This window comes from Bubalus kerabau, chromosome 2 (genome assembly GCF_029407905.1).
Source record: "Bubalus kerabau isolate K-KA32 ecotype Philippines breed swamp buffalo chromosome 2, PCC_UOA_SB_1v2, whole genome shotgun sequence".
In the NCBI taxonomy this organism is placed as follows: domain Eukaryota; kingdom Metazoa; phylum Chordata; class Mammalia; order Artiodactyla; family Bovidae; genus Bubalus; species Bubalus kerabau.
Genome location: NC_073625.1, coordinates 145,765,469 through 145,899,266, shown reverse-complemented (window position 1 = coordinate 145,899,266; position 133,798 = coordinate 145,765,469). Strand labels below are relative to the sequence as shown.

At 37.8% G+C, this 133,798-nt stretch overlaps 1 protein-coding gene across 3 annotated transcripts; it reads left to right on the top strand.

The window, feature by feature from the left end:
• The first annotated feature begins 75,368 nt into the window (after positions 1-75,368).
• LOC129644931 (uncharacterized) lies at positions 75,369-112,335 on the top strand. 3 transcript variants are annotated; one of them, XM_055570336.1, is made up of 7 exons: positions 75,406-75,460; positions 88,660-88,796; positions 93,816-93,909; positions 100,019-100,137; positions 102,735-102,877; positions 108,694-108,891; positions 112,170-112,335. In XM_055570336.1, exons 1-7 carry the CDS (start codon positions 75,454-75,456, stop codon positions 112,279-112,281), a joined length of 810 nt encoding a protein of 269 aa, XP_055426311.1. In that variant the 5' UTR covers positions 75,406-75,453; the 3' UTR covers positions 112,282-112,335. The 3 variants fall into 3 exon arrangements, 1 of the variants encoding a protein (XP_055426311.1); XR_008711063.1 differs by lacking the exons at positions 93,816-93,909; positions 112,170-112,335 and having other exon boundaries at positions 75,369-75,460; positions 88,652-88,796; positions 102,756-102,877; positions 108,694-108,710; XR_008711064.1 differs by lacking the exons at positions 93,816-93,909; positions 100,019-100,137; positions 102,735-102,877; positions 112,170-112,335 and having other exon boundaries at positions 75,369-75,460; positions 88,652-88,796; positions 108,694-108,809.
• Positions 112,336-133,798: the final 21,463 nt, after the last annotated feature.

The window sequence follows — 133,798 nt, the reverse complement described above, 5'->3', positions numbered from 1 at the left end:
AGACCAAAATCAGGATTTTTTCTCCTGTGTTTTGTCCTAAGAGAACAAACATAGACAATATGAAACTTAACTCCGCTGCTTTGTTTCCTGTCTGCCAACTAAGTTATTCCTGAGAGAATTCTGAAGTCTCTACATGAACATAAAAATACCTCATGTAAAGAACTCCATCTTATGAAATCTGGGAGAGATATTTCCACAAAATAATCAGTCTACAGATAGAATATAGTTTAACATTAATAAGCTAAAAACTAAAGGTGCATCCTAAATATATTGGCTTCTGATTTTGATGAGACAAAGATGCACAGAGTTGTGAGAAAGGTGTTTAATTAATGAAAATAAAACCAATTTCAAATAAGATACATACTGTCCTTTGTCCAAATCTGGGCCTTATTATAAGTGAAATATAGATAAACTTTTCCTCTTGTTGAAAATTGCAGAGATCTTTCTCTATTGGGGGGAAAATTGCATAATTATTTGTGACATATGGCATGTTCCAGAAAATGTTTCTTTAGCAGTCATCATAGTTACTGGATGATACAGCAGTTTTTTCTTTTCCTCAAATAGAAGACAATGTTTCATCTCTCCGCTCTTCTGAAAGTTTCGTGATAATTCACAAACATACAAATCTGATATTTGTTCACACAATTGCTTTTTGTCTGTTATTTAGGGAAAATTGCCAGTGGAGAGCATATTCTCTTCCATATGATTGAGTCACCCCTGCTTCAAATATTTTCTGCTTAAGTATTTATAACCAGTTTCCTATGGAAAAACACAGACCATGTGGCAAGAGAGAAAACCAAATTTAAACACCAGATCTGCCACTTACTAGATGTCTGTCCTTGGAACCAGTTGTTTGATTTTCATCTGTGTATTGAAATAGTAACATCTACTTCGTAGGGTTATCTGAGGATTAAATGATATAATGTGTATGAGGAATACAATAAGTATTTGACACATAGCAGTCAGCCACAAAAGGCTAGCTGTTAGCATTAACATGACCATATTTCAGCTCTTCTAAGGCACATCATTTTTCAGATTTTAACATTAAGAGAATGGAGTGATCAATGGTGTCTTACAATTGCTGGTGAAGGCAACAGCCATGACTTAGATGGTATTGCTTGTATACGCAGCAATCTTGTTACATGATGGCAGTCTAACTCTTGACTTCTCAGTCCACAAACCACTGAGAAAGAATCATAATGACTGTCTGAGGAAGCACTGTGAATTGTCTAAAAACTTTTCATTGATTTTTCTGTCAGATAAAGTGCCAGTTTCAAAACTTGTGAAACAGGTGTCAATAGCTTAAGGGAAAGTCCTAGAGACAAAAGTGGCACTCTGGGAATGTCTGTGTCATGCCGCGGCTCTTAATAGCATGGAGGACAATGGTGTGGGCAAACGCAGACCTCAGTCACCGCATAGGAAGGGACTTGGAGATGGACTCTGTTGAAAAACATTGCATTTTGTTCATATTTTCACTTTAAAATATACATAAGTATGATCCATAATAAAATGTATTTAAATAAGTCTAAAAGATATACTTAATGTCTCAAATGAATTTGAAATACACCTTCTGTTTAATGTGTCATAGTTTAACTGAAAGCAGGTTTTTCCTTCCAAGCTTACATAAAACAAAGGGGTGTCCTAAAACTGATGTCTTGAATTGGAAGAAATATATTATTCACAGCAAGATTTGTGAAGGAATCATATTTGTTAAAGTACATAGTGAGTGGAAATATTGTTATATGTAATTTTCAAAGGAGATTGCTTTCCAGACTTTTAAAAGAGGGGAGGGAGGCAGTGTGTGGGCAAGAAAAGGAAAATGGGAGTAGAACAGCAAATATTCACAAGCTGCCTGCAAATGGTAATTATTTTCAGCAAAATGACTACAATATCTAAAGTAGACTGAACTTGGTCATTAAAAAACATCTGAAAGAATTTTTCTGGCATTCATCACACAGAAGTGAATGTTAATGACTGGAATATGTGTGAGGAGGGCAGAATGGGAGGGTGGGACTATTGAATCTAGTTTTTCTTTTTTTTTTTAATTTACACCTCTTAATGTAGTTTAATGACATTCTAACCTTACATACTCTACATACTAATTAGAGGCAGTCCATGAGGAAGCTGATAAGTATCAGATTAAATGGCAGAGGTTTAATTTTGTCCTGAAAATTTTTTTCCTTCCAATAAAAACCTTTCTTCCAATAAGACTGTTTTTAATTAGCTGGTCTTGACAATTCACAGAAGCTATAATCACACAATACTTCGTTAGCAATGGAATTTTAATTTTTAATTTCATTGTCTGCATGGATCAATTTCTAGGGCCTTTCCTGTGTCATAATGATGCCAATGGAATAAAATTTTAAAGGAATGCTAGATCTTGGTATTTTCAAAAGAAAATATTTTTCTAATTGAAATTATCCAGAAGCATTTACTTGAACCAAATAAACTGGATTGCATTTTATTTATCTGACTTGTATTTCAAATAGTAGTTACTGAGTTTTTTCATTAATATCTATTCCATTAATAAAACTAAAGCTCTTTAGCAAGAACTAAAATCTTAGATTTTGACCTGGGCAAGTTTTAAAAGGGAAAATGACATGCCACAAGATGTCACTGTAATCCTAATAAACCAATAAGGGTAGTAACTGCTTCTATTTCAACATTAAAAGAAGTTAGGTGAGAAAACACTCAAAATAGGCACAAAGCAGCTGGTAATGTTACAATCTATCTTTTCAAATCTATACACAACTCTTAAAAAATACACCTTGGAATGAGCCTCTGGTATTCAATGACAACTTTCATAGAATAGAAAGATTCATATTATCTTTCATTCTTTTGAAATAAAATCCTCTTCATTTTTATGACAAAATTCTATCTAGCCTATTTCTGATTCAGATTTCAAGTAGAATAATACTTTGGACTGATTGGAAATAAAAACTCCAGGTTTAAGATCCACTGAAAGCTCTCTATACCAGTTCTGTGATGCTTTTGATGGAGATAAAATTGTGAGAAAAACACAGTGTAGGCCATTAAAGAAAAAAAAAGGAAAAAAATCTCTCTTGGTAATATACTTGAGACAAAAACCATAAATGAACTACTCATTCTTGTTAACTTCCCTGTAGAAAATCTGATTCACATCCTACAGTCAAAGCACACAGATTAAAAGGGCATCTATGAACCTCTGTTTCAACTATAGTGACAAACTCATGGGGAAAAGTGAGTGTAGTTGGTTATTTTACTGATAGAACAACCTGTCACTTATTAAAGAAAGTTCTTTTAATGCTCTGAACACGTAAAATGATACTACATTCAGAAGTTTTATGCTGTAGTTACAAGGAACTGATTGTTTTGTATATATTGATTTGGGGCCATTTTTTAAAAAGTTGTCCCTTTTTTAAAAGGAGTGTCTCATCAGATAAATGTTTTGAAAAACAAATTCTTCTGTACACCTGAAACTAGTAAAATACTGTAAATAATTATAGTTTAATTTTAAAAGTTACAAAAGCAACTCATAACCAGTTATACGAAAGCCTTTCCAGCAGTAACTTTGGTCATCACTTTTCTTTTACTGAAGTTCTTTCCATATGTATTCACTTAATTACTAATTTATCATGCTACAGAGAGCTACAAAGATGAATGAGACACAGAGCTGCCAGACTCTTAAGGTTCTTGATATCCAGCTGAAGAAAGCAACTCTATTAGCAGATGATGTTGGGGTAGGAGCTCATACCGGGTACAGCTGGGGCAGAGATGAAAAGGTGAGTTCCCCAAGAGGCAGAGTAAAGAGGTCCAGTCTATAAATTTCAAGCAGGAGGCAACATAGACCTTTAGATGACTGCTATTTGTTCACTAGATATGCTGATTTATTTTCCTCTACGATGGAAAAAAACCTGCCAAAATGCATCATTTCAGCTTTCTTTCTGCTTTGATAAATTTACTTAACTCATCAAACCATTGTTAATGTGAAAGAAATGTAAGATATTGTTTACTTGGAGATAGAAAATATTCCTAAAGAGAAGTTCTCTGAAGCAATGCTCATGTGGCTGCATAACCATATTGAATTCCACACTTGCTTGCTTCTGCACATAACTTACTGCAAAAAAAAGTGCTTGTCTATTGATCTCCTGGTCTGTAAAAAAGGAAAAGGTGAAAAAAATTAATGGGGAATAGAGATACAGCAAAGCTTAGGAGTTTATCTTGTCAGCTAGAAGTTCTCTCCTTATTAGTAAAGCACGTTTTGATCCCTAAACCTAGTCTCTAGAGTTAGAAAAACGAGTTCTCCTCTGTAATAGTCACAGCTAGACCTTCCCTTTGGAAAGCCCCAGCTCAGGCATAAACATCTCCGTTGGCCTTGATACTCAGGGCCATGTAACAAAGATTATTCCAGTGCTGGCACAGAAAGATCTCTGTGGTCAGAGCTTGTATGTCATTACAAGGTGACAAAAGTTCCTAAGTGGTAGATTTAGAGCCATGGACAGCATATTAAAAAGCAAAGACATTATTTTGTCAACAAAGGTCCATATAGTCAAATCCATGGTTTTTCCAGTAGTTATCCAGTGCGGATGTTAGACCTGGTCTATAAAGAAGGCTGAGACCAAAGAATTGATGCTTTCAAACTGTGATGCTGGAGAAGACTCCTGAGAGTCCCTACTACAAAAAGATCAAACTAGTCAATCCTAAAGGAAATCAATTCTGAATATTCATTGGCAGGACTGATGCTGAAGCTGAAACTCCAATACTTTGGCCACCTGATGTGAAGCAGTGACTCATTGGCAAAGACCCTGATGCTCAGAAAGATTGAAGGCAAAAGAAGAAGAGGGTGGGAGAGGATGAAATGGTTAGACAGCATCACTGACTTAATGGGCATGAATTTGAGCAAACTCTGGGTTGAGAGTGAGTGAAGGACAGAGAAGCTTGATGTCCTCTCGCCCACGGGGTTGCAAAGAGTCAGAAACAACTTAACAGTTGAATAACAACAACAGATACATGAGCTGTTTCTGGACAATGACCTGGTTGGAAGTAAACAAGAACATGTTCATTCTTATGGTCTTCCAACATTGGGGCAATCCCTTTCCAAAAATGTCACCAAAACCACCAATTCCTGGGCAACCCCTATAAGGGAGCCATGGAGTACAGTACCCACCTAGTCACATCTGGCATTTGCATCTTTTGAACCGCTTCTTTGCTATATGGGAGACAAACCTAAGTATAGGCAACCTAAACTAGGTCTGAGTTATTTCCATATCCATCCTGCAACCCCAAATATCTTCCTTGATCTGACCTAGCACCTGCTGTCTATTACTTCTTTTTTTGACTTAAAAAAAAATCTTTTTAATATTTGTATTTACAAAATTGAATATAAATGTTTTATCAGTCTTTAAGTGTGTGTTTTGTTTGTTTTTAACTTTTTATTTTGTATTGGGGTATAGACAGTAAAGAATCCACCTGCAAAGTAGGGTATTGAAGTTCAATATTTGGGAAGATCCCCTGGAGAAGGGCATAGCAACCCACATCAGTATTCTTGCCTGAAGAATCCCATGGACAGAGGAGCCTGGTGGGCTACAGTCCATGAGGTCGAAAAAGTCAGACATGCTGAGTGATTAAGCACAGCACACACAGCCCATTAACAATTTTGTCAGTTTCACGTGAAGAACAAAGAGACTCAGTCATACATATATTAATACATGGATCCACTCTCCCCCCAACTCCCCTCCCATCCAGGTTGTCTATGGCTTTTCTTAGAATAAAAGTGTCAGCTACTGTCAAGAAGAAGATATTTTCTTCAGAGAACTAGATTTTTAAAAATTAAAAACAATTGGCAAAACAAAAAGCCTCAATAGCAAAAAATAAAATAAAATAAAATCCCAAACCATCTGATGATAAAATAAGCAGAGGACCAGAGTAGATATTTTTCCAGAGAAGATATTCAGATGGCCAACAGGTGCGTGAAAAAATGTTTAACATTACTAATCCTCAGGGAAATGCAAAGCAAACCCTTTTAGAATGGCTGTCATCAAAAAGACAAGAAGTAACAAGTATTGGCAAGGATATAGAGAAAAGGGAATGCTGTGCCTCCATAGGAATGTAAACTTGTGCAGCCACAATGGAAAACAATATGGAGGTTCCTCAAAAAATTAAAATTAGAACTACTACATGATTCAGCAAGTCCACTTCTGGGCATATATCCAAAGGAAATGAAATCACTATCTCAAAGAGATATCTGCACCCCCATAATCACTGTACCATTATTTACCATAGCCAAAAACATGTAGACAACCTTAAGTACCCATGGATGGATGACTGGATAAAGAAAAGGGGATATATTATTCAGCCATAAAAATCCAGGAAATCCTGTCATTTGCTACAACATGGATGGACCTTGATGGCATTATGCTAAGTGAGATACTATATGATATCACTTATATGTGGAATCTAAAAAAACTCAACTCAGAAACAGAGAATAGATTGGTTGCTGCCAGAGGCCAGGGTTTGGGGGAGTGGAGGTTGAGGGTGGTCAAAAGATATCCCCAAAGCCAACAGTTCATAGGAAAAGATATGACTAGCTCTGTGACAAAAAATAACTACTTTTCTATTTTTTTGAATTTACCAAGGCTAGCTTTATGGCCCAGGATGTGATCTATCCTGGAGAAGGTTCCATGTGCGCTTGAGAAGAAGGTGAAATTCATTGTTTTGGGATGAAATGTCCTATAGATATCAATTAGGTCTAACTGGTCTATTGTATCATTTAAAGTTTGTGTTTCCTTGTTAATTTTCTGTTTAGTTGATCTATCCATAGGTGTGAGTGGGGTATTAAAGTCTCCCACTATTATTGTGTTATTGTTAATTTCTTCTTTCATACTTATTAGCATTTGTCTTACATACTGCGGTGCTCCCGTGTTGGGTGCATATATATTTATAATTGTTATATCTTCTTCTTGGATTGATCCTTTGATCATTATGTAGTGACCATCTTTGTCTCTTTTCACAGTCTTTGTTTTAAAGTCTATTTTATCTGATATGAGTATTGCTACTCCTGCTTTCTTTTGGTCCCTATTTGCATGGAAAATCTTTTTCCAGCCCTTCACTTTCAGTCTGTATGTGTCCCCTGTTTTGAGGTGGGTCTCTTGTAGACAACATATGTAGGGGTCTTGTTTTTGTATCCATTCAGCCAGTCTTTGTCTTTTGGTTGGGGCATTCAACCCATTTACGTTTAAGGTAATTACTGATAAGTATGACCCCGTTGCCATTTACTTTATTGTTTTGGGTTCGAATTTATACACAATTTTTGTGTTTCCTGTCTAGAGAATATCCTTTAGTATTTGTTGGAGAGCTGGTTTGGTGGTGCAGAATTCTCTCAGCTTTTGCTTGTCTGAAAAGCTTTTGATTTCTCCTTCATACTTGAATGAGATCCTTGCTGGGTACAATAATCTGGGCTGTAGGTTCTTTTCTTTCATCATTTTAAGTATGTCTTGCCATTCCCTCCTGGCTTGAAGAGTTTCTATTGAAAGATCAGCTGTTATCCTTATGGGTATTCCCTTGTGTGTTATTTGTTGTTTTTCCCTTGCTGCTTTTAATATTTGTTCTTTGTGTTTGATCTTTGTTAATTTGATTACTATGTGTCTTGGGGTGTTTCGCCTTGGGTTTATCCTGTTTGGGACTCTCTGGGTTTCTTGGACTTGGGTGATTATTTCCTTCCCCATTTTAGGGAAGTTTTCAACTATTATCTCCTCAAGTATTTTCTCATGGTCTTTCTTTTTGTCTTCTTCTTCTGGGACCCCTATGATTCGAATGTTGTAGTGTTTAATATTGTCCTGGAGGTCTCTGAGATTGTCCTCATTTCTTTTAATTCGTTTTTCTTTTGTCCTCTCTGATTCATTTATTTCTACCATTCTATCTTCTAATTCACTAATCCTATCTTCTGCCTCTGTTATTCTACTATTTGTTGCCTCCAGAGTGTTTTTAATTTCACTTATTGCATTATTCATTATATATTGACTCTTTTTTATTTCTTCTAAGTCCTTGTTAAACCTTTCTTGCATCTTCTCAATCCTTGCCTCCAGGCTATTTATCTGTGATTCCATTTTAATTTCAAGATTTTGGATCAATTTCACTATCATTATTCGGAATTCTTTATCAGGTAGATTCCCTATCTCTTCCTCTTTGGTTTGGTTTGGTGGGCATTTATCCTGTTCCTTTATCTGCTGGGTATTCCTCTGTCTCTTCATCTTGTTTAAATTGCTGAGTTTGGGGTGTCCTTTCTGTATTCTGGCAGTTTGTGGAGTTCTCTTTATTGTGGCGTTTCCTCGCTGTGTGTGGGTTTGTACAGGTGGCTTGTCAAGGTTTCCTGGTTAGGGAAGCTTGTGTCGATGTTCTGGTGGATGGAGCTGTATTTCTTCTCTCTCCTTTCGAAGAGTTGGGCTGCTTTTCTGGGTGCCTGATGTCCTCTGCCGGCATTCAGAAGTTGTTTTGTGGAATTTACTCGACGTTTAAATGCTCTTTTGATGAATTTGTTGGGGAGAAAGTGTTCTCCCCGTCCTACTCCTCCGCCATCTTGGCTCCTCCTCAATACGAGATCTTGAATTGTATCCTGATCCCTGGTCAGTCAGTCCTCTGGATTCACAAAGATATTCCCTGCTGTCATGGTCACATGAATGTATTCACTGGAGGAACTCCAAGGCATCCAGCATTCTGTAGGTGAAGAGTCCGGGTCAGCTTGACTGGTCTCTGCTGCAGGTTTTAAGCCAGATCCAAGACGTCAACCAGCCTGGGTTCTAGTCAGAAGGCCCTGGAAGAATCTGCTCGCAAGTTCCCTCGAGCTGTTGGCTGAATAAAGTTTCCTGGAGTGGAACGCCTGAAGTCAGGTTTCCTGCTGGCTGGCAGTTGAGTATCACCCTGAGCTCCTGGAGGCCTTACTCAGGCCCCCTTGTTTCCCTGCCAGCCACAGCTCAGCGCACTTTAGTCAAGCTTGCAGCTCTCCGACTCGGCTCCTACCGCCCTTCTCCTCAGCTTCTTCCAAATAATAACTTCCAAAAAATAACTACTTTTCACCACTGTTTCATTTTCTCCTGGTGATAGTAGAGGAGAGTCTGGAGACTACTCCTCCCATGGGCCTCCTTTCTTGTTAAGGAGGCAAATAAGAATCTGAGGTCTTACCTACTGTAAGAGAATTTATTGAAGATAAGGAAAGAGAGAACAGAGACAACACCTCAAGAGAGAGATGGGCCTGGCCAAGGGAGGCAATGGCCCTGGAGAGCTGGAGTGCAGTTTTTAAGGCAAGGTTATTTGCATAATCCAGGAGGTCATTGACTGACAGTCTTGATTGACAGCTGCAGGTTATGTAACAAGAGGCTCTACTCTGCATGTCCTTCCCATAATTCAGTCTGTTATACTTAGATGCATGCATTCATGGAATATTTATGAACATTTAATGAGTACAATGGCCACCAAAGATTACCTAAGTACGTGATAGTGTGAGGTGTATGCATATACCAGAGAAAGGCAAGTCCTGCCAGTCAGTCAGTGGGGGATTTTTTCCAGTCCCCTATTTTGGAGTACTGATGGGGGCATATCTGGGGTGGGGTTGGTAAATAGCTTCTTGGATTAGGTGGCCATTGAATGTTTAGCCAGTGGGGTCACCTCTCTTTGCTCGTAGCTAACATCCTGCCTAACACTCTGAACCCAGCAAATCCCAGCTTGCCCCAGTTATGTGCAGTCAAGTAACTAAATTTTGACCAGCTCTTTCTCTCCCCTTATCTGTTGACTGGGTGCAGAATATCTCTAGTGTGGCTCAGGCCTTCAGAGCTGGAAGAACCCCAAGAGGGATGAAGCTTGGTTTCCTGAGCTGCCACTTGTAGAAGAGATGTCCAGAAGAGCCATGAGACCAGGAAGATGCATTTGACCTGTGCAGGAGCAAAAACTAAAATATGTAGAGTTGAGTCACTAAATTTGAGTTTGTTTATTATAGCAGTTTGCCTACTGTGACTTTTCTAGGCATACATATGACTGATTTATTCTTATAAGCATGCTGTATACCTTTACACTTTTTTCCATTTTCCTTTTCCTTGACATTTTGTCAAAATAATACACTACATAGTATACTTACTCCAGATACCAATGTGGTCTCCAATCAACATATTTATTTTACATTAATGTTTGATCATTATGAGGTTGCTTTCATTAGAAACTGAATAGAGTTCCCCTGGTGGCTCAGATGGTAAAAGAAACTGTTGAACAATGCAGGACACTATTTTCAGGAAGGATTTTCAAATGCTGGCAGCCTGTACAGCCCCCTTGCACAAGCCTACTGTGTCAACTAATAACTATTGATAGGATTTTTACCACTTCTCTGCCTTTGATTCTAAGAGCCAAGTATTTGAAATAGCTCGTTTCCTGAACTAGTCAGCCCCAGGACACTACATCTTTTGTCCAATTATCTTTCTCAGAAACTTCAAACTGCACTGAAGAAGAGCCCTGACTGGTAGATCACCCTCCAGCACCCTCGAGTCTAGGCTGCCACAGGTATTGACAGCCCTTATTCCCCTCCCATCTCTTATCAGGCCCGAGCCACCAAGAAAAGCAGCCAGGCAGGATAATAAGATATCCTATTCATGAATATTTATTCACTTATCAATTTATTCATCTTTCACTGAGCACCTTCCAGCTCTGTGAGGTCACAGAGAAGCCAGAGAGCTTGGCTCAGACCTTACCTTCAGAGAGCTTACACTCTTACAGAAGGAGGTAGAGACAAATGTCCACTAAGGCAGTTAAAAGCCTTAAGAGATATGTGATAGAGGGAAGCTCTGTTAAAATTAGGTCATGCAAACTTTAGATTTGTGCCTTTTATTGCATGCGATGTAAGACATTTAAAAAACATTGTCTAAAAAGGAGCCTATTAAAGCATTTTTTAAAATAGCATTCCTTATTAGCCTTCTGCTGTAAGAAACACTTCCTTTAGATTCATTTTCATGCTGCATTTATTTAAATATATTTTCCTGTTATTTTGATTTTTAGTTTGGGTCTTTATTTTCTCTTAAAAATCAAGATGTTTACTGATATTTTATAAACTAACCTACTTTGGGAGTATTTATGGCATTCTCATTTCACAGGCATAACACAAATTAAAACAGTGCTAAGATATTTTGAAAATACAACATGCAGTGGAAGCTCCAAGTGATAACAGAGCAGATGAGGGAAGCGTTGCAGGCAATTAGTAGTTTTGTGTGCCTTTCTCTACCAAGAGACAGAGTTCAAGCTATCAATATAAGAACTCAGCTCTGAATTCTTAAGTTTCAAAATCAAAACAGAATTGATGAAATCCCAAAACCCCAAAGGTCAAGCAAAAACAAATAAAAGCAATAGCCTAAAACAAACAATCTGCCCCAAATATAATAAGTGGCAATGATAAAAATAGAGCGATTTTTAATAAAAGTATAGGAAAATAATAGATCACTGAATATGACCTTTGAAACATTTTTTAAATTTGATTTTTAAAAATAAATAGTTCTATTCTTTAAGTTCTAAAATCATGACATATTTAGTAAATATAATTATCAAGTAATAATTTACCTGGTATTAAGACTGTGCATATTTACAAGGTAGACCTTAAAAGTTTTGCAAGTATGAAAAGAATATAATCAGAGTTCCTCTAATGGTGACTATTCAGCTTTGATCCTGACCAAGAACACTTTATTTCACTGTTTTAAAGAAAGTATGACCACAGCTAGGTCTTGGCATGAGACACAGATGTGGCAATGTAAGCATTATGCACACTTAGCCTGTGCACACCTCAGGAACAGAATTTTTATCTTCGTGTGTTTTGCACTTCCAACTAGCCCTTAAAGGCCTCCCGGGATGCCTAATTTATTCTAAGGGAATGGAAGTACAATCATTTTCTGCTAGTAGTTCTTCCCCGCCCATGGCCCCCATATAATCAATTATTTGCACTTAAAGAGAACCTGGTTCAACTCTGCATTTTATAGTTGAAGAAACAGAGACCCAAACAAGTGCAGTTCTTGCCGGACTTAACCATTATTATCAACTTCACCATTGTGTTGACACTTGCGCTCTCTGTGCTGGCCACTGTGCTTTATATATTGCACCATATCATCCTCTTACTCTTGGGTGCTATTTTCATTTCCATTTATGAATAAGGAAACTGATGCCCAAACCATTGTATACTGTGCTCAGGATCACACAGCTAAAATGTCAGTCATGGGGCTTCTTTCTTCAGAGCCAGCATTCTGAATCATTGCACCAACTGCTTGTTGGTTGTGGAACCTCAGAATCCAAGCCTGGGGACTACCGTTATTAAACAACTTGCCACATTTTAGGCATTCAAAGATGCTCTTGAGCAAATGAATGAATGAAAATTAAATGCATAAAACATAGTGCTTTGTCATCACAAATTTATCTGTGGCAAATTTTCACCAACATGTTTGAAGGAGTGGTTCCATCCATATAATTAGTTAGACATCAGTTTCAAGATTATCTTTCAAAAATTACTTGTACATTACAATCACTATGTTGACAGAAAATAAAATATAAGGTAGTTCAGAGAGGGGAAATGTGTGTTATCTGTTGAGAAAATAGCTGAGATATCTGAGTGTGTCTTGAAGAAAATAAGAATAAATGTAAAGAAATTATCAATGATAAAACTGAAACTCTAACATTTTAAAAGAATTAATATAACATCAATTTTTTGAAATTTCTAATAAAAATCTATAGAATATAATAATAATATTTATGTAAAACATATCCATATTTCCCTAAATGGGAGCTGATTTCTATTCTAAAATAGTGCCATCTGATACTTTTTTATTGAAGCTTTAATGTCATCTACCAGATATTGAATGAAAGGGATAGCAAAGCATACAAGAATCTGTTGTAATCTATCAAAATCATGTCTCAGACTTTCTAGGAAAATATCAATTTAAAAGAGATATTCTGCCCACACTACTTTTTATAAAACACCCAAGTGTTTCTGAAATTTCCAAGTTTTGATGACAACATGCCCTCTCCCAGACATTTTCTCAAAGCCAAAAATCAATAGATTCAATATCAACTTATTTAACGAATATTTACTGGCCATCTATTATACTCCAGGCCTCAAGAAGAGAGGAATGAGAATTAGTCCTACCCTTAGGTTCAGAAAAATAGGTAGCTTTATGTCAACTTGATGGTAAATTGTACATTAAAATTCAGTTGACCTTTAAAAAAGGCTAAAACTGTCTCTTTCTGTTGAATGTGTGACTGCCTAGGAAGCTTCCATTACAAAGAAGCTAAAATAGCTTTTTTCTTCTACATTCTTTTTAGTATTTCAGAGAGTAAATGGTTTTTTAAATTTTTAAATGAAAAAATTATGTCATTATAAGTTTAAATAGAATTTACCTTTATATAAGGGGAATTTATACAAGAATATTTGCATTTTAGTGGCAAAATCAGATAAACCTTGTAAGATATCACAGCCAATGTATTATCTGAATTTCATCATGGAATATTTTTTAGTAGTAGTGCTCAATAATCTTAATACTTTTGTGATTTTTAAAAGATAATATCTATTTATTTTTATAAAATATGAACTGGGTCCATCAAAACTGGAATGGATGAATAGATTATTTCAGATTCATACAATTTAACACTATATATCATGAAGGAATACGAAAAAAATCTCAAAAACATAGCATTGAACAAAATTTCTATAAAATTTTAAGCCACACAAAATAGTGCCATATAGTACTAAATGGATGTACATAGTGAAAATATAAAACCCTGTTTTGATCAAAAAGACAAGAAATGAGATCAAACAAGGGTATCCAAGGGAGGAAGATATCAAATGTATGTGTCCTACAGTCCAACAGTTACCAGCAAGTAGAGTGATTTTAGGCTCATCTGCCTTTCCTCAAGGGTCCCAGTGCTATCTGTAGTCCAATGTCAAGAAGTGGTTGTTTCCTATAATTTAAATCTTTAAGTTGTTTAATCCTCTTATTTCCTCATGGTTTGAAGTGCAAGTATTAATTAATTCTGAAAAATAACCTGAAAGAAGGAGGGAAGGGAAGGGAAGGAATAAAGTTGACATAGTAAAACAATTGTTAAGACTTGGCACTTTGAGTTTCCAGTTCTGGGATGGTCGTTATGTTATACTCCACACTTTTCTGTAGGTTTGAACTATGTCATAATTTTATAAATTATTGAAGATAGAAATAAGAGAACATTTAAAAACTTTCTGACAAGCCAAAGGAAAAACGAAGTTTCATTATGCTACCACCATAAGTCTACCGTCTAGAAATAACAACTGCTACTGTATTCTGTAGTCATATGTATGGGAAATAACACCATGCTTTTTGTTACAATTTAAAAAGTTATATTATACATATATTTTCAGAATATTAAATACTTATTCTTACATCTTTCCTGAATGGCATTTCATTATGTCTATAACATGCTTTATTTAATCAATCCTCGCTTCCTGAAAAAGTAGACTGTTTTAATTTTCATAATTTTAAATAATGTTTTAATGAATATTCTTGGATGTATATTTTTTATTCATAACTGTGATAATATGTTATGTGATAATATAAGACCTGAATATGGTCTTATAAGTAAAATTTATGGGATTAATCATGTTTTAAATTGCTTTCCGAAAAGATTATATTAAGTTATATCAAGAGACTATGTGACAGCCCATGCTCTCAGAGTAGCATCTATTATTATTTTTTAAAATATCCAATAGTTACATAAAGTGGAATTTTACTCTTTTAGAAAGTATTTCATGCCTTTTGTCTATATCTCAACTAGACATTTATGTTTTTTAATAGTTCTGTAAGATTTTGGTATTAAATGTATTAATATTTTCTCATATGTTGTAAATATTTCCTCCATGTTATGTTTTGCCTTTTATTTAAGTTTAGAGTGTTTTTAATGTCCCATTAAAGTTATATCTATCAATACGTCTCTTTATGTTTTTTGCATATATATATACATATATATATATATATATATATAAGATCACTTATGTAATTGTTACCATTTCTGTTTCATTTTGATATTCAACCCATATGGAGTTTATTCTAGCATATTTGGACATATGGTGCTAGGATCTATTTTATTATAGATTATTACAAATAATTGATCAACTGTTCCAAAAGCATTCATTGAATAATTCAGACTTAACCTGAAAACTTAAACTTTTTTCAATACTTAATTTTTATATTTCCTATTTGTGAATTTTGTATTTTCTTCCCATATTCAGACAAAATATCAGTCCACAAAAAGATATATTTTTAATACAGTTTTGAAAGAACTTTAAGAATAAGTTTGTGTTAAAATTTTTAACACAAACTCACTGTGGTAAAATTTTTAATGCAATCTATATAACTTAAATTATTGATTTTTCTTACTTTCATTGATCTTAGAATTCTAGTCCTACTCATGCCTAGAGAAGAAAAAAGTATTGAAATACGATCTATTGGTTACTGACACCTAGAACCATTATATGGAGAAGGCAATGGCAAGCCACTCCAGTACTCTTGCCTGGAAACTCCCATGGATGGAGGAGCCTGGTAGGCCGCAGTCCATGGGGACGCGACTGAGAGACTTCACTTTCACTTTTCACTTTCACGCAATGGAGAAGGAAATGGCAACCCACTCCAGTGTTCTTGTCTGGAGAATCCCAGGGACGGGGGAGCCTGGTGGGCTGCCGTCTATGGGGTCACACAGAGTCGGACACGACTGATGCGACTTAGCAGCAGCAGCAGCAGAACCATTATACTCAAAATCCCAGGAATTTGAACTCATAACGAAAATAATTAAAATATACCAAACACAAAGATACACAATACTGGCTTAAATGTTAGTAACAGGAAATCACAAAGCTGGAATATATTAGCCTTGACTTAAGCTACTGTATATTATCATTTAAGAGATTATCTAAGTTTTACATCTCTGTGATTTGTTTCTCCTTTGGGTCAGTGGACAGAATGAAAATTCATAGGACACGATCTGAACGTTCTTATTCTTATCCTCTTTCTCGCCCAGCCCACATACAAGGAGTACCTGCACTCATACATTACCTCCTCTCAAATTACATGGAATACACTGCTATGACCATGGAAGAGAGAGTGTTCATAAGGTATTTCTTCATTGGACAAGCGTCCCTGAGCCTTAAAATCTATAACTGTTTGGTTTTTCATTAATTGTACTGTGTGTATGTGTTAGTCGCTCAGTCACGTCAGACTCTTTGTGGCGCCACGGACTGTAGCCCGCCAGGCTCCTCTGTCCATGGAGTTCTCCAAGCAAGAATACTGGCGTGGGTAGCCATTCCCTTCTCCAGGACATCTTCCCGATGCAGGAATTGAACCCGGGTCTCTAGCATTGCAATGAGGGAGACCTGGGTTTAATCCCTGGGTCGGGAAGATGCCCTGGAGAAGGAAATGGCAATCTACTCCAGTACTATTGCCTGGAAAATCCCATGGACAGAGAAGCCTGGTAGACTACAGCCCATGGGGTCGCAAAGAGTCCGACACGACTGAGCGACTTCACTTTCCTTTCATTTCACTTTCCTCTCGCATTGCAGGCAGATTCTTCTTTACCATCTGAACCACCAGGGAAGCAATGTGTACAATTTAACTGATAAAAATTTATGGATGATTAGGCTGAATCTGCTCCAAAGAATACATTTCAGACCTTATCTTTCTAGGTTTCTAGAAAAGTTAATTTTACTGTATTAGAAATTTTTTAAATTGTAGTATAATTCCTTATAATGTTGTGTGGGTGTCTGCTGTGCTATATGTATACATGTATCTCCTCCCTCCTGAACTTCCCTCCCACCTGCCCGACCCCACCCCACTAGGACATCACAGAGCACAGAGCTTAGCTCCTTGTGCTACAAAGGAGCTTCTCACTAGCTATCTGTTTTACACATGGTAGTGTATGCATGTTAATACTACTTTCTCAATTTGTCCCACCCTCTCCTTCCCATTCCTCAAGTTCATCCCCTACATCTGTGTCTCTGCCCTGCAAATAGGTTCATCAGTACCATTTATTTTATACCAAACTTGAGAATAATAAGCTACCATGTGTCCATCACTGAATTTCAGAAACTATCAACATTTTGTGATTTCTGTCTCAACACCTTTCTCCTTTTCTTCAGATAACACATTCTCCTAGTTTGCTTTTTATTCCTCTGGGAGCTGCTTCTCAGTCTTTTCTTTAAATTGTTAGTTTCCTCTTACATGCAACCACTCCCATAGCTTTATTTACCAACTCCTAAATTCCTATGTCTGGCTCAGATATCTGTGAGGAAGAATACTAAAACTCAGTGTGACTGAATGTAACACACCCTCTTTCATATTCTCCGCAGTTCAGTTCCTCATTTCATGCCTCAAGAAATGATGTATCCATCTAATTATTTATTCCATAAACAGAGATATGATTCTTAATAATCATCTCTTTCACAATCGATTATCAAATTACTCAATCCAGTCTCCTAAACACTTTTCAAATATGTCTACTTCTTTCCATCTCCATCGTCAACACAATGAACACTGTCTGATGAAATATAACGTAATCCATACATGCAAGTCACCCATATAATTTTATATTTTCTAGTAGTTAAAAAGGTAAAAAAAATTGATGAAATTAAATTTAATAAGATATATTAACTCAATATATCTGAAGTATTACCATTTTAACATGTAATGAATATAAAATATTGTTAACACAGTATTTACATTCTTTTTTTTCCTTACTAGTTCTTTGGAATCTGAAGTGTACTTTATACTTACAGCACACTGTCATTTGGACAAATCACACTTCACAAGCGCTCAGTAGTCACCTGTGTCTAATGCCTCCCATATCAGACTGAGCAACTCTAGTCCACCCTCTGACCGTCTCTTTTTGTAGGGTCTGTTAATGAGCTTCAACCATGCCCACTTGGTAGCCTTTCAGTTCATTCTTCATGGGAAGCCAGAGTAATTTTTTCTCAATGCAAAACTGCTTTTACGAGTAAGCTTAAATCCTTTAGTGACTTCCCATTTTTCCCTTTGGCTAAAGTTTGAAATTCCCAACATAACCCACCACACTTTCTACAATCTGATCCCATTTGATATCTCCAATCTGTGTATTTCAAAGTTTTTTTTTCATATCATAGCCTCCATGCAAGTTTGAAATATTTTTGCTCTTATCATCCTTAATTCTTAAAGCATAACTTACAGAAATTTTCTTTGATACCCCTTTCCTCTTGCTTCCCCCAGAACAGTTTAGAATTCCAATAACATAGCCTTACTACATACAGTACATTTATTTTATGGCAGAAATGATTTATGTTATTAATTGTTCAGAGTAGGCCTCCCATTGTTTTTTTGTGTTTATTTGTTTTGGCAGGCACTGCACAGCATGTGGGATCTTACTTCCCCAACCAGGGATGGAACCCATTCATGGAACCGAACCCCTGCACTGGGAGTGCAGAGTTTCAACCACTGGACGACCAGTGAAGTCCCAGGCCTTTCATTCTTGTTCATCTTTATTTTCTGGCATCAATAACAGTGTTTAGCAGTGAATAAATAAATATTGAATGTGTGAATTTGACCCTCTTAGCATTATTCAAGAGAATAACGAGAAATCATGAGAAAAAGTCAAGATTGCCATGATCAGACTAGATCAATTGACATCCCTGGGCTAGAGAACGGATTCTTCTTCCTCGAGCACAAACCTATTCCATTCTCGAAGAAAATTAATGTTCTGCTAAGATGAAAAAGAGAAAAGAGGTGGCTATTGGGTAGGCCACCAATATTGTCTAATAGAATTTCCAATTTACCATTGTGATAGACTGCTCATCTACACTGAGAAAAACAAAGGAGAGCCATCTGGAGATAAATTTGTGGATGGAGGAGTTTTTGTTTTGAGCTGTAAAAATAAAGAGGAAGAAATACTATTTTTGTCAGGGTACACCAAAGACACAAAACCAATAGGATATATAAAGATACATAAAGAGATCTATTATAAGAATTGACTCGTGGTCATGGAGCCCAAGAAGTCCCACAGTCTGCTATCTGCAAACTGGAGAACCAGGAAAGCTGATGATATAATACAATTTGTGTTTGAAGGCCTCAGAACCAGGAGCTGTGATGTCCAAGAATAAGAGAAGATGAACAACCTAGCTCAGAAGAAGGAGAGAGAATTTGCCCTTCTTCTGCCTTTTGTCCAGTCAAAAAGGGACTGAGCACATCCCTTAATCCAGTCAAGTGGACACATAAAGTTAACCGACACACAAGAATTATTAACCAGTATTCACAAACATTTTCTTGCATCACTGCATTTGGTCCTCCCAATGATTCTGGACAACTTCATTAACTTGGTATTATTACTATTATGCCTAATTTATAAAAAGTGAAAGTGAAAATCACTCAGTCATGTCCAACTCTTTGTGAACTCTTTGTGAACTCTGTATGAACTACAGCCCAGCAGGCTCCTCTGTCCATGGAATTCTCCAGGTAAGAATACTGGAGTGGGTTGTCATTTCCTTCTCCACGGAATTTATAAAAGAGAAGTCCCAAATCAGGAGCATTCAGTGATTTGTCCAAGGGAATTTGGCAGTTAGATGCTACAACTTAAAGAGGGACACAGGTGATCTTATTCCCAAATCCAGACTCTTTTCCCCTACACCAGTGGTTCTAAGTATCAGCCTTACCAAGCAACTTACTTTGTAAATCAATTTCTTCGGTCCCACACCCAACTAAAGAATCAGTTGGACTCTGGGAGTCCAGCACAGCAACCTGTATTTAACAAGCCTTCCAGAGGATTCTGATGCACACTTAAGTTTGAGAATCACTTACAACACCCTGCGGCCCACATTTCCTGCTCCCAAGTTGATCAAAGTTTTTTCTAGTTATTTTAAGATTTGAAGAAGAAAAACACTGCTATTCTTGGAGATGAACCCAAGAGATCTTGATATGGACACTCAGGTACATCATAGGAAGCCAAAGTTGTATTTACCCTACTTTCAGATTCAAAGGGCTCTTGAAATTAAGAATCTATCCAATAGACTCCTTTCCCAAGGTTACATTCCTGAATTAAATGACTAGTAGCCAGTTATTCCCCATATATAGCTCAAGTTAAATTTTTATGTGAGCAGACAAGGAAAGCTAGGGAAAATGTCTCAGAGAACTGATTTTCTTAACAATGAGCAACATTAAACTCTCTCCTCTGCCAGAGAAGAAGAAATATTGTATGACATCTCTTCTATGTGGAATCTAAAAAGAAATGATACAAATGAACTTACAAAACAAAGGGACTTCACAGACTTAGAAAATGTACTTATGATTGCCAGCTGCGGAAGTGATAGTTAAGGACTTTGGGGAGGTTAGGTACACATTGCTTTATCTAAAATGGATAACCAACAAAAACCTATTGTATAGCTCATAACTGTCCAATGTTATGTACCAGCCTGGATGGCAGGGGAGTTGGGGGAGAATGGATACATGTAGATGTATGGCTGAGACCCTTCACCATTCACCTGAAAGTATCATGACATTGTTAATTGGCTATACCCCAGTAAAAAATTAAAATTTTTAAATAAAAAAATCCGTAAGATCCTCCTTTAAAAGAACTTGTACTATTAACTTATTATCTGATTAAAGTTACTGTAATTATCTGAGGTGGGGGGGGGGGACCTCTCTCCTCTGCTGAAATGAAAGCCCTTTACTGTCTAGTTTTCATATTCTTCTGTGACCCAAACTTTTTACCACAACTTGCAATGTTTTCTGCTTCTTAAAAAAACAAAAGCATTTCAGGGACTAATAATCATCTCTGACAAAGACGCTCTAATTTGAGCACAAGATAAATTTGTTTTCTTCCAAATTTTCCATTCTTTTGCCATATTTTCAAGACCACAAGAATCCTAACACAAAAATCATGGGCTTACGCTTTGTGTACTAGCTATTCTCCACCTTTTCAGCATATTTTGTGAGAATAAAAGGAATCATAGATACAGGGTCAATTTCAGGCCCAGTGGATATATTGGGAAAGTCTGTCTCCCTCTCCTAGTTTTGGAACCCTGTTTACTCTGCTGGTAATCACCTGGCCATAATGATTATCCATAGGCTTCTGCTATTGCTGGATTTTCTGAGTCCTACTCTGTCTTACTTTATCATATTTTCTCCCCAACAGCACATCTCATACCTTGAATCCTATTAACATTTATCTCCACCCAAGGAGGAAGCACTGTGCTGACTTTGAAGTCATAGCTGATAACCTTGAACAAACTACTTGGTCCTTTAGTTCCTCCCCTATGAAATGGGCATATGCAGTGGTTCTCAAAATGTAGGGGACCTTAGCATTAGCTGGAGGGCTTGAAAAAGAGAAAACAGAGTGCTGGGCCCTCCACAGAGATTCTGATACAGTAGGTCCAGGGCAAGGCCTGAGAATATGCATTTCCACAAAGGTCCCAAGTGATGCTGATGCTGCTTTTCTAGATCTCACACTTTGAAAACCACTGAAACAATGTCATTAGGATGAGAAATACTGTTTATAAAGTGCTTGATTCAAACCACCTCATGAATGTTACCCTCCTGTCCTCCACCTCTACATGTCCTCAAAGCAAAGGAAATAGATGATAAAAATGAATTAATGACATTGGATTTGAATGAAATTGAGCTAAATGCAATTATCTTTGGGCTAGGCTTTTCTGGAAGCAAACCAAAAGAGATCATTCTGTGGAAAGAAACCAAAGAAGATATTTTAAGTAAATGAATCTTTAGAAGCTATTAATAAATATTGGCAAGGGCATCAGACAAAGGACATTCTTATACATCATTAGTAGAAAGAAAATGCATGTAATTTTAGAAGTTGATTTGGTAGTATCTACCAAAATGTGAAAGATGCATATCTTTTGATCCAGCATTTCACTTCTAGAAATATATCCTTCAGAAAGACACATGAATGCACAGGAATATTGTGCAACATATTTGCAAAATAGCTTCTAAACTCAAGAAATGTAATTTTTTTTTCCCTCTAAGTCAACTTGATTTATACTTCAAGCCCATTGCACCATGTGGTAAAAATAAATCTAATTCATTTCAGGATTCATTTCCTGACATTTTTCTGGAATTGCATCTGAGAACCAGGAGGCATGCAGAGAAAAGAGGGGTTGGGGTATGTGTGGATACTTGGCTTTTTGTCATAATCCAGCCATGCTGTCATCTTCTGACTTGGCCATCTTTGTATTGGTACTTGGTAGATTTTATACACAGATGTCTACTTCCTTATCACAAGATTTCCTCCTTGTGGTCCCATCCTGCCTGCTGCTTCTACAACCACCATACAAGATGCCAGACACTTTTGGGAGGCTGGGACCCTCATTCCTTTGATGCTACTTTCAGATGCTTGGGACATTCTGATGTTTTTGTGTATCATAAATTCTGAGGTTATCTGGGGATCTAATCAACTACATAACTACTTATTTGAGTCCTGCTAATAAAGTAGATTAATAAAGTTCAACTGCTAATATTCAGTGTCACAGATTGCTATTTGAAATCTTGAATTACTTTTAGTTTTTATCAAATACTAAAGAAAAGAAAATAACCATTTTAATGGTGAAAAATCTTGTTTTCAAGACAAATCCCAGATGTAAGCCACCCTTAATCAGTGACTCAGTGATTATAACTTAGCAACATGCAAGTCTGTGTTAACTATATTTAGCTTTATTTTTGTATGCATTGAAATGAGCCTCTGATGGTCAAAATAGTTTTATGTTTTAAAAATGATAGCAGCTGCTTATCCTTAATTTTGAGAATATTCAGGGAGCTATTACTCTACCTTTTGCCCAAAAGACAGGAATGACTTCACTGTTTAGATGCAGAAAGAAATATTCAACCAATGCTACTTGGAATAGACTTCTTTAAAGCATATTTTGATTGTGTAACTGTTCCGAACTAAACTTGGCTTGCTAAGTCTCTGACTGTTATGTAACCTCTGAGAAAATATTCAATACAAAAGTAAGAAATAAGAAGAGAATTAAATGAAAGACAATAATGTTGAAGCATTTCAGCATATGCATTTTTAAAGCACACATAATGTGCCAGATGTTGCAGATTCAAAGATAGATTGAACACAGTTCCTGTTAATGAGATCTCAGACTAGGTGGGGAGATAATCGAGTAACAGAAGATTCCATCAAATAATAAATACAAACTACAGAGCCAAACAGCCTTTGTCCTATCTGAAGAAAAGCTTCACAGTGGAGGTAATATTTAAGCTGCAATGGAAGAGACACATATTCAAGAAGCAGGGACAGAATTTTACCAAGACAAAAGTATCTTATTTATTAGAGACTGTTAGCTCTGTGTTGAAAGGAAATATATCTAATTTATCTACTACATCCTTAATGCCTAGAAGAGTGCTTGGATGCATAAGAGATGATATACATTTGTTGAATGAATGAAAACATGATTTTAAACAAAAATGAGCAGTTCCTGGTGGTTCTATCTGGTTAAAGCAGAAAGATTGGTGTTAATAGATGAGAGGCTAAAAAGTTGGGTATGGACCAAATTCTATAACTATGGTCTTCTAAGGAATTACAATTTTGTCTTCCAGACAGTGAGAAACCATTAATAGCCTTTGAGTAGGACAATGACACAAGTGAGTCTGTAGTAGAATGTTGGGATTAGCGCTGTGTGCTTGGGACTAGAGTTCATAACTGAGAACCAATGTTAAGTATTTCACATTATAAAAAGAACAGTCAATGATTCAGGCAACAGGTTTTACCTTGACCTCCCTTAATCATCACCTCCCTTCCCACACATGCATACAAGCAGCACTGGGAAAATGAAGAGAGGGAGTATAGCATTCTTGGTGAGATGGAATGTCCCCTCCCTTGGCCAGGATGCCTGGGTAAACCTATAGCCTCTGCTCCCTCCTGTAGCTTCCATGCCCCTTTATAGGAATCCACGAGAATAAACGTGATCCTCTTATATTCTTTCTGAGGGCCATGGGACTTGGGAATGGCTTCTTCCCTTTGATTTTTCTTTACAGGAAAATTACAGAACAGTCTCTTTTTCTAGGCAAACTATTATAGCAAGCATCCTGCTTTCATGCATTTCTAGACTAAAAGGAGAGACCAGTTTCCATGTTTCAATCCAAAAGCCACCTTCAAGTTTTCCCAATGATTCTTTCGCCACACTCTCCACTGCATTCTGATGCCCCACCAGTGTGGTGCCAAGATCCTGCAACTGATCAAACATTCAGCCAGAAATAGAAGCAAAATACGTAGCTCCGTCTCTTGCAGTGACCTTCAAGCTTTAATTTCCACCTCCTACTTTCAAACCTTATCACTTGGCTTCAAAGTGGATGAGATATGCATGCAGGAAGGAGAGGCTGAAAGCCCTTTTCTACAAACAGTGCCCTTGGGAGTGTACTGTTTGGTTGAAGTTGGGACTGTAGAAGAAAGAGTTCCCCCACATTCTAATTCAGAGGGTTGTTTAGCCCAGTTTCTGGCTGCTGTTTTTGGAATGTGGGGCTAGATAGCACTTGTCCTTATCTATAGATCCTAGAAGCCAATTTCAGGGCAATAGGAAAAGTTTCACTCAACATTCAACATTGTTTTCCAAAAGAAGTATAAAGTAAGCCACTTAGGCAATTCTAAATTTTTCTAGCAGCCATATTAAAAAGGTGAAGAGAAAGAGTTTGGAATTAATTTTATAACGTACTTCACCCCAGCTTATCCAAAATATATTTCAACATGTGATCAATATAAAATATTAATTTAGATAGTTTTCATTTTTGATACTGTCTTCAAAATCTAGTGTGTATTTTATAGTTACAGGACCATTTAAATTTGGGTTAGACTCATTTCAGTGCCCAGGAGCCATTTTAGACAACTCTGTTATAGATTATCTTGTGAGGAAACCTAACAATGGTTTTTTATCACTCATAGAATAAATCCAGCTTTCTGTTACAAACATGTTTGTGCTTTAGACAATTTTTCTGAAGGGTGAAGGGGCAGGCACCTTCCCTCACCATAGGCTTGGAGATTTTACCCTCTTAATATGTCCTTACCTATTAATCAATTATATAGAAACTCAGCTGTTTTAAAATATCCTTTAAAAAATATTTTTTTTTGTAACTCAGGTTATTGCTCAATTAAACAGAGAAAAATATCTAGAATAAGTTTTCTTTGAACTTTGTATCACAACTTTTAGAAAGAAACTGATGAAATTTATTATCTCTTAAAACACAAATCAAGCTTTTCTTCCATGAAGGCAGCTCAATATAGCTCTTTGCAGATGGATGGGTCTACTTCAATGCCCAGGTAATCGAACACAGGCTGGATATGCCCCATCTGTTCTGTTTCAGATTTATTTCTTCATACAGAGCAAGAAAGAATCAAAAATCAGAGGTAAAATTGAAGTCATTACTTTTCAGATTTTTTTTTCCTGTTTTCTTGGTTTGGCAGCTTGCCTCATTCCACAGAGACTTTATGAGGTATACTTATGTCTTAGATTTCTGAAGGTGAGAACTGTGGTCTAATCTGTATTCTATAGGTTGCCTAGCACACAGAGGGTCCCCAATAAATATTAAACAGGAAGACTTTATTGAACTACTCTACACCATACACTTCCTAGTTCATCCATCATGTCAGCTTCCAGGGCAGAATCATTATGAATAGATGGGCGGTTGGATAGATTAATGAGAGAATTTATTTGGTAGTTTGCTGCCAAAATTTTGCTACCTATAATTAAATCATATTTCTTGGTCTTTTCCCATGAATCACAAGGAGAATACCTTCACTTATATTAATAAAAAGCCTAAGTCTGTATAAATACAGAGTAAGATCCTTGTCTCTGAAAATTTTAAAGGAAGTTAAAGCCCAATAACCTCCATTTCCATCAACCCATAAAACTAGAACCCCCTAAATGACCTTCTGGCACCTCAAAATCAAAATACTTTAATGATGTTAGGATATGTGGAAGTCAATATAATATTGACTTCCAGTTATTCAATACTGAATTATACTCAGTGTAGTTTTAATGCTAAAAGGATTTTATTTCTTCAAAGCTTTTAATTTATTAAATTCATTGATTTTAAAAGATTATATAGAATAACTATTATCTTCCAGGCATTATTTCCAGGTCTGGACAATAGATAAAAATTCCTACTTTAAGCAAGTTTACAATCTATTGGAAGGTACTCAGTTAAGATATTTAAAACATTTAACCAACTATTTTCATTTAATTCCAGTATGTAATGATTTAATTTATTCTTACAAAACAGAAAATCCAAAAAGTAGATAGTAGAACCAGGACAACAATCAAGATTTTTTTATTTAAAAATGTATGTTCTTTCACAGTACTGTGACAAGTACTTGTCTTTCTATTCAGTTTGTTCAGGATTAGGTTAATATAGCTACAAGATCTCTTCTAACTCTAAGACTTTTTTTTTCTAGCTCTGTAATAAAATATTGTAATGCAAATTAAATCTAAAAAATGTGGATATCAATTTGAAAGTGAATATAATAAGTCTAAAGATAACACTGAAAAAATGACCCACACCTAAAGAGTTTCTACAAGGGAAATTTATGAAAAACTTGAGCATAAAAGGGCAGTACAGGCATATTTTTATAAATTTGATTCATATGACATAAATCATATGGTAAACTGAAACCATTCTATTTGATATTCAAATATATTACCACCCACACTTCCAGAATTGTTCCAAAATGTGTTTCTCAGACTAAGATTCAATTGTTTTCTTATAAATCATATGTATGCATTTCATGAATGCCCTCCTCAAATATCACCTTCTCCCTTCACCTGAAAGCCTCCAACAGTTGGACTGCTTTATATTATTCTTGAAGGCCCGTAACAAATATGTTTATGTTTTAAAAGGTGGATCAGATAGTAAAGAATCTGTATGTAATGAGAGAGACCTGGGTTCAATTCCTGAGTCAGGAAGATCTCCTGGAGAAGGGAATAGCTACCCACTCTAGTATTTTTGCCTGGAGAATTCCATGGACAGAGGAGCCTGGCAGGCTATGGTCCATGGGGTTGCAAAGAGTTGGATACAACTGAGCAACTAACATTTTCACTTTAATATATCAGACCGCAGAAGGACTTCCCTGGTGGTCCAGTGGCTAAGAATTCACATTGCAATGCAGGGGACAGAGGTTTAGTCCTTAGTCAGGAACTAAGATCCCCACGTGCCTGGAGTAGCTAAGCCCGTGCACAGCTACTACTGAATCCTTGAGCCACAACTAGAGAGTCTGTGCCACAGTGAAAGATCCCACATGATGCATGAAAATCCCACATGCTGCAACTAAGATCCAACGCAGCCAAATAAATAAATAAATGAAACAAACAAAAAAATTAACTTAAAAAAAGGTGGTAGAGGGGAAAAGTAATGTTGAGAAGGAGTTGGGAAAGACAATCTCTTAAATATTAGAGACCATTCAATTATTTTAAAAAATCACTTGTCATTTTTTTAAAAACCATTTGTTTTAAAAATTCTGAAAGATGTGCTATTGTTCTGGCCCCACTGACTTGTTTAAAGGCAGGCTAGTTTCTAAAATTAACTTGTCTTTGAAATTTGAACCACAACTTTAAGAAAATTAAATAACTGTTTTCTCTCACACCACCCATCAAGTTTCACTGTGTACTGAGGCAAGCCAGGGCACCCCACTTGTGAATGAGATAATGGATACCCTCAGTGCCATGGCATTCTGAGCTCCTCAATTTCACTCTATATTATAACTGCTTTCTCAAATTTTGGTTTCTTAAAGAATTTGCTGGTACCTCAACATCAAAATGATACCTTCAAGTTCCCTTCCTGAACTTCTCTTGATTTCATACATCCCAGTAGCAGTTATTCAATGATTTTACATGCCAGATGCTATTTCCCAGAGATGCAAAAATAACTGTTTTGCTACTTGCTTTCAATTTATTCATAACCTGCAAAAGAAAAGAGATATAAGGAAAAAAAGTGGAGTTGGCATAGAGATAGAGACAGGCATATCCTAACAGAAGTATCATGAAAGGGTCTCTAGTCTAACTAGGACTCAGAGAGATGGTGTCCTCGGGGAACTGGGGAATGACGCCCAAGAGAATCCAAAAGAGCAACTGGGATTCCTCAGATAGGCACGAAGGCAAATCGCCCCTGCATTTTTCTGGAATGTATACTCATCGTGTGCTCATGATTAGTACATTCCATATGGCATACCTCCCATTCTAGACAGTGAGTTCTATGAGTCAAGGCCCATATCTGGCACAAATTTTTCTTTCACTGGGCCTAGAATGATGTCTTTAACATCAATTCTCAAACAGTCCCATTCTGCAGTACACAGGTGATTTGGGATTAAGAGATCTACAAGCTTAGCAAAAAGGTTTATGTTAATTACATCACAACCAAATCTTGCAAGACTTGACATTTTTCTCATATTAAAGCAGATATAGACATCTGAAACCTTTTAAGAAATAACTGAGTAACTCAGTTTTCAAAGGCCATGAAAAAAACTCTGAAGTATCATTTCTATTTTGCGTAGTGTGTGCATTTGTCAAATCTCACCTAGAACAGTGTAGACAGCATAAGTGAATACTGAATTAACCATCACTTCAGCACTGATGGTGCTAAAGAAGGTAGCCTGTCACAGCATACGTCAAAATGATAGCATTGAAAAGCAATGCAAGACAAAGCAATATCAACTGAAAGAGACTGAATTGTAGCCTCCTTATCCGTCTTCTCTCTCCTCTGCTGTCAGTCCCAGGAATTCACAGCAGGATACCACATAATGGTGGTATATATAATGTGTATATATTTTAGTATAAATGCATACAAAATCCTGGTAAATACAGTCCTAAATGCTTACAGCAATTATCTCCGATTGGTATGTTAGAATCAAATAGCTTCTTTTATTATTTTTCTTTTTTTCTATTTTCTTTTGTCAGTGGATACATATTACATTGATAATCAGAGGATCTACTATACCATTGAAATTTGAATCCTAGCTTGTCTCACTGTGTATGTGATGAGTGTCCTGATTCAGCCTGCGATTTTCTCTCTCTCCGAAGTCCCATGACGTGGACCCTGGTCTCTAACCAGTCTATTTGTCATGAGTAGGACATCCTGTGGTGTTGGAGAAGACTCTTGAGAGTCCCTTGGACTGCAAGGAGATCCAACCAGTCCATCCTAAAGGAAATCAGTCCTGAATATTTATTGAAAGGACTGATACTGGAATTGAAACTCCAATACTTTGGCCACATGATGCGAAGAGCTGACTCATTTGAAAAGACCCTGTTGCTGGGAAAGATTGAAGGTGGGAGAAGGGGACGACAGAGGATGAGATGGTTGGATGTCATCACAGACTCAATGCGCATGAGTTTGAGTAAACTCCAGGAGTTGGTGATGGACAAGGAGGCCTGGCATGCTGCAGTCCATGGGGTTGCAAAGAGGTGGACACAACTGAGTGACTGAACTGAACTGAACTGAACTGAGGACATCCTCATGAAAATTTTTTAGCTTGAAGAGAAAGAGGGCATTTGAAATTAGAAATCCTGGGAGAGGCATTTTGGAGTTAATCTGCACACAAATGCTGGCTGACATCAAATATTTTATTCTCATTCCCACATTCACTGTAAACCCTGACTCTGTTTATGTGGAATGTTCAAGTTACACGTTACGTATGCAGATTATTACAGCAAGCGACAGATTCTCTCTTCTTTGACCTTCAAGGTACACAGTCCAACCATAAAACAATATTCAACTTTCTCTCTTTTATAGATATGATTCTAGACTGTAAACTCTTTGAGAGAGGCTTTGTTTCTCCTTTTTGTAACTTCACAGAGATGAGAATTCAGCTGGTTTAAACAGAATACCTTATTCACGTCTTCTGTATTGCAGTGGGAAAGTTGAGTGCCCTGGGGAATTTGAAAATGCGATGTTTAAAAAAATAAATTTTTCTGCTCCTTTTTAAAAATGGCCTCACCAACACATGTTATAATAGATATTTGGAAATCTTCCTCATAATGAATGAACTATTTACCAATCTATACTTCATTGTAAATAAAATGACAACATGTATGCGGTTATTGTTGAAATCATACCTTAGAAATATAATAGGCTGTCTAAAACAAACCTAGGAACATAAGAAAACAAATAAAAGTGCCCCTTCCTGAGCAGTTAATTTCTGCATTTTTGACAAATCTTGGCTTGCTTACAAGAGATTGTTTCGTTTGAAAAAAAATGAGATGAACAGTTCACATACCTATCGGGTGACTGTCATGTAGGAAACAGAAGTAGTGAATGTAAAAAGGTATTTCCTTATGAATTTAGAATATGAAACCCTGAGATTTTGTGAGATGAGAATTAACTGGTTCAGGATAAGGATGAAAAGGATGAATTCATCAGGAGATAGTCCTTTGCTGTCCAGCTGAGTGGGATTTACATTACATTCTTCAAACAGCAGGGCCCCAGAGGACCTGGAGAGCTAGGCATTAGAATCAGATTCAGGGCTCCAGGCATGAATGAGACAAGCCATGTATACTGACAGCAATTTTCAGTAATCCTTGGGGCTTCCCTGGTGGCTCAGAGAGTAAAGAATCCACCTGTAATGTGGGAGACCCAGGTTTGATCCCTGGGTTGGAAAGATCCCCTGGAGAAGGAAATGGCTACAATTCTGTTTTCCTTAGTTCAAGACTTTTTCAGCAACTTAACCCAGAGAAAAAGGTGGAGAAACATACACCACTCAAAGATCTTAACTTTAAAACAATTTCATACTTTTTCTTGGCTCAACTCTAACTTAGAAAGGAGATGGCTTGGTAGGCAGTGTTTCCCAAATCCAAATGTGCACACTGGTCACCTGGAGGTCTTGTCTCCCAAGTTGCTGATGCTCCTGAATTCAGGACTGGGTAGCAAGCACCCAGAGTACCAGAGTCCTGCATGGTACACTGAATCTGTTGGGTTGTGAAGGACTGGAAAAGCTCTGCCTTTTTGTTCAAAGCCAACCATCTAAATCAGTGGAAGGTAGCATTGGGTGGGGTGTAGGCAGCCCCTGATGTGATGGGAAGCTCCAAGCCTGACCTGAACTCTGCACTTGCTCAGGTCACATCAGATGCATGTGATGTTTAAGGAGGGGCCAGCTTCATTCCTTGTGGGGCTGGAGACCGACAGCTCCCAGGATCACAGTTTAGACAGTGGAGGTCACCTGCTGCCACAGTGTCACAACATCTGCAGTCAAAGCATCATGACATAAATGACAGTGTCCTCTTTTAGAGGAAGCAAGGTGGAGCACGGGAGAGAACACTAAATCCCTGCCCTTGTGGCTTCCCAGAATCCAACTTTCCAGAAGAAACTGAGTCCCTTCCTTCTGTCCCCACCTCCTGGTGGAGTGTTAAGCTAGATCTTTGCCTCAGTTCATCACTGCACCATCTTCAGGGCTCTCCAAATTTCTCTCTGGGACCAGAAATGTGGCAGCATCTGACCTGTACATCAGGCAAGATGCCAGGCTGTATGAATCACAAGCTGGAATCAAGATTGCTGGGAGAAATAGCTACAACCTCAGATATGCAGATGGTTCCACTCTAACCACTGAGTGGCAGAAATTCAAAAGGAACTGAAAAGCCCCTTGGTGAGGGTGAAAGAGGAGAGTAAAAATGCTGGCTTAAAACTCAACATTCAACAAACAAAGATCATGGCACCCAGTTCTATCACTTCATGGCAAATAGAAGGGGAAAAAGTTGAAGCAGTGACAGATTTTACTTTCTTGGGCTCCAAAATCACTATGGATGGTCACTGCACCCACAAATTTAAAAGATGCTTTCTCCTTGGAAGAAAAGCTATGACAAACCTAGACAACATATTAAAAAGCAGAGACATCACTTAGCTGACAAACGTCCATATAATCAAAGCTATGGTTTTCCCAGTAGTCATGTATGGATGTGAAAGTTGGACCATTAAGAAGGCTGAGTGCTTAAGAATTGATGCTTTCAAATTGTGGTGCCAGAGTAGAGTCTTGAGAGTCCTTGGACTTCAAGGAGATCAAACCAGTCAATTCTAAAGGAAATCAACCCTGAATATTCATTGGAAGGACTGATGCTGAAGCTGAAGCTCCAATACTTTGGCCACCTGATGCAAAGAGCTGACTCATTGGAAAAGACCCTGATGCTGGGAAAGATTGAAGGCAAAGGAGAAGGAGGAGACAGAGGATGAGATGGTTGGATGGTATCACTCACTCAATGGACACAAGTTTGAGCAAACTCCGTGAGATAGTGAGGCACAGAAGAGCCTCGTGTGCTGTAGGCCATGGGATCACAAAGAGTTGGACAGGACTTAGTGACTGAATAGCAACAGCCTCCCCTCAGCCCTTCAAGACACATTTGTGCAGATCAGAAAATGACCCTTCATGTGGGGAGAAAGATGTGGGCAAACTGAGAGACCATGTGTGTGTGGAGCAGGGCTGGTCCTGGGTGGGCACTTGCAAGGCACAACCTGCACGACTGCATCAGTGCCTTTCCTCTGGCAGCTCCCTAACACAGAACCATCAGCCTGCTGAGAACCACCCAGATCCTTGAGAATGTGTCTAGCTGCCAGCGAGTAGATGATGATTTGCGGGGGAAAACTGCTTGGAGCTCTTCCAAAGAGCCCTCATCCCCCAATCCCAGCAGCATCCTGCCTTTCTTGGCTCATATTGGGCTCCACCTTTGGGTGAGGCCACTTCTCTCAGAACCCTTTCTGCCAACCTGCAGGGCCTGCAGGAGGCCTTGAGGATAACCCAGAAGGAGGCCAAGACTGCTGGTGGTTCAGGAGCCAACAACCTGGGGGAGATGCCTTAACACTCCCCTCACTGGACTGAGATGCCTCTTCTGCAGTCCTAGTGGGGAATCCACCCTGGGTCCTGCAGAGCCAGAACAGCCTGACTCATTCTGCTGCTTGTGCCAGAAAAATCATCAGAAATAGGCCTGAATCCTTGCCAGGTCTGCATCGCCATGAATTCTGTGTACTATGACCTTAAATAGCCTAGATAAGACAGAAGCCTAAAATAGTTCAACTCTTAGAGTAACAGAATTTGGTCTTCTTCTCCTTTCTTAAGTTGAATTCTTAATTGTTAAATTGTAGGCTTTCTTTGTTGCTGTAAAAATGTTCAAGGCCACAATTCTATAGATTTTGAAATGAAATGCTCAGAAGATTAATTAATTTGCCATAATTAGCATCTGATTTCTACTCTGATCTGATGGGTGTTTAGAAGAGTACTTTTGGTTATTTATTCATGATTTTGTCATTGAATCCTAGTTTTACTGGATTGACTAAAGAATATATAGCTTCTATTGCTCTTTGTGAGATGAAGTATATGACTCACAATTGAATATGCTCTAAAATATGGGAAAAGAAAGCATATTCCCTTTCAGTAAAATATGAATGTTTTAAATATATGTATGTGTAATTGTAAATATTTGAAAAGGAGTCTGCTGAACTTATTTTTAATGCATTATATCTTTAGTTGATTAAATTATCTTTGTATGTGTGAAAGATTTTATGTATTTTTGATGCTGTGTGCCTGGCAAATAAAGATATCAACTTTGCTTTGTACTTTAGCTTTTACCATGATAAAAGAATCCCTTTGTCTCATTTAATGCTCTTGTATATCTTACTTCATTTGATATATCAATATTGCCAGCCCTTCTTACATTTTTATTTGTATTTGCCTCTGTGATCTGCATATCCTTTTCTCAATTTTTATCTTCATTTTTATTTCAGGTATGTTTCTGATAGATAGTATATATCAGTATGCTGCTGCTAAGTCACTTCAGTCGTGTCCGACTCTTTGTGACCCCATAGACGGCAGCCCACCAGGCTACCCCATCCCTGGGGTTCCCCAGGCAAGAACACTGGAGTGGGTTGCCATTTCCTTCTCCAATGCATGAAAGTGAAAAGTGAAAGTGAAGTCGCTCAGTCGTGTCTGACCCTCAGCGACCCCATGGACTGCAGCCTACCAGGCTCCTCCATCCACGGGATTTTCCAGTCAAGAGTACTGGAGTGGGTGCCATTGCCTTCTCCGATATATCAGTATACATCAGTATATATTTTAAAATTCAATTTGATATTCACTGTTTCATCATAGGGAATTTATTGTGAAGACTAATAGTTTTTTTAGTCTCATCATATTTAATATTTATTAATTTTTTCTACTTCTACTATTTATTAACTTTTCTATTTTTATCTCTCTATGTATTTTTTCTAATCATATTAGGCCTATTTATGGCAAACATTAATCATTAAATTAATGGTGTTTGATGAATCTCCATACCTCTAAATATTACCTTACAAATGTAAGAATAATACTTTAATTTATGTGTCTTTGTTGTTCAATTGCTAAGTCATGTATGACTCTTTGTGACCCCGTGGACTGCAGCAAACCAGGCTTCCCTGTCCTTCACTATCTGTCGGAGTTTGCTCAAACTCATGTCCTTTGAGTCAGTGACGCCATCCAACCACCCCATCCTCTGTCGTCCCCTACTCCTCCTGTCCTCAATCTTTCCCAGCACCAGGGTCTTTTCTGATGAGCCAACTCTTTGCATCAGGTGGCCAAAGTATTGGAGCTTCAGCTTTAGCATCAGTCTTTCCAATGAATAGGGTTGATTTCCTTAGGACGGACTGGTTGGATCTCCTTGCAGTCCAAGGGACTCTCAAGAGTCTTTTTCAGCAGCACAACTTGAAAGCATCAGTTCTTCAGTGCTCAGCCTTCTTTATGGTCCAACTCTAACATCTATACAAGACTACTGAAAAAACCAGAGCTTTCACTATATGGCCATTTGTCAGCAAAGTGGTGTCTCTGCTTTTTAATATGCTGTGTAGGTTTGTCATAGCTTTCCTTCCAAGGAACAAGCGTCTTTTAATTTTGTGGCTGAAGTCACCATTCATGGTGATTTCAGAGCCGAAGAAAATCAAATCTGTCACTGTTTCCAACTTTTCCCCATCTATTTGCCATAGAGTGATGGGATCAGATGCCATGATCTTCGTTTTTTGAATGTTGAGTTTTAAGCTAGCTTTTTCGCTATCTTCTTTCACCTGTATCAAGACGCTGTTTAGTTCCTCTTCTCTTTCTGCCATTAGAGTGGTGTCATCTGCATATGTGAGGGTATTAATATGTCTCCCGGCAATCTTGATACCAGATTGTGATTTTGCATGATGTACTCTGTATAAAAGTCAAGTGCAGGGTGACAATATACAGCCTTGACATACTCCTTTCCCAATTTTGAACCAGTCCATTGTTCCATGTCTGGTTCTAATTGTTGCTTCTTGTCCTGCATACAGGTTTCTCAGGAGGCAGGTAAGGTGGTCTGGTATTCCCATCTCTTTCAGAATTTTCCATAGTTTGTTGTGATCCACAAAAGGCTTTAGCATAGTCAATGAAGCAGAAATAGATTTTTTTTTTTCCCCTGGCATTCCCTTGTTTTTTCTATGATCCAGCAAATGTTGGCAATTTGATCTCTGGTTCCTCTGCCTTTTCTAAATCCAGCTTGTGCATCTGGAAGTTCTCAATTCACATACTGTTGAGGCCTAGCTTGAAGGATTTTTTATCATTACCTTGCTACAATGTAAAATGAGTACAACTGTACAGTAGTTTGAACATTCTTTGGCATTGCCCTTCTTTGGGATTGGAATGAAAACTGACCTTTTCCAGTCCTGTGGTCACTGCTGAGTTTTCCAAATTTGCTGCTTTAACAGCATTGTCTTTTAGGATTTTAAACAACTCAGTTGGAATTCCACTACCTCCACTAGCTTTCTTCATAGTGATGCTTCCTAAGGCCCACTTGACCTCACACTCCAGGATGGCTGGCTCTACATGAGCAACCACACCTTAGTGGTTATCTAAGTCATTAAGAACTTTTTTTATATAGCTCTTCTGTGCATTCTTGCCACCTCTTCTTAATATTTCCTGCTTCCCTTAGGTCCTCACTGTTTCTGTCCTTCATTGTGCCTATTTTTGCATGAAATGTTCCTTTGGTATCTCTAATTTTCTTGAAGAGAAGTCTAGTCTTTTCCATTCTATTGTTTTCCTCTATTTCCTTGCATTGTCCACTTTAGAAGGATTTTTTTTTTATCTTGGTTTGCTCTTCTCTGGAACTCTACATTCAGTTGGATATATCTTTCCCTTTCTCCTTTGCCTTTTATTTCTCTTCTTTTGTCAGGTATTTGTAAGGTCTCCTCAGACAACCACTTTGCCTTTTTGCACTTCCTTTTCCTGGGGATGGTGTTGGTCATCGCCTTTTACACAATATTACAGCATCTGCTCCCTCCGTAGTTATTTAGTTCAATTCAGTTCAGTTGCTCAGTCCTCAGTCGTGTCTGACTCTTTGCAACCACATGGACTGCAGCATGCCAGGCCTCCCTATCCATCAACAACTCCTGGAGTTTACTCAAACTCATGTCCATTGAGTTGGTGATGCCATCCAACCATCTCATCCTCTGTCGTTCCCTTCTCCTCCTGCCCTCAATCTTTCCCAGCATCAGGGTCTTTTCCAATGAGTCAGCTCTTTGCATCAGGTGGCCAAAGTATTAGAGTTTAAGCTTCAACATCAGTCATTCCAATGAATATTCAGAACTGATTTCCTTTAGAATGGACTGGTTGGATCTCCTTGCTGTCCAAGGGACTCTCAAGAGTCTTCTCCAATACCACAGTTCAAAAGCATCAATTCTTCAGCACTCAGCTTTCTTTATGGTCCAACACTCACATCCATACATGACTACTGGAAAACCCATAGCCTTGATTAGATGGACCTTTGTTGGCAAGGTAACGTCTCTACTTTTTAATATGCTGTCTAGGTTGGTCATTACTTTTCTTCCAAGAAGTAAGCGTCTTTTTATTTCATGGCTGCAGTCACCATCTGCAGTGATTTTGGAGCCCCAAAAAATAAAGTCTGACACTGTTTACACTGTTTTCCCATCTATTTCCCATGAAGTGATGGGACCAGATGCCATGATCTTCGTTTTCTGAACGTTGAGCTTTAAGCCAACTTTTTCACTCTCCTTTTTCACTTTCATCAAGAGGCTCTTTAATTCTTCTTCACTTTTTGCCATAAGGGTGGAGTCATCTGCACATCTGAGGTTATTGATATTTCTCCTGGCAATCTTGATTCCAGGTTGTGCTTCTTCCAACCCAGTGTTTCTCATGATGTACTCTGCATAGAAGTTAAATAAGCAGGGTGGCACTCTGTCTACCAGATCTAATCCTTTGAATCTATTTGTCACCTCTACTGTATAATCATAAGGACTTGATTTAGGTCATACCTGAATATCTAGTTGTTTTCCCTACTTTCTTAGATCTAAGCCTGAATTTTGTAATAAGAAGGTGATGTTCTGAGCCACAGTCAGCTCCAGGTCTTGTTTTTCTCTGACTGTATAAAGCATGAGATGTAAGAGATGTGGGTTTGATCCCTGAGTTGGGAAGATCCCCTGGAGAAGGAAATGGTAACTCACTCTAGTATTCTTGCCTAGAGAATCCCATGACAGCAGAGCCTGGTGTGCTACTGTCCATAGGGTTGCAAAGAGTCAGACATGACTGAAGCAACTTAGCATCCACGCATGTATCTTCACCTGCAAAGAATATAATCAATCTGATTTCTGTATTGATCATCTGGTGATGTCCCTGTGTAGAGTTCTCTTATATTGTTGCAAGAGGGTGTTTGCTATGATCAGTGCATTCTCTTGGCAAAACTCTGCTAACTTTTGCCTGCTTAATTTTGTACTCCAAGGCCAAACTTGCTCATCACTCCAGGTATCTCTTGACTTCCTACTTTTGCATTCCAGTCCCCATGATGAAAAGGACATCGTTTTTTGGTGTTAATTCTAGGAGGTCTTATAGGTCTTCTTAGAACTGTTCAACCACAATCATGGAAAGCTAACCAAAATGATCACATGGATCACAGCCTTGTATATGTCTTTCCTAACATAAAAATTAATATTTTATTTGCCCACCATCTCCTGCCCCTGCTTCCCCCTCACTCCTTTTCAGAGGAAACATTTCTACTTGTTCCCACCCCTTCATTCTGAGCCAATCCCCACCCTTGCCAACAGCCAATGCTTTGGTTTTTAGTAACAGTTTCATATTTTTAATGTTTTATATCCTGGCTAAATATTCTCAGACAGCATTTTCCTTGGTTCAGGAGTAACTACTCATAACTTAAATACATTCCATGCATATTATCTTATCCATTTTTTATCTCTATATTTTAAAATTCATCTCATGGTTCAGCATTAGAAAATTCATCACTATGATTCATTAAGTAAACAAATTAAAAAGTAGAACATCATATTGCTTTTTTATGCTTTTGGTTTTAGTAGTATCCTTTCACATTCATAATCCAGATCATGAGATAGGCAAGATTTTATCCATCAAGGCTCCCCTTCATTACTCTGCCAAACAGAAAAAAACATTGCTGCCATTTTAGTCAGCAGTTAATCTTTACTATAAAGTATTCTAACACTAAATGAACCTGCAACTCACACAGTGATGCTTAAATCTCATTTGGCAAATCACCAAACTAGCAGATTCTGAAACATGGTATTCTATCAGCTTTAGGGTGTGGATGTGTCCAGGCCCTCCATAAGAACTGACCTTAAATACTTCACAAATACCATACCATCCAGGAATTCACATTTTGATTATTTAATATAGAATTGTGAAATCTGTAGAAAATAGCTGAATCATTATTTCTTAACTATCTCCTACTATTAAAACAAGAACTATGAAACAGGTCAAGGGAAGAGAAATTTCTTTGATTATATTCAATAGCTTGCCCCTGTCCAAATCACATATGAAAGGATGTAGACAAACAGAAATTAAGATTAAACTTTGAAGTGGCTGAAGAACTTCCCTAGGATATAATAAATGTATAAACTGAAAACTGATGTATGTCATGAATTCAGTCCTAAATAAATAGACTGAAGAATCACAATGGTTTTGTGGACATTTTTCTTTTCTTCTTTTCCTACTTTCCCAGACTTCTACAAAGAGATCTACTAGGAGTAATAAAAAGATAAATAAATTTTAGTGATGCTAAAGATATGTATAAACAAATTCTCTTCACTAATGGTAAAGGTGCAAATTAGCATAGACTTTCAGGAAGACTGAGATGTATATACAGATCTTTTTCAACTTACTACGATAGGGTTACATCACCATAAACCCATCGTAAGTTGAAAATACTGTAAGTTGAAAATTTGTTTACACCTTAACTACTGAATGTCATGGCCTAGCCTACTTTAAACATGCTTAAACACTTGAATTAGTTGGGAAAGGGGTAAAATTGCTAACATGAAGCCTATTTTATAATGAAGCATTGAGTATCTCATGTAAGTTATCGATTACTGTACTGAAAATGGAAAACAGAGTGGTTGTAAGTTGTTTACCCTCATGATCCCATGGCTCACTAGGAACTGTGGCTGCTGCTGTTGCCAGGCATCACAAGAGACTATCATGTTGCATACTGCTAACCCAGAAAAAGACCAAAATGCAAAAATTCAAAGTACAGTTTCTACAAAATGCATATAGCTTTTGTACCATAGTAAAAATAAAAAAATAAGTTTGAACTACTATAACTTGAGGATCATCTGTACTTTTTTTTTGGTATACAATTGCTTTACAATGTTGCATTAGATTTTACTGTACAACAAAGTGAATCAGCTATATGTATACATGTATCCACTCCCTCTTAAACCTCCCTCTGCTCCCCCATCCTACCCAACCAAGTATTCACAGAGCACTGAGCTGAGTTTCTGGTGCATATACTTTTAAAAACTTTAATTTCATACTTTAAAAAACTTAATTTAAAAACTAAATTTAAAACTTAAGGAACTATTTAGGTGGTTGGGCCAAATGTATGTAAAAGTAGGTTCATTCATTGTTCTCAATAGAAAAGTAATTGAAAAAATTGTACAGACATCTATTAAGAAGGGCCTGGTTAAATAATGTATATATTCAGCAATTTATTAATAAAATGGCCATTTAGATCATTATATATATATTTTTCTTTTTATTTTAATTGGAGGCTAATTACTTTACAATATTGTAGTGGTTTTTGCCATACATTGACATCAGTCAGCCATGGGTGTACATGTGTTCCCCATCCTGAACCCCCCCTCCCATCTCCCTTCCCATCCCATCCCTCAAGGTCATCCCAGTGCACCAGCCCTGAGCACCCAGTCTCATGCATCAAACCTGGACTGGAGTAGATTGCTATATATTAACATTAAATAATACCCACAATATACTACATCAAAAGGCATAAATATATAGAGAAATATGTCTAATTAGAGAAAGTCTATGTATACATTTATAAATACAGTACATGGGAAATGTCTGGAAGGCTGTGATCTAAAGCCTTATTGGTGCTGTTTTTCACAGGAGTGGGGACTACTTTGACCATACTGATTATACTGTGTGCATTTTTTTTATGAATGACTGCCAGTATTTTTTGCTTCTTTTCTTCTTTATTATTTCCTACTTCTCATTTTCCTCCCTTCACTGAGTATTGACTCATTTGAAATGAATAACACACTCATATTCCAATGAAAAAGAGAAGAGATTAAAATAGGATAAATATGAGAAAAATAGGGAAGATATCTTACAGAGCATAAAAATGTGGATACTGGCACCTTAACTTTTGCAAAACGAAAAGGAGAAACAAAAGAGTCATTGACTTTTTTGAATGCTGACATTTTAAATTCATTCCCATTTAAAGTAGCAACATGGATGTTTGCTATCACTACTATTATGCAACACTTCTGGTAAAGTTATATATTACCCTTATAATTAAAATTAAAGTCCACATGTGTAAAAATAGCTAGCTCGTGGGAAGCTGCTGTAGAGCACAGGGAGCTCAGTTTGGTGCTCTGTGACAACCTAGAGGGGTGGAATTGGGGCCGGGGTGGGGGGGTCTGTCCATGGGATCACAGAAGAGGTGGACACGACTTAGTGCCTAAACAATACAAAATGGCTGGCTCATGCTGTTGTCAGGCAGAAACAAATACAAAATTATAAAGCGACTATCAAAAATAAATTAAAAAAAATTAAAATCCAACAAGCTTTCTAAACCAACATATTATAATCAAGACTAGATTTTACCTTATGAAGGTAAAATTTTAAATATATTTCATTGCTAAAATCTCCCAAAATAAAATGATATAAATGAGAAATTATGAACTAGTGCTGTAGGATATGAATTCTTTCCAGTAGGCTGGAGGTTGGGAGGAACATGAGAGAAATTTCCAGAAACAGAAAACAGCATTCTATTGCAATTTATTTGACATTTTAAGTGTAATCGCTCTTCATTTTTATAGCTACACATAGGGTTGATTCAGGCACATACTAATAAGTAAGATGTACAGGGTGCATCATGGTGAAACTTCTGGTAACTTTCCCAAGTCTCTGCATTTATTCTTATTTATTCATGTGTAAATTATTCACTTTACATATATCTTCCTTTCTACTAAATTAACATTTAGGATATAATCAAGGTTTATTTTTTAGATTATTAATAAATTAAAATGTTAGTGACAAACACAAACTTTTTTTGCAGCTTTACACAGTAAACATGAACTCTTAATCTTTAGAAGAGGTTAATGATTAAGAAGACACCAAATATTAGATGGAAAATGCTTTCTTTACCCTGCTTTTTAGAGAAAAAGTATTGGGTTTTCTATAAAATGATAGGTCCTAATATTCCACTGGATCGAAAAAAACAAAAATGGAACCTCTTTCAAATGTACGCTGTCAGTACATATACTTCAAATAGTATTTTTGAAGTGTGCTGTTTTATAAATATAAGGTCCTTCAACAACTTCCTGCTTCATAGCAGAGTATCCTCTCTCCACCCAGAGTATTACAGTGCCAGTCTGAGTTTTAACATCACTCACCTCTTCTTCCAGGTCACAAGACAACTGTTTTTCATTAAGATGCTGGAAAGAATTGAGGTGTGGATGTGGCCAAGCATCAGCTACTTAGACTCTCACCCTTCATTTTGTTCCTAAAAGCAGATATTTAGTAAATGACAAAACTGTGTTTTGAGTTGTATTCCATGGTGACTGCAGAGCATAGAGTTGTTCAAACATGTTATTTTGTAGATTTGTCACTAGAGAGCAGAAGTATTTCTGGTTCCCATAGAGATTAGATACTCATATTTACCCATATGAGAATTTAACAAGTCTTCTGATAATACTTTCCTAAATTATTCTTAAATATAGCCAGCATGAAACATATGATATTCAACTGCACTGAAGTTTTTAACATTTGCAATTTAGGAAATTTTGAAGTAATTAAAAAAAAAAAAAACTTTTAACAAAGGCAATAAAAAGTAATTGCTAATTACTTACTCTGGGTCAAAAAGATTGATGTAAACTTTTCAAGTATCTTTTTTCCCTAAGCCCACAGTTTGTTTTTTACTTTGTAAAACTGCAATCAATGGCTGTCCTCGAGCTTCTTTGCTTTCTTGCATCCCTTTGCTGTTATTTCAGGAAGGATGGATACAAGAAGCCCTGGGGAAAAAGAGCAACAACTCAAACTTAATAGTTGAATTTCTAATGTAAAAGAAAGACATTACTGAGATTCAAAACAAATATTTTCTCAAGTTCCAACTATGATTTTTGTCTGTCTCCTTGGTGGTTTCTGACTTGCCAGTCAGAGCTGAAAAGCTCCTTCCCTGTCAATGCAAGCCAGGAATGCTAATACATCATCTGTCCTTGAAGTGGAACAAATATCCTTTACTAGCACAACTGATCCAAAATGAAAAAGAATATATTACAGCAAACTGTGATGGTTGTCAATAAGGACACTTTCATTGTGACTATTCATTCACCACATCATGAACAACTGCAGTATCCTCTTATCCAAATGAGAAATACCTTTCCCACTCAATCATGTCTTTACAAAGTTAGGGAGCTCTATTTTAAACTTTGCGTTGAAGACAATTCTAGTTACAATAAATCATCATATACACATTTATTAATTCATTTTTCCCCCCTGAACTCTACCCCTTCAGAAAACCATGTGATGCCAATGATGAGCATGATGATTAAGAATTTTGTTGGTGAAGTCTTTCCAGACCTCAGCTAAATCAGCACAAGAACTGACAGGATAATACCCAGTTCATAGGGATTGTGAGAATAAAATAATGCAGCTAGCATGTGCCAAAAAAAAAAAAAAAAAAAAAGGAACAACAGGGCCCAGATGGATTCTCTTCCTCCAGTACAGGAAACAAAGCTTAAGACCTAAACTAACTTCACTTTCAGCCTCTCCCAAGAATGCAACCTTTCATCAGTTAATCTGGGATTACTTGATCAGAATTAATCAATCAGCTGGATAGACTCCTGCCTTTTCCCTAAAGGATGGCGACCATGCCTGAAACAGTCCACTCTTTGTCAGAAACTTCCTTTTTCATACCCTCCTGCCTATAAAAGACTTCAATTGCATACAGTTCCCTGGAGATCCCTCCTATTTGTTAGACAGGATGCTGCCCAACTCATGAATCACTGAATAAAGCCAATTATATCTTCAAGTTGACTCAGCTGAATTTGGTTTTTTAACAATGTGAAAGTCAATCAGTCGTGTCCGACTCTTTGTGATCCCATGGACTTTATAGTCCATGGAATTCTCCAGGCCAGAATACTGGAGTGGGTAGCCTTTCCCTTCTCCAGGGGATCTTCCCAACCCAGGTACTGAACCCAGGTCTCCCGCATTACAGGCGGATTCTTTACCAGCTGAGCCACAATGGAGAGTGATAAAATAAATACTAGCTAATTTTTCAGTCATAATTTGAGTGTACTATTTGTATTACTTTATTATGAATAACTGAAAAATATTTTATTTGCTGTGAAAGTAGCCTAGAGTACTCAAAAGATCTCTGCATAAATAACTAGGTCCTTAGTACTGCATTTTGAGATACAGTTCCCATACTGCAGTCTCACAATTGTCTTTATAAAAATGTGTCAATGCTGAAAAAAACAAAGGAAGAACGAATTTTAAGAAAGGCTCCTCTTTAAAGGTCTAGCTTACATAAAAGAGGAAGCTATGATGAAGGGTTGTGCCCTCTTCAGAGGGGTTGTCCACAAAGAGCAAATTCCTGACTGTTCGCTCTGTTCATCTGATGCTTCAATATTGTAGACATTAAAATAGGGCCAGCTAACCTACTTCCATTCTCATTGACCCAGTCTTTACAGTTCACCATAGATTTTAGAAAAATACTCAGGAGTTATTTTAGCAAACAGTTCTTAAAATGCATCCTACATGAATAACAATATTTCAGTATCAGAGACTTCTATCCCATGAGCAAATATGTTTCACCCCAAATCCAGCATAAACGATCTAACAAAGAATTATTTTTCCAATAATAGACATTGCGATCTGATTTGTTGCCCCCACTGTGCACTAGCAACTGCACTATATTTTATTGCCGTTGTGGAAAGGGACTGTTGCCTGGCAATTCACTAAACAATTAATGCTGCCTGCCTATCAGGAGCAAACCTTCAGCTACTGCACATACAGCTCCCTCCCTACCCATCCTACCCTCCCTACACACCCACGAGGGTGTGTGTGTGTGTGTGTGTGCAACTTTTAGCAACCCAGTGGATTGCAGCCTGCTAAGCTCCTCTGTCTATAGGATTTTCTAGGCAAGAATATTGGAATGGGTTGCCATTTCCTCCTCCAGAGAATCTTCCTGACCCAGGGATCCAACCCTCATCTCTTGTGTCTCCCGCATCTCTTGAGTCTCTTGCATTGACAGGTGGATTCCTTACCACTGTGCCACCTGGGAAGCCCCTCCCAAGGTTGTACGAAAAACAGTAAGAATCTGTGCTTTGGATAGTGAGTGAAAGTCACTCAGTCGTGTCCAACTCTTTGCGACCCCATGGACTGTATAGTCCATGGATTTCTCCAGGCCAGAATACTGGAGTGGGTAGCCTTTCCCTTCTCCAGGGGATCTTCCCAACCCAGAGATCGAACCCAGGTCTCCCGCACTGCAGGTGGATTCTTTACCAGCTGAGCCACAAGGGAAGCCCTCAATAATTTGGATGCATAGCTAAGGAACCGGAGAAGGCAATGGCACCCCACTCCAGTACTCTTGCCTGGAAAATCCCATGGATGGAGGAGCCTGGTAGGCTGTGGTCCATGGGGTCGCTAAGAGTCGGACACGGCTGAGTGATTTTACTTTGACTTTTTACTTTTCATGCATTGGAGAAGGAAATGGCAACCCACTCCAGTGTTCTTGCCTGGAAAATCCCAGGGACAGGGGACCCTGGTGGGCTGCCGTCTATGGGGTCACATAGAGTCCGACAAGACTGAAGTGACTTAGCAGCAGCAGCAGCTAAGGAACAATTTCCACGAGCCCATAGTCTTGCATCTTTTCATACATAAAAAAGCACTAAATTCATTAGTTGAAATGTCTATTCTTTGTGATTAACAATAATCTTTTGATATTTGACTACGTTTTATTCTAGCTAAAAATTCCTTTATATCCTGGCTCCTCTTTTCCTTCTTTGGAACAGTTTTTCAGAGCTATCTGAGAGGCTGTCTCCTAGGCTATAATCCTCAGTATGATCCCCGAACAAAACTTAATTCACAACTTTTAGGTTGTGCCTTTCTCACAGCTTACATTGGCTATTTCAGGTTGGACATGAAAGGGTTAAACAGTAAACTTTCTGAAGTGTCATGGCGTTCTCATTCGCATTTCTCTTCAGTTGCAGTGAGTAGTAGCTACTCTCTAGTTGCGGTGTGTGGGTTTCTCATTACAGTGGTTTCTCTTATTGTGGTCTCTAGGGTACATGGGCTTCAGTAGTTGTGGCTCAGCCCCTCTAGACCTCAGGCTCAGTAGTTGTGGCGCATGGGTTTAGCGGCCCTGCAACATGCGGAATCTTCCCAGACCAGGGATCGAACCTGTGGCTCTTGTGTCTCCTGCATTGGCAGGCAGATTCCTAACCACTGGACCACTGGACTACTGGGGAAGTCCTAAATAGAGTCTTCAATTTTCTCATGTATTTATGGTGTATGCTTCCTGATTTTTTCTCTTCTGCACTAGAATGTAACTGCAGACTGCAACAGAGGCCTTCTCTGTCTTGTTCACCTTCATGTCCCCAGAATAAATAACAATGCTTGACACAGAGCAGGCACCAAGTATTTGTACTACAATATATGCCAGGTGCTCTTCTAAGTTATTTAATCCCTACATCAGTGATATGATGTAGGGTCTATTATTAGCCCCATTTACAGATGGGTAAATTAAAGAACAGAAAAATGAAGTCATTCCTCTAACTTAGGAGCTAGTAAGAGGCAGAATCAGGATCTGAACTCAGGCAGGCAGTCCCTAGCACTCTTATTCCAGTCAATAACCTCTAGTGATTATGCATCTATTCATACCTGTGTACATTTACTGCATAAGTAAATGAAAACTTCTTTCTGCCTGGGTGCATGGGACATTAAATTATAACTAATCCTTTTGAATTTAATTCAAACTTCTGACCATAGACAAAGTAATGGCTCATAACAGATATAATGATTATCCCACCACACACTTTGTACTATGTCATTTTTTTTTTTCAACTTGAACTACACTGTTTTTTCACTATTGTGGTTTTACAAAACTTTATGACTAAAGTACCACATTCATAAAGTTATGCCTCATAAATGTTACACACTCAGGCATTTTCATGAGTAGTTTCAAAAAAATCTTAATGCAGACATTGCTCCCAGTTTGTGTTTCCACATCTTTTGTGGGGCAACAAATTTTGTGACTAGTTCATTTTATAATGCTGACTGACTTCAGTCAGTGATTATTTTCTATAAACTAGAATTGTGGAGGGGAGGGGACACTTCCTAATATATGGGAAAATCCAGAACTGAATATTTGAAATTGGAAGTACCTGAGAAAACCATGGTGTCTGTACATCTTTGACATAAATCTCATGAAGAATGATATATTTTCTTTCCTTGTTAAGTCATGCAACCAAAGTCACACTTCTACCAAAACTGACTGAAAATGTAAACATTCAGATGATCGGTTTGGTGGATGCTTCGCCAAATTTTCTAAACTCCCAGTTACTTATAAACCAGTTACAGAACAGCCATGGTCTACAACAATATGTGCATCATTATTATGAAAAGGATCAAGTAACCATGCATCCAGAAAATACCAGGTATGCCTGATAAGCCTGCCCCTTCTTCCAAAATGGTCCCCAGGGGACTGGGCATCTCCAGAGTATTATTGAAAAAACACTGAAGTAGACAGATTCTAAATTCCTTTCCAGTGCTAAAGTGGTATAGTGGTCTGAGAAGCCCTCAGACTTGGAACAGTAGGTCATACGGATTAAGCTTAAAGAGTAATATACTATAATTCATTGATAAATGACTATTGTTCATTTAATGCAAACAACTTTTAGAGCTAAATTCATGCTTTTATGAATGGACTTTTGCACACATTAAAACGTTTAATTCAATGGTTATATTCCTCTCTGAGTACATCATAGAATCTATTGAGGTTAACAATTTAATTGGGATGTCTCAAACTCCATCACTCACCAAATGGGTGGCTTTGGTCCAATCACTTAACCACTCTTAGCTACAGTTTCCTCAACTATAAAGGGTAAAAAATCATAACAGTGATTGTTTTAGTGTTGCTAAAAGGATTAAATGATGCCTATTCCCTACCTGACAAGTAGTAAGTTATACATTAAACGTTCATTAGTAGAAGAACCAAGAGTAGTAGCTACCATACTTAGAGAGCCATCAATTCTGTTTTCCGAGAATTCTGCTAGTGAGAATTATATTTTGTTTTGTTTCAGTTGCATTGCTGTATACAAGAATGCTAACTTTCGTCTTTAAGATTATTCAAATAGAAAGTCAGAAGAAAATCTATTTGTCAAGAGTCTGTCTCAATTGGCTAATAACCTCTAAGGAAGATAAAACTGCATGCCTTTTTTGGGATGTTGTTGTTTAAAAAGATTTTGAACAAGAGAAAGAAATGAAGGGTCCCTCCCAAAAGAAAGCCCAGTTTGGCAGTGAGAAAACTTTAGGGTCAGTTGAGTAGAATGCAAGTCAGTAACTAGCTTTCTCATTATGGGAAAGAAATACTAAAAGCCCATCCAGAGTTGAGAGGCAGGAGAGAGGATGGAAGGAAGACGAAAGATGAGGCTGTCATCATTCACCACTTCCACCTGAATAATTTTGAAAAATAAAGTAATAGAAATGAGGAGAAAGAAAAAAGTCACCATTTTATCCCCCCATTGTGATTCAATTAGAAAAAAAAAAAGATGCAGATACCAATAGTCTCAGGTTGTGTTCTCTTGGTGGCAAGATTTGCTTGGTTCTATGGCTCTCTGAAGTTGAAGGCAGTGTCTGCTACTAGAAATAAAATATGTGGCAACAGTGGCCCAAGACTCGGAGATCCTCAGAGTGGCTTCTGAGAGGGTTCGGTGTAAAGTTGGAAGAGTCTAGAGAATTCATATTTGAGCAATTATTGGGAAAGAATAAACTAGGTTAGGCACTACTTGTTCCTAGACTTTATGTTTTTCCAACCTGCAAATGAGATTTTTTTCATATTCATATCAAGAATAATGAACATAGTGTTTTGTGCAGCTCCTATATTCCAGACACGGTTTTAACCACTTTATTACCTTTTATCTTATTTAATATTGAGCAGGTGGAATTATTAGCTCCATTATATAGCCCAAGAAACCAAAGCTTAGAGAGATTAATTAACTTGTTCATTTCACACAGCTGGTGACTGGTAGAAATGGGATTTGTAATTATTTGATGCCGTACTTGATGGTGAACACAGCCTTTTATATTTTACAATAACTTGTCATTTTGTTTTATCTTTGAAATGTATGTTCATTGTAGTAAACAAAATACAGATAGGCAAAATAAATATATCTTTACATTAAAGGGTTTAATTTGCTTAAGTTATTTCAAAATCTTACTCAGCAGTTTTGCACACTTCTCTTCCTAAGGAGGGTTAACTTTTGGAGGGTTTTATTTTGTCCACCCACTATTCCTGGGATAGTTCTTTTACCGATTATGGGCAATCAAATGTATGTGGACCAAATAAGTCCAAGAGAAAGTTGCTTGTTGGGGCTGTCACACCAGCATGAGGTCACATTTTTTAACTGTAGTTTCCAGAGTTGCGTGATGATACTTGCCCAGACAACCCAATTTCCTGGATACAGAGCACTGTGATGCTATAATACCTTCACAAGTGCTATCAGAAAACTTGGTTAAGAGTGAATATCATGGAAGTGCTTGCTCCATAATTTTCTACTCTCAAAACATCTTTGAGTGGTAACATTCACAGATAAGAACATTTTTTTAATCTTCAATTTTCTCTTATTTTTGAATACTGTACTTGATTTTGCAGGAAACGTGCTCACTGAAGGAAAGAACAAAAGAGTATGGTTGACAAAGAATAAGATAATAAAATATATGTATCAAACTTAAAAAGTTTAAGTTAGGGAATTTTACTCTTTAGGTGAGTCCTTATTTAAAAAAAAATTAGAAACAGGAACCCAAAGATGAAAGCATTCAAATAAGATTTCTGGTCAGCTGTTTCTTTTGATGGATATATTTTATCATGCATTTGAGCTACAATATTTATTTATCAGGAAGAAGAAAATTTTAATTATAAAATTATATAACATCCTTTCAACATTTGATCTTACTATTTTCTTCACATGCATGTCGGAGAGTCATTCCTTTGTATTAATATGTCCAGACAAGATCTTTGTTGTCTTGGGGAGCTGCTCCTCCCACTTTCCAAAATATGGTCCTCATGGGGGCTGCTAATCACATTATTCTTCCCCCATCTCCCCAGGATGGGCACGGGTGCCAGACTGGGATCAATCACATATGTCACCTTTCTAGTCATGGAAATTAGCTAAGGGACAGATGTATCAATAGGACTCGGGCCAATCTGAGTACCTGCATGGAATTTTTCTAACGGAAACTGGCAGGAAATAGCTTTGTTTCTTGTTAGTTAACAAGCCTTCAGAATACAAGCCCAGAGCTTTCTGCTACCAGTTCTTGCCTTGTGGAGGTCACAGGCCTAAGATGATGAAGACATCAATCAAAAATGGAAAGAAGTGTGTGTATGTGTGTGTGTGTGTGTATGAGAGAGAGAGAGAGAAATCCAGTGTCCCTGAGGCTAAATCTACTTTCCAAGCTTTGCCTTTTTGCTTTTCAGAGCAAATAATTTGCCCACTTGCAGAGCAAGTTCAAGCTAAGTTTTTGTCATTTAACTACAAGTCCTGACTAATAGCCAAAACTCAGGGTGCTAAGTAAACAAAATCTGCAAGACATCTATTTTCTAGCTTCTATTTCCCTTGACATCTGTCTTGAAAGATTTATATAGGAAATGTTGAAGTCTTTTTGGCAACAGCATAAAAATCATATTATTCAACAAACTTATTCCATGCCTCTTTAGGGCCAGGCATTGTACTAAGCCCTTAAAATACTAAAGAAACTGAGGCAAGAAAGTACCCTGTGTCCATGGCAGAAGCATACATAAAAACCAGTTACTACAGAACTGTGTTGGAGAAGGAAATGGCAACCCACTCCAGTGTTCTTGCCTGGAGAATCCCATGGATGGAGAAGCCTGCTAGGCTGTAGTCCATGGGGTCGCACAGAGTTGGACACGACTGAAGTGAATTAGCAGCAGCAGCAACAGAACTGTGTAAGAAAGGTTTTGTCTCTTTTTAACTTTTTGGCCGAGCTGGACAGCACGTGGGATCTTAGTTTCCTGTCCAAGGATTGAACTGGAGTGCCCGATGTTGAAAGTGTGGAGTTCCAACCAATGGACCACCCAGGAAATCCCAGAACAGCTTTAATAAGCATCTGTGGAAAGTGTCATGGGCACTCAAAGGAGCAAGCAAGTTCAACACTTGAACTCTTGAGTGTATTTTGAAGAACAGTAGAATTTTACCAAGCAGAGAACAGAGAAAAGGGCACTATGGACAGAGGAAATAACAAGTTGCTAGGTCATGGACATATGAAAAAGATACATGTCATGTTTGGGGAATAACAAAACCTTTGATGCAACTGCAGCATAATGTTTTAGAGTTGGATAATGGTAAGGGAGAAGGAAATGGCAACCCACTGCAGTATTCTTGCCTGGAGAATCCCATGGACAAAGAAGCCTAGCAGGCTGTCTTGGTGACTCTAGGGTCACCAAGAGTAAGATATGACTGAAGCAACTTAACAAGGACAACAACAATGGTAAGGGATTTAGCTAAACAATTAGGCAGAACTCTGTCTAAAAAGTCTTAAATGCCATGCTGTGAAGTGGACTTCATCCTACAGGCTATGAGAAGCCATCCGAAGTTCTCAGTTAAATGAATGACACAATCAAATTTGGACATACATGGATGTAATGAACATGTGCAAACTCATCACGCAGTAAACAATTATATCAACTCATGTGTGAGGTTGGACAACTTTTCATACTGTTAAGAGCAGTTTATATATCTTTTTTTATGAATTTTCTGTAGACCACTTCTTGGCCTTTTTCATCTCAATTTATATATCAGTATACCTTTCATTGTATATTTTGCAAATATTTTTCCCAGGCTGCTACTTGTATTTTTTTAATTTTGTGAATGGTATGCTATATTTTTATAATGAAAAAAAATTTAACTTTTACAAGATAAAAATCTGTCAATCTTTTTTCTCATTGCTTCTAGATTTCGGGTCATATTTAGGAATGTTTTCTTATCTCCTGACTATAAAGGAATTCACTGAAGCTTTTTCTGCATGGTGCTTTTTTATATCTTTGATTTAAATATCTGATCTGTTGGGAATTTATCCTGGCTTATGATGTAAGAAATGGATCCAATTTAATTTTTCTCCATATGGCTACCCAGTAATCAAAACAACATTTATTTAAAGGTCCATCTTTTCCCCAGTGATGTGTGATGTCACCTATAATGTATATTAATTTCCATATGGAATTGGATCTATTTCTGGATTTTCTACTTTTCTCTTTGGTTTATATGCCTATTCATGTGCTAATATAAATTGTTTAACTTACAGAGGCTTTATAGTACTGTAAAAAGTCTGATATGGGACTTCTCTGGCAGTCCAGTGGCTAAGACTCCGCTACCAATGCAGGCGGTGCTGGTTCGATCCCTAATCAGGAACTAAGATCCCACAAGCCAAGTGGTGCGAACAAGAAAAAAGAAAAAAATCTGACACAGCTTTTTCTCCCAGTCTTTAAGTCAGGGAGAATTGACATCTTTATGATGTTTCTTCTTTCTCTCCCAGAATCGATATGTTTTTCCATTCATTAAGATCCAGTTTTTTTCCAAAAACAATCCCCAGTTTTGCTTATTTAAATTTTGGACATTTCTTGTTAAATTTATGTTATTTTTTTTTCTCTTTTCTTTATTTTCTATCATAAATGGAGTCTTTAATTACACTTTCTATTTTTTTATGCATATGTATGTTTATAAACATACATACATACATATATATCCTATTAATTTTTGTATCCTTACTTTATAAACTGGTGCTTCCCTGGTGGCTCAGACAGTAAAGAATCTACCTTCAGTGCAGGAGACCCAGGTTCGATCAATGAGCTGGAAAAATCCCCTGGAGAAGGGAATGGTAGCCCACTTCCATATTCTTGCCTGGAGAACTCCATAGACAGAGGAGCCTGGTGGGTTACAGTCCATGGGGCTGCAAAGAGTCAGACATGACTAAACAACTAACACACACACACAGACAAACACACACACACACACACATTTATAACCCATTATTTTATTCAAATTCTCTTACTGATTATTGTATTTTTTCCATGGATCCTCTTGAATTTTCCAGATATATAATCACATCTTCTCTTAATAAAGTTTTACCTACTTGTTTTCTTGTCATAATCCAGTAGTTGCTTTCTCACATCTAACTGCTTTGGTTAGTATCTGCAATATGATGCTAAATGTTATGGATATGGTAGGTATCTTTGTTCTTGACTTTAGAGGAAAAGCACTACAACATTAAATATTAAACATCAGTTTCCTTAGCTTTGGGGAAACTAATTCAGGGATTGTAATTCAGGGATTGTACATTGATCTGTAAGATTTAGATCTATCATCTTAAGGCTTCTGTAAGAAGACATCAGAGTGAGGACCTCCAGTGGATATGGATGGCTCTGTTTTCTTAGAAAAAGCTCTAGATGGGATATTTACTAGGTCCTTATTTTTTGCCAGATACTGTGCTAAATGCATTACATGAATTGCTTCATTCTAACCTAATCACAAGATATTAGAGTTATTATCATTCTCAAATTCCAGGACAGGAAACTGAGACAATGAGGTTAAGTAATTTATCAATATCACCTAATCATTAAGTGGTCAAACTAGTGTTAGAATCCAGGCAGCCTAATGTCAGAGCTTAAATATAACTCCTATGTATGTGATGCTGACTCATAGGATTTGGAGAGAAACTAGTTATTCATAGCAGCTGAAACACTGGGAATGAATTGTATCCTTAAGATTGTATAGAGCAATAGTGAAGAGTGATAAGAAAAGTGCTGAGAGCCAAAGCATGAAAGAAGCCGGCAGAAGAGGAATCCAGGGGAGACAGTGAGAAGGGGCAGGTAGAGAGAAAAACAAAGAGAGTGTATGTCATGGAATTAGAAAAGAGTCAGGAGTGATGGAGAATTCTAATAGGGAATATGGTTTATTTTCTGATCCTGATTCTTTATTTTCAGGTTCCAAAATTTTCCACCATGTTAATCAATTCTTGTTTGTTTGTTTGTTTCATTATTTTCCAGGCAAGAATACTTGGCTGGTATGAAATATTGCAGGATAGTTACAGCCATTTTAATGAAATGTTCACAGAATTGTAAAACTGAAAAAAAAAAATCCCTTATCATAAGGGAATATTAGTATGTTTCCTTAGGAAACTTACAAACTAACAAAGGTTCACATTTTGCTTAAATATAGTTCAAGTTATCAGTCAACACATAAGTAATATGAAATTCCACAAAAGGAATTTGGTTAATTATAATCTCTAGCAGATTCTAAATGGTGGCTCAGACGGTAAAGTATCTGCCTACAATGTGGGAGACCCTGGTATGATCCCTGGATAGGGAAGATCCCCTGGAGATGGAAATGACAACCCACTCCAGCACTCTTGCCTGGGAAATCCCATGGACGGATGAGCCTGGCAGGCTACAGCACATGGGGTCGCAAAGAGTCAGATACGACTGAGTGACTTCAGTTTCAGCAGATTCTAAAAGTCAACTTTTGGGGAACGCATGTATACTGTGGTGGATTCATTTTGATATTTGGCAAAACTAATACAATTTTGTAAAGTTTAAAAATAAAATAAAATTAAAAAAATAAAATAAAAGTCAACTTTTGCATATGGGGGACAACATTAAATGCTGCAGTATAACATTATTTTAACAGCTCTGGTTTCTTCCTCCTCACCTACTCTTTAACTGGAACTGCCATATAAGGAATAATAAACAACACAGTGGTCAAAAGAACAAATGCCTTATCAAAGCTTTTTTTTTAAAAGGTTCTATAACTAGTTTAGCATAGCAGTAAATATATTGGCTTGTTTTGTGATGTTTATGTCATGTCCTTCTTTGTAAGATATAAAATGCAAGATCAATGTGGTTATCCATTTGGCCTTGGTTGAAAACATTCCAGTACAACATTGCCATTCATCTTCATAGTCATTTAAATGCAATCTGTTACTCAGTTTTGTGATTTAATTTTATATTTTATGGAGTTGATAGGATTCCAGAATTGCTTTCTGAATCATCTGTCTTATACACATGTAGGGGAAAGCTTTAATCCTTCCATCTCTATGCAAGGAAAACTGTCACAGAAATCAAGCCCCCAGAAGGAGTTCATCAAGAGCGGGGAGGGTGGAGAGATGAATCAATAGGGTTTTATGTTTCCGCAACTCATAATTTTGAGTAATCTTATAACCAGTTTCCTTTTGAGAACGATTTGTTGAATATGGTAACATCTGCCATCTACTGGCTGAATTGAAGTACTACATAATGAACTCAGTTCAGCTCAGTCGCTCAGTCGGGTCCGACACTTTGAGACCCCATGGACTGCAGCATGCCAGGCTTCCCTGTCCATCACCTACTCCTGAAACTTCAACTCATGTCCATCGAGTCGGCAATGCCATCCAAATATCTCATCCTCTGTCACCTTCTCTTCCCACCTTCAATCATTCCCAGCATCAGGGTCTTTTCAAATGAGGGACTTTTCTTTGCGTCAGGTGGCCCAAGTATTGGAGTTTCAGCTTTAACATCAGTCCTTCCACTGAATATTCAGGACTGGTTTCCCTTAGGATGGACTGGTTGGATCTCCTTGCAGTCCAAGGGACTCTCAAGAATCTTCTCCAACACCACAGTTCAAAAGCATCAATTCTTCGGCGCTCAGCTTTCTTTATAGTCCAACTCTTGCATCCATACATGACTACTGGAAAAACCAAAGCTTTGACTAGACGGAACTTTGTTGGCAAAATAATGTCTCTGCTTTTTAATATGCTGTCTAGGTTGGTCATAACATTTCTTGCAAGGAGCAAGTGTCTTTTAATTTCATAATGAACTAGAAAATTTTATTTTTATGTAAATAATACGGGGATGGGGTGGCTTCCCAGGTGGCCCAGCGGTAAAGAATCTTCCTGCCAATGCAGGAGACACAGGAAATGTGGTGTGATCCCTGGGTCAGGAAAAATCCTCTAGAGTAGGAAATGGCAACCCTGCTCAAGTATTCTTGGCTGGAAAATTCCATGGACAGAGGAGCCTGGTGGGTTATTGTCCATGGGTTCACAAAGAGTCAGACACAACTGAGCGACTGAGCACGCACATAGAGGAGGGCAAAGGTTTTGGTCATTGCATTTCATCTACATTTTCTGTTGTTGGTATCACACAGATTGTTAACAAACTATTTTTTTTGTGTGTGCCAAATTTGATCTAATAACAATTTACTTTCTTTGTGTACGCATGTTCAAAGTAAAGGGGGAAAAAAGCAGAAAGTAAATAAAAAGAAGAGAAAGAAAAATAAACATTTTTAAACCTGCTGCAACAGAAGATATAAACAGTAATAATTTAACTATATTTCTTAAATTGTTTCACTTTTAGGAAGATTCTATTTTATCATTGAACAAATGCTAATTTATTCTTGAAACATAATTAAATAGACTATTTAAATAAAAACATCACAGATAAAAATGAGTGCATAAATCTTGCCCTTTATTTTTACTATTGCTAACCTATCATACAGATGGTAAAGAATCTGCCTGGAATGCAGAAGACCTGAGTTCAAACCCTGGGTCAGGAAGGTCTTCAGAGAAGGGAATAGTTACCCACTTCAGTATTCTTGCCTGGAGAATTCCATAGACAGAGGAGCCTGGCAGGCTGCAGTTCATGTGGTCACAAAGCATCAGACATGACTTAGCTACTCACACAAACTACTATACGCAATACTTTACCATCTCTGACAGAACTGACTTTAATTGGATAGTCTCCATGATGAAAGTGGAGAAAGCAATGGCACCCCACTCCAGTACTCTTGCCTGGAAAATCCCATGGGCCGAGGAGCCTGGTAGGCTGCAGTCCATGGGGTCGCTAAGAGTCGGACATGATTGAGCAACTTCACTTTCACTTTTCCCTTTCATGCATTGAAGGAAATGACAACCCACTCCAGTGTTCTTGCCTGGAGAATCCCAGGGACGGGGGAGCCTGGTGGGCTGCCCTCTATGGGGTCGCACAGAGTTGGACATGACTGAAGTGACTTAGCAGCAGCAGCAGCATGATGAAAGTAATGATCGATTTTCTGTCCTTACCTTATTCAATTCTCAGCAGCACTTGACCTAATTGACAGACTACTCCCTCCTGGAAGCACTTTCTTCACTTGGATTCCAGGACACCATATTCTTCCTGTGGCGCCAGCTACATAATTTGTGGGCCCAGAGCAGGATGAAAATGTGGGCTTCCTTGTTCAAAGAGCAAGGGAAAAAGATATCTAAAGGTCATAAATAATAAAAAAGCTTTTTCCTTTCTTCCACTGTCTCTCCCTCAACTTATCATTTTTTTTTTGCCTTTCAATGTTGTTCATAAATAAAGAAAAATTTAGAATTTAAATTATCAACATGAATTTTACCATTCAGTTTTACAATATGCAATGCCAGAGTTAATGAAAATATAAGAGCATTTAAGTCATATGAATTACACAGTTCAGAGTTTGCAGCCAATGCATGCATATATATTTTTTATTTTTCCCAGAACAGTGGAAGTGCTTCACAGGACTAATTCGATTATTTTTATTTCACTTCTTGTGATGCATTCATTCTATCAATACTCTCTACTTTGGCTAATAGATGAGAAAAGGAGGACTGAAAGGAAAAGGCTCTATGGGTTCTTCTGTCTTTCCCGCTCCTTCTACATTACCCTTTCCAGTGTAAATGGTTGGCTAACACAGAGAAGTAACGTAAGCAGCTCTTTGCAGTAGACAGCCCTCAGCAGGAGGCCCCTTTTCTTGTCACTTTAACAAAGCTATACTGTAACTATCTTTTAAACCAAGCACCACCATCCTCTACTCATCTCTGGCTCTACCACACCTTTCAAATCTCTTAATCACACAATGCCTTGCCTAAACGGTTGGTTCTTTTTGTAGATCAAAGAAGTAGAAATGAAGAATAAGTAATGAACAGATGACTAGATCTCTTCCCTAGCTCCCCTTTCCGTAATCTTCCTAACAAATTGTGTGACCAAACCATGTGAACAAGATAACTTCTAGAGGAATGTCTCGAGGAGTGACAAGCCCACACACAAGTCTGCAACAGTGGGGGATGGTGATGACCCTGACCCCCTATCTCAATGATTAACTGAAATTACTTCCTTCCTTTCCTTTAAAACTTTCATGGCCCAGCAGAATCTACAGAGATGGTTTTCAGGGAACACTGAGTCTACCTCAGCCTTTCCTTTCTATCATTTGTGAGAAAACAATTGCTTTTGTAAGCAATGAGCATCAGGACCCCATCAAATGTTAACAGCAACATAAGTGAGAAAGGACAGGATAGGGTTCTTTGGTTGTTCATGCTTTTTAGGTCACCATTGCCTTCTTCTGTTCTAAAAGAAACTTTTGCTTTGAACAGAAAGTACCGCCTCTAGACGCTGTCAGCACCAGCACCACCACTTGCTCTGTTATAGGTGTAATTCGCTTACCTGTCCTTGATTTGAATCTCACTGAACACCCAAGCAACATGGGTCCCCTAGAACTCTGTGCTTATGCAGCATCAGGAATGTTAATGGGGGTGTCAAGGAATGGCCGATATACGTAATGTGTGTATCTTCTCTCCTCACTTGCACATTCCATTGTCCCATCAAACTTCACCTACAAAACATAAGCTCAAAGATAAGTAAGAATTGGTGGCAGCTGAGCAACCAAGTATGGGGCCCTTCTGAGTGCAAAGCGCTGTGTGCTGCATGGGTTACACACCCAAGAAGCTTGATCTGCTTCCTGGGTTTCCTCCTATATTATTGGCTGCACCTTCTCAATCTTCCTCATTGGGTACAGATATTACGACTTGCGTCAGAGCTAAGCCTCTTCTTTCATTTATTTTTTCCTTAGGCGATGTCATCCAGCCCCTAGGCTTCAAATGTCATCTATGTGGGGATTACTCCTTAATTTGTTCTACCAACCCTGACCTGTCCTCTGAGCTCCAGTTGTACATATCAAACTGCCTGCTTAGCCTTTCCACTTTGATGTCTAGGGTGAGGGTGAAAGTTGCTCGATTGTGTCCAACTCTTTGCGACCCCACGGACTATATAGTCCATGAAATTCTCCAGGCCAGAATACTGGACTGGGTAGCCTTTCCTTCCTCCAGGGGACCTTCCCAACCCAGGGAGCGAACCCAGGTCTCCTGCACTACAGGCAGATTCTTTACCAATTGAGCCACCAGGGAAGGAAGCCCCTTATATCATCTCAATTTCTCCACAGACTTCTGCCTCCTTTTACCATCTTAGCTCACTATTCACTATTCGCTTTATCACTTAAACACAGAAGTCTTTATTATTATTATTATTATTATTATTCTCTTCCAATTCCCTTAAATCTAAATCAAACACAATACTTCTCAGCTTTACCTCTACAGTATATCTCCAATTTAATCACTTCTATCTACCTGAGATCAGCCCTGGGATTTCTTTGGAAGGAATGATGCTAAAGCTGAAATTCCAGTACTTTGGCCACCTCATGCAAAGAGTTGACCCATTGGAAAAGACTCTGATGCTGGGAGGGATTGGGGGCAGGAGGAGAAGAGGATGACAGAGGATGAGATGGCTGGATGGCATCACTGACTCGATGGACGTGAGTCTCAGTGAACTCCGGGAGTTGGCGATGGACAGGGAGGCCTGGCGTGCTGTGATTCATGGGGTCGCAAAGAGTTGGACACGACTGAGCGACTGATCTGATCTGATCTGATCTGATCTACCTATGGGGGCTTCCCTGGTGGCTCAGTGGTAAAAAATCCTCCTGCAAGGTAGGAGACGCCAGTTTGATCCCTGGGTTGGGAAGATCCCCTGGTGGAGGGTACAGCAACCCACTCCAGTATTCTCACCCTGGAGAATCCCATGGACAGAGGAGCCTGGTGGGCTACAGCCCATAGGGTTGCAAAAAGTTGGACAAGTCTGAAATGGCTGAGGACACATGCATGCACGTCTACCTTTGGAAAGAAATTTAAGACACCTAAGACACTGCTGTTTATTTCCTGAACTGCTGTAATGGTCTCTTAGCCCAATCTTTGCTTCCATTTGTTTCTCTGTGATTATTTCTCCACATGGTAGCTGGGGTGATCTTTCTAAAAACAGAATCATTTCACAAACTTTCCCTGCTTAAATCTCTTGAGTGGCTTCCCAGCATATTTTAAATAAAATCCAGACTCATCAAATGACCCTCAGATCACTTCTCCCCTCCTGACCTTATGTTCTACCAGCCTCTACCTGGGTCCCTGAGTTCCAGTAGCTTCACCTTTCTCCTTGCTGAAAACACCCCAAGTTCAGTCTCATCTTAGAGTCTCTATATCTGCTGTTCTCTCTGCCTGGAATACCTCTCCTGTCCCATTCTTCAAATTGCTCACTTTTTCAGTTCTTTCAGTTCTTTCATTTCTCTGTTCAGATATTGTCTTCTCCTGAATGGTCTTTCCTGGCTATTGTACCTAAAATAGCATCCTCTCCTGCTCCCCGACCTTACATACTCTATGCCATTACCCCGTCTTACACTTTTCAGATCACCTATCTGTAACTGTACTCCTTACCCATTTGTTTACTTGTCTGTCTCACCCACTAGAATATAAACTCCAAAAGCACAAGTCTTTGTCCATTCACTGCTGAATCTTCAAGGCTTAGGACAGTGCCTGGCATGTAGAAGGTGCTAAATATTTCTGGGATGAATAAAGGAATGCTTTATCTTTGTATCCATGGAAACTAGCATAGCACAATGTTTTGCTCAATGCAACCATTCAATAAATATTGTGGACGGAAGGAGGTTGGAAAAGAATTCTTAGTTTATTAGTTCTGTGTAAAATAATAAATAGCTTACTTAGTTCTTGTGATTGGCATCTAAAATATTATTTCAAAATTAGATGAATTCTACCAACATGCTTTACTTTTTTAAAAAATATATTTATTATTCTACTAATAAGATTAAAATTGCTTTTTATTGGAGGGTGAATGGAATTAGGGTTTAAATTGCAAGAATTTTTTTTATGGTCCATGATAAGAATTATTAGTCTCTCTCTTTTTTTTTTTCTTAAAGCTCTGATTTACCCTACTACAAAGGTATATACACAAAATACTTAATTTTCTATTTAGTTGTAATAGTCTCACAGGCAAAAGTCAAAATGAGATTTGAATTATGCTTTGTTGATGGGTGACTGATTGCCTAATGAATATCTAAATAACATTTCGTTGCCTTTGTTGATAAATATGACATTGTATTTTCATCTATTATGCATGAAAACTGATAAATATGATTGCTATAACTTTTGGAAAACAAGCATTTAGGAGATCTCTTTAAGTACAACAAAAGCAATACTACATCTTAATAAGACTAAACTTTTTCTAATAAATTCAGTAAATATATGGTGACATTTATATGGCTTCTTCATTTGAATTCAGTATATACACAGTTAATGAAATAGCTATTTTATAATGAATAAATTCAGGATCTGGAAAGTAGATATAGATAGGTAGATATAGTTAAACGAATGTAGCTGTAGTAAAATTTGGTTTTCCTTGTTTGCTCACCTTTCCACACTCTCTTTCTGAACCAACTCTCCACACCTTCAGGAATAGTCACCTCCTTCTGGGTTAAGTTTAATAAGCATTTTTAAATAACTCATAGCCACAACACAAAGTGTGCTAATACTTGGGAATGCAATCACGAATAAGATATGTTTTCTGGTTTTTTTTGAGGTTCACAGCTTATTGGGAAAAGTAACAGATATCTTCTTATCCAAAAAAAGTTAAAATATAGGGGTACTATAAAGATATTGCCAAAGTAATAAGAAAGCAATGTGGACTAAATTATCTTGAAGGACAAAGAGGACAGTATCAGGTTGTGTTAAGGTATGTGGAGAGTGTTAGAGAAAGGGCAATTAGAATGAGATACAACACATGTGCCTTGGAAATATTAATATTTGAAATGTTCTAAATAGGCAACCACTCTGAAGTTCTCAGATATCACACTGTACAATGAAGCCCACTGAAGGGTTTCAGGCAATGGAGTGGTGGAGGCTAAAGTTATCATATACAGCTGAGCTTCTCAACACTTCAAAGTTTATATAAATTACTTGGGGATCTTCCTAACTGTGAATTCTGATTTAATATGCCTGGTGAGACCTACATTTACTACAAGCTCCCAGGTGATGTGCTGGCTGATTACTGCTCTGTGAACCACTTTGAGTACCAGCATTTTAGGGGACTTTCTTTAGGAGTACCCACTAGGGGCAAACATGGTAGCTTAGGAAAGAGATGAGGGTCTAAGGTAAAGCAGTGGTGGTAACTAAAGACTTCTTGGGGCAAATTGAAAGACTTCTCTAACAGATTCAAAAAAAAACACTTACAAAATGTCTAGTATCTTACAGTGAGTACCCGTATTTGTTGTTGCTCAGTAGTTAAGTCCTATTTGACTCTTTGTGACCCCATGGACTTAGCATGCCAGGCTCTTCTGTCCTCCATTATCTCCTGGAGTTTGCTCAGATTCATGTCCATTCAGTTAGTGATGCTATTCAGCCATCTTATCCTCTGCCGCCCTCTTATTCTGCCTTCAATCTTTACCAGCATCAGGGTGTTTTCCAATAAGGCAGCTCTTCCCAACAGGTGGCCAAAGTATTAGAGCTTCAGCTTCAGCATCAATCCTTAAAATGAATATTCAGGGTTGATTTCTTTTAGGATTGACTGATTTGATCTCCTTGCAGTCCAAGGGACTCTCAAGAGTCTTCTCCCCACCACAGTCTGAAAGCATCAATTCTTCCTTGGATGCTCAGCTCGGTCTTCTTTACGGTCTAACTCTCACATCTCTACATGACTACTGGAAAACCATAGCTTTGACTATACAGACCTTTGTCTGCAAAGTGATGTCTCTGCTTTTGAATATGCTGTCTAGGTTTGTCACAGCTTTTCTTCCAAGGAGCAAGCATTTTTAAATTTCATGGCTGCAGTCACCATCCACAGTGATTTTGGAGCCCAAGAGTGGGAAAAATCTGTCACTGCTTCCACTTTTTCCCCTCCTAGTTGCCATGCCATGAAATGATGGGACTGGATGCCGAGACCTTAGTTGTTTTTAATGTTGAGTTTCAAGCCAGTTTTTTCACCCAAACTTGTTTCACCTTCATTAAGAGTCTCTTTGGTTCCTCTTCACTTTCTGCCATCAGAGTGGTATCATCTGCATGTCTGAGGCTGTTGATATTTCTCCTGGCAATCTTGATTCCAGCTTGTGATTCATCCAGCCTGATATTTTGCATGATGTGCTCTACAAATGTTAAATAAGCAGAGTGACAATATAGAGCCTTTTCATACTCCTTTCTGAATCTGAAGCCAGTCTATTGTTACATGTTCAGTTCTAACTGTTGTTTCTTGAATCACATACAGGTTTTTCAGGAGACAGGTAAGGTGGTTAGGTACTTCCATCTCTTCATGAATTTTCTACAGTTTGTTGTGATCCATACAGTCAAAGGCTTTAGCATAGTCAATGAAGCAGAAGTAGATGTTTTTCTGGAACTGTCTTGCTTTCTCCATGACCCAGTGAATGTTGGCAATTTGATTTCTGGTTCCTCCGCCTTTTCTAAAACCAGATTGTACATCTGAAAGTTCTCAGTTTACCTACTGGTAAAGCCTAGCTTGAAGGATTTTGAGCATTAGCTTGCAAGCATGTGAAATGAGTGCAATCATACAGTAATTTGAACATTCTTTGGCATTGTCTTTCTTTGAGTTTGGAATGAAAACTGACTTTTTCCAGTCTTATGGTCACTGCTGAGTTTTCCAAATTTGTTGACATATTATGACTTTTCTTGTATAGTTCTTCTGTGTATTCTTGCCGCCTCTTCTTAATCTTTTCTGCTTCTGTTATGTCCTTACCATTTCTGTCCTTTATTTTGCCCATTCTTGCATGAAATGTCCCCTTGATCTCTCTAATCTTCTTGAACAGATCTCTAGTCTTTCCATTCTGTTGTTTTCCTCTATTTCTTTGCTTTGTTCATTTAAGAAAGTCTTATCTCTCCTTGTTATTCTCTGGAACTCTGCAATTGGTTGGGTATATTTTTCCCTTTCTGCCTGGCCTTTCACTTCTCATATACCCATCACCTAATTCTACAATTAACATTTCATTATATCTTCTTATCATATACCTATTCATCTATCCATCTCTCAATACATTCACCTGTTGTTCCTTTTTCAATGTATTCCAATTTAAGTTTCAGACATCCCCTTGCAATAAAAATAAAAATTTAAGATTAATTGAAAGTGTGGGTAAATTGAGTTTGAGTTGTTTCTTAAGTTAATGTTGATGAGGAAGAATGCATAAATAAAAGTTTATGGGGTGTATTGAGCTCAACCCAATAACACTGAACTAGAGATGACCATTTAATATAAGTATTATGCATATATACACGCAACATCTATTGTTGTTGTTGTTGTTCAGTCCCTCAGTTGTCTCCAGCTCTTTGCGATCCCATGGACTGCAGCATGCCAGGCATCCCTGTCCTTCACCATCTCTCAGAGTTTGCTCAAATTCATGTCCATTGAGTTGGTGATGCCATCCAATCACCTCATCCTCTGTCATCCCCTTCTCCTCTTGCCTTCAATCTTTCCCAGCATCAGGGTATTTTCTAATGAATTGGCTCTTCGCATCAGGTGGCCAAGGTATTGGAGCTTCAGCTGTAGCACGAGTACTTTCAATGAATGTTCAGAACTGATTTCCTCTAGGATTGACTAGTTTGATCTCCCTGCAGTCCAAGGGACTCTCAAGAGTCTTCTCCAACACCACAGTTTGAAAGCATCAACTCTTTGGCACTCAGTCTTCTTTATGGTTCAACTCTTGCATCTGTACATGAATCTTTGTCTGCAAAGTGATGTCTTTGCTCTTTAATACGCTGTCTAGATTTGTCACAGCTTTTCTTCCAAGAAGCAAGTGTTTTTTAATTTCATGGCTGCAGTTACTGTCTGCAGTGATTTTTGGAGTCCAAGAAAATAATATCTCTCACTGTTTCCCTTAGTTATTCTTCTCAGTTAAAGATATGGACTGGGAATCATTAGCTGGTAGTTAAAATAAGAGTAAATGTTAGTTTTCAGACATAGAATGCACAAATAAAAGAAGATCAAGGGTAATGGTTTGAAAAAATGACACTTAAGACGTTAACAAAAGTAAAGTGATGAAATAAAGGAGATCTAGATCAAAAAAGAATCAGCAGAGGAAACAGGGACAGAAAACTTTTCCTTGTAAATCTTTCACTGCTTGGGAATAGTGGTTTTAAAAAACGCTGACATTACACTGTATATTTATGATATAATCTGTATTATATTTATATATTTATATTTTAAAATGCAGACATTATACCATCATTAGTCAATCTCAACTTCACACTGCTTTGTGTACATACCAGTGGGAGTAAAGAGACATTCAAAAAAGATGTTATTAAGCCACTTTCTCACTGAAAGATCAATAAGTGTTCCTTGTTTTGGCTGGAAAAGGGAAGGCAACTAACTGGACGCCCCCATTCTTATTTCTCAAGTAAGAGGTCCTTTTAAGAATCACTGACCCATAGACATAGGTATATATCACAATGAAAAGTAACTTCCACTTAACTTTAGACTCTTAGGGCATTGGATGTGGTGAGAAAAAGGTCTCTTCCTACTTTAGATTTAATAAGACATCTAAAAATTAATTTCATAAATTACTTTTAAAATTTTATATTTTGGTTCCACATTACAGCTATTTAATGCAGAAAGAAAGAGTTAAAGAGGAGGAAACATATGAAAAAGAATTATGGATGACAGGAAGAAAAAATGGGGTAAACCAAATAAAGGAAAGAGAAGAAAAAATAGAAACAGGAAAAGCAAAAGATCTTCCCAGGAGGAATAACTCTGTGTTTTATTGGAGAACCATGTATTGTCTAAGGAGGTATAGCCAAACTTTTCTTAACAAGGATCATACAGTCAGTGTTTTGGCTTTGCTCTGTTATAACTTAAATTCTGCCACTGTAGTACTAAAATAGCCATAGAGAGTAAATTTTTAAAAATGCATGTGTGTGTATGTCTATGTTTCAATAAAACCTAACTTATAAAACTCATTCAACCATCTGGATGGATGGCATGTTTTGCTGGCCTTTGCAATAGAGCAAAGGTCAACAAGTTGGATCAACAAGCTATTTCTATAAGGGCCGCATATACTTCTGTAGCATATTCTTCTTTGTTGCTATTGCTTGGTTTTTGGTTTGTTTTTACAACCCTTTAAAAATGTAAAAAGGGTTCTTACCTACAGGTCCTATCAAAAGTAACTGTAGGACAAATTTGACCAGAGGTCAGGAGGTTGCCTGGCCTTTATCTAGAACACACCTTCTTGTCTTATCTAATTTCAATTTGATGGGAGCTATTAACTCTGTGCTTTATAAATAACTGATACAATACAGAATAATTTTTGTCTATAGACAATGATACTCAAATTCTGTTCCACAGAGGTCCAATGGTCTCCCCTCACTTATTATGGAAGAAGAAGTTAGTTTTACTTCTCTTTGCATATAATTTTAATATTCCAGATTTATGCCATTCAGGTATGACCTAAGATTATACAGTGACCTAAGATTATACAAACCCCTTAAGATTATACAGTGGAGAAGATACAGAGATTCGAGGGATTAGATCTGGTAGACAGAGTGCTTGAAGAAATATAGACAGAGGTTATGGAATTCCAGGTGAACTATTGCAAAGTTTAAAAGATGCTGCCGCTAAAGTGCTGCACTCAATATGTCAGCAAATTTGGAAAACTCAGCACTTGGTCATGGGACTGGGAAAGATCAGTTTTCATTCCAATTTCAAAGAAATGCAATGCTAAAGAATGTTCAAACAATCATACAATTGCATTCATTTCACATGTTAGTTTTACTGAGTCTAAGCTTTCTCTGCTTGCCACAGGATAAGTCAATGAATCCAAGACGAGGTGTTGGGAGCAGGAAGGGACTTTATTCGGAGCAAGTTGACTGAGAAGATGGCAGGCTAGTGCCTCAAAATAACCATCTTATCAGGGCCTGATTGCCAGATTCTTTTATGGATCAGAGATGGGCAGTGGAGGTGAGGAAACAAAGTAAAAAAAACTATTCAATCCTTGCAAACGTCCCCTAGTATGGCAAGCCTCAGGCAGGGGACTGTGTTAGTTTCATTTTCTTACAGTCCTTCACAGGTGGGCAGTTCAGGTTATCTCTCTGAGGCAGGCCATTATTTATCTTACAGAAGTGGCGATATGAGGGTTAAAGTCACAGAAGCAGATCCAGCAAAAATTCAAAATTAACCTTTCTAGCATGGTAAATGAGTGCAATTGTACAGTAGTTTGAACGTTTTTGACATTGCCTTTCATTGAGATTGGAATAAAAACTGACCTTTACCAGTCCTGTGGCCACTACTGAGTTTTCCAGATTTGGTGAAATATGAGTGCAGCACTTTAACAGCATCATCTTTGGGGATTTTAAATAGCTCAACTAGAATCCCATCACCTCCACTAGCTCTGTTCGTAGTAATGCTGCCTAATGCCCACTTGACTTCACACTCCAGGATGTCTGGCTCTAGATGAGTGACTACACCATCATGGTTACCTGGGTCATTAAGACCTTTTATTTATTTATTTTTCTAGTTTAATTTTATTTTATTTTTAAACTTTACAATATTGTATTAGTTTTGCCAAATATCGAAATGAATCCGCCACAGGTATACCTGTGTTCCCCATCCTGAACCCTCTTCTCTCCTCCCTCCCTATACCCTCCCTCTGAGTCGTCCCAGTGCACCAGCCCCAAGCATCCAGTATCGTGCATCGAACCTGGACTGGTGACTCGGAAGACCTTTTAAAAATAGTTCTGTGTATTCTTGCCACCTCTCCTTAATTTCTCCTGCCTCTGTCAGGGCCTTACCGTTGCTGTCCTTTATCATGTCCATCCTTGCATGAAATGTTCCTTTGATATCTTCAATTTTCTTGAAGAAATGTCTGCTGCTGCTGCTAAGTCGCTTCAGTCGTGTCCGACTCTGTGCGACCCCATAGACAGCAGCCCACCAGGCTCCCCCGTCCCTGGGATTCTCCAGGCAAGAACACTGGAGTGGGTTTCCATTTCCTTCTCCAATGCATGAAAGTGAAAAGTGAAAGTCAAGTCTTTCAGTCGTATCCGACTCAGTGACCCCAAGGACTGCAGCCTACCAGGCTCCTCCGCCCATGGGATTTGCCAGAAGAAATGTCTAGTCTTTCCCAATTCTATTAATCTTCTTCTCCTAAAAAAGCTGGAGGAGGGCATGGCAACCCACTCCAGTGTTCTTGCCTGGAGAATTCCATGGACAGAGGAGGCTGGCAAGCTATAGTCTAAGGGTTGCAATGAGTTGTAAGTAACTTAGCATGCTCACCCCTAAAACAGCAACTCTTTATGACTGGGAAACATTACTCATTTTACTGGACACTGGCAAAACAAAGTAGAATTCTTGGCATATATATGTTTGCAAATGAACAATTTTAAAAATGAGTTTCATTGGGATTTGGCTGGTTGCCGCTTCTACTGTAGAGAGCATAATTTTCATAACCTATTGGTTAGCATGTATTAAGTAAAAAAGATGATGTATAAGAAAAATTTTAATATTCTAAGAATCAGCAGTAATATAACATCAGATGTGAGGCAACTCCAAATAGAATACTATTTAATTTTCTTACTTCTTTTATCAGAACCATCCTGTACTCAAAATTTAGGTCTCCAGAGTTGAGCTGTTAACTCATCCTGTTATTTATCTGAAAGCAAGCAAGACTCTTCATATTTCACATAAACCCCTTGTGTACAAATGATGTTATCATACCATAACACATGAGTTATATTAGCATGACATGCCCTATGTCCATCTGTGAGTTTCAGGATGATAAATCTGCTAAATAAATATCAATAAAATGTTCCTCCTCCATTATGCACAGTCCAGCAGCCTGCTTCCTTCTTAGAATTGACTCCAGAGCAGTGACTGCCAGAGACCCAAAGACGGACCACAGTTAGTATCAGCAAGGCCAAGGGCAAACAGGGAAAACAACAACACATTAAAAAGATCATACACCATGACCAAGTGGGCTTTATCCCAGGGATGCAAGGATTCTTCAATATCCGCAAATCAATCAATGTAATACACCACATTAACAAATTGAAAAATAAAAACCATATGATCATCTCAACAGATGCAGAGAAAGCCTTTGACAAAATTCAACATCCATTTATGATAAAAACTCTCCAGAAAGCAGGAATAGAAGGAACATACCTCAACATAATCAAAGCTATATATGACAAACCCACAGCAAACATTATCCTCAATGGTGAAAAATTGAAAGCATTTCTTCCAAAGTCAGGAACAAGACAAGGGTGCCCACTTTCACCATTACTATTCAACATAGTTTTGGAAGTTTTGGCCACAGCACTCAGAGCAGAAAAAGAAATAAAAGGAATCCAAATTGGAAAAGAAGAAGTAAAACTCTCACTGTTTGCAGATGACATGATCCTCTACATAGAAAACCCTAAAGACTCCACCAGAAAATTACTAGAACTAATCAATGACTATAGTAAAGTTGCAGGATATAAAATCAACACACAGAAATCCCTTGCATTCCTATACACTAATAATGAGAAAACAGAAAGAGAAATTAAGGAAACAATTCCATTCACCATTGCAACGGAAAGAATAAAATACTTAGGAATATATCTACCTAAAGAAACTAAAGACCTATATATAGAAAATTATAAAACACTGGTGAAAGAAATCAAAGAGGACAGTAACAGATGGAGAAATATACCATGTTCATGGATTGGAAGAATCAATATAGTGAAAATGAGTATACTACCCAAAGCAATTTATAGATTCAATGCAATCCCTATCAAGCTACCAACAGTATTCTTCACAGAGCTAGAACAAATAATTTCACAATTTGTATGGAAATACAAAAAACCTCGAATAGCCAAAGCGATCTTGAGAAAGAAGAATGGAACTGGAGGAATCAACCTGCCTGACTTCAGGCTCTACTACAAAGCCACAGTCATCAAGACAGTATGGTACTGGCACAAAGACAGAAATATAGATCAATGGAACAAAATAGAAAGCCCAGAGATAAATCCACACACATATGGACACCTTATCTTTGACAAATGAGGCAAGAATATGCAATGGAGAAAAGACAATCTCTTTAACAAGTGGTCCTGGGAAATCTGGTCAACCACTTGTAAAAGAATGAAACTAGAACACTTTCTAACACCATACACAAAAATAAACTCAAAGTGGATTAAAGATCTCAACGTAAGACCAGAAACTATAAAACTCCTAGAGGAGAACATAGGCAAAACATACTCTGACATACATCACAGCAGGATCCTCTATGACCCACCTCCCAGAATATTGGAAATAAAAGCAAAAATAAACAAATGGGACCTAATTAACCTTAAAAGCTTCTGCACATCAAAGGAAACTATTAGCAAGGTGAAAAGACAGCCTTCAGAATGGGAGAAAATAATAGCAAATGAAGCAACTGACAAACAACTAATCTCAAAAATAAACAAGCAACTCCTACAGCTCAACTCCAGAAAAATAAATGACCCAATCAAAAAATGGGCCAAAGAACTAAATAGACATTTCTCCAAAGAAGACATACAGATGGCTAACAAACACATGAAAAGATGCTCAACATCACTCATTATCAGAGAAATGCAAATCAAAACCACTATGAGGTACCATTTCACACCAGTCAGAATGGCTGCGATCCAAAAGTCTACAAGTAATAAATACTGGAGAGGGTGTGGAGAAAAGGGAACCCTCTTCCACTGTTGGTGGGAATGCAAACTAGTACAGCCACTATGGAGAACAGTGTGGAGATTCCTTAAAAAACTGGAAATAGAACTGCCTTATGACCCAGCAATCCCACTGCTGGGCATACACAGAGGAAATCAGAAGGGAAAGAGACACGTGTATCCCAATGTTCATCGCAGTACTGTTTATAATAGCCAGGACATGGAAGCAACCTAGATGTCCATCAGCAGATGAATGGATAAGCAAGCTGTGGTACATATACACAATGGAGTATTACTCAGCCATTAAAAAGAATACATTTGAATCAGTTCTAATGAGGTGGGTGAAACTGGAGCCTATTATACAGAGTGAAGTAAGCCAGAAAGAAAAACACCAATACAGTATACTAACGCATATATATGGAATTTAGAAAGATGGTAACAATAACCCTGTGTACGAGACAGCAAAAGAGACACTGATGTATAGAACAGTCTTATGGACTCTGTGGGAGAGGGAGAGGGTGGGAAGATTTGGGAGAATGGCATTGAAACATGTAAAATATCATGTATGAAACGAGTTGCCAGTCCAGGTTTGATGCACAATACTGGATGCTTGGGGCTAGTGCACTGGGACGACCCAGAGGGATGGTATGGGGAGGGAGGAGGGAGGAGGGTTCAGGATGGGGAACACATGTATACCTGTGGCGGATTCATTTTGATACTTGGCAAAACTAATACAATTATGTAAAGTTTAAAAATAAAATAAAAATAAAAAAAAAAGAAAACATAATAGATTTTTTTTTAAACAGGGACAGTTTGTTAATTTAATGAAATATTTTTTATTTTAAGATAGTGTTTTTCTTACATGGATTATGCAATCATTTAATTTTAGAAATGATGAATGTGTATAGTATTTTTGCTGTTTTTGGTTATTTTATATAAAAAAATGTTAATTCTTTGCCAATTAACTAATTTTTTGTGTGTATTTATAAAAGACTCAAAATGGAAAGTACTACTTTATGACTTTGCAGCATAAGCTATTTTTAAGTGAATTAAACTTTAGATTAAACGTTTATATTATATATAAACATACACATGCAAAGGGGTTTCCCAGTGGCTCAGAGGTAAAGAATCCACTGGCAGTTAAGGAGATGCAGGAGATGCTGATTTGGTCTTTGGGTTGGGAAGATCACCTGGAGGAGGGCATGGCAACCCACTTCAGTATTCTTGCCTGGGAAATCCCATGGACAGAGGAGCCTGGCAGGCTATCGTCTACAGGGTAACACAGAGTTGGACACGACTGAGCAACTGAACATAACACAGCACATGCAAATATACATATAGAAGATTTCTCATGTAGCAAGGATATTTAAAAAGATTTAAAATGACAGAAACCTGACCCATCTCATCCATTCTATTAATCATTTTTGCCTAATAATAATTTCTTCCAGCTTAAGTTGAGAACTCTCTTAGTCTGCCTTTTAATGGGTGCTGCTCAAGTCCTTGTTCTGCTTCTCTGAAGGTAAGATCTTTTTCTCTCCTAATTAATAAAGTCATCTCTCAAAGAACTCCCAATTCTCTGGTGTCACCTCATGATTGAGTACCTGTTAGGTACAAGACCCTAGCCAGGTCCTCAAAATTCTGCTACACGGAGCACAGAACTGTTCACATCACAGGAAAAAGAGAGCAAAACCTTGATTTGTCTCCAATTTAACCTTACAGGAAGGAAATGAGCGCTTTTTCTCATGGTTATTTTCTCCCCAAAGAATGGAATGTAAGGCAAAATCCTTACATCTGCGTTAGAAATGCCATGGAATTTTTCTCAGTTTTTCCCTTATTTGCCTATCAGTTATTCTTCACACTCTCATAGGAAAATATGCACTTGTTTTTCTGAAGATTCTGTTGGGGACTAAAGTGCGTTTCTACTTAAAGAAGGCTCTTGAAATGTTTTCTTTAATCTATGCCTTTGTAAACACACAAACTTTTCTCAATAGTTAACATAGTGAAATATTCTGCAGCTTAGTGACCACTTCTCAGCTATGGGCTCCCTCCATCTTCTGATTCAGAAGGATGGCTCTAGACCCTGCACTGTTGCTCATTCATTTAACCAGTACTTACTTCATGCTTATGGTATTCTAGTCACTGTGTTTGGCATGAGAATATCAAGTAGTGAATGATATACACAGGGAAACTACTATGGGTATTAGTTACTTAGTATAAGGCAAAAAGATCATTATGGAGAAAGAGCAGAGGAAGGCTAGTTAGTTACTCATTTGTATATGTCTGGAAGAATTTGGTAGAGGTGAAGACTATCCCCAAGTAATCTTGTTTGATAGTACTCATTATAGGGCACCATTTTCAAACCTACCCTCTTTATCTCGCCCTTCACTTCCTGAGTGCCCCTCTGCTTTCCCCTGCTGCAGTTTTGCAAACTGGCCTGCCTTTCCTGGCATCATGTTCTGAGTTCATTTTTCTGCTATTCCCTGGCTTCCATTTCCATGGGAATTGCCAATTATTAACCAGCTTTTTATCAATCTAAATCTTATGCAGAAATCCATTTATAAAATAGATACAAGCACAACTCTGCCTAAAGTGTTGAAGAGGATGTGGGGGCTTAGATGGATCACCTTGCCTGCCTAGCAAATCACCATTTCATGATAAAATACAATAAGTCAAAATGCATCAGCAGTACTCCTAGTAAATATTCAGGTTCATTTTAGAAGGGCTTTCTGAGTGTCAAAAATAAAGCAAAACAGTATTTTTTCAATATCTGTAGGCAATGCATCCCTGTAGAGAAATAACCACTTAGTGGAACTCATGTGTATAAAAGAGATTAGAGCAGTAGACTGTTCATTTAAGCTCATTTTAAAGTTCAAATATACATTACTGATAAAGATAATCAGTGAGGAAAATAGGGCTATTTCCATGAGCACAGAAATTTGAGATTGAGCTTATGAGTGGCTGTTATAGTTTTATTATACCTCCACAGCATTTTACTTCTCATTCTATTTCCTTTTTCCTTCTCTCACTTCTCCTCCTTTTATCCTTCTTCCTCTCTGTGGCTCTGTCTTTCTCTCATACACATGCACACATGCACACATACACACACACACACACACATACTCTTTCCCTATCTCTCTCTGTGTATGTGTGTGATTGACATATAATAAACTGCACAGATTTGAAGAAAACAATTTGATAAGCTTTGACATATGTATATACCTGTGAAACCATCACAATCAATATAACATACACGTCCATTATCCAAAAGTGTTTTTAAGTACACCTTCATAATCCCATTATTTTTTTTTTCTTAAAGATAAAACACAAGTCAAATTTGCTGGGTTTGTCCAGAAAAGTCAGCAATGGTGATATTGCTGGGTTTTCCATTTCAAGGCTGTCCATGGCTTCCACAGTATTCTTGCCCTCATTCACCTTACCAAAGACGACATGCTTGCCATCCAACCACTCAGTCTCAGCCTGGCAGATGAAAAACTGGGAATCATTTTTGTTAGGGTCAACATTTGCCGTGGATAAGATCACAGGGCCTGTATGCTTCAGGATGAAATTCTCATCACGAATTTCTCCCTAGAGATGGCATTGCCACCGGTGCTATTATGGCGTCTGAAGTCACCACCTTGGCATATAAAGCCTGGAAGTCTTCTGTGAAAGGAGGAATCTGTATAACCAAATCCTTTCTCCCCAGTTCTCAGAGCATGAAAGTTTTCTGTTGTCTTTGCAACTTTGTCTGCAAATAGCTAAAAGGAGATGCGGCCCAAGGGCTTGTTGTTGATGGTGATATTGAAGAAAATGATGAGGTTGACCATGGCTGGGCAGTGCAGGAGGCTTGGGGTAGGACCATCTGCAAGGCTGTAATCCTGTTCTTGCTCTGGTGAATGGTGGGCATATTCCCTGCCCAATTTCCAAACAAACAGATTTGCTTTCTGTTACTATAGATTACATTTCATTAGTTAATTCATTTTTATTGCTATCTAATTCCCTGGTATGAATATATCGTAATTTTTAGTCCATTCACTTCTTTTGGCTAGAAATTTGGTTTGTTTGCAGTTCTTAATCTTAAATTTTAACCATTCTAATAGATGTGTAATGGTATCTTGTTGTTTCAGTTTGCATTCCTTTAATGACTGATGAAGCGGAGCATCTTTTCATGTGCTAATTCATCATCCACATATGTACTCTACTTAAACTTCCTTTCAAATATTTTGCCCACTTTATTAGTTCCTTTCCCTTTCTCCTTACTATTGAATTTGAGAGTTTTTTATATATTCTGGATATATTATATGTATTTGCAAATAATTTTTCCAAGTTGCTTGCCATTTCTTTCTCTTACAAGTGTCTTTTGAAGAGCATAAGGTCTTAATTTTGATGAAGGTTAGTTAATCAATTTTTTTCTCTTTTATGAATAATGCTTTTGTGTTACACAGCCTCTTTATTTGGCCCATGGCCTCTTTCCATCTGCAAAGCCAGGAATGGCTAGCTGTCTTTCTCTGACACCAATTCTCTTTACTTCCTCTTATGTTTAAGGGCATTTGTGATTATATTGGATCCACCTGGAGAAACCAGAGACTCTTCTCCATCTTGAGGTCAGCTAATTAGCAACCTTAATTCCATCTGTTATCTAACTTCCCTTTTTCTTTTTTTTTATTTTATTTTATTTTTAAACTTTACATAATTGTATTAGTTTTGCCAAATATCAAAATGAATCCGCCACAGGTATACATGTGTTCCCCATCCTGAACCCTCCTCCTTCCTCCCTCCCCATTCCATCCCTCTGGGTCGTCCCAGTGCACCAGCCCCAAGCATCCAGTTAACTTCTCTTTTTCTATGTAAGGTAACACATTCCCAGGCTCTGGGTACTCAGATATGGACATCTCTGGGGGAGATATTACCTGACACAGGATGAATTGTGAGTCCTTCCATCTAGTGATGCTATTTTGTTTTATAAGACCTTAAGCTTTCCCTTTTATCTTTGTCTCCACCTCCTAATTGCCAAAGGGAAGTTCTCACTTCTTTTTTCACATTTTTCTCTCCCAGAAGTTACTTATTTCAAGGATGTCCCCTTCACATCATGCCTGGGCTTTTTCATCTGGCATACTCTGAAATCTCTTCCCTAATAATCCTTCCTCTGATTTGTGTGGATATTTTCATAACACATCCTGGTTAGGCTGGACTTAATCTTTTCTTGTGATAGTTTTAGATCTACTTTGGACTCCATCTTTTTCTGTCCTTTCCACAGTTTTTCTTGCTCAGCTTTTGCTTTCCTTGAAATACTGCTGTGGAGTGAGGCTAGGACTGACAAATGAGACACACGTGAGATGAAAAAAAGATTCATCTTTTTTTTTTTTAATTCATAGTTATTTTGAAGTTTCAGTACTCTCTGTTTGCAAGGTCTGCTGAGTTTTTGTGTAGACACACTCTTCCCTTCCTTTTGTTTTGTATACTTCTCAGAGGACCTAGTGTGTGTGTGCTGCATGCTAAGAGGACCTCTTAGGGATCTGGTAACTGGTCTGCTACCACTGTCTGAAGCTACCTACAAACTCTACCTTTTGTTTTTATTTCACAATATTGAGAAAACACTCCATTATACAGAGAAGCACTTGTAAATGGTAGCCTTTTTTTTAATAGCTCACATTCCATATTTGGAACACTTCTTATTTTAACTGGTCCTGAAACTTAAGAGAAAAGTAGTGTGCATACCTAGTCGCTCAGTCGTGTACAGCTCTTTGCAACTCTTTGGACTGTAGTCTGCCAGGTTCCTCTGTCCATAGGATTTTTCAGGCAAGAATGTTGGAGTGGGTTGTCACTTCCTGCTCCAGGGGATCTTCCCCACCTAAGGATCGAACACGAGTCTCTTGTGTTTCCTGCATTGGCAGGCAGATTCATTCCCAAAAGCACCACCTGGGATGCCCATAAGAGAGAAAAGGAGAAGGATTTTTTCAAAGAGTTAATTGTCTAACATCAGGTATCAACCTGGGCTTCCAGGTAGTTGTCAAAGAACCTTAGTCAACTTGAATCTTGATTGTTTTGAGGACAGTTCAAAAGTAGTTTTAATTTTGAGATATTACTTTTTTTTAATGCCAGATATATCAGTGCCTTATAGTTCCTTGTAAGCATGCTGGTCCTTTCTTTGTGAGATAGATAACCGTTTGAGTGTTTGATATGGAGAATGACTAACAGAATCACTCTGCATGCTGTGTTTGAGGAGAGAATGTGGGGGGCATTGTTTGCAGCAGGAGACTAGTGAAGTGTCTTGCAATAATACTGTTAAGAAATATGGGGGTCTCACATCAGTGTTCACAGAAGCACTACTTACTATAGCCAAGACATGGAAGCAATCTAAGTGCCCATGAACAGATGACTAGTTTAAGAAGATGTGCTATATATGTACATTGGAATATTACTCGGCCATAAAAATAATGAAACATTGCTATTGAGGCAATATGGATGGACCTAGAGATTATCATACTAGGTGAAGTAAGTCAAGCAGAGAAATACAGATATGACATGATATCACTTATATATGGAAACTAAAAATATGATACAAATGAGTTTATTTACAAATGAGAACTAGATTCAAACTTAGAAAACAAGTTTATGGTTACCAAAGGAGAAAGTAGGGTAGGAATAAATAGTTTGGGATTAACAAATACACACCACTGTATATAAAGTTGATAAATAACAAGGACCCATTGTATAGCACAGGGGACTATATTCAATATCTTATAATAACCTATAATGGAAAAGAATCTGAATATATATTCTGAATATCTTTGCTGCACACCCAAACTAACACAATATTGTTAGTGTTCATTACTATAGTTTCTATAGTTCAATAAATAAATGAGAAATATGGAGTCTTATGATACCATAAGTAGCCCAGGGAACTTTGCTCAATGTTATGTGGCAGCCTGGATGGGAAGGGAGTTTGGGGAAAAATGGATACATGTATGTGTATGGCTGAGTCCTTTTGCTGTCCACCAGAAATGGCACCCCACTCCAGTACTCTTGCCTGGAAAATCCCATGGACCGAGGAGCCTGGTAGGCTGCAGTCCATGAGGTCACTAAGAGTCGGACACGACTGAGTCACTTCACTTTCACTTTTCACCTTCATGCATTGGAGGAGGAAATGGCAACCCACTCCAGTGTTCTTGCCTGGAGAATCCCAGGGACGGTGGGGCCTGGCGGGTTGCCGTCTATGGGGTTGCACAGAGTCCGACATGACTGAAGCGACTTAGCAGCAGCAGCAGCAGCAGAAACTATCACAACACTGTGAATTGGCTATATTGCAATACAAAATACAAAGTTAAAAAAAAGAAATATGGGGTCTGTGGTAGCCATGGAGTAGATGGGAAGTGGCCAGATTCTGAATATATTTTGAATTAGAGCTGAAAGGATTTCATCAGGGATTGGATGCAATATTTGAAAGAAAAGAGTAGTTAAGGATGATTTCATGATTTTGGGTTTGCATAAATGAAGGATATAAAAGGGGTTGATCTGGATAGGAGATTTAGAAGTTTATTTTGGGAATATTAAAATGGAGGCGACTATGAAACATCCAGAGGAATGTCAAGTAGGCAGGTAAATATATAGGCCTGGAATTCAAGAGAGAGAAGGGGTGTTTAGGATGGAGTTATAAATATTGGAGTCATTAGCATATAAATTGTTTTTAAAACCATGAGACTGGATAGGATCATTAATGGAGTGAATTAAGAAAGAAAGAAGTCTAAAGACTGCGATTTGGACACATTAGTATTAAGACATCAGTTGGATGAGTAGGGAACAGCAAAAGAGATTATAAAGTAGAAAGAAAACCAGTGGAGTGTGGGGTCCTAGAAGCCAAATGAAGAAAGTACTTCAGGGAAGAGAGTAACTCGATGTTTCAAATACAGTGGCTAGATCAAGGAAATGAGAACTAGGAACCAACCGTTGAATTTAGTGACTTGAAGGTCATTAGTGGCCTTGTCAAATGTAGTTCCAGTGAAGTAGTAGAGTGAAAACAACACCTGAATGAGTTCAAGAGGGATGGGAAGAGAACTGGATGCAGCAAGCATAGACAACACTTGCAAAGCTTTCCCCACACTGTAATGGATGTGAAGCAATGGGATGAAGCTGGATCGAGAAATGGATCCAGGGCATTTTTGTTCGGTTTCTGCTTTAAATGGGGAAAATCACAGCATGTTTATATGTTTGTGGGAATGATGCAGTGAAGAGGAGAAATTGATGATGCAGAAGAATTTCTGGACCAATGGTCTTGAGTAGAGATGAAGGGATAGGCTCTAGTCCACAAATGAAAAAGAAGTGCTGATGTCATACCTGTAAATGAGGAGAAAAAAATGGAAAATCGGCAGGAAGATGAGAGTAAGTGGATGAATGGATGATGGGACCCTGAGGAAATTTCTTTCTGCTTGATTTGTGGAAGTAAGGATAGGAGCAGAGATCTTGGAAGTTAGAAGATAGAGAAGAAGGTGTGAGGATCAACTGAGAGACTGGGGAAGACATTGGATCTGAGGATTCTGGCAAAGTCAGAATGAAAACACTTGAGTATGAATAGCTTTTGCCTGAGGTAATGGAGCTATGGTGTGTTTTGGGGGGCTATAAAGCTAAAAAGATTAATTAAGACAAGTTTATAATTTAATTAATTCATCTTGGGATAATACTGGTTTACAATTTTTGATCTTGGGGAAATTCTGAGGATGCTTAGAAATGACAAAGGTAAAGAAATGTCTGCCATTTGGCATCTCTACTCATCATGGGAAAAATAGTCAGAAAATTTAGATCTAATTATTATAGATATTTGATAGCTTTTCTTAATTATACTAACTTGGACAGAAACAAATCGATTGTGGGTCTTTACCAAATATATCAAATGATACTTTTTAGCATAAAAAGTTTTTATCGTAAGTTTCAGCCTGAAACATTTTTGTAATATAAATTCTAACAGAAGCGTAATGTAGAGAATGTTTACACTCTTGATATGAAGCACATCTCTAAGGTTACTGAAAATTTTTAGCCTATGGATGGATTGCCACTGCATGGAAAAAGAAATGAAATGGAAACATAATGCTCTTTTCCAGGACACACCAAATATCTTGTTTTGAAATGAGGTTTTGAATAAAATGGTTTCCCAAATGTCTTGTTCTCTGAATCAGTAGAGACTATGAAACTGTTTACTGTGCTTCTGGCAAACAGCAAATTCTCAGTCCTCAAAAGCACAGCTAACATTTTCTATTTGGAGGAAAGAAGGCATGCAAGTAGCGGGCTGAGAGAACTTTTGTTTTATCAGCTCCTGAAGTTAAAAATTCACAGTGCTATCTATACACAAAGCAGGTACTCTAAGCAGACTTCTTGAATCAGTAAATGAGAATACAATATGATATGATCTCCTTTTTCTGTGACAGGTTGTAAACATTTGCTTTGAAATACTTTTTTTTTTTCCTGTGCTGAACAAGGCAGAATTCCCTACCTTCAGGTCCAAGGTGTTTTATCTGAGCAAGTTTCAAGCTGGAATTAGATAACTTCCCTTTTGCTCCTTCTGCTTGTTCTGAAACTACAGAAGAGGAGTATGAAACCAAATACTGAGGGATACATTGCATGAGTCCCACTTCAACTAAACCCAAGCCAGATGCAGACAATTCAAGAAATAATAGAGCTGAAGACAGCACACTTTTCAGGGATGCCAGGGCCATTTGCTCCCTCTGCTATAATTTATGGTTCTGTAGTCCAGGTTCAGTTATACCACAGTTTAGAAAACTCCCTGGAAACAACATTCACCATTAGCTGCTCCAGGAGCACAGGGATTCCTTTGATGAGCACTAAGAGATTGGTAACAATACCTCCTAAAGGGCCAGGTTGCTAGGTAACAGCTTGTTTCCTTGGTCACGGTGAATACATGGAAGACCCCAAAAGGAGGCTGTTGATTCTTGCTGGACAGCTCTTCTGGGAATGGGATGAAAAATGTCTTCAGAAAAATAGGTTTAGGAAGGCCAGAGGAACTTTATGCACCAACAAGACATGTCCGAAAGGTAAGCAAATGAAATGTTGTAAGTAGTCTTATTCATTTCCTTAAGAGAAAACAGACAACCAGAGGTTTGTGTGTTCCTGGATTAAATTTCATTTAAAAATGTAAAATAATGAAATCTGGGTTACTGATGACTATTGCTTAGAGAAATGAGCCACCGCCTCTCCTATATGCAGGCAACTGTCTACAAATGCAATTCAGGTAATCACTGCTGTAACAGAAAGCTGGACTTACTGTCTAGTAGCGGTACATTTATAGCTACACACGGCACGTTAAGAGAGTGTGTGTGAACTTCAGGGGGAAGATCAGATAGGACAGCCAGAAGGAAATATCTATTAGTTAATATCCACTGCTGCTGCTGCTGCTGCTGCTAAGTTGCTTCAGTTGTGTCCGACTCTGTGCGACCCCATAGACGGCAGCCCACCAGGCTCCCCCGTCCCTGGGATTCTCCAGGCAAGAACACTGGAGTGGGTTGCCATTTCCTTCTCCAGTGCATGAAAGTGAAAAGTGAAAGTGAAGTCGCTCAGTCGTGTCCCCATGGACTGCAGCCTACCAGGCACCTCCATCCATGGGATTTTCCAGGCAAGAGTACTGGAGTGGGGTAATACCCACTAATTATAGTTAATATTAGTTTTATCTATGAGTTACATTTAAATGAAATAACTACCAGAAAACAGGACTTTTACTAGATCAATAAAGTCATAAATCAGATTAAATTAGAGGCCAAAATCCAATACTTGTTTCCTCATTCCTAAATTTTATAGCTTTTTCATAAATGTTTCTCAAAGCATGCTGATAATTAGACAATATATGATTAGGTCTCTTAAGGACTTGAATGTTTTGTCCTTATATGAGTTTAAATTGGCTCTCATCCTTAAAAAAAGTGAGATTTGCACCTTCACAGGATGAAATACATTGTGCTTTCATGACTGTGTGAAATTTATTTATAGCTCCCTAAATTTACTGCCTATAGTTAAGATAGGAATCATGCTTAAAGTAGGGATTTAAAGGCTGAAGCAGTTATATTACAGAAGTTTTCTTTTAGTTAGCAAACTCTGAACATCTCATCTCAGCAGTATGTAGATGTTATGTTGATTTTAATGTCAAAAACTGAAATAATTAGAAATGGGCAGGTGAATCAATAATTTTTAAATGTGTAGAAGTTTTGTGACCAGTTATAAATTTATTTTTCCTACTTGCTAACACCCTTGAAAACACTGTACCAAGAGGAAGTTTACTCATGAATTCTGTAAAAAAATGATATTTATGATCAATATTATTATTTTTAAGCTAGTACATTTTTGGAGAAGGCAATGGCACCCCACTCCAGTGCTCTTGCCTGGAAAATCCCATGGACGGCAGAGCCTGGTGCTGCAGTCCCTAGGGTGCTGCAAGTCGGACACGACTGAGCGGCTTCGCTTTCACTTTTCACTTTCATGCACTGGAGAAGGAAATGGCAAGCCACTCCAGTGTTCTTGCCTGGAGAATCCCAGGGATGGGGGAGCCTGGTGGGCTGCCGTCTATGGGGTCACACAGAGTCGGACACGACTGAAGTGACTTAGCAGCAGCAGTAGCAGTACATTTTATAAAATTATTTCAGAGACAGGGTAAAAGTGATGCCCAGGCTGCAATTTAAACTTTAATCTTCAAATTTTGAAGGAGTGGAGAAAGAGTGGGAGGGAGGGAAGGAAGGAGACAAAAGAAAAAAAAAAAGTTTTCTTAGTGCCAGTATTTGTTCAATCACATTTCTGCACATCATGAAATAAGCCTTGATCATACTATCTTCCTAACACAGTTAATTTCATTTGAAATTTTCTAGTTTTTTCTCTGTTAACAAAACTACCTATATTGTCCTTTAGTGTCTATATTCTTCTTCTCCCCGTCAGTGTTACATGTGGCTGAATTTTCAAAACTGTAACAATATAGGTAGTAGTAAAACATTCCTCAAGTACTGGGAACCTTCTAAATAGCAGATATATATGTGGTTACAATAACATTCTAAAAATTTCTAAATATAATTTTATAAAGAAAACATAGAGGTATCTCAGTTTATCCTCATTGTTCCTAGGATTTTAATATAACTTTGTGTTTCTAAAAATATCAATGAGCCCATTAATAGGTACTGAAGTTTACAAGCTTTTCCTCTAAAGAATTTTGATACATTTGTCCTTTTACTCTTGTTGCACCTTAATATGGGGGCCTATTTGTGTTTATAGGAATGCACATGGGGCTAGAGCAACAGAACAGGAAAAATTCATTAGAATACAAGGTTACATAAAATTAAAATCTGACCATTAAGATAGAAATAAAGAAATGACAATTTTAGTTGTATATTTTTCAAAATTATAATTTGTTCCTCTATGTTTTTAGAATCAACAATCTAAATAATTTCAGATATATCTGTTAAAATTCTGGGCCTTAGGTACTCAAATTTTAGAGATATTTGTAAAACACATGAGTATTTTAGAACATTCATTGCTATATGATTACTTAATTTATGAATTTAGTTCTAGGAACTTAATTTAGAGCCATCAGAAATTTGAATGCAGTAACATGGTATACCAAATTTGCTATTTCAGACACTAACATGTTATAAATGCAAAAGACTTCTTGATTTCATGAAAGCTCCTTTCTCAGTGTTTTACAATATCTCATCACCATCCCTAACATGTAGATAGCACAATCATCACCTGTTTTACAAATGAATTAACTTATACATAGGCATAGAGAGGACAGGGTTTCTGGATTTTAAAAGATAAGAAGAATTGTCAGAGTAATCAGAGATTGGATTGATATCGTCTTTCAGCCAAATTTAATGCTCTAGAGTTCATGGTAAGTTTCCTCTAGCTGATAACCTAAGTGCATGGGTTTAGCAAGATCCCACTAGATCTGAGAACCTCGCTCAATAATCTGGGGGGAGAAAGAAAGCATCTGAGGATTTGGGGAGCGTCCTTTGCTAACTGAAAAACGCAATTGAGCTTTTTCTTTTTCTTCTAAATACAAAGCTCTCATGATGCAGCACTAAACATGAATGGAACATTTAGAAATGGAGTTATAAGCAATGCCATCTTGACCACGCTGACTGTCTGAAGCAGCCCCCTGGCCTTCTGGATGGTGTGTGTTCAATACAGCCTCCTTCGCTTCACCTTAGAAACAAGGCCATCTGCCACTTCCTCTTTTCCTCTCCTTGCAAAGCTACATAATCACCAACTTGACATTTTAATTAAACAGATAGCATCCCTTTGCAGCCGACAATTTATGAGGCTTATAAATTCCTGATTGTAAACAACAATGCAATCTTCCAATGAAAGGGGCTCATGAATTGATAACTTATATTATTGTTGTTTTTTGTCCTGCAGTCTCAGCTCACCAGATTCCCTCTTGTTGGCCATTCTACACTTTTTGAAACCAAGAACAGATGGCCAATTTAGATAATACCACCTATTTTAAAGACATCATAAATCACTCCTGACAAATGCTGTACTGTTTTAGTCATGGCAACATTATATTACAGCATTAATAAAATTAATTTCTCTTTCATAAGGTTTAGAGTTGCAATTTATGATAATTGTTTGTTCAATGCAGGCAGAAAGATTAAAAATGAGTAAACCAAAATACTAACTAAACTATAAGCCTGGTTTTATTTTCCTTGGGGAGGGGAGACATGAGAGGGTTTTTAAAACAGCTTGATATCACCTGGAATGATGTTCTCATAGGTTCTACTACTAAAGGCTTACCATTTATTTTCAGTAAAGAGTCAGTGCTCAGATTTACATGTTTTATTAACTACTGAATTATTTATCTGTAGTTAAGTGAAGCAATCAGAATAGGAAAAATCAATATTAATGATCTTCCCTAATAACAACTGCATCTGAATAAATGATACACATTTACAGTTATTTAAAGAATCACAGTAACTTGTCTGAATCTTATTTGAATTGTAGTAATTAAAAACACTTGATCATTTACTTGTTTGACTTGGACAAGTTATGCCACCTTTTTAGGTCTCTGCTTCCTCATCACTAAAATCAAAATAACAATGTTACGCACTTCGGTGATTTTAATGATTAAATACTTTGGTCACCTGATATGAAGAGCCGATTCATTGGGAAAAACCTTAATTCTGGGAAAGATTAAAAGCAAAAGGGGAAGGGGGTGGCAAAGGATGAGATGGTTGGATGGCATCACTGACTCAATGGACATGAATTTGAGCAAACTCTGGGAGATAGCAAAGGATAAGGAGGCCTGATGTGCTGCAGTCCATGGAGTTGCAAAGAGTTGGACACAACTTGGTGGCTGAACAACAACAATGATTAAATGAGTTAATCTCTGTAAAGTTCTTAGTGTAATGCCTAGCACATAACATATGATTGCTAATGCTAATGCTAAGTCACTTCAGTCATGTCCGACTCTGTGCGACCCCATAGACGGCAGCCCACCAGGCTCCCCCGTCCCTGGGATTCTCCAGGCAAGAACACCAGAGTGGGTTGCCATTTCCTTCTCCAATGCATGAAAGTGAAAATTGAAAGCAAAGTCGCTCAGTCATGTCCGACTCTTAGCGACCCCATGGACTGCAGCCTACCAGGCTCCTCCATCCATGGGATTTTCCAGGTAAGAGTACTGGAGTGGGGTCCCATTGCCTTCTCCGTAGCATATGATTAATAAATGTCAATTATAAAATCATTATATTAGTGATAGTTGTCATCCTGTTAATATTGTTGCCAAAAAAAAAACACAAAACCAAACCAAAAAAGCTTTTCACTCAGGCAGAGTCCGCATCATCTTCTGAATATTAAAGGTAAGGATCCACCAGAGGTGCTAAGTGACCCAAGGTCACAGCAGTAACAGTTTTAGATTCCCAGGACTCATGGTTTTGCACTCTGAACGTCAGTGACGTGTGCATGAAGGCAGATGGGGTAGAAGTTTGGATTAGTTAGATAACCTGTAAGATGCTCTACCTTTTCTTTTTTTAAACTAAAGGATCACAAATTATCTTTCTTTGCTGATATTTCCCCCCCAAACCGGACCAAAGTAAACTTCTATATGGAACTTGTGATAGAAGTAATGGAACAAAGAAGAGCTTCAGAATTCCCCAAGGGTTTTACTTCACGATGTCAGCACACTGCTTTTCACCACTGCCCTCTGGTGTATGTCCAGGAGGAATATATGAGTATGAGAGAAATAATTCAGCCTTTGGGACCCACAGAAAGTAATCACACTGAAAGAGAGTCAGACTAGTTATCTACTGGTTAGAATCTTCTCAGATAATCTGTCCTTAGCTGAAACTCTAGACCAAATTTATTTCATTCCATTCTGGCAGGACAAAAGCCGGTGAAAGAGAAAGAAAGAGTGTGGATGTTATTTGCCTATTTATTTCTGTTACCAAAGTTTTAATTACTTTCTGTTATTCATAAATGTCTAATAGCAGTCAAGATAATGGCACAAATAGTTCTTCTAGTTTAAACTCTCAAATAATCTAATGTAAACTAACATAATGAGAAAATTTTCAGTTACTTGTAAATGTGATTTTATCTTGAAGCTGTTATACTTGGTCTTGCAGCACTACCCAACCAAAGTACAGTGAAAACCCAATCAACTGGATCTTTCTTATCAGACATTTTGGCTTTGTGAACTTATGGTTCCCTGTGCTCTTCTTTAAACAAAATAAGACCATTTCTCACACTTTAGGTTTAAAAACCAGAGAGAGAGAGACACTTCCAGATTTTCCTATTGGGTCTGCTTCTCATCACTGTGTTGTGGTTCAGTTGTGAAGTCGTGTCTGGCTCTTGGTGACCCTATGGACTGCAGCATGACCCCATGGGCTTCCCTGTCCTTCACTATCTCCCTGAGTTTGCTCAAACTCATGTTCATTGAGTCAGTGATGCCATCCAACCATCTCATCCTCTGTAGTCCCCTTCTCCTTCTGCCTTCAATCTTTCCCAGCATCAGAGTCCTTTCCAATGAGTCAACTCTTTGCATCAGGTGGCCAAAGTATTGGATCATCAGCTTCAGCATCAGTCCTTCCAATGACTATTCAGGATTGATTTCCTTTAGGACAGACTGGTTGGATCTCCTTGCAGTCCAAGGGATTCTCAAGAGTCTTCTCCAACACCACAGTTTGGAAGCATCAGTTCTTCGGTGCTCAGCCTTTTTATGGTCCAACTCTCACATCTGTACATGACTACTGGAAAAACCAAAGCTTTGATTATATGGACCTTTGTCAGCAAAGTAATGTCTCTGCTTTTCAATACACTGTCTACGTTTCCCATAGCTATTCTTCCAAGGGGCAAGCGTCTTTTAATTGCGTGACAGCCCAAGAAAATGAAATCTGACACAGTTTCCACGTTTTCCCCATCTATTTGCCATGAAGTGATACAACTGGATGCCATGATCTTAGTTTTTTGAATGTTGAGTTTTAAGCCAGATTTTTCATACTGTTTATAGGGTTCTTAAGGCAATAATACTGAAGTGATTTGCCATTCCCTTCTCCAGTGGACCATGTTTTGTCAGGCCCTCATCACTGTGTAACCATGACTAAAGTTCAGAATCACAGACGAGTCAGTCATGTCATTATCCTTATTTTCCTGATTTCATTTTGGCAGGAAATGGCTAGCATATTTTCATGAAGACAAGAGAACCAAAAGTCAGTTAAATGTTTATCCTCTTTTCATCCCCTGAAATACTATTCCATTTTGCCTTATTTTATTCTCCCTGATTGTTGGCAAAACTCTGGTTAGAGATAGCAGGATTTACCTGCTTCGGGAATAATAAATTTTGCACACTGTAATGTTTTTCTAATGTTTATTAATTTGTTACCATGGCAAAGTATTCTTTGGTAATGTCAAGAAAACCATGTCCAGGTTATTAAAGAATTGCTCAATTGGGGAATATTGGAGAGGTATATATTTTCTGATGGAGGGATAATTTTTTCCTTGATAACAAGGCACAGTTTTATTTTCTTAATGGCATAGTAGCACTATTTTTAGAATATGATGTAATGGCTATGCTCTTCTACTCTAACACATCAGTTAATACATGAAAAACGAAAGACATTTCTACATTATACTTCATGAAGGCAACTTCAATATACAAGGGATGTGTCAGTTTCTTGTAAGCAAAATTGCTACAGACCTTCATAATAACTGTGCCATAAAATATAGAATGCTGTCTCTTAAGATTCTCGGAGCCTGAAAAATAATCCATCAAGTGTAAAAAGAGGCCAGAGATAGATACAATTTCTAGTTTTATTTAACATGGAAAAGCATACTCAGATATCATTTTTAAATTGACCTAAAGTAATATACAGTACCAATTACAGAAAGAGAAACATAACCACTCCTGAGGAGAAAGGGAAAAGTGCAAGAATAACAGTAAATAATAAATGCAGGAAAGCAAAAAGACATTTTATATCTCAGTGGCATAACAGTGGGAATACAGAGAGAATAGGACTGTTTTTAAGTGAACTATTTGAGCAGTATTTCAAAGTGAGTAAAATTGATTAAAGAACCTGAATTTTTAATATGTTTGCCACCAATTTGAGGAAATATAATAGGTTTTGGGGAAATTTCATGGAAAATGGAAGACCCAGATCAATGGGAAAACCAGTAGGGAGTTTAAAGCTTATTTGGCCCAAGCCAAATCTGTAAAGTAGCTCACCAGGAATGGTATTCCAAAATTAGGGCTGATTTCCTTGTTCACATCCTATGAGCATGTCTTCGTGTGTACCATTAGATTTACTTTTCTAAGATGTGCAGCCTCTGTAGACAGTCTTACCTGGAAGAGAATTTGCCTTAAGTGACTGTCAGCCATAAAAAATGTGTTTAGGACTATGACAGAATTCCTAGGGTATCATTTATCTCTCCTATAAATGGAAAAGCTGGTGCTTCTAATTTGTGGCTATTGTTGTTTTATACAAAGATATTTACATTTAAAAACTTTAAGCATTTTTTAAAATGTTTAATTGGAGGATAATTGCTTTACAATGTTGTATTGGTTTCTTCCATGCAAAAATGTGAATCAGGCATAAGTATTCAAATATCCCCTCCCTCTTAAACCTCTTAAACATTTTCTTTTGCTCAGCTCCTCAGGTCAAAACACAAGCGATCAGGAGACTTGTCCATCTAATTCATCCTACAGCTCCTATCTGAGTGAGACACACACTCTGTGGGCTCTCTCCAGGAACAGAACACTATATTCTCATTCCGATTCTGGAATATCATCCCTGGTAAGAATTTTTTAATTAGTTCTTTACTTAGTCATAAGTTTAACCTGCATTTTACTTAACATTTTACACTTTTTAATAAGTGTATACATGTCTTCCAAGGTGGTACTAGTAGTAAAGAACCTGCTAGCCAAGGCAGGAGCATAAGAGATGCGGGTTCGATCCCTGGGTAGGGAAGATCCCCTGGAGGAGGGCATGGCAACCCACTTCAGTATTCTTGCTTGGGAAATCCCGTGGACTGAGGAGTCTGGCAGGCTACAGTCCGTAAGGCCACAAAGAGGTGGACATGACCAAAGCAACTTAGCACACACGCATACATGTCTTAAACCTATCCTTGTAACTGGGGAGAAAATGAAAGTTGCTACTCTCAGTCCCAACTCAGAAAGGAAAGAATCTGGGGTGGAGGAAGGAAAACAAAAGAGATAGAGATGAATAGAAAAGATAATGACCAGAGACATAACAATGGTGTCCCTTTCTTTCCCCACTGAGTTCAAATTCTGTCTCTAGTCTAAGAATTATCTCCTTTCTTTATGGAATATCCTTTGTCCACAAGATAAAAAATTTTCCTCCTAAACTCACCATTTCCAAGATTGTTCTTCAACCCATCTAAGTGAAATCACAAAGTTTTGTCCCTCCTTTCTTCATTCAAAAATTTTCCACTTGTTCCTTGGATGAAAATGAGTGATTTCTGTGTTTGCCTCTCAAATTACAGAAAATGAGTTTTTCAAGCACAAATACCATATTTTATTTAACTTTGTATCTTTAGTGTCTGAGATAGTGCCTGCCACATAGCAGGGGCACCATATTCATTTTCAATAAATTAGTGAGTTGAAATGAAGCATTCTAGTTTCAAAAATATTTATTGAACCAATGGGTTAATCACTTGGTTCATCAAAATAAAAAAGGAAGAAGAACAGGGCAAGACATAGGAATATTCACCAGTCCTTTAAGAAGAAAGCATGGTCACACAACTGCAATATGTTGACAGCCTTTCATAGATATAAACAAAGAAATGCAATGGCTCATTTTCCTGTGATGCTAGAAACCCCCAAATCAACCACATAACTCCTTTAAAAAACACAGTTTTTTTTACACAAAATTAGATATCAGTTGAAAAACGGAAACTTTATTTTCAATATAGCTTTAGCTTAAATTCATTTTTTCCCCAGCTAGAGTCTCATGAAATAGCACAAAAAGGCATTTGGATGTGGCAACTACAGGAAATTGAACTTAAAAACTTTTTTATTCTATGACAGTAACAAGCAAAAAAAGATTCCACAAGCACATAACAGATTGGGAAAGACGCTTCCACAAACATGTAAACCGAACAGCCAAAGATAGACTACATTTTTCAATAATCTAAAATGTGTTTGTGTTTCTTAGTTTTTTAAAAATAGTTCTGAAGAATAAGTGAATTACTTGAAAGTATGTTAGCGAATCCTCAGATTGTCTCAAAGAATTTCTCAAGCATTAATTAACTTTTTAATGTTGCTGTTAATCAAGTTAGAGAACTTTGTTATTTTTAAAATGAATATGTTTACCCTGAAGAAGGAAATGGCAACCCACTCCAGTAGTCTTGCCTGGAGAATCCCATGGATGGAAGAGCCTGATGGGCTACAGACCAGTCAGACACGACTGAGCAACTTCATGAGTCATGAGATGATGCCCTGGGCATATACTGATGAAATTTCTGAGCCTCAAAGACAAAGAGAAAATCTTGTAAACTTCCAAATAGAAGGCATTCCCAGCAAAGGAGAGAGAAACAGACAGCCTTCTCAAAGCCACAATTCTGAACACTTAAGACAGAAGAATAATCATTACAAAGTAATGAGACAAGGGACAGTATTATAAGTTAAATTTCTACAACTGACCAATAAGATCACTCTTATGTGAAGGTAAAGGATATTTTCAGATGTGGAAAGATTACCACCTACATTCGCCTTCTGGTAAAACGACTTGAGGAAGTATATCAGCAAAAATAAGCATAAAACCATGCTAAAGGTCTCACTTTGGAAGAGTAGGATAAAAAGAGTTATTATTTAACTTTGATAAAGTGATACAGAAATTTAGTTACATGATAAAGTGATACAGAAACTTAGTTACAGGATAAAGTGATACAGAAATTTAGTTACACTTGATTTAAATATGAATGCAATTACCAACATAATTGTAAGTACTGGTAGAGGATTTAACTTGTTAAACTTTTTAGAAGTAATAAGGGAATAAGAAGAAATAAACAAAAAATGTAAAATAAGATGGTAGAAATCAGACCAAACATATTAGTTATCATAATGAAAGTAAATGGACTGAATTTCCCTGTAACAAAAATAATCAGATCCCAAGTCTTTTCTTCCACAATATTCATGTTGCAATGAAAAGAATGTGAGGCTTGGAATTAACCAGGTCTGGCCATTTTACTCAACAATTTTCATCGACCTAACTTCCCTGGAAAATGAGTGCCACAGTGAAAGAAAATACATCACTTAGAGAGGGGGGAAAAACATCTGCTTCAGAGAGAAGGAAGGGGAGGAGAAACAGGGAAGAAGGTAGGGGTGCATTCACCACTCACAACACTGCAACACCCAGGAGCCCCTGTTATTGTTCTTTAATAGCTTCAGAGAGAAAACAGCTACCATTTTTTAGCCAGCCAGAGCTAGGTTTCTGTTCCGGTTCAATAACTACCTACCTATATGACCTTGAAGAATTTTCTTAAATCCGAGCACCAATATCGCCATCTATCAACTCTCACTGATATTCAGCAGCAGAAGGTAGGGGAGATGCTTCATGGTACAGCTCTCCATATCCTGGGCTAGAGATACCCTGGACCCAAATGGTAATGATAATGATTAAATCTAGGAAGGTTACTCAGAAGCCCTAGAAAGAGTGTTCAAATACAATTTCAACTGTTGTACATTTTTGAATGGCTATTAAAAAGGAGAGTGTGTTTTATTATTTGAAAGAAAAATAGTCTCAGACATTCCTCTCAGTTATCTTCAAGCACATTTGTTCAACCTCCCAGAGACTTCCAAAACACTGATGCCACTTGGTTCTTCATTCAGTGGCCACCCCATTTCCCTCCCTGTGCAGCTTGCACAGTCTGCCATTATGATGGATTACATAGCTGTGCAACCAATCACTGATGGCTGTAAATCTTTTAAATGTCTTTAACAGGTAATACAGTCATACAGTTCCAAAATAAAACCATGTCAGATGTAGAAAACAAACTTACAGTCACCAGTGCAGGAAAGTGGGGGGATAAACTTGGAGATTGGGACTGACGTATACACATTACTATAGAAAATGGGGTTTCTCTGGTGGCTCAGACAGTAAAGAATCTACCTGCAATGCAGGAGACCCAGGTTTGATCCCCGAGTCGGGAAGATCCCCTGGAAAAAGAAATGGCAACTCACTCCAGTATTTTTGCCTGGGAAATCCCGTGGACAGAGGAGCCTGGCGGGCTACAGTCTATGGGGTCACAAGAGTTGGACATGACTGAGCTACTCAACAACAATAAAAACAGTATAGCACAAGGAACTGTACTCAATACTCTGTAATGGCCTATATCAGAAACGAATCTAAAAAAGAGTGGATATATGTATAACTGATTCACTTTGCTATACACCTGAAACTAACACATTGCAAATCAACTATATTCCAATAAAAATTATTAAAAATAAGTAATAAATAAATAAAATGAATATGTTTAAATATTCATGGACCAACTAAGGTCATTCAGTAAGTAAGTAATAAAGGTAAAAGATCAAAGTTAAATGATTATTAAAAACCCACCTCTTCCCAATTTATTTTGAGGCAGCTTGCCCAAAATTTTGCTTTATAGGATGGGCTAGTTCCATGTGCTACGCTAAGAATGAAAGGCTCTATGGTTTAAAACTCTGGGAAAATACTTTGTAGTACAGACTCACAATATATCTTAAGATACTAAAGGTTCAGAGCAGTCCTGTAGTAAAGATAAATGCTTAGCTTGGTTTAATCCAGTGCCTCATAAGCTTATTTAATGGTGAAAGTGTTCTTTATGTTAGTCACACAGCCTCAAGCAAAGAAAAATTGTACAAAATACTGTTCTGTGAGATGAATGTAGTTGTTCCAAATACTGTACTGGCGCTTCTTCAAATCAAATACCCTTGGTTTGTCTGTACAGGTATAACACGGCTAACAGAAGAATGACTCTATGGTGTATGTTTTTAACATATTCTTTGCTGAGTAATATGCCTTTTTGTTTGTGCTAACCTTGAAACTATCATAAGTCATGTAAGATACTAGGAATTTTGATTGGCTACAGCTTCGGTAGTAATAAACAGCATAAAATTGCCCCAGATGTGATCTTGACACATATTCTGGCCAACAATACATTGTCCAGAACAAGAAAGATGAGCAGAGACCAGAAATATTTCATTCAATATTGGCCACACATTTTAGGAATAATGTCAATAAAATGGAACTCTTCCCAAGGAGAACCATGCTTCTCCTGAATAGTCAATAATTTGTAAACCATGATCTATAAGTAATAACTAAATGACAAAGAGGATGACAACCATTATTAGACACTTAAAATAGTAGTCACATGCGAAGGGATTCTTCTGGGTAGCCTCAAAAGGCAGAACTTTTGTAACTGGACTAACTCAGAGGGATTACTTCAGGTCCATATAATGAAGAACCTTTAACAATTACAACTATTCTAAAATAGAATGAGATTCCTCATGAGCTATTCAATAAATAGCAGAGGACAGATTATTAGAGGTGATGTAAAGTGGATTCATGAATGGGTGCATATATTTATTTGTGCTATCATTTGTCAGCAAACATAAATCAGTTGCAGGTGTTGGAAGATGCAAAATTGAATAAAAATAAATAGTTTAGATTGGACTCACATAACATCAATAAGCACGTCATTAGGTATCTAGAGTTCAATTTAGCTTAGTGTTTGGATGGGTTCACATTACTTGTACACATAAAGTAAGTGAACTATTTATCGCCAGATGATATTTCTCTCTTACTTTAAAGCTTCCATCAGATTCTTTTAAGTACCTCACTTGGCACAAAGTAGAACAAAATGACATCCAAGGAAGTCAACTGCGTTGCCCACGAGTAAGAGAAGGTAAAGGAACAGAAGTGTGTGATCTTTTTGTGCATGCTCTTAGTAGATGTTTTTTGAAGATAACAAGACATTACTTGGGGATAAAAACCTGTATGACCTAGAGGTAGAAAAATTTCCTTTATCAAGACCATATAGTTGTTAATATAGTGAAACCACCTTTCAAAGCATACTCTTTTTCTTTTAAGATTTATTCATTTATTTGTTTTACTTTTGGGCTGTGGTGGGTCTTTGTTCCTGTGTGTGGGCTTTCTCTACTTGCTGTGAGGGGGGACTACTCTTCATTGCAGTGCATGTGCTTCTCACTGGGCTTCTGCATGGGCTCTAGGGTGCAAGGGCTTCAGTAGCTTCAGTGTGTGGGCTCAGTGGTTGCTGCTCTCAGGCTTTAGAATGCGGGCTCAGCTGTCGTGGTGCATGGGCTCAACTGGTCAGTGGCATGTGGGATCTTCCTAGACCAGGGATCAAATCCATGTCCCCTGCATTGCAAGGCAGACTTCAACCACTGACCACCAAAGAAGCCCTAAAAGCATAATCTTATGGCTGATCATATAAATAATAATGTTCTATATTAAATATTAGAAAACAGAAACAGAAGAACCTGTAATTCAATTATCCAGAAATAGTCACTGTGACTTTTATTTCCATTTAGTCTTTTTTTTTGAAAAGCATGTATATATTTCCTTACAAAATAATGTGGACATCTGTATTTTTTGAGTTTTTTCATCTGATATTGTGAGCCTTTCTTTCCTCCATGTTATAAACATTACTCTAAACAAATTGTTTAGAAGTTGCATATCTTTCCATCATAAGGATATTATTAAATTTATTTAACCAATGATCTTTGTTGGAATTTTATGGTCATGAATAACACTGTTACTTCAGTGGATGACTTTAAGCTGGTTAATCCTCCATTGATTAAAAAAGCATTAAAAGAGAATCTAAATAAACCAGTAGCCTCATTATGCATTTTCACTAAACATTTTAAACTTGGTAAAATGACCAATGCTTTATTATTCCTCTTTCATACTGTCAGATTTTATAAGTGTGCTGGTGTGACAGTATGAAGGATTTTTAATCTGAAGCCCTCGATATACATAATGTTTGATTTCCCGAAGTAGCTACAATAGATTATAAGTTCTGTAGGAACAGAGACTGTTATCTTTTTGCATCCTTCATAAGTGCATGGAATAATATTAGACATAATTCCTGCTGCAGTGAGTATTTGGTCTTTATAAAATATCAAGTATCTTGGCTAATTTACATCTGTATTTGTAGACTTGCAGATACAATGTCTATCATACAATTGTAATACTGATATAAGAAAAGCTGCTATAGGTATATTCATCTGCCCATTTCCACCTCTCAATTGCATTACTTGACCCACTAATGCTTTTCTTCTTTCACTCAAACTCAAATGACAAAGGTGATTAAAATAGCATCTTTTTATAAAACTGTGAGTTAAATATGCTCTTATGGTTTAATTCTACCATATCTATTTGCAACTAAGCATTCACTGGCTTATATAGTAAAACATTATTTTATGTAATAATTTAGATTATATATTATATTAATATATTTTATAATAATAAAATGTTATTAGATAGTACTATTAGAGGTAAATTATACTTTCCTTTGGAGACCTTAGGAGAAGGCAATGGCAACCCACTCCAGTACTCTTGCCTGGAAAATCCCATGGATGGAGGAGCCTGGTGGGCTGCAGTCCATGGGGTTGCTAAGAGTCAGACACGACTGAGCGACTTCACTCTCACTTTTCACTTTCCTGCATTGGAGAAGGAAATGGCAACCCACTCCAGTGCTCTTGCCTGGAGAATCCCAGGGTTGGGGGAGCCTTGTGGGCTGACGTCTATGGGGTCACACAGAGTCGGACACGACTGAAGTGACTTAGCAGCAGTAGCAGTTGGAGACCTTAGAATATTTTTCTAAGAGCAACAAATTATGGGAAATTAGTGACATGTACGCACTTTTATATTTAAAGTAAATAACCAATAAAGACCTACTATAAAGAAATTTTAATGAAAAAATAAATAAACAATAAAAAATAAATTATGGGGAATTAGGAAGGAAGGAGATCAGAGGCCATGAGGCCATGTATGTCACAGGTATAGAGTTCATCAACAAAAGAAAGAGAAAGGGTTACATCAGGTTCTAAAGAAGGCAGAGTTTAGTAGGCTCTTAAACTTCAGTGTGTGCACAAGGTACCTGGAAGTGTGAGAAAACATGGATTCCCAGGCCCTATGCCTGAAGCATCTGATGTAGTTAGTATGCAGTGGGGCCCTGGAATCTGCATTTATTAAAATTATTATAGGCGATTCTGTTGCAGGTGATCTGAAATCCCTGTTATGGGAAAAACTGGTTGAGGAGGCTTGGAGAGAGGCAGGAAATGAAGACATTTGAATAGGAAGTGAAACACTGGAAACGGAATGTAAGAGTATTGGCATTCATGCAGGTGTATGTGGGGGGAGGTCGTTGATAAATTGGCAGCCACCATGAGGCAAAATAAATTGTATTTGGAGTGACAGGTGGAGAGTTGAGATTTAGAGAGAACTGCAGAACTGAAGAAATTGGAGGAGATGACAGGAGAATAAAAATCTAGGGGTAAACTGAAAAGGAGCATGTATAAAGAGTCCAGCGGTCTCCCTCCTTCTCTGATCTAAGCAGCCAAGTCATGTGCTGAGGTCATCACTCAGCAAAATCAGCCCTCATGAAGATCCCAGTGGTCATTCATGCAAAGGATATCATTGCTCTCCAGAGATAAGGCACATTTTGCTTCCATTAGGCCATTAACAACACCCAATCTCTCGCAAGTGACTGCTCGTAAAAGAAAGGGAACATGACCTAGGAGATAGGAACCAGTGAAAAATCCCATCAACTCAAGCCATGAAGAAAACAGATGTCCATTATTCATTGCCCTAAATTTTGTTTAAGTGTTTTTTGTGTGAGATGGAGAACAAGTACATTTCAAAAGCATTCTAAGAATGCCCCTCTTTATAGATTAGATCCTGAAACACCCATCAAAATTACTGCAGTTGATCTTAGTTGCCCCAGTTGTACATTCAAGAAAAGTTCCCAAGAAAAGAAAGGTTATCTGGTGTGTGATAAATAGCAATTTCCCAGGGCTTTGATTGCCAGATAGAGACTGACTTACCTCCTCCCAATTAAACGAAGCCAAAGAGCACATTGTTGGCAGAATTATTTTAAAGAATAGATTCTTCCTGTTCGAAAATCCCCCCAGCAAGTTAATTCAGTCACTGCTGTTAGGAGTTAGAAATCCAATGAAGGGACAAAGAACAAGCTCAGAGATGGCAGGTGAAAGCCAACATCCCTGGGCTGTCAGATATTCCAGATTTCAGTTCTCAGCTGCTGAGATATATCTTCAATTACCAAGCAGGTCTGAGGTTTTTTTTTTAATAAAAAGAATCCAATTTAATACATCTCCTCACAGTGGAAGTGACCTTTGGCTTCTAACTTCAAAGAAATCTTTGCAAGCTGCTTTAAAAAGAAATAATTGAAAGAGCAGAAGATCAATAGATATCAAACAAAAAATACAGGGCAGAGTTTAATAACTCTGGTATAGCTATTGCACAAAGAAAGCTACCAAATTTGGTGTGGGGGAGAGGTTGTAAATAAAGACAATAAAACCTGAGGTCTCCCCAGTCAATGAGTTGACTGGTCCAGTTTTTCCAGTTCTATAACTTTTAATTCCAATCATCCTAATCAATGAAGAAGGTGATTTCCTAGTACAAAGATATTTAATTTGTAAAGTAGTTGGGATACTTCCACCTTCAGGTTATGTAATTTCCTGAGTGGCAACATTACAGCTTGTTATAAGAGAAACGCCTGAAAGTGCAGGTTAGATTCTTGGCTTCCACCTGTGTCTGATGAAAGAACTGATGTTTTTGTCAAAATAATGAAGTACTGGCCTCTTGCTCTTATTGCCTTCCATAAATCCTTCATAAATGGACTCATTATCACCCCTCAGAGTCGAGACAGACTTGCCACAAAAAGCAAAGTTTGTTCTTGATACCTTCAATATCGTTTCTGTGTTCTTTTCACCTTTGAAATCATGCATTCCAGAAAAAATGGAGTGAGGAGAAGTGGGTACAAATGGTGCCAGGTCTGACTCTTAGAATACAAGATGTTAGAGTTGGAAGCGAATCAAAATCAAACTTGGTGGCTCGGCAGTAAAGAATCTGCCTGCCAATGCAGGAGATGTGGGATTGATCCCTGGGTGGAGAAGATCCCCTGGAGAAGGAAATGACAACCCACTTCAGTATTCTTGCCTGGGAAATCCCATGGACAGAGGAGCCTAGTGGGCTACAGTCCATGGGGTCTCAAAAGAGTCAGACACGACTCAGTGACTAAACAACAAAGTTTAGGGTGGCTTTCAGGGGCTTGATTGGCATCAGGAAAGAGTGAAGTTTGCCTGTGGCAGCATGATAAGAGTGTCAGGGTCTATGACAATAAGAAAACCTATGATGGTCTAAAAGTATTAGAAATAATTTTATAAATTAGAAATTTATAAAATCTTTATAAAGTATTGTGAACTTCAAACATAATTTCTCACCGAATTCAGCCCTTGATGGGCCCTTGATGCTAGACTTCCCCATATTTTTGCAGACGTGGAAAACTGAACAGCTCAGAAAAGTAAAATTAATCATCTGGAGTCAGACAATTACCTGCTACTTAACCCCAGACTGAAAACAAAATACCCTTTCCCCAACCCTGGAAGTTATGTGCAAACTTGATTTAGAGGACAATAAGGCTGGAAAATAGCAGGAAATGAGTTTGGAAATGGGGACCGGGATAAGATTGTAGAAACATTGCCTGATGAACTAGGCTTTTCCATCTTTATTTGGTAAGCAATAAGAAACTTCTGAAAGGTTTTGAAAATATCAGTCCCATGGTAAACGCTGTTTTTAGGAGAGCTGGGTAGCAATTTGTGTCATTTATGGTGAAGAAGAGAAGATTACAAAGCAGGAGATCTAAGAGAAAGTAGCTACAGTTCAGGTAGGAAGATGTGAGTGTCTGGACATTGAAAAGGAAGGGACAGATTCTCAAGGGGAAAACTGGTAAGAATACGTGGTTTATTGAGTTAAGAGACAAAAGAGAAAGAAAGTCAAGAGTGACTTCATGATCCCTAAAGAGAAAATTATATGAAGATTAAAGCCACTATACTGGTGATTTTTCTCACTTGCTTGAGCTAGAAGTAATTGATGTAAGATTAAAAGTTAACTCTACATGTTGACTTTTCCCTACAGTTAATAGAGGTCATTCCTCCCTTTTAATTACTCTAGAAAGTCATCAAATTATCTCTGAACCTCACAATATTTGTCATAGTACTGTGCTAAATTGCATTTAAAAAGAAATCTATATGTGAGAATTTAAGTTAAAGCTGACTTTTGATCCTCTACAGAAAACTAGACCATAGGTAGCAGACTTGTAAACAATTTAAATTAAAATAATCTACAGCCCTATTTTTTTCTGATAACTGTATTCACTTTACTGTAAACTGAAATAAAGTAAAACAGATGAAAAAGAAATAAAATTGCTGATTTATTTGCTATTTCCTTTCTCTTTTATAACTCATCTGGTGATGGGAAGGCCCAGGAAGTAAGCTCATCAGAGATGGCCTCAAGGCTTCTGGCAGCAGGAAGAGAAACACAGGAACTGGGGGATTTAAATATTTAATAATCATTTCTTGATTAATCTATTATTGTCATACCTGGGCATCTGATTTAGTGTTTTCACATTGGAGGTTTCACTGTATTTTGTTTGGAAGACATGCGAGTTATTCAGCAAATTTCAGGGAAAATAATTTTAAACAATTAGAAAGTGTTCATAGTGGTCAAGTCCTGGCTCCTCTTCTGTCCCCATCTCTCCCCCAGCCTGATTAGGCAGGCAGAAGTGTATTTAGTCACATACATCACATTTCGTTAATGCTCACACTATTGGGGCATAAGAGTTCAGTCCTGTCTCCCTCAGTCCTAATATCAAGTGGAAGTTTAAAACAACCAGTCAAGCATCCAGTGAGGGTGTTGGTCATGTCTTCTGGAACCTACTTCCAAGATCTCACCTTGTGATTTCTGCTCAGGACCCTCTGCCGAAGAGCTGCTCTTCAGAGAGGAGGAGTGTACTTTGCCTTCACAGAAAAGAGTCCTTGAGAAAAACAAATGGGAAACGTGGCTGCAGGAAAACTGGGAGGACTGCACGGTGAGAGCTTAAAAAAAAAAAAAAGTATATTTCCTTCGTTGACTAAATTATGGCATTTTTTAGAAACATCAATTGCCAGAATAAACATCAAAACACATTTAAGCACATCTCTAGAAATTTCTCTGAAAATAGTTGTGACTGGTGCTCCATCTTTTTTCCCCACCCTTTATCTTCATCAAGACATGCTACTTATTTTCTAATCATTTTATATTGATATTGCTGAACTTTGGAAAAAGTTTAAAAGAACGGAGAATGAAATTGGATTTTTGATAATAAAAAAGTCAAGTGTTGAATGATAATCCTTATCAATGAGTTTATGATGTAGTCTGGACTCTGAATGATGTGGTAAAAGCTAAAAGTTTTGATGATCTAGGGCAGCCACTGGGGTCTGAACAGAGCTATCCTGGAACAAATCAAACTTTCAGCAGTGAAGGATTTGAGATGTGGTTTCTTGGTGCTGAAAATGACTCAGCTGGCTGAGCCGCTAGCACTGAAACAGTTCCCATAGTTAGCTCTCAACCATTACCCACCTGTGGGGTTGCCATCACTCAAGCTTTAAAGTCATGGTTAAGCAGAGGACTGAAGACTTAACTGTGAAAAATAAGCATTGGTAGCAATAAAAGAATAATGAACTTCTTTATAACAGAGTAAGATGCCAATATTTTTGAGGTTTTTCAAAGTGATCAAATTGCATGTGAGGATTTTAGGAAATCTTCCAGAAATGAGACTTCTTGGGATCTTCCAATGCCTCTTCTGTTTCACAGATGAATCTTGTATGTCATAGAATTCTAGAATTAGGGGTTGGGAAGGAGCTTCAGATTGGGTCTTGTCCAAACACTTTCCTTTCAAAAAGGAAAGGAAAGTTTAGAAAAAGAAACTATTTGCCCGAGGTCACACAACTTATTAAGGGAAGCTAGGAAAGTAGAATATTGTTTCCCAGTACAGTGTTTTCTTTTCTCTCTAAAATTAATTTTAATTAGTCACCTATAATGGATACATTCCACTCTTTAAAATTTATATAGTGCACCTACTTATTTATTTGAAAAATTTAAACAATACACCTAAAACTTTAACCTCCACTCCCAGGATTCTTTTAAAAGTAATCATTCCAGTGTATACAAGCATTTGTTCTTTATAGCTGTCATTTAAACTGTGGATATATTGCAAAGGCCAATGGTACCTTGCTAAAAATTTCTCATAGAAAGTTTTATTGGTCTTTAGATAATTGTACTGCAAGCGAATGGCTAAATGAAGCCTAATCTATTACAGAAAAACTTATTGGGAAAAGCAGCCTATTTGAGAAGGTGATGTTTAATGTGGGGATGATAGATATAATCTCAATATTTCTTTAGTTTTGTTTAGAATGAAGACCTTTAATACTTTGGGAAAATAGAACTTAAAGTATCAAATTTCATAATGTTTAATATCTGAATATATCAAGACCTTTTTTAGATAGAGATATCTGTATTTCTTTAAAAATGGTAAATTATTTTGCTTCAATTTAAAAAAAGGAATGTCATCTTATGCAATAATTTCTAGTCCCAGAAATTTATGGCAAAATTTTGGAAACCAAAAAAGTAAACTTGACTTTTAGAAATAGAGTTTACAAGAGCAATGCTACCACTGAGAGTGGTTTTAATCTCTTTGACATCAAAGTTGACTGATGTTAAAAGTAACAATAAAATATCTACTATCTCAGAAATATGTCACACTGCAGCTGCTGCTGCTAAGTCACTTCAGTCGTGTCCAACACTGTGCAAGCCCATAGATAGCAGCCCACCAGACTCTGCTGTCCCTGGGATTCTCCAGGCAAGAACACTGGAGTGGGTTGCCATTTCCTTCTCCAATGCAGGAAAGTGAAAAGTGAAAGTGAAGTCGCTTCAGTCATGTCCGACTCTTAGTGACCCCATGGACTGCAGCCTACCAGGCTCCTCTGTCCATGGGATTTTCCAGGCAAGAGTACTGGAGTGGGGTGCCATTGCTTTCTCTGATGTCACACTACATATATGTATATACCTCTGGTTATTTTAAAATAAAATCACATTTTCCATCTTTTGAATGATGGCATCTAACTCTGAAATTTTTATAAATGAAATTTCTGAGAATTTCCAAGGAGGCTAAAGACCTGGGTGCGATCCCTGGGTTGGGAAGATCCCCTGGAGAAAGGAATGGCTACCTACTGCAGTATTCTGGCCTCGAGATTTCATGGACTGTATAGTCCATGGGGGTCACAGAGTCAGACACAACTGAGCGACTTGCACTTTCAAAGATAACTAATCATATAAACCCAAACAGTGCTTTACCCCCTCTACTTTTCATACCAAAAAAATTTCAAAATCTAAGGATCTTTCCATCTCTACCTGCCACCTCCCACCTGGTGTTTAATTCTAAACAATCCAGTCAATATCTTCATCCTCCTTTCCTATCTTGAAAATCTCTGCAATAATTGTGAGTATTTGGATGTGTGAATATTTTAGAAGACCAAAAAACAAAACAGTAAAAACTGCTGACTTAAATATATAACAGTTAAAATTAAAAACTATTTTTAAAAGTTGACAAAGCACTTGCTTTTTCTTTTTATTTGTTTTTCCCTTCAGAATTTGAACCTTTCATTTCAGGATTTGGGGGACCCTTATCAAGTTGAAAATTTTAACAGGATTCTTAGAAGACTAATTCGAGTTGAAACCCTCTGGTTAGTGGACAATTCACTGGTGGATTTAAGTGCCTTAAGATTGCCAAGGTACCTTCTCCTTAGCATGTCCAGTTTCTAAGTTAAAGTCAAGTCTTTATTATATGGGTACATGTGATCAATGTCTTTACCTATTGTGGCTTCCTTCATGTGGTCAGGCCTTGAAAGTGAGAGTGCTAAGCGATGTCTGAGCAAGGCAAAAAGGGAAATTTATAAATCAAACTGTCACACTTTAGCAGGAAAAATCTATTCCTTTTCAAATTAATATTGTTATTATCAGTTCTTAGTGGAATAATTAATAATCATAGGACATATTGGCAGAAAAGCTTGCTATGTTCCTTGTGTAGTGAACTGGAAATACAATCACATTATATACACATCATCATCGTAAGATAGTGATTTTTAGTCATGTTTATTGACCATTTACAGGGAAAGACTCTATAGGTAGTTGACAAGAGTCTTGACTTCAGGTTCACTTGTTTTAAAAAAGAAATTTTTTTTTTAACTGAGAACATTTTATTTATTTTCAATTTAATCTCTTATTTGATTTAAGATAAAATTCTTTACATTCTAATAGAGGGGTAGGAGTTGTCAATCAGAACAGTGACAGAAATAAAAGAATTTTTAATTTATGTGGACTCTTTGATGTCCCAAGGACACTGACGATAATATTAAAGATAATCTGCCTCCTTGCTCAGGATTGCTTGAGAACTCTGTGGGGAGTTGCTCTTTGCTTCACCAAGCAGATGTGTAGCTAGAGCAAGCTGTGGTAGCCATCAAAGGGGCAGATAGAAGTTCCCAGAAAAGAATTAGGAAATATCAAGCAGCCACAAGAAGGAAAGGTAAATCCTCGAGCGGGTTAAGTTACATCTCTGAGCCAGGGCTGAGGCAGGGCAATGAAAAAAGCTCATCACAGTGACCAGGTGAGCGAAATGGCCCAGCAGACAGAGAAAGTGGCAGAATATGCAATGATCCCTGAAGATCTTCAGTCATTTTCAAAGTCCCTTCCCAACTTTAGACAGACTTGTGTAACATTTGATTTTACTTATGTCCTTTTCAAATGACAAATTTAAAAATACCAAAATAAAAGTTTTCAGAGGAATCTTAATATCACTGCCATTTTAATTTATTCAGTTTGTTGTTGTTCAGTCACTAAGTCATGTCCAACTCTGTGACCACACGAAATACAACATGCCAGGTTTTTCTGTCTTTCACTAACTCCCTGAGTTTGCTCAAACTCCTGTCCATTGAGACAGTGATGCCATCCAGCCATCTCATCCTCTGTCACGCCTCTCTCCTCTTGCCCTCAATCTTTCCCAGCATCAGTTACTTGATGTTAATTTGTTCAATTTCCCCCCCAGCCTCTCTTCTAGGGATAAAATAAGTATGTATTGGTTATATTTTGTAATACTTATTTAAATAAGTGTACAAGAACAAATATTAATAGTCACATAGCATACTTTAGACAGAGAAGGCAATGGCACCCCACTCCAGTACTCTTGCCTGGAAAATCCCATGGACAGAGGAGCCTGGTAGGCTGCAGTCCATGAGGTCGCTAAGAGTCGGACATGACTGAAGCGACTTCACTTTCACTTTTCACTTTCATTTATTGGAGAAGGAAATGGCAACCCACTCCAGTGTTCTTGCCTGGAGAATCCCAGAGACAGAGGAGCCTGATAGGAGGCCGTCTATGGGGTCACACAGAGTCAGACATGACTGAAGCGACTTAGCAGCAGCAGCAGCAGCATACTTTAGAAATGCTACACTAGAAGACCCTTAGTTTGGGGTATGTGAATTTGACTTGATCCAAATCAGTAAACCTCCAAATTTTTCCTATCTTATATAAAAAAGTAGAGAGAAAAAGGGAAACTTTTATCATTAAAGAAAAGACTTGACCCAGTTTTAGTATTCTTTAAATGTATTCTTTTGGCCTTTCTTTCTTCAGAAATACAATGTATAATATAAAATTATATAATTGCAATTCAGACTCTACAACTGTCAAATCAATGTATCAAGAAAGTAGAAAATTGATGCATGTAATATTCATAGCCTCCTTGTCTTCTGCCCCAGGAGAAAAATCACACTTGGTTTGTCAGTCATGTCCCCTAACCTTATCTGACTGACTGAGGATCTGTGATATGGTGAATATAAGAGGCTGATTTGGCCTTGGAGTACAGAATGAAGCAGAGCAAAGGCAGGTAGAGTTTTGCCAAGAGAATGCACTGGTCATATCAAACACCCTCTTCCAACAACACAAGAGAAGTTTCTACACATGGACATCACCAGATGCTCAATACTGAAATCAGATTGATTATATTCTTTGAACCCAAAGATGGAGAAGCTCTATACTGTCAGCAAAAACAAGACTGGGAGCTGACTATGGCTCAGACCATAAACTCCTTATTGCCAAATTCAGACTTAAATTGAAGAAAGTAGGGAAAACCACTAGACCATTCAGATATGACTGAAATTAAATCCCTTACGATTATTGTGGAAGTGACAAATAGATTCAAGGGATTAGATCTGATAGAGTGCCTGAAGAACTATGGGTGGAGGTTCATGACACTGTACAGGAGGCAGGGATCAAGACCATCCCCAAGAAAAAGAAATGCAAAAAGGCAAAATGGTTGTCTGAAAAGGCCTTACAAATAGCTGTGAAAATAAGAGAAGTGAAAGGCAAAGGAGAAAAGGAAGATATACCTATATGAATGCAGAGTTCCAAAGAATAGCAAGAAGAGATAAGAAAGCCTTCCTCAATGATCAATGCAAAGAAATAGAGGAAAACAATAGAATGGGAAAGTAGAGATCTCTTCAAGAAAATTAGAGATACCAAGGGAACATTTCATGCAAAGATGGATACAATAAATGACAGAAATGGTATGGACCTAAGAGAAGAAGATATTAAGAAGAGATGGCAAGAATACACAGAAGAACTAATACAAAAAATATCTTCATGACCCAGATAATTACGATGATGTGATCACTGACCTAGAGCCAGACATCCTGGAATGTGAAGTCAAGTGGGCCTTAGGAGGCATTACTACATACAAAGTGAATGGAGGTGATGGAATTTCATCACCTATTTCAAATCCTAAAAGATGATGCTGTGAAAGTGCTGCACTCAATATGCCAGCAAATCTGGAAAACTCAGCAGTGGCCACAGGACTGGAAAAGGTCAGTTTTCATTCCAATCCCAAAGAAAGGCAATGCCAAAGAATGTTCAAACTATTGTATAATTGCACTCATCTCACATTCTAGTAAAGTAATGCTCAAAATTCTCCAAGTTAGGCTTTAACAGTATATGAACCGTGAAATTCCAGATATTCAAACTGGATTTAGAAAAGGCAGTAGAACCAGAGATAAAATTGCTAACATCCGTTGGATTATCGAAAAAGCAAGAGAGTTCCAGAAAAACATCTACTTCTGCTTTATTGATTATGCCAAAGCCTTTGACTGTGTCGATCACAACAAACTGAAAATTCTTCAAGAAATGGGAATACCAGACCACCTGACCTGCCTCCTGAGAAATCTGTATGTAGGTCAGGAAGCAACAGTTAGAACTGGACATGGAACAACAGACTGGTTCCAAATCGGGAAAGGAGTATGTAAAGGCTGTATATTGTCACCCTGCTTATTTAACTCATATGCAGAGTACATCATGAGAAACTCTGGGCTGGATGAAGCACAAGCTGGAATCAGTATTGCTGGGAGAAATATCAATAACCTCAGATACACAGATGACACCACACTTATGGCAGAAAGCAAAGAAGAACCAAAGAACCTCTTGATGAAAGTGAAAGAGGAGAGTGAAAAAGTTGGCTTAAAACTCAACATTCAGAAAACTAAGATCATGGCATCTGGTCCCATCAATTCATGACAAATAGATGGGGAAACAATGGAAACAGTGAGACTTTATTTTTTTGTCTCCAAAATCACTGCAGATGGTGACTGCAACCATGAAATTAAAAGATGCTTGCTTCTTAGAAGATAAGTTATGACCATCCTAGACAGCATATTAAAAAGCGGAGACATTACTTTGCCAACAGAAGTCTGTCTAGTCAAAGCTATGGTTTTTCAAGTAGTCATGTATGGATGTGAGAGTTGGACTATAAAGAAAGGTGAGCACTGAAGAATTGATGCTCTTGAACTGTGGTGTTGGAGAAGACTCTTGAGAGTCCCTTGGACAGTAAGGAGATCCAACCAGTCCATCCTAAAGGAAATCAGTCCTGAGTATTCACTGGAAGGACTGATGCTGAAGCTGAAACTATAATATTTTGGCCACCTGATGTGAAGAACTACTGACTCATGGGAAGAAAAGACCCTGATGCTGGGAAAGATTGAAGGCAGGAGGAGAAGGGGACAACAGAGGATGAGATGGTTGGATGGCATGACCGACTCAATGGACATGAGTCTGAGTAAACTCCAGGAGTTGGTGATGGACAGGGAGGCCTGGTGTGCTGCAGTCCACAGGGTTGCAAAGAGTTAGACATGACTGAGCAATTGAACTGAACTGAACTGAGAAGCTGAGAGAGTGGCAGGGTATACACTGAAAATGAGAGAAAATGACTAGCAGAGAAGGAAAGAACAGATTTCAGATGAGGACAGAGAGAGACGCAGAGAGACAGAATCTGCTTGAGATAGGTTTTCAATTAGAAATTGCAATAGGACTAAATTGCATCTAATGATTATGTGTGGGGCTCTCCAGTGGCTCAGCAGGTAAAGAATCCAACTGCAATAAAGGAGACACAATAGGCACTGGTTTGATTATTGGGTTGGGAAGATCCCATAGAAAAGGAAATGGCAATCTACTCCAATATTCTTGCCTAGAAAATGCCATGGACAAAGAAGCCTGACAGGCTACAGTCCATGCAATGGCAAAGAGTCAGATACAACTGTTTACATGGCACACACCTAGGATTGAGTGGAAACCTGAAGTTATCAAAGATATGGTTAAGACTGCAAAATATCCCTATGGAGAACAGAAGGAAACAAGGGAAATGAAAATATGGATGTGAAAAATTACAATGAAATGTGCGGGGATTGGGGGGGTTCAAACTGAATTTGTATTTGTCATGCTGCTGTGTGACTGTCATCTCTCTGTTTAGCACCATGTTTACTGTTAGCAATAGTTATTTACCAAGTGTCTTTGTGGGCCATGAGGTTTATAAACAAACACCCTGTGTTTCCCTCGGAGTATTAAATCCCAGCTTATGCATAAAAGAATTTTTCTGTAAGGCGAGGTGTCAGTGATAGATTTGGAATTATTTTCTTTAATGGCATGGTTTTATACAATAATGGTTTTAAGGCAAAATATTAAGAAGCATTATATTCTGTCAGGAAAATGTATTCAACCTCAATGCCTAACACATATTTCTGTTCCCAAGGGTAGTTTTAGCTTTCTTTTGCATTAAAAAAATAAAGGGCTTTTAAAAAAATTTTAAATGCTATTTTCTCAGTATTGAATTTAAGTACAGAAAAGTAGAAAGAAAGGAAAACAATTATAATCTCACTACTTAGGGGCAATACTCTCAGAAGCTTTGAGTGAACTTTTATATTGCTGAGATTTCAAGCAGCCCTTTACTCTTTCATCCAGGACTTACTAAGAAGTCACCAGGGACCAAATACAGTGAAAAGAAAACATAGTCTTGCTTTAGACAAGCTTTCAGTCTTATCTGACCTGTTTATTTCCTCTTGATATTTTAATATACATATTTCTTTTTTCTTCCCAACCATATTTGTAGAAAACGTCACTGTCACACCTTTGAGGGGTCACAGCCTAGGTGAGGCATGCTAGTGCTTTGCAATATTTGGTAGTTTACCATCCTCTTTAGGAGACAAATGACAAGATGTTTATATTTTATATACAGATGCAGAGTTTTAAATATGAACAAAAACCATCTCACATCTTTCAAGCAATTGCCAAAGATCCCTCAGATACAGCATTTATCCTTGGCTGACAACCATATTGAGACTCTGACTGGGCTGTCCAGCTTACGGTGCACGCCACTGGAATCCCTTATGCTCAAGAGGAACCCTTGTGAATTTCACCAAAACTACCGAAAACGGTGAGGTCCCAAATGCCTTAAGTCATCTTTTCTACTTCATTGAATATGATACTTTTAACCACTGTTTCCATTTGCTTAAATTTGCTCAGCAGATATTTAGCTTATCTACTGTGTGTTGGACAATTCATGCTTCTAATCTCACCTAAAGTGAGATTTGAACTGATTTGAACTGATTTTGTGTATGTGTATTTAATTTTTAATATACTCTTCTGTCAGTTAATTTACGATGCTGTGCAAATTTTAGACTCTTCCTGTAATGGGACTATACATAAACTTAGATATTTAATTTTAGACTTGCAAATCCTATGCATTTTCTCTCATGACATTCAGCAGATATCTTTTATAAAATTTCTAAATGTAGGTTCTCATCAAGACCCAAGTGACCATCTTATAAACTGTTTATTCTCTGGTTTTGTTTTCATATCTTTGGGCCACAAGGCACCATTAATTAAGAGAATACAAAAAAGTAATTGATTCAATCTCCTCTAGTGGTTGAAAGAGCTGGAAACCTTCCAAGAATAAACCATTTTTATTTCTTTGTCAATATTAGGAACATTCTTAATGGTGATAATAATGGAATCTAAACAACCTTGAGTGTGCACCAAGTAACACGTCCACCTATTTATCTGCAGCTAATTCCCAGCACCATTATTAGTATGTGTGTGTGCTCAGCTGCTTCAGTTGTGCCTGAGTCTTTGAGACCCTGTGGACTGTAGCCTGTCAGACTCCTTTGTCCATGGGATTCTTGAGGCAAAAAAACTGAAGTGGGTTGCCATGCCCTCCTCCAGGGGATCTTCCTGACCCAGGAACTGAAACCATGTCTTCTGCATTTTCCGCAATGCAGGCAGATTCTTTACCACTGAGCCACCTTGGAGGCCCACAGTATTAGTATACTTATGGAAATTAAAAGGGTAGAAATAAGCAACTGAGTTCTAGACCTATATTTGCCCCCAGATGACCACAAGTCATCTCATCTCTCGCTCTGAATCTGTCTCACAAAGGGTTAGATCATTTCTAGGCTCCATTCTGGTCTGTGATTATAGTCCTTCCTCCACATCCAATTTCCACAAAAGATAGTTCTCTCACCACTTTCCTTTCTCATACTGGCATTTTCCCATAATAGCAACTATATTCTAGAGGCCTGTATAACATCAGACTCTTCAGTCCATGATGTGCAATGAAAATTGTCAAAATAAAAATTCTAATCTCTGTTGTTACTACATAAATCTCATTACTGCAATTGTTTTCCCTTTGACTGTAGTCTGAAAGCAAAATTTCATATTCTGTGACAATAAATTCTCAAATTGATATTATATAAGCAAAATCTGGCAGCACAGTTGCTTGAATATTGAACTAATATTTAACCAAAATAATGTTTTGAAGCTTAAAACTAATTCTGTTTCCTACAGTCAGAGGAGTTTTAGTTAGACATTTCAATGTCATTCATAAAATAGCACATGTCTGTCTTAAAAATAATTTATTAGTATTGTATTTCAGTTTGGTTAATTAATATGTGGGATTTTAGAAAACACTTTGGTCCCAACTCAGTCACTTGCCTCTCTTCAAAGAATGCCTTATAACAATAGTGTTAGATTAACTGTCTGAAATCTGATACGCCCTGAGGTCTCACTATAAAGCTGTCTTCAAAATTCATGAGATGGTATAGAATTATGTGGAAAAGAAGGATATAATGAGGTTCTTCTATTTTTTTAGTATTAATTTGATTGGATTGAGTCCAAGGTGCATACATACTGACAATCAGTCTACAAAAAGCCAGGTTGTATTGATCAAGGTAGTGCAGGGTTGCTTTAAACAGAAAGATGTGGTCATTTTAAAGCATGAGAGAAGGATTTAAGTACTCACTCCTACTGAAGCACTAAGCTGAAGTCTCAAGTTCATCCAAATTTAGGTTTAATTATCTAGCCAAAAATCCACATGAGGATTACAGCGGCATTCATTTTGTCACTGGGTACCTTTGTGTTGAGGATTTAGGCCAGACTTTCAGTGACCCTTTATATCATGATCAGAATATTTAAGTATAAGCTTTTCTTGATCACTGACACCTAGAATTGTGGCTGTCTTCCCTTCCTCCTTTGTTTCAGATCCTCCAATAAGAAGACAGCACAGTTCAAAAGAGAAAGGACTTAATGATAGAGCTAATGGTGTAAGTCCCAGGAGGTAGAGGGCAGCCCACTTCTTGGGACAACCACAGGCAAATTCTTTTACCATTCTTCAGAAGTCAGGATTATCTTAGTTCACCAATAGTTTGACTTTAAAAAAAAGAAAGCTGGGGGACTAGGAGTTCCTGCCAAGTCTGAAAACTGGAGCCAGAAGACAGATTTTAATCTTTACTCCATCACCTACAGGCTTTATGATCTTGGATAAGTTACTTAAAATAGGGGGTAAAAACTAACTTGACAGGATTGTTTTGAGGATGAGATAATGTGCAGAAAGCATTTAGAGCTAAGAAAATCATGCAGCCAATGGGAGCATTCCAGGAGGTTGGCACCATCATTGGCAGGCATGGCATGTCTCCTGAAAGGTTCAGCATCTTTCATCCTGGGCCAATGCCACTGCCTTCCATTTCCTCTGTTCTGAGCCACCAGAACTCCCCAATCAGGAAAGCTGTCCACTCGAAAGAAAACGCTGCTTTATAAAGCTGCTAGGCATATGGCTACTGTTTAACTGGGTTGACATGAAAGACCACCTCCTGAAGCTGGAAGTGACTGTCTAAATTTGAAATGTGAGCTCCTCTGTCAAGAGAAAATAACTCAGTACAAAATTGTTTCCCACCCCCTCTTATAACTCTCATCCAGAATTCTTCCTTAACTATCAATAGACAACTCGGACTTGATTTACTTTAAAAAACAGCTTCCAATTTTATAATGTGCACATATCTCATGATCTCATTCTTTTTCTCATGGTTAGTTAGGTAAATCCACTCATTGATTTTTTTTTTTTATAGGACATTGTAAAAACTGGAATGATGTTCTCTTATGAAAACAGAGTGTATGCAGTTTCACTCCTCTGCTCCATACTTAGAATCTGCTGAACGATCTAGTAGCTTCCAGAGAGGCAAGCTACGACAGGGTCATCAGCTCAATCAGCACAAATTGTATTTTACCTTAATGTCATTGCAAAGATAAGGAAAACAGAATAAAGTGATGGCCACTCATCCTCCTTTTAACAATAGGCAAAGTCCACTCATTTATAGAGTAAGTGAAATACAATTCTTTTGTTCGGTACAGTTACTTTTTTTTCTTTAACTTTTGCTTTAGAGTGTTCTCCTGTTTGCCAAACTTAAAAATGCTGGATGGGATCCTCAAGCTACCAGAAGATACTTCACCACCAGAAACCAATATTTTTTCAAAAATATGTATTTTATCCTAATGAAATCTGTATAGAAACAAGCCACTACCATTGTTTTTAAAAATGAATAAACAAGAAATGTATGACTAAGTATTATGACTTGTTATATATATATATATATATATACACACACATATTATATATTTATATATCTATTGCCTTCCTTTTATCCAGTTTTCTCCAGTTTTTAAAATTCTATGCTTTATCAGTAAATAAATTTTAAGCACATAGATTTTAAATAATTTTTAATAATTTTATTTTATTAATTTATTATTTAATATTTTTAGAAATTGTATACATAAAATACTAAAATGAATATATAACATTTAAAAACATAGAATTAAAGATTTTTAAATGATGGCGATAAAAATTTAACATAAATAAGGGCTCTAAGGTTTTCCCATGCTCCAGGGACTCATCTGGTCCACCCCTAAGACTATAAGCTCCTTACTTAGAATGTACTGCTTTAAATATCTCAACCTATCAGAAGGAAAAGGGACAATTAGAAGCACCTTGTACAATTTTAAACCACATGCACTGGATTCTTCATTTTAAATATTCTGTCATTTATTAGTGATTTTCACACAGCAGAAATTTAGGGCGGTCCTAAGCCATATGCTATTCATGGAGTACTTAGAAAATAAACAATAATGGTAAAGCTTCTTTTTAGAGAAGTTCACAAATACAATTTTGAGACTGCCTTCCCTATGTGCTAATAAGAAAGAACACAATTCACTTTCATTGCTTTCAAAATTTACAGAAAGGTCAACACCCAGAACAACTTATGACTGTATTTTTTTTATTGATAAAGATCAATGGAGTTGCAGAATCAAGGGTTTCCTAAGATGGTTTATTGATTATCTAGAGATCTTAGCATGAAATAAATAACATGCTTTCTGAATCATTCTGCCAACTAACTTCTGCTTGTAAAATTATATAACAAAGATTCTAACAAGACCAAGACACAGGCCCTTCCCTCAAGGATCTTATGAATGATTGAAGATTGCACACAAAGACCTTAAATTCAAAGAACTGTGTTATGAATAGCTATTATATGAGTAAGTGAAAGGAAGAGATTTCATTTTAAATTACAGGAAGCCATCTGAGATGGATATTGAAGAATCGTAGACCTTCCCAGGTAGTAGCAGTTTCTTCCAGTCAGATAACAGCATGAAAAGGGATACAAAACCTAGAAATTGTATCTAAGTTAGGAATGGGCCTGGCTAGAAAAATCAGAGAAGTATATTGACAGTGGTTTAAAAAAGAGTAAAATATTAATAAAAATAGCTGTAACTTTTGAATATCTATTATGCATCAGACATAGGACAGATACTGTACATTCATCTTTAAGTCCTCAGAAAACTGTGAGGTTGTGGTTATTATTTTATAGGCAGGAGTATCTGAAGCTCAGAGGGGTTAAGTAATTTGCTTAAGATTGATGATAAAGGTAGGTCACATGGCAAACCCAAGATTCAAACCCTGAACACCTTTCAACACTTTTGCTGTCTCTTCTAATAATTTGGTTCTAATTTTAAAATTCAAGATGGTACTTTTGTATTTCTAGGAACAGCTTCATCTTCCCAAATTCTAGCATCACAAATCCTAGTATTTAATCATAATCAAGAATTCACTATTCCTTGAACGTATCCTAAACTTTTCGATTTCTGCAATACTTTTCCCTTGAAAGCACCCCTGAGAACACCTTTCTCCTTTCAACACTCATTTTGAATAGTATTTCCTCCAAAACTCTTCCCTCATCATTTTAATCAGATCTGTTTTCTCTGTAAAAAGTACTTTAAAAAAAATATTGGTTTTATGGCATATTTTCTCATTACTGCTTCTATTTGATTTAAAAAAAAATTAGATTTTGCTTGCTTTCAAAAAAACAGGGACTTTACTCATGAAGTAAATAAGAAACTGGGACACATTTCATTTTAGGTGTTTACACATATAACCTTCTGCCTCTCTAACTCAGTGTGGGAAAATATTTTCAGTAAAGGCCCAGAGAGTAAATACTGTAGGTTTTATTGGCTATATGGTCTCTGTACTAACCACTCAACTCTGCCATTTTTAGTGCAAAAGCAGCCATAGACCACATGTAAATTAATGGGTGTGACTGTGTCCCAATAAAACTTTTGTTTAAGAAAATATATGATAGGTTATCATTTACTGACCTCTGCTCTAAATTTTAAGGTCATATGGTTGGTTTTCTTTATGATTTTTTTTTTTTTGATAATGTGTTTCTGTTTTATGTTTTGGTTTTGGCTGCTAGGCTTGTGGGATCTCAACTCCCTGAACAGGGATTAAACTTGCATTCCCTGCATTGAAAGGTGAAGTCTTAACCAGTGGACCGCCAGGGAAGTCCCTCATGTGGTTGATTGCTTTACTCTTTATCAGTATTCACTGCCCTCCCCAGAAGAGGTGTATACTTGCCCCTACTCTTTGAAGTCAAATGTGTCAAGCAAATTGATTTGGCCAGTGAAATGTAAATGAGTCTGACGCAAGTCACTTATAGGCAGAAGCTTTGAAAATGAGTTTGTGCTTTGTCACACTTTCTTTCCTTGCACTTACATTAGCAGGCAAATTTCCAGATAATGGCTACTCCATCAGTCTAGGTCCTTAGGTAAATATGATGTGAGGCAGAGCTACAGTCAACCTACAAAGGATGTACAGCAAGAGAGGGTGGACACATGTCATTAACCGATAAGATTCCATTTGATGATACACCATAACCTAGCCTTTCCCAACTAACAAACCTCCTCAAATTTCAGTTCAGTTCAGTCCCTCAGTTTTGTCTGACTCTTAGCATCCCCATGGGCTTCAGCACTCCAGGCTTCCTAGTCCATCACCAACTCCCAGAGCTTGCTCAAACTCTGTCCATCTACTCAGTGATGTCATCCAATCATCTCATCCTCTGTCATGCCCTTCTCCTCCTGCCTTCAATCTTTCCAAGCATCAGGGTCTTTTCCAATGAGTCTGTTCTTCCCATCAGGTGGCCCAAATATTGGAGTTTCAGCTTCAGCATCAGTCCTTCCAATGAACACCCAGGACTGATCTACTTTAGGATAGACTGGTTGTATCTCCTTCCAGTCCAAGGGACTCTCAAGAGTCTTCTCCAACACCACAGTTCAAAAGCATCAATTCTTTGGTGCTCAGCTTTCTTTATAGTCCAACTCTCACATCCATACATGACTACTGGAAAAACCAAAGGTTTCACTAGATGGGCTTCTGTTGGTAAAGTAATGTCTCTGCTTTTTAATATGCTATCTAGGTTGGTCATAACTTTTCTTCCAAGGAGCAAGCATCTTTTAATTGCATGGTTGCAGTCACCATCTGCAGTATTTTTGGAGACCAAAAAACTAAAGTCTGTCAATGTTTCCATTGTTTCCCCATCTATTTGCTATGAATTGATGGGACCAGATGCCATGATCTTAGTTTTCTGAATGTTGAGCTTTAAGCCAACTTTTTCACTCTCCTCTTTCACTTTCATCAAAAGGTTCTTTAGTTCATCTTCATTTTCTGCCATAAGGGTGGTGTCATCTGCATATCTGAGGTTATTGATATTTTTCCTGGCGATCTTGATTCCAGCTTGGGCTTCATCAAGCCCGTCATTTCACATGATGTACTCTACATATAAGTTAAATAAGGAGGGTGACAATATATAGCCTTGATGTACTCCTTTCCCGATTGGGAACCAGTCTGTTGTTCCATGTCCAGTTCTAACTGTTGCTTCTTGACCTGCATACAGATTTCTCAGGAGGCAGGTCAGGTGGTCAGGTATCCCCAACTCTTTCAGAATTTTTCACAATTTATTGTGATCAATACAAAGGCTTTTGCATAATCAATAAAGCAGAAGTAAATGTTTTTCTGGAACTCTTTTGCTTTTTTCATGATCTAGAGGAGGTTGGCAATTTGATCTCTGGTTCCTCTGCCTTTTCTAAAACCAGCTTGAACATCTGGAAGTTCACTGTTCACATACTGTTGAAGCCTGGCTTGGAGAATTTTGAGCATTACTTTGGTAGCATGTGAGATGAGTCCAACTGTGCGATAATTTGAACATTCTTTGTCATTGCCTTTCTTTGGGATTGGAATGAAAACTGACCTTTTCCAGTCCTGTGGCCACTGCTGAGTTTTCCAGATTTGCTGGCATATTGAGTGCAGCACTTTAACAGTATCCTCTTTTAGGATTTGAAATAGCTCAACTGGAATTCCATCACCTTCTCAAATTTACAGACAGAAACTTTACTTATTCAATACAATAAAGTGTTTGATATTTGGTATTGCCAACCAAAATAGCAGAATTGGCATGTAAAATGTTGAATAAAGAGAAGGCAATGGCACCCCACTCCAGTACTCTTGCCTGGAAAATCCCATGGATGGAGGAGCCTGGTAGGCTGCAGTACATGGGGTCGCGAAGAGTCAGACATGACTGAACGACTTCACTTTCACTTTTCACTTTCATGCATTGGAGAAGGAAATGGCAACCCACTCCAGTGTTCTTGCCTGGAGAATCCCAGGGATGGGGGAGCCTGGTGGGCTGCCATCTATGGGGTTGCACAGAGTCGGACACAACTGAAGCGACTTAGCAGCAGCAGCAGCAGCAGCAGCCTACCATCAGAAACCATAAATGGGGTGGTATAACAACCAAGTAGGATACAATTATAATACTTTCAGTAAAATGTATTAAAAAAGATTTAATTAGGGCAATAGTGCTGGAAATAGACATAAATTATTGAAAGGTTGTTGCTGAATCACGCAAAGATGCAGGGATCCTTGGCCTCCAGAGGAGAAGAATTCAATCTGGGGCCAGAGACAAGGCTTGATCGCTCAGAGCTTTTGTGTAATAAAGTTTTATTTAAGTATAAAGGAGATAAAGCTTCTGACGTAGACATCAGAGGGGGTAGAAAGAGTACCTGCTTTCTAGTGTTAGCAATGGAGTTATGTACTCTCCAATGAATCCAAAGATGTCTGGAGGTTGTAAAGACCTCACCAGACCTACTCCCATAATTTACATTTTAAGATAACAGAATTAGCCAGAAGGTTTAATCCAGAGACTGTTCTCAGGCAGGATACATTATTGTTATATAATCTTATGGAATGTAGAGGGAAAAAATGGTTTGTCCTTTGTTCCTCCTTGAGAATTCCAGACCCCTCTCTCCTTGGGGACCCCTAGACTTCTTATCAACCTGCCTAGGAAATGACTCTCTAATTATGAAGACATGAAAAGCTGGGGAGTTATGACAGCCAGCAAATTGTTTTATTATTTAAATTACTTTGAATTAAGTTATTATCTGCAAGCAAAAACAGTCTAATTACAAGGAAAATCATGGGTTTCATAAGAGGTGCTGGGTGGTAGATAGCTATGAAGAATAATGGCTAAATGCAATGTAATTAGGGTCTCAAAATATGTGTTACACTATTTCTAAGAGAAAGCTTGTATTGAATAGCAATCTGATTTTCTGATCTTAAGAGGTATAGGTCCTATGGTCAGTGTGGCCAGAGCACATTGACTCAAGTTGGTGATGCTTACCTATACCAGAAGGAACCACCTGGACCAAGGGCAATGGACTAAATAAAAGCTAAATCCCAAATTGAGGCTATTTATTCATTGTGGTGCCAGCAGTTCTAATAGCTATCAGCAATGATATTATATGTCCAATGGTGGTATTGCTATTATTTCAAATAAATCTATTCACTTGACCTGTGTAAAATACTTCCTTGTATATTCTATAATCCCCAGAGATCTGAACCACTCACTCCCATAGCTTAAACATACTAGCAGGCATACTTTGTTAGGAAATATGCAGGGATTAAAAAAAAAAAATCAGCAACAGAGCTATATTTGTAGGAATTTTGTACATAGGTGCCAAAGATTTTCTGGCCATATTCTATTTAACTCAACAGAACCATATAAAGTTCCTACTATAAAAATTTTAGGTATATTCATTCTTCAACAGTTCTAATATTCAGTTCTTCTTCAATACACAGGGTGATTGGCAAAAAAGGATATCCTAAAATCATTTACTATTTCGCGTCTGTGTTTGTGTCCCAGTTTCATTCTTCCCCTGAATGAAACACGTGTGTAGGTTCATGATTTTCTTAATGACTTTAGTTCAAAATAGTGGCAGGAATTAATTGTGTAGATACTATTCACAACTACGACTTTCTGAGAGACAGCACAGTGCAAATAACTCCTTCATTAGAAAATTATTTCAGGGAGAGAAGCTCATTCATGTACGAAGAAATCTTACGTATCAACTAGTCCAGCTTCTCAACAGCATCCAGTGAATGCTTGGATCAACTCTATATTATCCAGTAAAAGGCTTTCCAGCTTACATTTGAGCAAATTGAAGGATTAAAAACATTGAAGAAAACTATTTTTGATGCATCTGAATCTCTGGGAAGTTCATCCTGTATTGAACTGATGTCTGCCTTTTGCAATTTCCAACTAACTGTTCAAAGCTTTCAAATAAGTGTAATTAATTTCATCTTGTAGGGAATTTTCTTCAGCTTCCAGGTTCTTAAAAGTACCCTGATATTTTCTCTTATATTACAAGGAAAATGTAAATGATTAAACTAATTAATGGGGTGAGGATGATGAAGGAAGGGCAGAAAAGCTAACTAGAAATCCCCAAAGTTAGAAAAGAATTTAATGAATTCCCTGTGTCAACTTTTAAAAAATTAAGTGAGCAAGCTCACTCTTCAATTCCTTTAGAAGTCATCTGCTTCCAATTATTATTTCTTTCCAGAATAGAACAATTATAACTAATTGCTTGTCATTATACTACCAAACTATGTTAATAGATGCTCATCTTTTTAAAGGCTAATTGCAGTCATGAAACAAAATTTCTAATTGGTTTTAGAGCTTTGGAGCAGATGCATCAATATTTGAATTGTGCAGGTGTATATTTGCTTAGTGGCTTTTTTCTCTTTAAAAGATGTATTCTATCAGTTCTGTTCAGAGTTTCTAAAAGGTTGTGCTGTGCTGTGCTGTGCTGTGCTTCACCGCTCTGTTGCTTTGCAACTCTATGGACTGTAGCCAGGCAGGCTCCTCTGTCCATGGGGATTTTCCAGGCAGGAATACTGGAGTGGGATCTTCCCAACCCTTGGAATCAAGGCCAGGTCTCCCACATTGCAGGAGGCTTCTTTATCATCTGAGCCACCTCCAAAATATCTTACATTATAATTATCATTGTGAAATATATTACTGCTAATTTAAAAAAATGTTTCTCTAAATTCTCAGTGTCCTTGAGCTATAAATATTTTAAAGTAATTTTCATTTTATATTGTATAGTCTAGCTATTTTGATAATGTCTAAAATGCAAGTTGCTTCAAGAGCTGGATTCATCTTAATTCTTCTTTATACCCCTCCAAAACAAAATTTTGTTCTTAATGAGTATTAAGTGGATGAATGTGAAATCTGAGTATATTCTCCTTGAGGTTAAATCTCTAGGGTTGAAAAAAAGTTATATCTAAAAAAAAATACATTATAAGGCTGACAAAATATTTTATGAACACCAAAAATCTCACTGAGACAAGGACTCTTGTGGGACAAAGGAGAGCCTTGGCATTGCTCCAGCTTCTTTTCTGTCCATTTTCTCACTCCTTCCCCTAACCAAATCAGACCTCAAGCCAGCAGTTCTGCTGTCCCTTTTCCTTCAGCTCAAGGAAAGAGGGCTGAACTGCCTAGACACTGATTACTGACTCCATCGCATTTTTTATGGGTGGAGCTTATGAGGTGGCTTTTATTTTCCTAATTCACCTTTTTCTATATTTGGAACGTGGTAAGGGCACCATCTTTCTTCTCCCTTCCCTCCCTCCCCGCCTCTCCCCTTCTTTCTCTCTCTCAAACAAACACATACACATACTTTGCCTGTCACTGTCCTGCTTGCAGGAGACTTTGCCTTGGTCTGGGAGATATGTATGCCAGTCTGGTGGTCCAGGTGTGGTCATTGCTGGGCAAATAGAGCCAATGTTCTTTTGTTTGCTTTTGTTCTATAAGAATGGTCATTTCCTAAGGTCAAATCTGGGCTCAGCAGGATGGCACCCCCTCACATATCTAGCTGGGGTGTAAATTCTACTAAATCACAGTGTGTGTAATTTACTAGACTTTGCCAATGGTCTTTGGGGCAGAGACTTAAGTTATAATAAGATGTCCTTTTGTTTAACTAGTTATTGCTCTTTTCATTTATCACCTTCCAGAAAAGTGTGGGAAGTAGGATTCTAGCATTCCTGAATCCCATGGCCAAAAGGCCATTTAAATAAATCTTACTCTGCTCTGAATATTAGAGTATGTGTGTGCGTGTGTGTGCATGTGTGTGCTGTCACTCAGTTGCGTTAGACTCTTTGAGATCCCATGGACTGTAGCCTGCAAGACTCCTCTGTCTGTGGAATTCTCCAGGTGAGAATGCTAGAGTGGGTTGCCATTTCCTCCTCCAGGGGATCTTCCCAATTCAGGGATCAAACCCACATCTCCTGTGTCTCTTGCATTGCAGGCGGATGCTTTGCCACTGAGCCACCTGGGAAGCCTCATGTGTTTATATATATATACATACAAATATGCTGATAGATTTTGTATTAAACTTTGAATAGAATTTTACCTAAGTAAAACCTATAAACAAAGAAAATAATACCTTGATTATGTTTTATTGATCCAACTCTTACATTCTCAACCTATTGCCAATCTGGTCAGAGAGAGTTAATGCTATTCTCTGCCTATTGTATAACACAGAAAGCTAATAACATGGCAAAGCTTTGTTGTGTAAATTAAGGATTAAAATAAGGAACCAAAATGAATGTACATTTATCTCACACAGAGCTATAAAATTCAAGCAAATAGCTGAATATTGGTCTGTATTATTCCGAAGAATTATGGCTTCTCTCTTTGGCTTTCTAAACTAAAAATAAAGACAAAGCAATTGATCACTGGGTAAAAAGATCAAGGATGCCTTTCAGATGAATTTATATTAAGTATCTGTAGGGTATATTGCCATCATTTTTTAGAAGTAAAACTCATTTTGGTGAAAAATTGTGTTTTAAAAGGTTCATTTATTTCCCTTTTGCAAGCACACACCTGTTCAACGACTGGATATATTTCCTCTGCTTTTAAGACCATTATCTGTCTAAAACACATTTTTGAAAAGCTGTGTGTCTTTTCTCTCAGTAAATTACCATGGATAAACATAGAAAATGGCTCATTGGTGAGAGGAAATAAATTTATGAAAAGCAAATGAATTTTATCGTGCATTGTTATTCTAATACTCTAAATTTTAGGTGAGGGTTTATGCACATCTTTGGCCTGGCTCCTCCCACAGTTAACTCGCCACAGTTCTGTAACCTACACAAAAGAGCACACGTAATCTAGCTTTGATTTAAAAGTTGTAACAGTGTGTGTTTCACTAGATAAAAATCTGATATTTTATAATATTTTTAGTAGTGGAGGTGATGGAATTCCAGTTGAGCTATTTCAAATCCTGAAAGATGATGCAGTGAAAGTGCTACACTCAATATGCCAGCAAATTTGGAAAACTCAGCAGTGGCCACAGGACTGGAAAAGGTCAGTTTTCATTCCAATCCCAAAGAAAGGCAATGCCAAAGAACGCTCAAACTACTGCACAATTGCACTCATCTCACACGCTAGTAAAGTAATGCTCAAAATTCTCCAAGCCAGGCTTCAGCAATACGTGAACCGTGAACTTCCTGATGTTCAAGCTGGTTTTTAGAAAGGCAGAGGAAACAGGGATCAAATTGCCAACATCCGCTGGATCATGGAAAAAGCAAAAGAGTTCAAGAAAAACATCTATTTCTGCTTTATTGACTATGCTAAAGCCTTTGACAGTGTGAATCACAAGAAATTGGAATATCCTGAAAGAGATGGGAATACCAGAGCACCTGACCTACCTCTTGAGAAATCTGTATGAAGGTTAGGAAGCAACAATTAGAACTGGACATGGAACAACAGACTGGTTCCAAATAGGAAGAGGAGTTCGTCAAGGCTGTATATTGTCACCCTGCTTATTTAACTTATATGGAGAGTACATCATGAGACACGCTGGGCTGGAAGAAGCACAAGCTGGAATCAAGATTGCTGGGAGAAATATCAGTCACCTCAGCTATGCAGAAGACACCACCCTTATGGCAGAAAGTGAAGAGGAAGTAAAGAGCCTCTTGATGAAAGTGAAAGAGGAGACTGAAAAAGTTGGCTTAAAGCTCGACATTCAGAAAACGAAGATCATGACATCTGGTCCCATCACTTCATGGAAAATAGATGGGGAAACAGTGTCAGACTTTATTTTTTTGGGCTCCAAAATCACTGCAAATGGTGACTGCAGCCATGAAATTAAAAGACGCTTACTCCTTGGAAGGAAAGTTATGACCAACCTAGATAGCATATTCAAAAGCAGAGACATTACTTTGCCAACAAAGGTCCGTCTAGTCAAGGCTATGGTTTTTCCAGTGCTCATGTATGGATGTGAGAGTTGGACTGTGAAGAAAGCTGAGGGCTGAAGAATTGATGCTTTTGAACTGTGGTGTTGGAGAAGACTCTTGAGAGTCCCTTGGGCTGCAAGGAGATCCAACCAGTCCATTCTAAAAGTGATTAGTCTTGGGTGTTCTTTGGAAGGAATGATGCTAAAGCTGAAACTCCAGTACTTTGGCCACCTCATGTGAAGAGCTGACTCATTGGAAAAGACTCTGATGCTGGGAGGGATCAGGGGCAGGAGGAGAAGGGGACAACAGAGGATGAGATGGCTGGATGGTATCATTGACTCGATGGACATGAGTTTGAGTGAATTCCGGGAGTTGGTGATGGACAGGAGGCCTGGCGTGCTGCAATTCATGGGGTCTCAAAGAGTCGGACAGAACTGAGTAACTGAACTGAACTGAACATTTGCTTAGCAGCCACAATATGCAAGACTATGCTAAGATTTTTCAAATCACCTGTGTAACTTCTACGCCATCCCATTTTATTCGTTTATTTATTTTTGGCTGCACTGGGTCTGCATTGCTGCGGGGGCCACTCTCTAGTTATGGTGTGTGGGCTTCTCATTGTGGTGGCTTCTCTTGTTACAGAGTACAGGCTCTAGGCACTTGGGCTTCACTAGTTGCAATGCAAGCTCAGTTGTTGTGGCATACGTGTGCAGTTGCCCCACAGCATGTGGGATCATCCCAGACCGGGGATCGAACCTATGGCCCCTGCATTGGCAGGTAGATTCTTCACCACTGAGCCACCAGGAAAGCTCTACCCTATCCTATTTTTCAAATGTAATTCTAGCAGTAGATAAGGTATAGGGATTTCAGGATCCTCATATTGGCTGTTCAGTCTACAAACTCTCAGGACTTTTTTCTTTTTTTTTTTTTTTTTGCATTTGGGCTTTCAAATCCACCTGGGAACAGATATTCTTCCCCCCTGAGTCTTGACTGGACAAAGTGGAAAGGAGAGAGGAGGTAGATGTGGTCTAAGCATAATTGGACATGTATCAAGTGTGATGGTTAATTTTATGTGTCAACTTGATGAGATCATGGTACCCAGAGTCAACCTGACTGGGTCATGGTGCCTAGATATTTTATTTGGCCAAACATATTTTAGATGTTTCTGTGAAGCATTTTTTTATTTTTATTTTTTGGATGAAATTGATATTTAAATCAATGTATTTTGAGTTAAGCAGATTGCTGGCTATACTGTGGGTGGCCTCATCCAATCAGCTGAAGGCTTGAATGTAACAAAAGACCACTTCCTCTACTCCCATCTCTCACCCCCACTGTACCCACCCACCCCCTCACCTCCCAAAATTCTACCAGTGATTGGGCGTCTGACTGGAGCTGCAACATTGGCTGTTCCCTGGGTCTCCAGCCTGCCAGTTTACCCTGCAGATTTTGGACTTGCCAGCCTCTATCATTGTGTGATCCAATTCCTTAATAATAAGTATATAAATATGTTATAATAAATAAACACACATGCATGCCCTATTAGTTCTGTTTCTCTGAAGAATCCTAATACAGTAGATAACCAGCCTATGATGTCTATCTCTTGTGTGCTTCCTATTTTCTCTGAGCCTTCTACCCACCAACCCAGATAAGTGATCATCATTTCTGTTTTTATTCTAATTTCTGCATGGTTGGAAATGACTTCAACATAACCCTAACTCTTTCTCTCCTGCCGTTTCCTTATATGCCATGCCTGAGTCCACCAGCATCTAACTTTTGATACTTAAGGTTATTTTGAAATTCAAGAAACTCTTTTCTTGCTCAAGTGTCTAGTTATCATTGAAAGGCAAGTTTTCAAAACTATTCTTTTTGCTATATACTTTCTGAAGTTCATCTTGAAAATCAAGGTGAATCACATTTTTTTATCCTTGGTTTTCATCTTCCCACCCTAAAGCAATAGCTGCTTCATTATTTATGCTAACAGAGGCAAAGCAAAATAATTTATGAAAAAAAAATTTTGATCCATGAGCTAATATTTGTAAATATTCTCATTCTGCAAGAGTTACGTAAATGTGACTCTCAGCGTTGGCTTTATACTGGAATTATCTGGACCTTCAAAACTATTAACGCCCTGACTTCATTCCCCAGAGATTTTGATCAGGTCTATAAAGTTCAGCTGTTACGATTTTTACTAAGCCTGTTAGGTGATTCTAATGTACAACCAGAGGTGGGAACTGATATTAAGCAAAGGCTCAAGGACTGGGTTCCAATGCCTGTTTTGCCAAAACCAGCTCTGAGGCCTGGAGGGATGCACTTCATCTATCTGGGTCCAGTTTACTCATATGCAAAATGTGGAACTGAGTTTCAAGGTCTTCAGTGAACTGTCCAACACTAACATTCTATAAATCCATCACTGTGATAACTAAAAGGGTGACCTCCTTCAGTGACTGGTTGGAGTATCACTTAAAGAGTGTAGTCACACAAACAAGGTTTCTACTTTGCTCTGAAGTAACATACAACAGGGCTTCCCTGGTGGCTCAGATGGTAAAGAATCTGCCTGCAATGAGGGAGACTCAGGTTTGATCCCTGGGTCAGGAAGATCCCCTGAAGAAGGGAATGGCAACCCACTTCAGTATTCTTGCCTGGAGAATTCCATGGACAGAGGAGCCTGGCAGGCTATAGCCCATGGGGTCCCAAAAAGTTGGACATGACTGAGTGAGCGACTAACACACATACAACATATAACAGCTAAAAGAACTCAATGCTCTTTTCACTACAATGGTCTTTCCCTGTTGTAGACTGTGAGATTATTTAGGGACCAACACCACTTTAGAAGCACTGCTCTATGCAGTGCCACACCCTCTGTTCCTCAGGTAAATTCAACGAGATAAGCCTCAAGTACTTTTTTTTTTTAATCTTGTTTTCTTTTTTTATGTTTTATTTATTTATTTTTTATTATTTTTTTAATTATAAATTTATTTATTTTAATTGGAGGCTAATTACTTTACAATATTGTATTGGTTTTGCCGTACATCAACATGAATCTGCCATGGGTATACACGTGTTCCCCATCCTGAATGCCCCTCCCACCTCCCTTCCCATCCCATCCCTCTGGGTCATCCCAGTGCACCAGCCCCAAGCATCCTGTATCATGCATCGAACCTGGACTGGCAATTCATTTCATATATGATATTATACATGTTTCAATGTCATTCTCCCACATCATCCCACCCTCTCCCTCTCCCACAGAGTCCAAAAGACTGTTCTATACATCTGTGTCTCTTTTGCTGTCTTGCATACAGGGTTATCGTTACCATCTTTCTAAATTACATATATATGCATTAGTATACTGTATTGGTGTTTTTCTTTCTGGCTTACTTCACTCTGTATAATAGGCTCCAGTTTCATCCACCTCATTAGAACTGATTCAAATGTATCAAGTACTTTTTATCTTGAAAGCATGTGTCTCAAAATATGTAAAGGAATTGTCCTGTTCTCATTAGTTAAGTATTTTGAAAATGTGGATTGTGTACAAGGAATTTCAAATGGTGCATTAAATTACACTGAACTGCATGGTAGTTTCTTTCTTTTTAATTCTGTTTTATTTCTCTTGATTAGTCAATAAAAAATTAGTTTATGCTAGGATATCTTTTTCTAAATTCAAACTTCTGTTTATTGTTTAATCATTGCCTTTTACTTCTCCAATTTGAAAGATGAACATAATTTCTCTTGTCTTTACCTTTCCTGCCTTTTCCATATCCCAACAGCTGTCCCTGTTGGGATATCTTTGTTACATAGCTAATGTTTCCTAATGTATTGTCAGGAAGAGATGTTACAGTTCAGACTCAAAGTTTAATGCAGGGAACAGTATTTAGTTAATATGCAATAAATGTTGTATTTTCACTCTAAGATATGTTATATATATGCAGGTGGATTTCTATCTAAATAGATATAAAGCTTCCTTTTAAAGTTCTTCTGTACCAGTAAAGAAGAATTCACCTCACTGTCATGCAAAGATTCAGATGAAATTATTGAGAAAACATTTACTTGGGAAAAGATGCAAGAGAGTCAGACCTCAATTGGACTGGCTGATCAAATAAAAATTTCAAGTGTTTAAATGGGAAAATAAGGAAATTACTAGTTGGAAATTGAAATATTTTATTTTGTCATTGGCTGGATCTGCATCAGAAGTTGGAGATGACAGTAGCTTTTTTAAATGGGATGAATAATAAATGTTTATTGGCCATGTCTTACTATTCTACCTTATCATTAATTATAAATAAATTATTTTTTAAATGATCCAACTATATGTGTCTATATGAGACACACTTTAGATTCAAAGACACAAATAGGTGGAAAGTAAAAGTATACAAAAAGATGTAATATGAAAGCAGTAACCAAAAGAGAACTGGAATGGCAAACACTAATATCAGACAAAACAGACTCGAAAGACAAAATTGCTAATGGTGACAAAGAATAGAATGACATTTTTTTTTTAAATGACAGAGTCAATCTATCAGGACCTGTATTAATATTACAAGAATTTTTTGTTTGAGGAGTTATATATTCTGATACTGTCTAGCTAGTTGTATGTAATGTTTGGACTTTCCTGGTGGCTCAGCGGTAAAGAATCCTCCTGCAATACAGGAGATGCAGGTTCAATCCCCAGGTCGAGAGGACCCCCCTGGAGAAGGGAATGGCAACCTACTAAAGTGTTCTTGCCTGGGAAATCCCATGGACAGAGAAGCCTGGTTAGGCTACCATCCATAGTGTAGCAAAAAGTTGGACACGACTGAGTGAGCATGAATGAGGACATTCTTTTTACTTGCCAAGCAAGCCCATTCTTCTCACTCAAATTATTTTTAGTGAATGGGGGGTCTTAGGTGAGGTTCTGGTACTTTGGCCTAAGGAGCTTATTGGTATACCAACCAGTATCTAACCACATCATCTGATTTGCATGTAGCCCAGGAGACTTAAAGAAGACAACCTGAACCTAGTTTCTATTGAGGAACAGGAGAGTCTAGACTAGGGAGAACCCCAGTGGAATTCCTGAAAGAATAATCCCTGTAAATAAGGAAAGACCCTGGCCTGATAGACCAGATTCAACTGTGTAGTCAGTCTGTCCCAGAGAAAACTGCAACACACTGGAAGTGAGGGTGAAGTAGCCTCGAGGTGGGTCTGTGTGGAAAGTCTGTAGGCATGCTCTCAGTAGAGACCTAAAAACTTCCCCACTGGGCAATTTTATTCATCTTTTCCTAGAGAAGAAAGTGAAGAGTATAATCTAATCAACTGGAAAGAAAGGTAAATTAGACTCTGATACTGGGTAGGAAAGTGGATGAGAGACTAGATTATCCAGAGATACCAGAGGTCAAGTACAGATCAGGACCAAGATGAGAAGCCTGAGGAATGCCTGAGCCAGGCAGCCTGGAGCTGTGTACATAAGCAACTAGCTCACAGCAAGAGCAGATGCTTGAGCAGAGGAAAGGCAGATTCATCCGAAGGCATTCAAACTGAGTTTGAAAAGTCTTTTGGGGGAACCCAAAAGAGAGATTCAAAAGGACTAGAAATGCTAAGAAAAGTCTAGAAAATCATACAAAGTTCAAGGAAGTCCATGTCTCATTGATAGCTACTACTGGTGCAGCAGCCTTAGGCATAAAGTACAAAATGAACTCATGAGAGAAATTGAGAGTACCTATTTGGAGAAGGCAATGGCACCCCACTCCAGTACTTCTGCCTGGAAAATCCCATGGCCGGAGGACCCTGGTAGGCTGCAGTCCATGCGGTCGCTCAGAGTCAGACAGGACTGGGCGGCTTCACTTTCACTTTTCACTTTCATGCATTGGAGAAGGAAATGGCAACCCACTCCAGTGTTCTTGCCTGGAGAATCCTGGGTACGGCGGAGCCTGGTGGGCTGCCGTCTATGGGGTCGCACAGAGTCGGACACGACTGAAGCGACTTAGCAGCAGCAGCATTACTATGAAGCAATATATCTGTGTATACTGTGTAAAACGTTTATTCATATATGGTATATGTAATCTTCACAATTTGTCCATGAGGTAATATTATTTCCATTACATGGCTCAGGAAACTGAGACTGAGAGGTTAGAGTGACTTCCTTGATATAACCCAGCTAGTAAGTGCGATTGCTGGCTCAATCCCAGGTCTTACAACCCCCAAGCCAATGGTTTTGCTGCATCACCTCCAGTCTTCACAGCTTTCAGTACAGATCTACCAGGACCCAATTTTATAGACATTCTTCAGGAGCCCAACATGCATTTTCATCACCACAATGGATTTCACAACAGACCTAGTAAAAAACTGAGCACATGCTGCCTGGAAAGCAAGACTACTTTCACCTGGGGCCTAGACCTAACACTCATCTTCCTCATCCCAATACTGGAGAAGGCAATAGCACCCCACTCCAGTACTCTTGCCTGGAAAATCCCATGGACTGAGGAGCCTGGTGGGCTGCAGTCCATGGGATCGCTAAGAGTCGGAAGCGACTGATTGACTTCACTTTCACTTTTCGCTTTCATGCATTGGAGAAGGAACTGGTAACCCACTCCAGTGTTCTTGCCTGGAGAATCTCAGGGAAGGGGGAGCCTGGTGGGCTGCCATCTATGGGGTTGCACAGAGTCGGACATGACTGAAGCGACTTAGCAGCTGCAGCAGCAGCATCCCAATACATGTAAAGCCCGGACATTGCCATTCCCTACTGACATATAATCTCAATAGCAGAAGTCTTTCAAACTTTTAAAAGTACAGTATCTGGAGAGATATATTTCACATTAGAGTGACTAGGGAAGCAGAGAGAGGTGCATGTATGTGGTTGGTGTTGTATATGTGTGTGTTCAATTGCTCAGTTGTGTCTGACTCTTTTGTGACCCCATGGACTGTAGCCCACCAGGCTCCTCTGTCAATGGGATTTCCCAGGCAAGAACACTGGCATGAGTTGCTACTTCCTTCTCCAGGGGATCTTCCCAACCCAGGGACTCAAGATTAAATGTGGGGGAATAGATCTTATTATTCTCTAATCTCTTGGACTGAACAAAAATAGAACTAAGATTTGCTTCAAAATCTTTAAACACCAGTATTCATGCTGTAATATGGATCATTAAGGTGGGATCTGGCACCCTATACCTGCAAAATTCTCCACTAAAATGCCATTTTTAAAGCTGCTGATGCATTACACCAAGATATCTCAAAAGACTAAATGCATCACTTTTTGGTGACAGAGTCAAGTGGTGCACTCAAATGTAAAATTTGCTCTTCCAGGAAGAGAACAAAAGGGACACATATTTTAGATTTTTAAATTATAGTCATCTACAGCAGTACCATCAACACCCCAATCACTACCACCATCATCATCATTAGGGACCATTGTGGCACATATGACAGAGAGGAAAAATAATTTAATATACCAAAAAAAAGTTTAGGTTTCTTTTCTTTTTTAGCAAAGAAATGTAATCAATATTAAATGACACATTCTCTATGATATTTTAATATTTCTAGAAATTAAACAGAGGGGAACCAACCAAGAAAGAACAAAGGCCAAGGTGAATAGAACAAGAGTAATTTCTTATGAGACTTTCCTGGTGGCTTGGTGGTAAAGAATCTGCCTGCCAGTGCAGGAGATGTAGGTTTGATTCCTGGAGAAGGAAATGGCAACCCACTCCAATATTGTTGCCTGGGAAAGACCATGGACAGAGGAGCATGGTGGGCTTCAGTCCATGGGGTTGCAAAAGAGTTGGACATGACTTAGAGACTAAACAACAACAATTTCTTATGTGGTAGATATATATCCATATCCTAAAACAAACACACTCCATTCCTCATTTTTCATCTCTATGGAAATTTCATTTAGATGATGTTCTTCATCAAGGTCATCACATACTTAATAGAAAATTGTTCAATTACAAGACATGCCGTAACAATCTATGGAAACTTTGTTGTTCTCAGCTTCTCGTTTCCATTTTGGGCTTGGGTCTCATCTTCCATTGGAAAACATGTTGCATTTTTTCCTTGCATGGAAAATCTGCTGCTGCTGCTGCTAAGTCACTTCAGTTGTGTCCGACTCTGTGCGACCCCATAGATGGCAGCCCACCAGGCTCCCTGGTCCCTGGGATTCTCCAGGCAAGAGTACTGGAGTGGGGTGCCATTGCCTTCTCCGATGGAAAGTCTAATATCATGTAAAATATCTCAGATATTAGACAAAGAAATAATATCTTTTTGGTACCTTGTTGATGATCTATAAAAAGCTGAGACCAAATCTGGTTTCCTACATTGTAAAGCATTGAGTTTATTCCATAACTCAAGCTTTCTTGGCAGAACTTTGCCTGTGGGTAACCATGGAGCATATATAGTTGTTTACAGTGAGCTTCCTTATATCATAAAATACAAGGAGTCTTCTAGAATTTAAGATATTTGCCCTTGTGTTATTCACAGTTTTTACTAATTAGCTTGCTGTTTAGTTTAGCTGACTTTTTTCTCCTTGAGGTAAGACTTTAATGATGTGTGAAACAGAATTGATTTACATTCTACCACAAACTCCTTAATCTGAACAACTACTCCAGATTATTCTCGTGTCATTGCAACTACGTTATCAGAATTTATTCTCAAACTAAAATTAAACTCTTATTCATATTTGCTGACAGAATAATCACCATGATGTTCACATCATATGTATATATTTATATATATACATATATATTTATATGCATACATATATAATAATATATTTCTATGTAATAAATATATTCATATATTTATTATATAATATGCATTTACATAGTAATTATATATATATAAAAGAATCACCATGTTGGCAATATCTGTTCATTTGCCAACTTGTAGTGAAAAGAACTTTGCTAGCTTTATCTGTTATAACTTACTTCCTTTATCTTTCATTCATTCCTGAATAGGCTGTGGTGTCACTGGAAAGTGGTTCAGCTATCTTCTTTGTGGCAGAGTCATACAAAACTTCCAAGCAAAAATCTTACTACAGTCTTCTGCCTGCTGCTGCTGCTAAGTCATTTCAGTTGTGTCCGATCTGTGCGACCCCATAGACGGAAGCCCACCAGCCTCCCTGTTCCTGGGATTCTCCAGGCAAGAACACTGGAGTGGGTTGCCATTTCCTTCTCCAATGCATGAAAGTGAAAAGTGAAAGGGAAGTTGCTCAGTCGTGTCCGACTCTTAGCGACCCCATGGACTATAGCCTACCAGGCTCCTCCATCCATGGGATTTTCCAGGCAAGAGTACTAGAGTGGGATGCCATTGCCTTCTCTGAGTCTTCTGCCTAAGCCTCAGCAAATATATGTAATCTACATTGTAGACAACCCATACAGCACTAATATTCATATGTTAAATATAATGTTTATGTGTGAAAGACTGAACATATAGACTATATATCAATACTTTTTTCAGCTTTTCATTTCATTATTTTTTCTTACAAAGAATTCCTTTAGATTTAAATATATTTCTTTATACCATGAATGCAAATCTTGCTTAAATGTTTATGATTTCATTATTTCTTTAGCCAGTACCTTTTCACTGAAGTTTTAGTACTTCTCTGTCAATAATGGCCACAAAATTAAACACCATATATAAGTTATCATTTTTCCAGTTAAAGAAAGTGTTAGTTTTTTTGGTCTTCCTTTCTTAGTAATCACATATTTTACTTCAACATTCAGAAAAAAAAGTCTTTTCTCTTGACAAAGAAAAAGAGAGAAAATTCTGTGGACCAGGCTCAGAAAAAGGCCATCTGTAAATTAGGGTTAAGTATAAACAATATAAATCTGATATCAAATTTTGCTAACAATGTTAAACTATAAACTTAAAATTCTGAATCAAAATGTAAAATGACTAAAAACTCTCTGAAGATCTAATGCTTACTTGTTCTCAGATTTCTATACACTTTGGGGTTATGACTGACAAACTATCTTTAAGATATTACCCATGAGTGTATGCAGCTGAACCAAAAGCAAATTACCACCCAGCTTTAGCAGCATCTGTACTGATCTACATGCTATTAAACAAGATGCGTTTGCTATCATCAACTTGGTTACCATTGTATGCCAACTGCTATAATGGTTTCTATATTCTTACTCCCATTTTTCTATATTTTCTTTGTATTATGTTGTTACAAGCCAATAATCAACAGCTTGCACACTGGTACTGAATGCAGAACCCACTTTGTCATTTAACATAATTATCTATCTATCTACCTACCTACCTATCTATAAGGAAAGAGAGATTGAAAGACTTATTTTAAATCTGTTGTGTGTATTATTACCTTTCATTATGTTTTATTATAAATAAATCTCTGTATGAATCAGATTTATTTAGCCATTGAAACCCTAGTGTCCTCTTCTATTTCCAGAAGTGTGTCCTGGTGTGATTTTCAGTTAAACCTTAGCAATGCCCCTAACCTCACCTCAGAACTTTTCTTTAGTAAAGCTAAGGATAGCATTTATTGCAAAGGGGTTCTTTAAATAGAAAATCTGACTGTTTCAGTATCTCCAGATTCTCTATTTAAAAAACGCTTTTGTAATAAATAATATCTTTTGTTTTACTAAAGAAAAGTTCTGAGGTGAGGTTAGGTCCCCAGTGGCTTAGTGGTAAAGAATCTGCCTGCCAATGTAGGAAGACGTGGGAGAGGTTGGTTCGATCCCTGGGTCTGGAAGATCCCCTGGAGGAGAAAATGGCAACCCACTCTGGTATTCTTGCCTGGAGAATTCCATGGAGGAGCCTGTCAGGCTACAGTTCATGGGGTCACAAAGAGCTGGACATGACTAAGCAACTTCCCAGAACACACATTAATATCTCCTTTTCTCATCTTGATGAGAAAAACAACATTACCTCCTTAAAGGGTTTTAAAGAAAGATCACACAAGACTCCTTCAGAGAGGAGAGGGAAAGGTACCAGCAGCCCTGGATTTCAAAGAGGAAGGTATTTAAGGGTTTTGTGAGAATTAGCACATGCCTCACTTCCTCACAGCTACCATGGAAGGTAGCGAAACTGCAGGATGCATGATTTAACAATGAACCCAGGGAGACAAGATCCAAGACATCAAGGCTCTAAACTTGGCAAAGTCTGTGCTGTCAGAGCTTGGCAG

Bases quoted from the DNA above. Each gene is read 5' to 3' on its own strand.
- LOC129644931 (XM_055570336.1), top strand. The intron at 93,910-100,018 runs GTAAAGGAACAG...ATTTCTGCTCAG, and splicing joins TTGCCCACGAGTAAGAGAAG to GACCCTCTGCCGAAGAGCTG. The intron at 100,138-102,734 runs GTGAGAGCTTAA...TTTTCCCTTCAG, and splicing joins AAAACTGGGAGGACTGCACG to AATTTGAACCTTTCATTTCA.